Source organism: Arachis hypogaea, chromosome 20, assembly GCF_003086295.3.
Source record: "Arachis hypogaea cultivar Tifrunner chromosome 20, arahy.Tifrunner.gnm2.J5K5, whole genome shotgun sequence".
Classification (NCBI taxonomy): Eukaryota; Viridiplantae; Streptophyta; class Magnoliopsida; order Fabales; family Fabaceae; genus Arachis; species Arachis hypogaea.
Window position 1 is genome coordinate 117,246,573 of NC_092055.1, and position 144,179 is coordinate 117,390,751.

General features: G+C 35.9%; 1 protein-coding gene, 4 long non-coding RNA genes and 1 other non-coding gene across 16 annotated transcripts in view; 3 read left to right on the plus strand and 3 right to left on the minus strand.

The window, feature by feature from the left end:
• Positions 1-23,133: 23,133 nt before the first annotated feature.
• On the plus strand, positions 23,134-28,606 carry LOC112783171 (uncharacterized). 9 transcript variants are annotated; one of them, XR_011878707.1, is made up of 7 exons: positions 23,221-24,097; positions 24,412-24,561; positions 25,052-25,215; positions 26,145-26,328; positions 26,638-26,804; positions 27,163-27,243; positions 28,078-28,606. It is a non-coding gene; the product is annotated as an uncharacterized lncRNA (long non-coding RNA). The 9 variants fall into 9 exon arrangements; XR_011878706.1 differs by lacking the exon at positions 26,145-26,328 and having other exon boundaries at positions 23,134-24,097; positions 24,531-24,561; XR_011878703.1 differs by lacking the exon at positions 26,145-26,328 and having other exon boundaries at positions 23,229-24,097.
• Positions 28,607-55,107: 26,501 nt separating this feature from the next.
• On the minus strand, positions 55,108-61,795 carry LOC112783520 (transcription initiation factor TFIID subunit 5). Its single transcript, XM_025826497.3, has 19 exons — positions 61,300-61,795; positions 61,107-61,188; positions 60,873-60,951; positions 60,677-60,774; positions 60,527-60,583; positions 60,325-60,412; positions 60,134-60,243; positions 59,453-59,560; positions 59,159-59,310; positions 58,685-58,795; positions 58,533-58,602; positions 58,389-58,428; positions 57,554-57,718; positions 57,350-57,426; positions 56,222-56,338; positions 55,878-56,143; positions 55,655-55,750; positions 55,495-55,567; positions 55,108-55,409 (listed from the first exon to the last, which is right to left on the minus strand). Exons 1-19 carry the CDS (start codon positions 61,455-61,457, stop codon positions 55,356-55,358), a joined length of 2,001 nt encoding a protein of 666 aa, XP_025682282.1. The 5' UTR covers positions 61,458-61,795; the 3' UTR covers positions 55,108-55,355.
• A 21,771-nt stretch (positions 61,796-83,566) lies between these two features.
• Positions 83,567-88,288, minus strand: LOC112785196 (uncharacterized). The gene is made up of 3 exons (XR_003194182.3): positions 87,853-88,288; positions 86,737-86,834; positions 83,567-83,833 (listed from the first exon to the last, which is right to left on the minus strand). It is a non-coding gene; the product is annotated as an uncharacterized lncRNA (long non-coding RNA).
• LOC112785195 (uncharacterized) lies at positions 87,377-89,058 on the plus strand. Its single transcript, XR_003194181.3, has 2 exons — positions 87,377-87,553; positions 87,775-89,058. It is a non-coding gene; the product is annotated as an uncharacterized lncRNA (long non-coding RNA).
• A 6,615-nt stretch (positions 89,059-95,673) lies between these two features.
• On the minus strand, positions 95,674-95,781 carry LOC112788030 (small nucleolar RNA R71). Its single transcript, XR_003195411.1, has one exon. It is a non-coding gene; the product is annotated as a small nucleolar RNA R71 (small nucleolar RNA).
• Positions 95,782-143,773: 47,992 nt separating this feature from the next.
• Positions 143,774-144,179, plus strand: part of LOC112784325 (uncharacterized) — a 2,744-nt gene continuing 2,338 nt past the window's right edge. Inside the window, exon 1 of one of the 3 annotated variants that reach the window (XR_003193852.3) lies at positions 143,774-144,153. This is a non-coding gene — a long non-coding RNA (uncharacterized lncRNA). The remainder of the gene's footprint in view (positions 144,154-144,179) is intronic. The other 2 variants (XR_011878709.1, XR_003193851.3) reach the window with 2 other exon arrangements.

Consider the following 144,179-nt stretch of genomic DNA (forward strand, 5'->3'; position numbering starts at 1 on the left):
GTGGACTTCTAAGTTAATTCATCGTGGATGGGGTTTCCTGATGTTCCTTCCCCATGGGGGTGCTTGTTCTTTCCCGTGGTGGGGGTAGCGCAAGTGCTCAGTCATCATTGTGAGGTTCCAGCTCCAACTCAGATGCAGTGTGTCCGTCCTCAAATTGTTCGTCCACTATGGTAGGGTGTAGACTTTCAGGTCCCCCAGCAACGGCGTCAATGTTCCAAGGATTACTTGAAACTGGGTTGTATTTGGGCCTGGACGTAAGGTCCAGACTCCTTCTGAGGCAGCGTCCAATTTGTTTTGGAATTGAGGTGCCACCGTCCGAGTTCCTCGTGAGGAGGTGGGAGGTGGTACCTGCAAAAGACTCAGATGCCTAAGTTAGCATAGGTTTGAAACAGGTTTTCATAGATTGGATTCTGAAATATACATGAGGATCTTAGTGTATTTATAGTAGGAGTAATAACCACCTTAAGAGTAGTTCCACCTTTGAGGGTGGATAGCCGTTCCCTTTTTCTAGAAAAATCGTTGAGAGTTCCATTCTAGATAAATGGGAGATATCTTAAGAGTTAGTTGCTGATTCAGTCAAGTAGGACTACTGTCGTCGTGTCCAACCTCTATGAGATTGGGTAAAATAGAAGAAGCCATCCTTTGGGTGGGCTTTTCTTCTTTTTGGGCCAGGCTTAATATTTTTGGGCCAGAGTATGAACACTTCTCTAAACTTTATTCCATGTCTTAGAGCTCCCCATGTAAGTTTTTACAAACATGTAATATCATGACATATTCACATTATCAAAACCTCCACTTCTCTTAATCTTTACTTGTCCCAAATTTAAAAAAAAAAAAAATTCTTCAACTTTTTTCATTTAAAAACTCTTTGCTGCATGCTTAAGGATATTGGATGCAAGTAATCTCAAAAGTAAGCTGGCATGAACTATGAATGAATTATGATTATTAACTAAGAAAAAAAATATATGCAAGATATAAGAAATAAAAGTTCAAGGATAAAGTTACTTCCTTCCTCATCATCTTCTAGGCTATGTAGAGCATAGCCTCCAACACCAAACTTAGAATAGTTTCTTATCCTCAAGCAACAAAGAAAAACAGTGGTGATGGAATTATGAATAATCATGATTATCTAGTAAAAGCAAATAACTGATGTAAAAACTTATTCAAATAAACAAACGAAATTAAAGACAAAATAAAAGGTACCAACCTTTGGGTTACCTTCTAACAAGCGCTCTTTAACATCACTAGCTTGGCGGTTGGTCCTTGCTAAGGTAGAGGTTGATCATAATGCTCCAAGGTCTCCCCTCTCACTATGAATTTCCTCCCATCGTCTTCATATATGAGAGGATCTTGTTTACTATGTAAGGTCCATACCATTTGTTAGACTTGTCTGGTCATATCCATTATGGGAAAGAAAATTGTATCACTTGTTGTCCGAGTGAGAAGTCACTTGTAGGGATCTTCTTGTTTCTCTATCCCATGGGCACCTTCTTCTTGGGAACTTTCTTTTCTTTATGTGATAATGCATTCCTAACACCAAACTTAGGTTTGATGTCAAGGAGTTTTTTGTTGATTTCTACAAAGGGAGGCTTGAGTTGCAAATTCTTGTTAGCTCTATCAGGGGATTCTTGGAGGCTTTCACTTGAATAGTGCATAGTTTTGAAAACATGAAAAACTAAGTGCTCATCATGCACCTTCAATATTAGTTCACCCTTTTCAACATCAATCGAGGCTCTGCCAATGGCTAAGAAAGGTCTTCCTAGAATAACGGAAGCATTATCATCTTCCTCCATGTCAAGAATAACAAAATCTGCTGGAAGAAAAAACATTTTCAACTTAATCAAGACATTCTCAATTACCTCATGTGCATGCTTTATTGACTTGTCTGCCATTTATAGAGCTATTTTTTTGGACTTTATCTCTTGAATTTGTAGCTTCTTTATCATAGACAATGGCATTAGATTGATACTTACTCCCAAGTCACATGAGCCTTTTTCAAAGAGTGTGTTTCAATGGTACATAGAATTTGAAAGCTCCCTGGATCTTGCATATTTCTTGGCAAATTTTTTTGAATAATTGCACTACACTCCTTGGTCATTACCATGGTTTTCATCTCCCTTTAAAGTCCTCTTCTTGGATAGCAAGTCCTTCATGAATTTACCATAAAGAGGTATTTGTTCTAAAGCTTCTATGAATGAAATGTTGATGTGGAGCTTTTTGAACACCTCCAAAAACTTGGAGTATTAGTTCTCTTGGTTTTTCCCCTTGAAACTTTGAGAAAATGGGAGTCTTGGTTAGTAAGGAGCCATTGTTTCCTTTTTCTTTGGAGCTTCAATTGTTGGTGCATGAACAGTACCCTCTTTTTTTTTGTTTTTCTTTTTCCATGTGGGCTTCCTTTGGTACCCCTGTTTGGTCTTTATTCTTTTTTCTAATCACTCTTCCACTCCTCAAGCTAATGGCCTTGCATTCTTCTCTTGGATTAAGAATTGTGTCACTTAAAAAAATGTTGAATGATCTCTCTGTGAGTTTCTTGGCAATTTGTGCCACTTGCACTTCTAAATTTCTAATGGATGCACCATGATTTTGAAAGTTGGTTCTTGTTTCATCCATGAAATTTTGCATTTTTTGCATGAATGTGGAGGTAGATTGAGCTATTGTAGTAGTGGCTTGGAATAGTTTTTCAATGGTGATTTTAAAAAAAGAAAATTTAGTTTCTAGAAAAGAGAATTTGGTTTCTAGTGAAGAAATTCTTTGGTGAATTTATGATTATATGGGTTAAGATTGTTGTTGGTGAGGTAGAGTGAATTTGTTTTGCTCTTGATTACCCCAACTAAAATTAGGGTGGGTTTTCCATCTGGGATTATAATTTTTTGAGAAGGGGTCATTGAGTGATGACTTTTGAAAATTTTCCATGTAATTCACTTGCTCTTGAACAACCCACCTTCTTCATCCTTGTGAGCTCTTCCACACAAGTTACAACTAACTTGTGTAGCTACTAATAAGACTTGCATGTGTCCCAATTGCTATGTGAGTGAGAAAATTTATTGAAACATTATTTTATTTTGTGACAAAATAGTGTCCAATGTGTCAAGTTCCATTACACCTCTCTTCATGGCTCTTTCAGAGGAATACAAATATTGATTGTTAGCCACAATCTCAATCAATTCCATGACTTCTTCAGTGGTCTTCATATGCATGGATCCTTCAGCTAAGGAATCTAATAAAATTCTGGAAGTGGGAGTGAGTCCATCATAGAAAATTTGGAGTTGCACATAATCATCAAACATATCTTGGGGATACTTTTTCAACAATTTTTTGTACCTTTTTCAAGCTTCATAGAGAAATCCTCCATCTTTCTGAGTGAAAGTTTAGATATTATGTCTCAACTTTGTCAACCTCTGTGGTGAAAAAAATTTGGTTAAGAACTTATTGATCAAATCATCCTATGTTGCGATGTTGTCCTTTGGTTGAGTTTCAAGCCACTGCTTGGCTCGGTCCCTTACAGAAAATGGGATCAACATCAAGCAATATGCTTCAACAAAGACACCATTGGATTTGACTGTGTCACATATTTGTAGAAAGTTGGAGATGAATAAATTGGAATCTTCTTAAGGGCTCCCACTAAATTGAAAATTTTGTTGCACCAAAGTGATGAGTTGAAGCTTCAACTCAAAATTGTTTGGCTCCACAATGGGCCTCACTATACTACTCCCACAACTATTGCTTGTGAGGGTAACAAAGTCTCCAAAAGTCCTCCTTGCATTGGTATTGTTGTTTGTCATGCTTTCTTGCTCAAACTCCTCTTGAATTTTCTCCTCTTGAATTTTTTATTTCTTCCTTAATTGATGAAGAGTTCTCTCAATTTCTGGATCAAACAAGAAGGGTTCCTTGTCTTTGTTTTCCTGCATGAAAAAGTAAAGAAAAATAAAAAGAACAAATGGAATTCCCAACATCACAGTGAAGAAAATTTCAGTAAGTAGCAAAAGAAAATAAAAAGGTATCATTTAAAGAATCAATTACTGTGGTAGTTGTCAATCTCTATTAATCCCCGAGAACGGCGCCAAAAACTTGATGCGAAATTTTACAACTCCACAAATTAACAAGTGCACCGAATCATCACGGTGAATGAGTTATCATTCCCACGAGTATTAATGGATTAAGCAACAATGATTAATTGACTATTCTAATTAGACAAATCAAGAAACAGAGGAATGAATGTGGAATTAAAGCAAACGTGTAAACAAAGGACAATAAAAGTAGCAAACAATGAATGTGAAGACAATGATAGTGAGAATGTTAAGATTTCAGAGATACTCACTCTCTAGGAAAACAATCCTTGTGTTCATTTATTTAAAGCATGCAGAGATCAATCACGACAAATCATAAATAATCAAATTCTAATTCCTTGGCAATTCAATTTCTCTTTAACCTAATTAATCACTAATTCGTTAGTCAATTATTTAAGAAAAGAGGTTAAGCACAAAATCAATTTAATTGCAAATAAGATTCAAGAATAGTCCTTCGGTTGAATTTTATATCACTTATTGGTCCTAAACAATTGAAACTTACAAAGTATCGCATATTCTTTGAAATACTTTTCTTAGTTAAATCAAAAAGTAGTGAGAAAGAGTTTTCAAACTAATTCCAATATTACTTTTTCCAAAACAATATTTAGAATCCAAAATAGACTTAGAATGTTTTTCAATAATTCTAAATCTTTAGTGATTAAGAACGAAAACTCAATCATGAAATAGATCAAAGCATAAACCTCAAATAAAGTAAAAACACTTAGATTAATAATATATAAAAAGATGAATAGAGTTCCTAACCTTAACAAAGGAGATTAGTTGCTCATGATGGAATAGAAAACCTAAAATTCAAAACGGCTGCTAGAAGAGAGAAGCCACGGAGTATCTCTCTCCCTTTAGATACTAACCCTAAACCTAATTAATTCAGAATTCAAACCAAATCAAATTAAAACAATCAAATCTAACTAATTAATGATCCTTCAATAATTATCAATCAATGCTCCAAATCATAGGCTTTGTGCTTAAGCTTTAATCAATAATTCAATTGCTTTAAAGGATTGGAGATTAGTGAGAGATTTGGCAAGAGATCACCAGTCCCTGGAAGTAGTCCAAGACCACATGTAAAGCGCATGGAAGGCATGTAAAGTGCAAGCCCATCAAGGAGGAATTGGAGGCCTCTGTTTGCACATGTAAAGTGCACAAGATCATATGTAAAGCGCACAAGGCTATATCTAAGGCGCATGTAGGGCATGTAAGGCGCACAGGGCTGCTTGAAGGCCATGTGAGGCACATGGACTGAGAGTAGCTCCTGGAGGTGAGAATTGGCCATATGTAAAGCACATGTCTTGTATGTAAAGCGCATGGGTGTGTATGTAAGACGCATAGGAAGAGTGTAACCTCTGGAGGTGAGAAAGAACCATATGTAAGGCACACCAAGCTATATGTAAAGCGCAAGGATTGATAGTGTCCACTGAGAGTGTTCTTGGGTACTTGGGAGCTCTTTGTAGTGAACAGAAACTTCTTTGTTTAACTCAGAAACTCCTCTGTTTAGCTTTTCCTATTCTTGTCTTGCTTGATTCTATTGCTTGCTCTTCTTCTTTCTTGTTCTTTGCTTGATTTCTTTCAAGATCTCCTGTAACAAAAGAAATTTACACACTCAAAGTAATATGCACTAAACGATGATTTGATTGCTTAAAATTAAAAAGAATTATTAGCTTATGGACTGAAATTAAGAAGGAAAAACTACTAAAAATGCGGATACATCACCTGTCCTACAAGAACATATCGTAAAACCCGACCTCGCTGAATGAAAGCAACAAGCAAGAGCGACTCAGATAAATGCTTGAGCCCGACCTATAAAAGCTCAACCTCAAGTAGGGACAATGTTCATACCCTGACTCAAAACTCAAAACCAGACCCAAAAAATAGATGAAGCCCAATGTCTACAAAGCCTGCATGTCCGGCCTCCGGACAGAATCTTATTTGTCCCTACAAATGAGCTTATATATTTAAATACGAGATCATAACAACCCAACAAATACTAGATAAAGGAAGAAGAAGATAACCACCTACAAAAGAGGAGGGAGAGTTACATAAGGTGACTACTAGGTCAGTTCTCCCACTATAAATACCCCATCCATCTCAGATATCTCTCAACTCTAACCTACATAAAAATCTGTCTAAAACTCTTACTAACTTAAGTATCGGAAGTATCACCCCATCATCCTAAAGAAGTCGAACAGTGGCACCACCTCATCAAAGACATCGGATGCAACCCTAAAAAGGTTTGGACCTTATGTTTAGATCCAAATTAGTCCATATTTTTTGAAATATAAGTATTTAATTGAATAAAGTAGAAGTATTAATTAAATTGTTTATGGCAGCTAGGGTAGCATTGGGCAAAAGAAAAAAAATAAAAATAATATTCTAAATCGTTTTTTAAAAGGCTTTAGTTCATGTTTTATTCTTCAACAAATTTTAATTATTAAATTAATTTTTAATATTTTATTTTGTTAGAACTACTTATTTACGTAAAAAATTTAATATGAGAATTTTAAAATTTCTTAAAGCTTATTAAAAACTAGTGTCAAAGTAATAAAAATTCGTGATTGGAAAATTCGGGTGTCCCAGATTTATCAAAAATGTCAAATGATCTTTTAATTTGTACAACAGAAATTTTTAAGATTTGTGATTTGATCATGTCTATTGTAATGCTCTGGCAACAATATTTTTTAGTTTACTAATGATTCAAAACTCAAAAGAAATTTTTTTTTCCTGCGCCTCTCTTTGTATGAACTCTAACCAAGTTTTTTTGAAAAAAAAAAAAAGTAATTAAATCGATTTGGAATATTACTTGAAAATTTATATAGTAATGCAGAATTGCAGAAATGATGGAAGTAACCAACAGAAGCAACAAAGAGAGTACAAAAGAAGACAAAAAACAATAAAGGAAAAAGGAGAGAATCAGGAGATCGAGGTGGCGAAGAATAAAGAGATAACTCACGTAAGGATTGCGAGGATAGGTAATATTAAGGAAAGCCTGTACGAAATGAATCTTTTAATTTTTAATTAATATTATTATTCTTTTAATTGAAGTTGTTAAATGTAAGTTTTTTACTATCTATTTTTTTAAGAGTAAAAAAAATGTAAAAATACATTATTTAACAAAAAAAAAGTACAATTAATAATATTCATCGAGAGAGATAGAGATTAGTGTGGTGATCTGATGAACTATACTTGAGTTAATTATACTTGGATTTATTTATAATATTTTATTAAATTTATTTTAGTGATTGAACTCGTCCCAAGATTAATTTGAAATAAATTGCATTAAATATTTAAATTGAGTCAATTCAATATATAATTAATATATAATTTTATATAATAAATTTAGAGTTTAATTTAAATGTATTAGTAAGATAAAATATTTTATATAATTATGTAATTATATTTGTTTTTTTAAATAATTATTCATATAATTAATAAAAATTTATTATTTTTACTAATGTGATATTACTTAATTAAATACATATATAAAATTATTTTGTACATCAAAATTTAAATTTATAAGTTTAATCAAATTTTATATAATAATTTTGTACTAAAATAAATATTTAAAAAAATACTATATCATATGAAAACATGAATTGAAATATAAAATCATAAAGTTTGACTATAAAATATGTATATTTTAGTTACAAAACATAATTTCGAATTAGGTGGCAGCCTGAAAATTATATTGAATAATGACAAATTTAAACTCAAAAAATATATATATTTTTTGAATCTAGATGGAATTTGGAATTGGAGGGATGTTGAGCACTCCTAGTGGTGATTAAAATGGAATGGTTATGGATGTCCTCCCAGAAATGATGTAGTGTCCTAATATGTCCTAATAACTAATAAGTCATATCATCTCAATTCCCAAGAAAACAACATCCCACAGTACATGGTCCCCTTACGTTTCAGGGATCAAAGGGAAGGGAGTACCCCTTTTTCACAATCAACGTTACACTCTTTTACAACTCACCACACTAATGGGAATCTATACATAATGTTTTAGTGGGTCCAGCTCCATTATTTTTTGTTTGCTATACATCAAACCCTCTATAAGTTGTCACAAAAAAAAGCACCTCTATAAGTTCAATTATTATTATTATCACTGGAGAAATACTAGAAAATTATCATAATTTTTTATTTTTTATTATTAATATTTAAAAATATAAATTAAAATTATATTATTAAATTAAAAAATTAAATTAAAGACTAAATATAATATTAAAAAATAATAATTTATAATAATTTATTATTATTATTATTATTATTATTATTATTATTATTATTATTATTATTCCTGTGTGAAATTGCACTTCATAATATAATTCATTTTTTTAGGGATAAATACTGATTGAATCGGATTAGATATGGCCAAAATTTCAATTCAATTAGCACTAAAATTATCGGATTAGATCTAATATCTATAATTTTTAGGGCAAAAAACCATATTAAGCCACATGCAGAAAAGTTTAACCAAAATACGCCAAACAGAAATTTGTTTCAGCAATAAGCCAAGAGGCATTTTTATATAAATCGAACCACCAAGGTTCGAACTACTACTGAAAAAATGTGAATAATTCGAACCGGTTAGGTTCGAACCAGGAGACCATGTAATTCGAACTGGTTGAGTTCGAATTATGTGGAGATTAGGGTAGTGTAATAAATCGAACCAGGTTGGTTCGAATTATGGGGAGAGAGGTCGATTGTAGTAATTCGAACCAGGCTGGTTCGAATTACATGTATCATGGTTCGAACCAGGTTAGTTCGAACCAAAGAGAGGTTGATTGTAGTAATTCGAACCAGCCTGGTTCGAATTACATGTATCATGGTTCGAACCAGCTTAGTTCGAATTAGTAGGAGTCAGAGCTCTATATAAACGCTGTAAACGTGATTTGCTCTCATTAGAGGACGTAAGATGGCTAGTGAAGAGGAGAGTTTTGCTGTTTTGGTACACCACAGAGGATCCATCAAGAGGAAAACTCGGTCCGGAGTGAAGTTCACAGATAAGAATCCTCTCTATATTGTGGTGAATCGAACGACAAGCTATGATGACCTGGTTAGAGCTGTGCTGATGAAACTTGGCCTGGAAGGTGCGAAGCGGATTAAGAAGTTTTTCTATCGCATTCCAGTCACGATCCTGCACGATACGGTGAAGTATGATTGTCTCACGATTGGTAGTGATGAGGACCTCCAAGTCATGTTTCTTTGTCGGAGGCAGTTTTCGGAGGTCCGCACACCAGAGTTGCTGGCAAAGCTGGTTGATGTGGTATCCAGCTCAGGGGGTTCGAACCGGAATACCGCCAATGTAGCCACGGCAGCTAGCTCCAGTTCGATGGCTGCTGTGGCTTCTTCCTCCGTCCCAGTTTACGAGCCAGCGGCCCAACTTGTCGCCTCTCCGTCATTTGCTGTTGATTTGAATGACGGCGTCCGCGACGAGGTAGGATCCTTTGATGTTCTGCCAAACGCTTTACACGGCGTTCCACCGGTTGGCGTCGGAGACGGAGAATTGGGTGATCCTGATGAGGACGACGTTGAGCCCGAAACGATTGAGGATGATAGCGGGGACGAGGTTGTAGCGGCTGGGCCTGCATTGGCTGGCGGTGGTTCTAGCTCTGGCACACAGCAGTATCCACCATATTTTTCTTCGCTGGACCTGGACGCCATGAGGCATGAGGGTGCGCTAGGGCACCCTGTTGGATTCGGAGCTAGAGATGCGGAAGGGACCGCTGGTCTCACAGAGTTCCAGGTTGGTCAGCAATTCCAGGATAAAGATGAGGCCCTGTTAAGTGTGAAGACTTACAGCATCCGGCGAGGGGTACAATACAAGGTGGTGGAGTCCGATCACCGCCGGTATGTGGGCAAGTGTTCCGAGTTCGGGAATGGGTGCACATGGTTGATTCGGCTCAGTCTCCGGAAGCGCAAGGGCATTTGGGAGGTCAAACGGTACAATGGCCCTCACACTTGCCTGGCCACATCCATATCAAGTGATCACAGAAGTTTGGATCATTCTGTGATTTCGGCGTTCATTATGCCAATGGTTAGGGCTGACGCATCGGTTAGCATCAAGGTGCTCCTGAACGCCACGGCAGCACATTTTGGTTTTAGGCCGGCTTACAGGAGGGTTTGGATGGCGAAGCAGAAGGCCGTCGGCCTCATCTACGGTGACTGGGATGAGTCATACAGCGAGATACCTAGGTGGGTGTTGGGTGTCCAGCTGACGATGCCTGGTACTGTAGCGGTCCTCAGGACGAGCCCGGTTATAGTTGGAGGACAGGTGGACGAGTCTCAAGCTTATTTCCACAGACTTTTCTGGACTTTCCCTCCGTGCATCGAGGCATTCCGGCATTGCAAGCCGCTAGTCAGCATTGACGGCACACATCTCTATGGTAAGTATGGGGGAACGTTGCTCATTGCGATTGCACAGGACGGGAACTCCAACATTCTACCTGTCGCATTCGCACTAGTAGAGGGTGAGAATGCGGAGTCGTGGACATTCTTTCTCTCGCACCTTCGGCAGCACGTGACCCCGCAGCCCGGTCTGCTGGTTATATCGGATAGGCACAACGGCATCAAGTCTGCGCTTGAGGCCCCGGACGGAGGTTGGTTACCACCATCTGTGTACCGTGCATTTTGCATACGACACGTAGCGGCTAATTTCGCCCTTACCTTCAAGGGCAAAGACGCTAGGAGGCTTCTCGTGAATGCAGCGTACGTGAAGACTGAGGTTGAGTTTGATTACTGGTTTGATATACTGCGGTCTGAAGACCCGGCGATGTGTGAGTGGGCGAACCGTATTGATTACTCCTTGTGGACGCAGCATTGCGATGAGGGGAGGAGATTCGGTCACATGACGACGAATATCTCCGAGTGTGTGAACTCAATCCTCAAGGGTGTAAGAAATCTTCCTGTAGCATCCCTGGTGAAGGCAACATATGGTATGCTGGCCGAACTCTTTGTTCGCAAGGGGCAAGAGGCTGAGGCCCAGATGGGCACCGGACAGCAGTTCAGTCAGCATTTGGTGAAGTGTATTGAGGCCAACTTGAAGATGGCCAGGTGCTTCACTGTGACGTTGTATGACCGTGATAACTCCGAGTTCACCGTAGCGGAGACCACTCCGACTGGTACTTTCTCATTGGGTACTTACCGAGTATCGCTTGCCTCCCGGACATGTGACTGTGGGTACTTTCAGGCGCTTCATTTCCCGTGTCAGCACGCACTTGCATGCTGTGCCTACGCACGTGTGAGCTGGAGCTCCTATGTTCATAGCGTCTATCAGATTAGCTCGGTGTTCAATGTCTATCGGATGGGATTCACACCTCCAATCCCGGAGGGCTACTAGCCACCCTACGATGGGCCCACGGTGATTCCGGACCCAAACAGAAGGCGTGCGAGAGAGGGGAGGCCTAGATCCACAAGGATACGGACGAATATGGATGAGGTAGATCCAAACAGGCCAAAACGGTGTGGCCTTTGTCGCCAACCCGGACACACTAGACGTAGATGCCCACAGGTAGTAGGATCGTCTCAGACAGGGCGAAATTAGTTTCCATGATGTTATTGTTAGTGTTATTTACATTTAAGTTGTCTTGTTAGATGCATTGCTTGACCACATATCTAACTTGTTGAGATTAATGCATTGAACTTTGGTATTTGTGAGTAGTAATGAATATGTTGTCTTCCATTACAAGTTATGCTACAGGACTCGTTGATGCTCATTTTAATAACTAAACGAAATCATTATACCTTATCATGTTTCATTTAATACATAAACAGACATAAACAGAGCACTACATAACAAGAAAACTACACCTAACTATCATACATGACTGAAATAGAGGAAACCAAATACATGAAATGTGACTCATCTAAACAGATGCGAACCAGTACCACAGCGACGTGCTACCCGTGCCCTCTGACCTCGACGGACATGCGGCTCCTCATCCTCTATCTCATCCTCCTCCTCCTGCGGAGCAGGCTGTACTGGTGGCGCAACACGCAACGGTGCTACAGACGATCCTGCGATAGACTCTGATGCAGCGGTGAAGGCGGATGTAGGGGTACCTCCAAGACGAAACTGCTGACTAGCGGATGAGGATGGAGGCTCGTTCAGATCAACATCTAAGGGGGCCTGGATCCCTGAGGTCTGGCCAGCTCTGCGGGGGGTCACGTCACCCTGCATGATGGCGGTGATCTCATCTAGGAAGCGTGGACTCCCGAAGTCCCCAACAAACGAGTCTGACCCAACAAAGTCTGCCCACTGTGATCCTGATATGCGCCAAGGTGTACCACCCTGCTCAGCCTGATCATCCGCTGGCACACCAACAAAGTAATCTCCAAGCGGGCCCGATCCAGGTCCAGCGTCACCAGTGTCAGCCCCGTCACCGAGCCCTGTGCCATACCACTCACCTCCATGACCGCCATCGTGTGTACTAGTACCTCCATCGTGTGTGCCTCCTCCAACGTGGCCAGGCTGGTCGTCATCGTCGTCCCCATGGTCAGCACCACTCCTCGCCGTATGATCCGGCCACCTCCACTGACGCTGGCTCCTCCGTGTCCCTACACCCATCCTCCTCTCAACCCTGCGCCTGTCAGGCACGTCATCCGGAGGATCCATGTCAGGCACACGCCCCGGACCCCGCTGTGAGGCCTCAACTGGTATAGGAACTGATCTCGGATCCCCCAGCTGAGTGTCCGGGGCCAAGAACCTCTTCCCATGCTGACTCCACCACTGAAGGAACTGATGAGACGGTCCAGGGTCGGCAACAACGTTGAACCTCAATACATTGTCATGACGAGCGTCCCAGTATGCTTGCCACTTCGGCATGGAAGAGGGGAACCATCGATCGCCGCCTCTCCCGTCCTTGGACATCAGAAAGTCGATGTTCAAGGCGGGACGCGGAGGGGCCTGTACCCCTCCAAACTGAGGAAGAACACGATCTATCTGATGCCACTCTATGACAGCAAAGTAGATCAGCGCGGTCACAGAGCGCCACACCGCCATGTGCCGAGGCTCCAAAACCTCCGGGTGCAACACCTGAAGTACGTCGGAGCTACTGTACGGCATCCATATAAACTGCAGAACAAACCCACCCTTATCAGGGCAACTGTACGACCCAAGTGTAAAATATTTAACTAAAAGAGCATCAGTTATTAATTAGCATACTAACCTCCATGGACTGTAAACGGTCTATCCTAAGCCTCCACGCCCGCACTCTCGGACCCTTCTCGCTACCGGAAGGGTTGTAACCTGCCCATCTGCACCATACACATGAGTTACATATACTAATATATGTGTTTACATTATGCAATAGAGTATTAACATACACGCAATTCTGTAAGTCATATTGAAAAAGAATAGGCCCAGTATAGTACCTCGACGCCAACGGCCAGCTGAACGTCTCATATCCTGTAGGCCTAAACTGAGGAAACCGCCAAAAGATCCAAGACTGCAGTAGCTGGAGCGGGCCCGCTAACTTCACAACATGTCTGTTTGCCACTCTGCACATGCACCGGTACAACCAGGCCAGTGCTGCCGAACCCCAGCTGTACGTACCCAGCTCCTCCAGCCTCGCTACATATGGAAGCCATCTAATGTGAATCCGGTTGCCAGACTTGTCCGCAAACAGCTGCGTGCCCAGCAACATCATGATGTACGCACAGACATATCGGCGAACAGTGTCATCATCTGCATCCTCAGGGCACTCACCAAAGGTCTCCTGAAACCAGCTGCATTTCACTGCGTACTTCTGAACCTGACTGGGAGGAGGTATAACTCCTAGAAACTCCTGGAACCAGACCCAGGGTGGACGGCCGCCATCGATGTATATATGGAACTCTGACAGGCACCCGCTCACGTAACGGCCATCGACTGGCAAACCCAGCTGGTATGCCACGTCCTGGAGTGTGATCGTGCACTCTCCGAACGGCATATGAAATGTGTGCGTCTCGGGACGCCATCTCTCCACGAATGCACTGACGAGCGCCTCGTCTAGCCGGAACCACCGGTCGTTCAGCCTTGCAAGATGGTATAGCCCTGCCATCTGCAAGTATGGAACGTATCTGTCATCAAGACGCATGCCCTGCTGCCGCCTCATGCTCCTAATGCATCGCTCGGGCTGCGCATGAAAAGAACCGCATACTGAGATATATAACTACACAGGTTTTACAGTAAACCGGTTTACATAAACGGGTTTACATAAAACGGTTTCCATAAACCGGTTTACATTAACCATTTTGCTAAATTAAACAGCATAACATTACATGAAAGATAACTAACTGGAAAACAAACCCTAAACCACACAACTAAACCGCTAGCATATACCACAATTAACGAGAGCGATTAACAAGAAACAAATTCAATAAACCGGCTTACTTAAACCACCTAGCATTAAACAACTACCCTAAACCACATAAAAAAACCGCTTGAAAAAACCGCTAACAAAAACCGCTAACATAAATCACCAACATAAACCACTACCAAAAACCACTGACTTAAACCACTAACAAAAACCACTACCCTAAACCACCACCCTAAACCACTAACATAAACCACTAACTTATACCGCTAGCTTAAACCACTATCATAAACCACCTACATAATCCCCTCACCTAAACCACCTACATAAACCACTAACATAAAGTACCGTCTAACCAAGATACAAAACCACTAAGGCACAACTAACGCTTGAATCAAAAATATTTCCGTACTAACCTCGTCGTTGATGACCCCGGCTATATGAGCGACTCCGTCCAACCGATATAACCGTGCCGGATCGTCCCCCATCAGCAGAGTAGTCCGTTCAGGTCTTCCTCGGAGAGAATCTGGGTCGTTTTCTCTGAGATTTTGTGGGGTAGGGGGAGGGATAATGGTTCGAATGAGGGTGATTCGAACTCCTTATATAGTCGAATCACACCTAATTCGAACCAGCCTGGTTCGAATTATGAAGGAGTGCACTAGGAGTAATTCGAACCGGCCTGGTTCGAATTACATGGAATCGAATTCAAAGCATAATTCGAACCACCCTGGTTCGAATTATGTATGAGAGAAGTTCGAACCATAGTGGTTTGAATTATGTATGGGAGGAGTTCGAACCTTAGTGGTTCGAATTATTCAAATACGTACAACACTAAATCGAACCATGTTGGTTCGAATTATGAAGGAGTGCAATTCGAACCAGCTTGGTTCGAATTATATTAAAATACACTTTGGCTCATTGCTGAAACGAAATTGGATTTGGCGCATTTTGGTTACAAGATTCTTGCTTTGGCTCAATATGGTTTTTTGCCCTAATTTTTAAGCTTGGATCCGATCCGATCTGCAAATTGCAGATCGGATCAAATATCAAATATATCCGTAAAAAATAAAAATATTTTTAAAAAGTTATTTTTATTAAAAAATATCAATAAAATTCATTTTTCTATTCTTTTAAATATGTTTACTCTTAAAATAATATTAAACATACTTTTCTTAAATAATAAATTAAAATAATACAACATGATTATTATTAGTTGAGATAAAATATATAAAAAAAATATTTACTTATTTATTTCTTTATTTTTGCGGATATGCGAATACCTATACAAAATCCGCAATCCGATTTTATTAGTGTGCTGATCGAATCCATATCCACAATTTTTATATCGAATTCAGATAAATACCGCAAATATACGGATCAGATCCGATTCATAAACACTCCTATGTTCTTTTGGAAGAAATAGCTGTTGCATCTTCTGTGTGCCATTGAGTTATACACTAGCCTTCCAAAAATAAGGATCGTGGGTAGTATTTGTAGAAAGGTCTCTAAGGTTCAAGTTAAAAAATTGTTTATTAAATATTGCTTAAATGAATAAAGAATTAGGTATATGTATAGTATAGCGAGTAAATAATCAAATTTGTTGTTGAAAGATTATTTATTTTTTAAATTAGTTTTTAAAAAAAAATTAATCAAATTCATCTTCTAAATATTTTAAGTTAGTTGTATTAGTCTTTTTATCATTTTCGTTGCTCATAACGTTAAAATTTACTGATATGATACCTTAAGTGACACCACAATAAACATCTAATAATCTTAATTAAGTACTAACATGATAAATTTATAAAATTAGATCAAAGTAATTCTAATTTAAAAAATTTTGATATCTCAAAATCTTACTCATTTTGAAATTGATTTGATATAATTGTATAAATTTAGCATGTTAATAATTAATTAAGATCGCTATGAGTATATTACAATCAATATGGTGTCACTTAACATGTTATATCAATAAATTTTGATGTCGTTAACAACAAAAATGACAAAAAAAATTAATATAACTAACTGAAAATCTTTAAAGTATCAATTTAATTAAAATATTTTTTAAAAATCAATTTAAAAATCGATTGATGTTTCAAAAATAAAAATTTAACTAATTTATTCATAGTATAGCTGATGCCCTTTCTCCGTCCTTTTTCACTTAATATATAATACTCGATTTTTGAGATGTTGACCATTTTATTATATGCGCATATGTGGTTACTGAATTATTAGTGGACGGAAAAAGAGTATCAATTTGTTAGAGCGGAGTTTGTTTTTTTTTTTTTTTACCAAAAATAGGAAATTCGAATCCGCAACCTCTTAATTGAATATGAAGAGATTATGTCATTTGATTTATAACTCATTGACACAGAGCGAAATTTGTTGGCTTGACTAGTTTGTTATTGATCTATAGAAATACGGATCAATTATTGTTGTTGTTGAGTTGTTATTACACTTTTTTGTCTAAAAATATAAATTATCTTTAATAAAAACACACATATTAACAAATTAATCTTATATTTTATTATCTTAAGTTAAATTTATAGTTTATATATTATATGTATGTATTGTAATTAATAAATAAGAATATAAATAAAAGTTTATACAAAAACATTCTTAAATTAGTCTATATTTACATGAAGAAATTCCTTTCTTTTTTCTAAAACTAAAGTATAAATAATTGTGTTTCACCTCTGATAATAATACTATAATAAATATAGACTTTAAGAACGCTCAATTTTACAATGCTTTAAAATTATTTTTTTAGATAATTTTAGACAATAATTTTTTATAATATTGCTATTAAAATTTAATTTTTCATTATTTTATAGTAGCAAATTAAAATTGTTCTCTTTGACTATTTTAAAAAACGGTTTTATAACTGTTATCATAATTTATTTTTAAGCAATAATTTTTTTATATTGTTTAAATAATTATACAAAAAATACGTATAAAAATCGTTGTCAAAATGTTACATTTTAAAACCATTCTATTAGATGGTCTTAGACAATAATTTTTACTGTATTGCTGTTGAAGTTTAATTTTTCATTATGTTATAGTAACAAAATAAAATCGTTCTCTTTGACTATTTTAAAGAACGATTTTATAACCATTACAACAATTTTTTTATCAAACAATAATTTTTTAATATTATTTAAATAATTATACAAATTAAAAGATACATATAAAAATAATTATAAATAATCATACAGATTTAAACAATTTTCTCTATGAATACTAAATTTGTAGAACTCTCAAAAATTGTTGTTATAAACATATAACAAATATTATTTATAAAAAAAATAAATTTCAAATAAATTTATAACAAATATTATATATTTTTGGTTTCATTCCCTCTAAATTTAACGTAATATTTTTTTTAACACTTCAAAAAAAAATTTCAGCAACCTCCTTTCAGAACAAATGACAGAGACTTGCCAATTTTTGCTCTCTCTACTAACCTTAACCCACCATAACCCACACCACTCATTATCAGAGTCATCATCGAACAATGCCAAACTTCACCCAACCCTCACCATAAAGGAAGTTGCGTCTCTGCTCTTCTAGCTAGCCCCGTAAGAATTGTTGCTGCTCTTCCCTTCTCCACACTGTCACTACTTCTCCTGCCTGTTTCTTCCCTCTCCACGCTGTCGTTGGTTCTCCTGGCCGTTTCTCCTCTCTCTGCACCGTCGCTGCTTTTCCTGGCCGTCGCAGCTTCTGTCCTCTCCTGGTAACTGGTTTTGATTTTGGTATAATATTTTTCTGATTTTGATTTGGTATAATGTTATTCTAATTTTGATTTGATAACTGGTTCTCTAGAAATGTATTTTCTGTTTTAGTCACTATTCTGTTTTGGTTATTGATTTAAAATAGGAAAATATTACCACAATTCTACAGATTTATATATGGTTGATTGGCTTGATGGCTTCTACTTATGTGCTATTATTTTCAGTCTCTTTGAACTGTTAAAATTGATGAATTTATAAATGATTAACATGCCAGTTTATATAAAAGAGCAACAAATATTTGAATGAACTACCAACTCGGCCCTTGTCCATTTCTCAGAATGACAACGCGATCCCTCAAAATAAAAACGATCTACTTCGGTCCCTGTGTCCTTTATTTCCGTGACACAACGCGATCCTTGTGAGTTTTTCTCCATCAACTATGAACGAAAATGCTGATGTGTCAGGTTAAAAAATGGATAGGGGTCTAATTGTCTCTAAATTTAAATTGGTTAAGGGTTTATTTGTTCCTATTCTTTAAATAATATATATTTTAAAATTTTTTTATTTATTATATTAATATTCTTTTTTCAATAAATTATTGAATAATTATGGTATAATAAGTACAAACTAATTAATAAATTATTCAAATTAAAAAATATAATTTATTATAAAACTAAATAAATAATTCTCAAATATAATTTTTAAATATATATAAATAATAAATATTAAAATTCGATTAATACATTAATAATAATAATCCTATGATATACTATTAGTATTATTAGTATTATGATCTAAATCATTTTTATAATAAAATAAAAACTAATGAACACATCAATAGTTATTAATTTTATGATTGGTTGAGATGTTATCTTTTAAATATTAGTAGTTGACTTCTAAACATTCTCTTAATAAGCTCTTGATTAAAAAAAAATCACTTATCATTTAAAAATGATGTTTTTATCCATTTAGATATGAACAACAGGACAAAATGGTGTTATTGGATCTGAGCAGTTGGCCTAACCTTGTGAAATTGATTATCTTGTCATTATAGTATTAAAAATGTGTAATTTTATATTTGATTTACTATTTTTTGTTTTGTTTACATGAAAATTATGGTGAAGGGAATATGAACTTAATTAAGGTCACAAATTTAGAAGAATAAATATTAGAAAGTAAAAGTCATGAACTTATAAACATGATGATAAACCTATTTAATTGTTACTTGGTTATTTCAACACTCTTTTGTTATTGTATTTTTTGCAAAACTAGACGATATAGTTCGAGGTTGTTATGACTTAGACTAATATTATGATATTTTGCAATAATGATATAATGTGATTGTGGATCTTACATAATACTTTATAAATCAAATTTGATGGTAAATATTCAATTAGTTTTCTTTAGTAATTTGATTCAAATAGTTAAGGTTATTTATTGATACTAAATTAAAAAAAAATAGTTGACATTAATTTCAATGCAACATGAAAAAATTATTGTAGATAAAGAATTATATCATTACAAAAAATCATTTTTAAAAGTCACAAAAGATAATGGTATTAAAACCATTGTCAACGGCAGCTACAAAATGGCAATAGTATTAAAACCATCGCAAAAAAAATAACACAGGCAACACTTTTAAATCATTGTCTTTTTGAATAACAAAACTACAACAGTTTAAAACCATTGCCGATCCAGTTATGATTTTAAACCATTACGTCATGAAAGAGAACAGTTTCTAAACCATTGCATATTCAGTAACGGTTCTAAACGGTTCGTTAAAAATTGTTGTCAAAACTGTTGTTTATGCCAGTAACTATGGCTATGATTTTTTGGTTGTTGTTGCTTTAGGTAAAAAATTATTGCCTATGAGTATTGGTATCGGTTGCATATACCACAGGTCAAAAACCGTTGTCAAAGCGTTGCCTAAAGTTTTAGGAACGGTTTTTCAATCTATAACAACGGTTTTCGACCGTTGCAAAAATCTTTATTTGTTGTAGTGTAAGATTGAATCTCTAACCAGATTAATTTGGGTTAGTCGAAAAGTTTATTCGTTTGTTTAAATAAATAATTGAGAATTTAAATTTTGTATTGTATAAGTAGCAATCTATTAGTTAGCGACAAACTTTTACATGAAAATTTTATCTGCGATAAATTAATCTTTTACCTGTCTAGACCAAAAGAAAATCAAATTCATATATATATATATATATATATATATATATATATTAAAGACTAATTTGTATATTTATTCTATTTGTTAATATTTAGGTTTGGAATTTTTTAGTAATCTTTATTAACGATTCAGTCGACTAAAAGGATGAACAGAGATGAATTGATTTTATTGATTTTTTTTTTCAACTGGTGCTGTACTGCTGTCAAAGTGTAGTTTCTCCCTCAAATATTTTTCGGTGAACAAAACAACTATGAGTGATGATGTTATACAGTAAAAAATTATATTTAACAATAGAATAAATATATAAAAGTAACTTTTAATTAATATTAATTAATTTTTTATATAAATTTATTTTTGTAATCCTTATTTTTTTTAAGATTTAAAATTTAAAATTGAGTTTGGTATTTAAAATTAAAAAATAATTTTAATAAATTGAATGATATTAATTGAAAAAAATTAAATTTTTAATTAAATTTTAACAACACAACTTAAAAGAATTGAGAGAATTTATTCCTCAAAAATTATTTAACATTAGTTATCCATTCAAATTATTGAAAAATTGACCCTTTTTTTTTTGTACTAAAGAGAAAAAATCTACTTTTAAGATTTCTTCCTTTGGGCCATTAGGCACTTCTTGTAAACAACAACAACAATAAAACTATTATTTGCCGTTTAGAAAACAGTGTCTTTGTTGAAGGATATTAGTATATTACAACTAAGTAATTTCCTCATGAATAATATTATACATCTAATTTTTTTGTTAATTAAATTTAATTAAATTAATATAATATAATAAAAATTAATTATGATTAATATTATTTTTAATTTTATTATTTAATTTAACTAAATTTAATTCATAAGAAAACTTAAATATATAATATTATTCTATTCTTAATACTCATATAAATCATAATATTAGCATAAGATTTGGTGTAGTAAAATTTTTTAAAAATACAAATTTTTTATTTTATATTTAATAAATTAAAAAAATTATGTATTTATATTTATAATTTTTATAAGATAAAAATATTTTTAAAATTATTCAAAGTAAAAATTTTAAAATTAACTTATAATTATTAAAATTAAAAATTTTAATATAATTTTATATATTAATTAATTTTTAAATTTATTATAATATTTTTAATTTTAAAATTATTTTATAAAAAATAATAATTATTATTTATATTTATTAAAAATTATTTTTAATTTAATTTATCAAATATATATAAATACTATAAATAAAGTTTTACCAAACCCATCTTTTAACACCGGTAAGCTGAGGTAAACCACATTCCTCCTCAAACCATACGCAAATCATAGCCAATGAATCCTCTCTGCATATTTTCCCTTTCCCTTTTCTACATAGTCACGCGCATATTCAACTCTTTGTGGGTTCTCACTTCTCACATACCCTGTTTTTGCCCTCTTCCGAAAAATAGTAGCCCCCTATCTATAACACTATTCACACCAGAGAAGACTGGAGGATGTTTTGATAAATATGACCGTTAATTAAGAAAACTAATTAGTAAAAACTCTTTTTAGTTCGTTTTAATTCAATGGTGTGGAACCAATTCCAAGTTCAAACACTAATTTTATATCTAATTCTATGCGCCAAACGATGGAGGTGTAGGAGGTTTATAAACAATTTTCCTAATTAAAGCACTTATATTAGTACTACAAATATAAACATTTAATTAAAAAATTGTAAAATTTGTATAATTTTCTCATGTATTAATGATGAATTTACTTTTCAGTTTTCACTCAATTAGATTTTTATTAAAACATTAAAAGTAGTGGGCATATATTGGCTTATGCACTTTTGTGCCATTCTAGTAGTTTAAGGGTTGCTGTATACTTCTTGGCTCAAACTGTTTGTTCTATTCTTTCTGAGAATGTTCGGGATCTCTCTCCTTAGATTGATGGTATAGTTCTTCGTTTAGTTTTATTTTGTTTTTCCAAAAAAAAAAATGTAAACTAATTTTATTTCTTATCTTCTTATTTTTTCTCTTCACCTAATCAAAGAATTAAGAGAAATTATTATTATATTCACATTATATAATAGAAATATGGAAAAATTGGATATAATAAGAATTTATAAAAAAGTATTTTACTATTTTTAGACCTTAAACTAAAAGTTTCTTTATTAGAGTAAAATATTTATCATCTTAAATAATTTTATTTATTATTATCATACTCAACGAATAAAAAATAAATTAATAATACCTATTAATATATTATTATTATATTATATCAGAAGTGTAACATCTTCTTTACATTCACCAGTGTCTTTTATTTATTAAAATTTAAATACGCGTAAAAGTAATAAAATAAATAAATAAAAATATTCGGTGTGCACATATTGTAAAATAAAATAGAACTAGTTGAGATAATAAATTACTTATAACTTAATTAAGGGGTCTTAAATTCAAATTTTTGGAAATAATTGATTTATATATAATAAAAGATATTTAAAAAATTCATATACTAACTTTTTTTATATTCTCATTATATATATAATTTGATTTATTATGATAAATGTTTAAGAAACAAGAGAAAAAAAATAATAAAAAGTATAAAAAATAAAAGCATGAATTTTAATTTGTTGTTTCTAAATTGATAATACACTAATACTACTATTAGATTAAAATATAGACACCCAAAAAAATCTAAAAAAATTGTAACAAAATTTTATCAAATTTAAAATAGCAGTATTATCATTTTTTTTTAAAAAAAGAACATCCTCTAAATAATAAATAATAAATAATAAATAATTTTAAAGTGAGGAATGGTAAACGTTTCTCTCTCCAAGCAAAAGGATAGAAGAATATCTGAAGGATTATGATAATAACGGATTTGCAGCTGAAATTGGCGAAGAAAGAAAAGCATTTAGAAGATTAATTAAGCGCATTTAACTATTTAAGGGTCTCAATTGACGCAAAAGGCTGCAATCCATCTCCCCGTTTCACATTTCACATTTTTTCTTTGGGTTTGTTGGTTGGAACGGGTCTCGTCTCGTCTCAGCCCCACACACACACACCACTCATTCACTCACTCACTTCTATCATCCCTCGCCGCACTCTCTCCTCTGTAACCGTAACTTCTGAATCTGAACCGATCTCGCTACGTGTCATCGCCGCTGCATCACTACGTGTTGCATGCCTAACCACCAAGGCCACCACCACCTCCTCCATCCTCACAATGAATGAAGAGAGAGAATAGAGAGAGGGAATACGGTTGGACTTTGGAGTCTGTGGTTCTTGTCTTTTCATCTTTCCTTTCTCCTTCTTAATCCCTGCTTTCTTCCTCCTTTTTTGTTCCTGTTTATGCAGGAAACCCTAATTTCTGAAATCTTCTAATAATTGTCTCTTAAAATAAGAATACGCTGTGTGGATCATGGACATTTTCGTTTTCTTCTATTCTTATCGGTTAATGCTTCAGATCTGTTTCGATAATGAAAGTAATAGAACAGATGTTATGTATATTCTTTGTGTGAGGGTTTCCAAATTTGGGCATGTTTTGCAGCCTGGGCTCTTGATTATTTATTTTCTCTTGGAACATAGAAATTGACAGAAGAGAGTGAGCACACAGAAGCACTCGTTATAATTCTATACCGTTGCTCTTGCGTGCTCACTTCTCCTTCTGTCAGCTTCCAGTGCCGGAAAAAATGAAAATCACCGCTCGTGTGATCTGCATCTGCATCTGGCTCTGCTTCGTTCCAAACCCCCAAACCCAAAATCTAACCCTCTCTTTCTTTCTCTCTCGACATTTTGGCGGAGCAAGCAGACCAGCGACCATCACTGACTACTGCGCCAGGTTATATCATTATCAAACAGTGAAAAAAAGGAAGAAGCTTTTGTTTGTTTCTTTCTTTAGCCCTTGTTTTTATTTTTATCTCTTTACTGTGTCTTTCAATTTTGTTATTTTAATCATTGCTCGTGGTTCCATTAGTAATTTTTATAAATTATCTTTGTTGTTATCAAACGGAAAAGCGTGACTTTTGATGCAATAGCCCTATTTGCTTGCCAGGATCAACGAACCCCCAACATTTTAAAATTAATATTAATAAATATATTTATACTAACATTTCCCCTTTTATCTTGTTTTTTAATAACTTTGATATATAGCAGTACATAGCATGGAGCCATTTCACGTCACATAGCATGGTCCTCACCAATTTTTTCTCCTTGCTTCAATGGACATCACAATTATGCTGATTTCGTCCCTTTCCATGTATTTTTTTTGCTAGATCTTGTGCATGCCAGTGGTTCCTTTACTCGGTAACTGTTACTGTTTCTAACTTTCTTCTTGTTGGCTATGTGTTTGTTCTTTCCTGCAACTCAACGTTATGATGCATAGATTCTGGTTTCATTATATTCTTGGACAATAAGAATTTCAAAAGGGGTGTTTCTTTTCTGTTCTTAATATTTATTGCTTTTTTTTGTTTTAGTTTATCCTTTTCTTTTTTGAAATATTTTTGGTGGTTTATGATCTGATAAACCCTATCTACCTAACTCTACAGTTGCTTGTTTTGTGTCTGTGACTGACCAAATTGTTTGACTATATGAGCATCCTTTTAATCATCAATTCAAGGAGCAATAAATATGGTTTTGGAAGTTCAGTTTTTTTTTTCCCTCTCTGGTGTATTGTGATATGATGTAACAATAATAATGCTGGCCGAGTAAACTTATTGGGATTTCTCTTGATATTGATTGATTTTTATGCATACAAAAGCTGCAGCCGGCCTGTACTTTTTCTTCTTTGATGCAGATGATAAATATGGGCAAAGACTTGGATTGTTCGTACACTTCTTCCTTGTAGAGATAACGTGCTGTCCGACCCATAAGCATGTTAAAATGTTGGAAAACAAGAATCATTATACCAATGTGAAATCAATGTCTTGGATAAGGAATCGAGCATTAGCAATCTCCATAGTATGCTTTAGGAAAATTTTCAAATATTCAATAATTTTAGTTAATGATCTCAATTATGTATATATTTTACAAAGCATTTTAAGTGCATTATGAAATTAAGTGTTCTAGTAGTTTTAACTATTGATCGAAATCATGATATATTTATATATATAACAACAATGTTAAGGAGACAAAAAAAAAAAAAAAACTCAAATTTCTCTTATTTAATATTTGTTAATTTTAACAATTAATGTAAAATTATTAATTATTGTTAAAATTAATAAATCTTGAATAAGACAAGTTTTAGTTATTTTTGGTTAATTTTTTTGTCATTAAACATTTTATATATATATATATATATATGATTAAGATCAATGGCCAAGATTAATTTTATAATTAGGATCAAAGGCTAAAATTATTAGAACACTTAATTCTGTAGTACACTCAAAATGTTTTTTATATTTTATGATTATATCACTGACTAAAACTATTGCAACACAAATATTTTTGAAATTCTTGAAATGCTTCCTATTCTTTAAATCAAAATGAAACTACAGTATACCAACTAGTTCTTTCATCCAATAAATAATCTATATGCTTATTTCTTCCGGCAGCATTTCTTCCTAGAGAGCTGATTGTTTAACCATGAATTCAATTAGTTTAACTTTGTGATTTTATGTTCCTAGGAAACTTTATCCTTATAGAAGGATTTTGGCTCAGCAAATTAGTGATGTGTTTTCGTTACCATCTTTTCGTTCGTTTTTAGTTTTGTGAAAATTAAATGTTTTTTTTTTTGTTGATAAGATTACTAAAGTGAAAGTATAAGAAAGAAAACTTTAAAACTTTTAGTGATGATACGTATATATAAATTTACTTTATTTACCTTATTTATGTTGTTCAAAGTCTTCTTCAAAAATTATTTTTATGGAGATTTATCCATATTTTTTCAGGGATTCTTTTCACATATATTATTATCATCTTTCGGTGGAGACAATATATGCACTCCCACCAGCAAAAAGACAGTAAAGAGATTAAATAGGGCTTTGTTGGAGAAATGCACCTTCTGAAATCATTATTCTGAAGCATGAATGGAGATTAAATTTATATTTCTAGCAATGGATACTATTCAATCTAGTAATTGCTCTTCATTCTATTAGAACTGGGTTGCATCTTAATCAAGCAATCATTCTATTAATTCCAGTTAAACATTCATCGGAACATTTTGTTCTGGATTTTGTTAAAATAAAACTTTTTTTTTTATATATATATTTTTTGTAGATCATAGAAAGACAAACTTTATGTTCTTGCTTCTTTCAATTACTTTTAATATTAAAAAACACAAAGTATACAAAAGTGGTGTTTACAAAGATAATCATATAACATTACTATTTGAAGGACTGTGAATCCAACTAAAATTAATTAAATATTTATTTATGTATTCAGTGATAGCTGTTGATCAGCCAACAGGTCCCTCCAAAATTGCATCCACTTAATTTTTCTCCTTTTGAACCGACCTTTGATGGAGACAATATATACACTCCCACCAGCAAGATGACGGTTTGAAAGCTAATATCGTAGATGGTGGAACGGGTTGCCGTGTTGGAAAAGGGGTAAGTTACCTGGCGGATTGGCTTGAAAGTTTTCATTATTATTTCAGGAATTCTGTGTTGAATTAAAATTTTTATAATAATAATAACAACTTCTTTCTAAGTTTAAAGCTTTTTAAGGCATCAACTCAACAGTGTCTTTTTTTTGGTGGTGGGGGGTGTTCTTTGTTGTGTGGTGAATAGCTCATGTGGTGTTAATATGAATCCAAACTTATTAGTTATTACTATGTTCATGTTTTGAATTTATTTCATCTGTCTTATCAACATCTTTGTTGAATCATTTGATTGTGTGTATGGTTTGTGAGAGTTCATTCTTTTTTCATGCTAATATCTGTTTATATATTTTGGCTTCTGTTTTAAGCTCCAATTGATAGGTACGAGATTCCGGGGAAATTTTTCTGGACGGGCAATGGTTTCAACTGAATCTTCTTTGAAGCTCCTAGTGAGTATATTAAAATTTAAATTGTCATTATGTTTGCTTTTGTGTAATGTCATATGTGATAAATAGTGCTATTATATATGTATATAAAAGCTTTCTCAATTTTGTGTTCTCTCCTCTAACCTTGTCAGGGTATCAAATTGTGCAAATTAATAGCTACTATCTATGTAAACCACTAAACCAACCCAGAAAAAGGATAATACTATTTATTTCTCGGTAGAATATAATCATATTGAATATACTAGTAAAAACATCATATATAGACCACTTTTCATTAAGACACCAAATTAAATATTGAGGACTAAACGTATACTTAATTAGGCCTAGCCCTTGATCAACTTTATATAGTCTAACCAAAAGTTTTCTAGAGCGTTGAAGTTGGTGAACCTTGTCAACAAACAATTTGGAGCTTAGTATACTAGGATGAATGCAATTGCTTTGTACCTAGCTTTCTTGACTTAAAAGAAGACCATTTTTGGTGAGTATGATGGGGAAAATGTGATTTACATGCAATTATTACACACAATTTCCCCTTTCATATATCCCGAAACAACTATATTATACATATATAAAAAATCAGTCAGTTATTTGTATAAAATATATGTTAAAATATAGAATATAAATTAAAAATAAATTAAATAACACATGTATTTATATAAATAGTGACTGATTTTTGTTGTGCACATCACATTTTTATACTGGAAATATTCATAGATATTATATAGAGTATGTTTGATTTGGAAATTAGAACGGGATGAAAATATTCATAGATACAAAATTACAATTAGCCATAAAAATTGTTATATATGATCTCACATTGTGTATTTCTTTGTTTAGATTCATTTGTTAGCAGCAGCCAGGAAGAGGTTCATCAGAATGTACTTACTACTTAGTAGAGTATACGAAACAAAGTTATCACAATAAGAACGCCACTAAGGCTGTGTTCTTTTATATCAGTCAGTATGATCGTTGCAAATTCTCAATTTGAAGAGGCAGCTCATTACTCAATATCGTGTGAGTTCTCTAATTGTCAATGCCGTCATTGACGAGATTGAGACGGTTAATACTTTATAAGCTACTGCTGTCTTACATTTTAGGGAAGTGTCATATTTAGTGACAAATCCTGTTTCTGTTATCCTTTTTAAGTTTTTAGTAACATGTACACATGGTAGATCTCTTAATTTCAAATGCCTGTTATTAATTTTTTGTTAGATTAGATTCGTAGTCACATTCTGTTGAGGAATTTCATTTATACATAGAAGAATATGGTTAGTTTGTGCCGGACCATGAGTAATGGTCCAATATTTTCTACCTTTGGATTGCAAAATGAAAGGTTGAAGTGCAATTGGGTTAGTTGAGTGAATAATTTATTTGTCTGTTTAAGAAAGTATCCGAAAGTTGAATTTTTCCGTGTACGTAACGATTAATTGGTTATCGGTAAGTTTTTAAATAAAACTCGAAGGTAAAGAATTAGCCTTTTTTAGACTGTCAAATTGAAAAATATCTGTGAAAAATAAAAAAAAAAATAGAAAGGGGGTTGAAGTGTAATTCTGAATTCAAGTTAACAGTACCGAGCCTTTTGAATGGATCAGGATAAACGAACCAAGGACAATGAAGTGATGCCCTAAATTGATAAACACTGAAGTGTACCAAATAATTCATAATTTGATTTGATGGGTCTGTAGCATTGCTTTTTTTTTTTATAAAAAAAAAAAAATACTTTTTCAGGGGAGAAATTTGAGAATGAATAACCCAAATCACGACATGCTACTTGTTTGGCTGTCTTTGATGGGGTTACTGCTGATTTGTCAGAACTTTTCTTTCTTCACATTACTATTCAGTCTGGCCCTACCTTGTTTTATGTGATGTTATCAATTTTATTCTGGTGGTTTTAAAATACAGGGCAATCCGAAAGCCAATAGACAGGTTTTTCTAAACATTTTTGTCACGATACATACATACACACAAGACACGATACAATATAAAATAGTAAAATACACATATATATAAATTTTAAATTTTTATAAAATATGTAGGTAATATATATATATTATTTTTGGATAAATTATAATAATTTTTTATATTTTATTAATATTAAATTATAAATTAATTATATAAAATATTTAAAATATTTTTATTTTAATAAATAATAACAAAAATTATTTTTAAACTCAAGAATACATATTAAGACTATGACTAAATATACTAATATATGATAATATTTAGATGTGTTTAAATATATTTAAAAAAAAAATAATTTTTATTAAGATAAAGTTGGATATAGAAAATACACATACATATTGAATAAATATTAATAAGTGTCGTATCCAAAATGCGTTCAATACACAGATAGAATAATTCAGCAAAATGTCCATATTTTATAGCATTTCTTAGATTTCATTCGAATTCAATAAAAATATATAAATGATAATTTATTTGTTTATGTGTTGATACATTCATGAAGTAATCATCTTTTATATATTAAAATTGTTAACAAAAGTTTTTGTATGATTAACTGTCTATTTTTTTTATTAGTTTAATTTTAATTTATCGATAAAATAAAATAAAAAAATTTATACGATCTTTTAATTAAATTTATATACTTAGAATTTTTTAAATAGTAAATTTAAAATTATTTATTTCTAATGATATGGCAAATTGACTAAATAATTAGATATATTTATGTAAAATTATTTTATACATGAAAATTAATTTTTTTTAATTATAAAAATATTATGACTTGATTTTATTTCTGCAACTAAATATGGATAAACCCACAAGAAATATTTCCAAATGTTAGACATTTTAGAGAATCAAATATATTTCAAATTGACAAATTTGCGTTCCTCATTATGAAACTAAATATCGAAAATAAATCTTTTATATCATCGTGCTAGGAAAAAAGATTATCTAGAGTGAAAAATTAATCATTAATTTTATCATTTTTATTATACGTGAGTTTTATTATTTTACTTTAAAAGTGAGGGTAAAATATCTAAACAGACTAAATGAAAATCGATATTATATGATAGTTCTAAAAGATATAACGTTACATATATGTCCAATTTTGACAATAAAATTATATAAATCGAAGCAAATCAACTCGATTTAACCTTTTTTCATGTAAATCGAATTAACATAGTTCGATTTAGCCATACACTATATAAATCGAATTTTAGCAGTGGAACACATACATCGATATTAATGAATTCGATTTATGTGAATAGAATTTTGATTTATGTGAATAGAATTTTGCATGTGTAAATCGAATCAAGTACATTTGATTTATTTGCATGTGGTGTCACATATATAAATCGAAGCTCATTGATTCGATATATATATATATATATATATATATATATATATATATATATATATATATATATATATATGCAAATTTTATAAATCGAGTTACATTAATTTGATTTACTATAATAGCTACGCATATAAATAGGAGCTAATTGTGAAATCCTCATTATAGTGGGACTCACAATGACTAGTGATGATAGTTTTTTAGTTTTTGTGTACTATAGAAGATCGATTAAGAAAAAAACACGATCTAGAATAAAATTTACTAATAAGGATCCGTTAAGTGTTTTTTTTATCAAATCTTCTACGAGTTTCAGAATACTATAATCCAAAAACTAGGACTGAATGGCATCAAACGGGTAGAGAAGTTATTCTATAGAATTCCAATTTCTGTTTTACATGATGGTGTGAAGTACGATTCCTCCGTTATAGACAGTGACAAAGATTTGCAAGTTTTGTTATACTGTCATCGTTAGTTTTTCGAGGTGAGGACCCCTGAGCTATTTGCCAAGCTTGTAGACGTGCTCTGTAGTTCAGGAGGATCGAACCGTAATTCCCAATCTGTTGCAATGCCAACCGCCTCTAGTTCAATGCTTGTTGGTTCTTCATCATCTGTGACTATGATTGCACTTGAGGCAGTTTTGGTTGCATCTCTGTCCTTCGCAGCTGATCTAAACCGTGATTGTGACAGAAAAATAGGTGATAATCGACCCTTTGGTGAGCTTGCTATTGCGATGGTCGGTACTCTTGTTATGATCCCGATTTCCAGGGAGGGTGGAGCACCAGATGGTGTCGAAGATGCACTGCATGATGATGATGATGATGATGCCACTACTCTAAGTACGCATGTGACGGGCCTGGATTTAGAACAGCATCAAATCGTAACACATGCTGCACCCTGTTGGTCCAATGAATGTGCCAACTCTGTAAGGTAGAGAGAAATTATAGCTTGCTGCCTTTGCCATCCTTCGACATCAAGAAATTGATGTTGAGTGTAGCTCGCGGTCGATGCTGTACTCTACCAAGCTATGGTAGCACCCGATCCACCTGATGGCACTTTATGACAGCAAAGTAGATCAATGCCGTCATAGACCTCCATAACGACATATGATGTGGACCTAGTATCTCGGGATGCACAACCTGAACGACATCCGGCGAGCTATATGACATCCACGCAAACTGCAAAGAGAAATGGTTTTCTCATGTTATTGTAAACAGTAAAAAGACAAAATAACTGAAGAATAAAAAGTATGAAAGGTTAACACTCACATTCCCAACCCGAATTAAATCTATCCTGAGCTTGTAATGCACAACTCGAGGTCCCTTCTCGTTCAACGTTGGCTGAAAACCTAACCACCTGTGACCCAAGACATGTTATCAACAACGACCATAAACCGAAAAAATATTAACGCACATAACAACCATAAACATAAATTACCTCAATGCCAATGACCAATGAAAGGCATCTAACCTATCATGCCTAAAACTAGGGAACCACCAGAAGATTTATGATTGAAGGAGCTGCAACGGACCGGCCAACTTTACCACATTCTTATAAGCCACACGGCACATGCACCGGTAGAGCTATGAAAGAGCAGCTGATTCCAAAGTGTATCTACCCACGTCTTCTAGCCTGGCTATGTACGGTAGCCAACAGATGTGAAGACGTGTACCAGACATGTCACTGAAAAGCTGAGTCGATAACAACATCATGATGTATGCTCTTGCATACCTCCTCACCGTATCCTCGTCCGCGTCTTGGAGCAGCTCACTGAATGTCTCCTGCTTCCAAGTACATTTCATAGCGAACTTATCGATGCAGTTTGAAGGAGGTAAGACACCCAACAATTCCTCAAACCAAGCTCAAGATGGACAGGCACCGTCGATGTATCTCTCAAAGTTTGTCAGACATCCATTGACGTATTCACCATCGATCGACAGTCCTAGCTAGTACGCTGCATCCTGCAACGTAATCATGCACTCCTCGAATAGTATGCGTCTCTAGATGCCATCTCTCTATAAATACACTCACTAATGGCTCATCCAATCTAAACCAGGTCTCGTGTAGTCTCGTAAGATGGTATAAACCAGCCATATGTAAATATGGTACGATCCTATCATCTGAGGACATACCATGCTCCCTTCGCATGCTGGTGACCCATTGGTGGGCTACAAAACAATAAAAAATTCTTTCTAAGAATTATAAGAAAAAAGTTCACTAAAGGAATATTAAATAATATGTCCTGATCGAAAAAAATTCTCTAAATCAAAACAAACAATCTTACAAGTTAAAAAAGACACTTCCAACCTAAATCTACAAGGACCTAATGCGAAAAATTCCAACAAAAATAATTAATGTAAGACATACCACAATTGTCAATTACTATTATTATTTACCCTTAATTTAAATCCTAACTAAATTAATTTTCACTACTTAACTTAATATTTATAACTTAGAACATGTATACCTTACAAATTCTAAGAGACTCTCTAGTCACTACTCTAATAAATAGATATTTATAATCACTACTCTAACTGTCATTTGTAGTTTAAAAATTTTAATTTCTAACTAATGTTTATAAAGAAATACTCTAAGCAGCTTAATATTAATAACATTTTTAATCTATCTTTAAAAAAAGTTTATTCACTAATCTCTTCATTGATGATACTAGCAATATGGACAAACCCGTCCAACCGATAAATACGATCCTAGTTGTCCTCCATGTTAGCAGTTTTGAATCTTGTGGTGTTATTGTCAAAATTTTCTCTCTAAGGTGCGTATGGGTGGGGAGGGAGATTGTGAATTATAATTTGAAGCAACTGAATTTGAGTTTTATATATAGGTGTAATGTTAGTAAATCGAATCTATTTACCTATGCTCGCCAACACATATAAATCGAAGCAACTCTATTTGATTTAGTAGGTGATGTAAATCGAAACCACTTGTTTCGATTTACTATGGATGTAATTTGAAATCCATTGTTTCAAATTACTATGTGCTAGTCATGTCACCTATTTAACCTAACTAACTCGATTTTTACCTAACCCTACTAAATCGAATCATATTGATTCAATTTACCTTGATATGACCTAAATCGAGTCTAACAAATTCGATTTACATATAAACACAAACAAGGCATGCATGTAACATTATATCATCTAGGACTATCACGTAATATTAGTTTTCATTTATTTTGTTTAGATGTTTTACCCTAAAAGTGTTTGATATTTATTTTTTCACACTACCAATCTCTAAATTTGGTAATGCTAGAAAGATAAAAAAAAAGTCAAAATTTGTCTTATTTAATATTTATTAATTGTTGTAACAATTAATAAATATTAAATAAAATAAATTATGATTATTTTTTGTTAATATTTTTTTGTTATCAAATATTTTTGTTATTATATTAGAAAACATAAAAAACTATAAAAAATTCAATATAAATAACCATGGTGCTCTTAGCAAAACCCTATTCTCATAATTACATGTTTGAGTTACCAAGAAAAATTTAGAATATTTTAATAATTTAATTTAAGATTTATTTATTTTATATCTTAAAAGCACATGTTTTAAATTTTTAATGTATTTATTTTGTATTTATTAAAAAAAATTTAAATTTTTTATTAATAGTAATCTTATTATATGCCCAAAGTATATATTAGCTAAATCATTTAATTTATTCTCAAAATTTTTTAAATTATATAATGATTTTTTTAGGACTAATTTTAATTTTATATTTAACATTTAAAACGTACAATTTTTATTATTACACATCTTATTTTATGATATTTTAGTTTTACAGTCAAAATTAAATTATTTTTTTTCTAAAAATATTCATTTCTTCTAATATGATCAAAAGAGCAACAACAACAACAATAACAACAACAACAAAAATAACAATAATAATAATAATAATAAATATTTGTAGAAAAAAGTCTTAATTTAAAAATATAATAAAATAAAATATTTTAAAAAATAATAATGATACTTTAAATTTTAAGAACATAATTAGGAATTAAGTCCTAATAAAACAACAAACATTTAGAAATGGAGGCAAGCTATATTAATAATACTTACTTTATTTACAAAAAAGACATATTTTTTTTGCAATCACAATTTTGTCATCAACCAATAAAAATTTTAAAAAGGACAAATCCTAGTAAATGACAATCATAATTTATAAATCACCATAATATGGCACTCCTCTAAATTTCAAAATGACTGGGTATGAATGTAGAAAAGTTATTCTAAATATTTGAATAATAAAATTTTGGTTTAATTATTCTGTTATTTTCTATAATTTTACTAAATTTATAATTAGATCTTTATTTTTTTTCAATTGAGTCTTTGTATTATTTTTAATTCTGTAATTAATTAAGTCATTTTTAGTGTTAAAATGTTAAGAATTAACTGAATATTTATCCACAAATTGAAAGTATTCACAATTAAAAATCTAATTATATTTTTGACTACGTATTTTTAATGAGAAATATTTCATTAATTATAACGTTCTTAACATGAAAAGACCTAATTACAAAATAAAAAAAAAGTGTAGAGACCTAATTGAAAAAAAAGTATAAAAATCTAATTGTAAATTTGATGAAATTAGAGACTAAGAAAATAATTAAACCTAAAAATTTCATATATAGATTTCTAAACTACTCCATTAGATGTTTTATTTTCACTTGAGGGAAAGAAAATGGTATAATAGTAAAATAATCTTTAGCTCGAATTTCATATAGCATAATGTAATGAACAATAATGTAAAAAAAAAAAAAAAAAACCACCAAAAGGAAGGAATGGGGTAATTTACATAGATAAATTGAATAACGATCAAAATTATACGGATATTCTAAACTGAATATGGTTACATGCATGTCTCGTTTGACTTTATGTAAATTCAATAAATTAAATTCAATTTACACTTTTTCAATATAAATGGAATCAATTAGATTTAATTTAGTATGTCTAATGTTTTTGACATAGTAAATCGACACGCATAGATTTGATTTACTAGCCATAAGCCTCTAACAACACGCAACAATGGTAAATCGAATCAAATGAGTTCGATTTATAGGGGAAGGTATCCACTAGTATATCAGATACAACTTATTTTGATTTACTAAGGATGTTGTGTGAAAGGTAAATCAAGCCTAATTGATTCGAATTACTAGGTAGGATTTTTAAATTAGTATTTCGAATTTACTTAATTCGATATTGCTACAAGTATGTCCTATATAAATAAAATCAAAAAGTTTGTTCTTCATAAGAGTGACACTCACAATGGCTAGTGATGATTTTTTAGTTCTTGTATACTACAGAAGAAAAAAACACAAAAGAGAATAAAATTTATTGGTAAAGATTTGTGAAACACGGACATTTCGCTAAGTTGTCATGTCTTCATATCAGACACATTTCGGATGCGAAACTCATCGACATTCGTCAGACACATGTGTTTGCTGTGTCCAACCGTGTCTTAATAAAAATAAAAAATTCTTTTCCGCACACACTTGAACACACCTAAATACCATCATGTGTCAGTGTGTCCAGCCTTATTATTAGCATGTATCCTTGAAATAAATTTAGAAATAGTATATATTATTATTTATTAAAATAAAAAATATTTTAAATATTTTATATATAATTAAAATAAGACATTAAAAATAATTAAGAAATTAATTTATGTTTTAATATCAATAAATTATCAAAATATCATTACAATTTATCTAAAAAATACTTTATATTATATATATATATATATATATATATATATATATATATATATATATATATATATATATATACGTGCCCGTGTGTCTTATAAAATTTTAAAATTCGTGTATCGGCGTGTCTCATATCGTGTGGTGTCCTATGTCCATAGTTTTGAACCTTGTCATTTGTAGTGTGAGATTACTCTCTCAAGGTGGAATATGGTGGGAAGAGTAAAATGTGGCTATAAATTATATCAAGCTAATTTGAATTCTTATTGTTTTACTCAAAATTTTGTTAATGTTTAAAAAAAATGTGGGTATATCAATATCGCAATTGTAACGTCAAATAAAATTAAAAGGAATAAAAGTAACAAATAAACATATAAATGCAAGATGCCGGTGGCGAAGTAAATTGCAGAAATTGAAACAAACAGAAAATTAAAAAGAAGATGAAAGAAGAAACATGAACGTAAAAGAGAAGAAGACGTAAAAGTAGATGAATTTTATTAATAAAAACTGGAAAAAAGCAAAGTACAAGTGTTTGAGTTCAGAGGAATTACTTAAGATTCTCAATTTTACTCTGTGATACCAAGAGGCTGAGAGCGTTTTGGATTTTTAAGTGTTTTTCAAGAAGAAATGAACTGCCTACAATGTGCTCCTAAAGCTTTATTTATAGACTAACCTACAGTTACCATTTGTACACTACTTGCGGAAAATTTGAATTGTCCGTAACTGTTCCCGTACTTCTTGCTTGATGTTAATTTCAAAAATTAAATAGATAACCAACTGTCAAATGATCTAATTTAATTCAAAATAGATATAAATATTATATATGGAGACATCACCATGTAACTAATTATTTCTTTTTATAATTTTTTTGTAAAAATTATATTTTATCTAATACAATGCCCCCCAAAATTTTTCACTTGAAGTCATACAGTGATTGAAAGTGAAAAATTTTGTTGTTTATAATAATAAAAGAAGTATATACAAACGTATGTTTATTTATTTTTTTATCTTTATTTTATTTATTTATTTATTTATTTATTTTTTTATATGTATATGTCTTTTTTGTATTATATATATATATATATATATATATATATATATACTTCTTTTATGTATATAAATAATAGGGATAAGTACTTTAATTTTTTCGTTCCTAAGGTTTGAGGTCAAAATCAAAATCATCCTCGACTTTTTTTGTTATTAAAATCATCCTCAACGTTACAAAACGTTATAAAATCGTCCTTTTCTACTTCAATTTTATTTTTTTTACCAAATTACCCTTATTAAATAATAAAAATAATTAAAAAATTAAAACAAAACTAACCCCCACCCCTCACCCTACTCCCTCACCCCCACACCCCTCACCGTAACCCCCCACCCCCTCACCCCACTCCCGTAACCCCTCATGCCCCTCTCTTCAAAACCCCAACTCCAATTCCAACTTCAATTTTTTTCCTCTCTGTTTTTGCTGCCCTACTTATTCGAACTCCAATCCCCCGCCGCCCTACTCCCTTGTTCCCTGTTCCCTCCCCATCCCTTCCTCCTACTCCTCTTCGAACTTTCCATTTTCCAAACCCCAATTCTTTTTCTCAAACTTAAACAAAACACCCTCCCCCTTCAGCCAATTCAGCAACAACAACCACAACCACAAAAACAAAAACAACAGCAACAACAAATTCAGCATTTTCAACCAATTCAATAACAACCATAAAATAAATCAATAGAAACTTTAGATTTAACAATTCAACAATCATCATCAGCTACAACTTCAGATCAAAATAAGTAATAATAGAAATTTTTTATGTTCTTCAAAAATTAAAAAAAAATTAAAAAAGGAAGAACGAAAAGAGGAAGGAAGTGACAAAAATAAAAAAATTTCTCCTACTGCTGCTGGCGCTGACACTGTCGCAGCTGTGGGTGATAGAGCTCGAAGGTGATGGATGGGAACGAAGCAAGAGAAGCATGTGCGGAGGGAGGAATCGAAGGGAGCGAAGAAGTAGAGGAGAAGGGACCCACCGCCACCATCTTCATAACCCACGGATCTGGCTCCGACACCGGTTGGCTCTTCCAGAAGATCTGCATCCTAGGCTATGGCCGCTCCAACAGTGAACGGGCTTGATATTCTCTGCACCGCATGGAAGTGAAGACGAAGAAGATGAAGAAGAAGATGAAGGGTTGTTGTTGTGAATGAGAAGAAGAAGAAGATGAAGAAGAAAGAAGATATGAGAAGAAGAAGATGAAAGGTGGGAACTGATGATGATGATGGGATGTGATGGGATTTGGGGTGGAGAGTCAGAGAGTAGGAGGAAGGGAAATTGGGGGTGGGTTTGGGGTGAGGGGAGAGACGAAGAGATGCTGGGTATGGGTGGGGTGGGGTTTTATTTTTTTTAATATTATTTTTATTAATAGTTAAGGGTAATTTGGTCTAAAAAAATAGAAAAGGACGATTTTATAACGTTTTGTAACTTTGAGGATGATTTTAATAACAAAAAAAGATTAGGGACGAAATTGATTTTGACCCCAAACCTTGGAGACGAAAAAAGTACTTATCCCTAAATAATAACAATACGTGTTGATAAGAATGAAATTTTGAGACATCACTTAGAAAGCACACAAGAGTACCGTACTCTTTCTCTTTTCTTTGTTTTTATTTATTTATTTATTTTTATTTTGGCTAAACAAAAAGTAAAATAGTTCAGTACTCTTATCTTCTTGTAATGCTTGTGAGAGAGAATACGTTAGTGTTTGAACATCAAAAGGTTTCTTCTTCAACTCTGTGCCTCCCACTCTCCCAAATTTCATCTACTACGATGGGTGGGCTTTCTCCGTTCACAAGGGTTTGATTATTCCTAATTCTTCTAATATTCCAGATAAGGTTTCACTGCTAGCCTCATCTTTATCTTTCTCTTTTCCATTGTTGATTGAGAAGAACCCTAACCTCAAAAATGGCATGCAAAATATCCCTTGTGTTATTCATGACTATGAGTACCAGAATCTTACTCTGAAGAGTATTTTCCTTTTTTCTTTCATATTCTTTGATTCAAATTATGATTTGACTGTTGAACCCTATTCTTCAATTCTACTATGTTGCTGTCTTTTTTCTATTTTTAACTATGAAAGAAGAGGTAGGAAAAAAGAAAAAAAAAAATATATATATATATATATATATATATATATATATATATATATATATATATATATATATTTCTGTCCATTTTGCTCCAAAAAAGGATAAAAGGGATAGTTCATTTTCTTGGCACAAATTTGTCGAAAGTTCATCCTTTATTATTATTATTATTATTATTATTATTATTATTATTATTATTATTATTATTATTATTATTATTATTATTATTATTATTATTATTGTTGTTGTTGTTGTTACAGAGAAAACAACTACCCCACTTGCTGCCAATCTTCCTTTGAGAAAGTCTTCTGGTAGGCTTATAGGAAAAAAAATTCAATTTTAATTACTCAAGAAATTCAATTTTAATTACTCAAGTCGCCGGGTAAAAAGAAGACTTGAACCAATTGAAGTGTCAACATCTTCAAATAGTGATGATAAGGATGACACATCAAATACATCCAATGACAATCTTGATGGACCGGTAATCTCTCAGCACAATGAAGGGAAAAATGAGAACACCTCGTCTAGTGATAAATCAGTGAGTAAGTTCTCTTCGGAAGATGATGTCGATGCTCTTAGCCCTAGTGGTCAACTTGCTTCTCAGGTATTTTATATATTTTCACATCCTCCGTATTAAAATATCATTATCTTGAAGAACTTACATGATGATGATATCTCTCATGTTGATTTTTTTTTAAATCTCGTTAATTACCTTTGTCCTCATTTCACTTCTTGCTTTAGGCTACTGTGGCTCCTACCATTTCTTTAATTGTTCCTAGTACTGAAAATATGATGGCTGCCACATCTGATAAGCCTACACCTAAAGCCAATGCCAATAAGGTATGACATGTCATTTAGCCTGATTATTAGTATCTATTCCTTGTATCTTTTTTAGTTTTTATGTTAACACTTGCTTTTGCATTTTTGTCTAGCTTCAAAATTCTGAAATCCCCCCAAATGAGCGGTCAGAAAAACAAATACCAATCACTTTCATTCATGCTCAGACCCATAATGTGGTGAATGATTTACTGGCTGATTTAGAAAGTCTAAATGAAGCATATGCATGTAGCATGGATACACAGAAGGCCATAGTTGAATCTTGTTCCACCATTCAAAGTCACCTTACAACAGAGCAGCCCCATGCTACACCTCCCACAACCAAGATTGTCGACAATTCCATCTTGCTTCCATTGGGCCAACAACTCAGTGTCATTCTATCCAAGCCTGTTTTGTCACTTGCTACCGATCCGCAGTTTAAGGCTCAGCTTTCTGATATTCTGCAAACTTTTTCAACTACACCACATCCTGAGACTATTGATCCTTTGTTGGCTCACTTGCAGAAGGTTTATGAGGACCTTTATGCCAAATTTCCGGATTCTCAAGCAGCTATCTCATCATATCAACAATTAACTGAATCTCTTTCTAAGTTGAAACAAGACACCTCCTCTTTTGAGACTGCCAAAGCTACCCTGGCTGCCCATATTGCAAAAGCTAAAGATTAGGCTCATGAGCTATCTGAGGAGATTCGAGACTTGGAACAACAACTGACTGTCAAGAGAGGAGTAAAAAATAGGCTGGATGGTGCTTTGATAAAGAATGAGGCTCAATTTGCCAAAGCAAGTAGCATGCTTGACAGTAGCAATGCAACCTTACAGTTACTTGAAGAGAAGATGCTCTCCTCACAGGAAGCTGCCAAAGAAGCCAAAAACTTCCAAACCGCTTTCCAAGCTGAAGTTACTCGCTTGAAGGAGATCTTTGAAACTTAGTCTTGCATTTCTTATGTGAACTTTTGTGATTTTAATGTGTCTGCAATCTTCAATTTTTGAACTTTTAGAGTTTTGTTTATTACTTGCTTTTGTATGCACTTTATCCTTATTTTGGAGACTAGACACTTGCTATTTTTTGGGAAGTCATTACATTACTTCACACTAAACCAATTATCAATATCACAGTGACTCTTTTGTATTTCATCTGGGATGACCTCCATATTTGTCCATGTCAGGTTGCACTGGTGCATGCCATCTTGTGTGCATTCACCTCAAGTGCTGTCAAATTAGATCAAATGTGCATTTATTGACATGCCTTTAGCTTCATACAGGTCTATTCACTAAACTTTTAGTTCTATATGTTGGCATCTCCTATACTGCACTCACAAAATGATAAGTTATTTTCTGTATTGACTCTTATTTTAAATTAATGCTTTGGACACATATTTGTCTCATAATCTTAATGCTTTACACTGTCAATGGAACTTGCAATTAAGAGAAATCACAAGGACATGTTAGCTTTTTGATAAACCCATATTTTATGATATATTTTGTGCTTAATCTGAGTGATTTATTCAATCCTTCACCCACTTATTCATATTAATTGCATGGTTTTACTTTCCCTTCCTTATTATGTGATGTATGTGAAGAACATGTTTCCTATGCTTTAAAATTAATTATTTTAAATTACCTTTATTTCCATTCGATGCCGTGATTTGTGTGTTGAGTAGTTTCAGATCTTCTAAGGCAGGAATGACTTAAAGGATGGAAAAGAAACATACAAAAATGGAAGGAAAGCATAAAATGAAGTTTGTGAAGAAACTGGCATCCACGCGATCGCATGGGCGACGCGGACGCATGCCAAGCGCGAAGAAGCAGCGACGCGGCCGCATGACTGACGCGACCGCGTGCCTTAAGCAGAACACATATGACGCGACCGCATGATTGATGCGACCGCGTGACAAGGAAAACTCCGAATGACGCGACCGCGTGACCCACGCGGACGTGTGACAGAGGCCACGCACCAGAAATTGTAGAAGACGCTCCCAGCGAATTCTGAAGCCCTTTTTGGCCCAAATCCAAGTCCAGAAGGCATAGACCAGAGGTTATGAAGTGGGGGAATGCATCCATTCAGACGAGAGACGAGAGACGACTTGAGTTTAGTTTTCATGATTTAGATTTAGTTTAGAGAGAGGTTCTCTCCTCTCTCTTTTCTCTCTTAGGATTAGGATTTAGGATTTCTCTTAGTTTTAGGAGTGACTCTCGATCCCAGGTTCAATGTTCTTTTACTTTATATTTATCTCTTACTTTTAGATACTTTAATGCTTATATTAGTTATGTTGCCTATTTGGTTTATGCTACATTCATGTTACAGGTTACTCTTTTGGATTAATGTTATTTGAGGTATTTCAGTTTAATATTGCTTTCTCTTATTTACATTATTGTTATTCCCTTCTGAAGACATTTTTATTCCAGTAGATTTACTTTTCTCCCTTTTGGTCTTGGTTAAGAAATCAGTAACTCAGGAGTTATCAAACTCAAACATGAATGATAATTGTTATCTTTGTTAATTAAACTGAACTTCAATAATCCCAATCTTTTCTTAGGAAATAAATAGGATTCAAAGATCAAACCAATTAATCCCTTGACCTTCCTTTATCTTAGTAAAGGTTAACAAAGTGGAATTAAGATTCAATTCTCATCATCATTGATAAGGGTAACTAGGATAGGACCTCTAATTTCTCATACCTTGCCAAAAGTTTATTTACAGTCATTTATTTATTTTACTTGCCATTTAAATTACTCGTTCTTCATTTACTTTAATTGCTGATTAAATCATTCCCTTCTCATTCTTAAAACCCCAATTTACAATCTCCATAACCAATAATAAGAACATACTTCCCTGCAGTTCCTTGAGAAGACGACCCGGGGTTTGAATACTTCGGTTATCAATTTATTTAGGGGTTTGTTACTTGTGACAACCAAAACGTTTGTACGAAGGGGTTTTCTGTTGGTTTAGAGACTATATCTACAACGCGACTGTTTTTATGAAATTCTTTACCACCATAAAATCCTAACGTCAAAATGGCGCCGTTGCCGGGGAACTGCAATCGTGTGCCTTATTATTGGTTATTGTAAATATTTTTCTTTTACTTGTTTATTTGTCTTTATTTTTCCCCTCTTTATTTCTTTTTAGCTACTATGAATTCTCACCCCTTTCGCTTTGAGTTTGGTTCTAATGTTATTGAAAGGTATGAAAGTTATAACAGGAATATGCATCAAGGTCAGAGCAATCAAAGATGGATGGAGCTAAGAGGATCTGATCAACCCTTTAGGCAACAACACCCTCCAAGATATCATGGACAAAGACCATTCTACAATGCATACCAAGCAAATAGACATGGTGGACAACCTTATAATTACCAACAGGCCCCACCCTGTGCTTATAGACCATCCTCCCAACATAACTTCGAACCACCACACTCACAAGCTCCTTTTCACCATTTGCCACCACATGATCCTCATTTACCCCAGTTCCAATCCAATCACTTCCAAACACCACCACTTCCCCCTATGCCATATCCAAATCTATCACCCCGAGAATTAGAGGTTCGCCTCAAGGAAACAGTAAATAGACTTCAAACAACCCTTCATCAAATGGAGCAAGCAGTAAGTCAATTATCTTCTAGACGTTCGAACATTCAAGGACATCCCACAGCCCCATGTGGACAATCTAACAAAGAGCGTAGCATGAAGAAAATACTAGAAACTCCAGTGGACAAGACAGAGCATGGCTTCGTACTGGAACAAGTAGAGGAAGCTGTTATTATTGAAGAAGAAGAGTTGGTTGAAGACTTAGGAGACGCTGAACCTCCATAGGAATCCAAAGTTGTGGAGCATTCTGTCCAGGATGTTACAATTGATGCTAAGGAGGATTGTGCGCAATCCCCAGAGCAAGTCTTTCATGAAGAACTAGACAGAATAACCCAAGAAGCATATTTCCTTGATGATGATAGTCACAAGTCAAGTTCTTCTAGTAATGAACTTGCATCCGCAAGTGAATTCTCTGAGATCGAAGAATCTTCCCCAAGTGAATACGAAGATGATACGGAGGTAGATTTCTCTCAACCTCCAGTCTATGACTTAAGTGATGAGGAAGACATAGATAGCTTTGATCAGGACATGGATATGTTTGAAGAATCTTGCAAGGAAGTGGAGAATTTTACAGAAGAGCACAAGGGTGTAGAACTCACAGAATCACTGGAACCACCTATCCCAAGGCCATTACCACCCAATACAAGCTTCAAGTGGGTACAATCCTTAACCTTTAGCTTTATTTTTCCACTTGAATATGGTTTGCTTGAAACAGATGGCCAGCTTAGAGCTCTCTGCGGCTTTAAGAGTAAGCGGGATATGGCTCGTACTCAGAGCTGGTGCACAAGGTTCAATAAGGTTCCACGCTTCAACTTAAAGTGCACGAATTGGCATCATGATCAATCGGATGGATCTCGAAAAATGTTTGGTTATCCTGGTGGGAATCTAATCTCTAAACCGCCCGGATAGAAAAGTATAGATCAAGACGAAGGCGGATTCAAAAGCAATGTTTGGGATCCTGGAATCTGTGCTAACATTCATCACCCCGGGAGCCTGACAATCTGTTTGAAGCTGCTCAGAAGCTTCACCTGCCTAGTTTGGGACCCCGGAGGCTATTGGCATTCCAAGTATTGGTGGAGATTTCTGGATGAATTTAAGCATAAGCCGCCATGACAGGAAGCTCATCCAATGTCCAACTTAAGGACTTTAACTAAAAGTGTTAGGTGGGAGACAACCCACCATGGTATGATCGTTCCCTCTTCAATTTTTATTTAGTTTTATTTGTTTTCAAGTTTTATTTTGTTTTATTATATTGAACCTGGAATCTTTGCATCTCATTCATATTAATCATTGCATTCTGTATACTGCATAAAAAAAAGGGGTGCGCGACGCGACCGCAACACTCATGCGATCGCGTGACCTGGAGATCGGCGTAAAGATCCAACGTCCAGAAAGTTAGGTTGGAATCGTGCGGCCATTGTGCGTTTCGCACAATTGACCCACGCGATCGCGTCACTTGCACAATACCAATCCCACGCTACCGCGTGAGCGACGTGATCGTGTCGCATAGGATTACACAACACCCCAAAAGGAGACAGAGAGTTGCGCTGAAACGACGTTGGATTCGTGCGTTTAGCACAAATTCCAGCGACGCGATCGCATGCCCCAGGCGATCGCGTCATTCACTCTTTTTTCCTCCACGCGATCGCGTGCCCCACGCGATCGCGTCAACCACCTTTTCGCCCCAACCACGCGACCGCGTGCCCCACGTGATCGCGTGGATTCAAATTATAATCCCCCAGTCACGCGAACCCTATCAGTCGCGCCCCCCCCCCAAACCCCTCCACTCCCTCTCTTCTTCTCCAACTCCCAACCACCACCCAGTCGCCATCACCGCCACCGCCAGACGCCACCGACCACCCAGACCCCGCCGTCACCCACCCCCTTCCTCCTTCCCCCTTCTTTCTTCTTCTTTCTTCTCCTTCCCCCCCTTTTCGCCACTGCCCACGCCGTGCCACCACCACCACCACCGCGCCGCCGTCACCGCCCAGCACCACCCACGCCCCCTTCCTTCCCCTATTACCCCCTACCCCCATTACACCTCCCTTTTCCCTCCATTCCTCCGACAGCAGCCGCGCCGCCACGCCACCGCTAGCCGCCGCACCAGACGCCGTCACCACCATCCCCAGCCACCTTTCTGCTCACTCTTTCTCTTCCGCCTACCAGGTTTCGACGAACGCCACCCTTCTATCCTTCGTCGTTAATTCATACTTTTTTTTCTGTTTCTGTTCATATTTAGGCTAGTTAGATATGCATGTTGTAGTGGATTTTAGGTTGTTAGGTAGCCTAGGATGTGGTTAGTGGATTTAGGTCTGTTTAATTGCACTGTTCTTGTTTCTTGTTTTATTCTGTTGTTGCTGTGATGATTGTAATGTTCATATGCTTTACTTTCCTGTTTCTTGCTGCTCTGTACACTGAATTTTCATGTTTATATTCCTTATATGTAATTGCAGCTTTAATTTTGATTCATATGAACTATTTGATTGCTGTTTATTTTTCGGGACAATCCAATTTTAGCCGGAATGCTGCCCAAATTTCTGTAAAATATTTTCATTCATGTTTTGGTTTTGGCATTTTGAACTCTGCTTTCCTCTGCTTTAACCAAACCAATTCATGAATGCCCAGGGCAAGCATTCTTATTCTTTTTGATTTCCTGGTTCATAAACTGCATTTTTTATGTTTGATTCCAATTTTTGCTTTCTCTATATCTATTTGAATCATCATCACCCTGTTTTTCTTATTTGGATATGAGTTACTTCTAGCTTCTAACTGTGAATACTTGTTACTTGGATTATTTTCATTATGCCACTTACTTTAACCACTTTTTACTAACTCACTAATGTTAACTTACTAAACTCTTTTTTTAATACTAACCAACCTAACCTTTCAAAACTTCTCTTCTGTTTTTCACTCTCTTTTAACATACTAACCATGGCATGATGTTAATTTTTCTATTTAACATGAATTCAATTACATTTTGGATTGTGATTTCTTCTTTTCGAACTTTTAACTCCTATTCAATCTTTAATGCACATTTACTTAGCTCATATTCTTTACTCTCCTGCTCCTTTGCCACTATGTGCTTCTTTGGTTAATTGCCTCCTTGTTTTCCTATTTTTATTATATCCTTGAATTCTGTTTTTCAGGATGTCGGACTCCCACAGAAAAGGGAAAGAAAAGGCAACAACCGGCAAACGAAAAAGAGGAGAAGCCTCTATGTCTATCATAGATCTCATGCATGATGCCTCCTCGCGGGAGAAAAATTTTACCCCACAGGAGAAGGCCGACCAGCTTATCCCTGCTACTGATCCAGTAAAGTTTGCAAACCGATACTGTGAGCTGAGGTATCCGGTGTTTGCAGCCTCCAGGAACCTATACCTGGAGAGAACTTTGAAGATCCCAGAAGAACTTCAGCAATACACCTCTGAGCAAATCAAACAAAGAGGCTGGTTCTTCCTGGAAAGACCCCTGACTGAGGTCAATGCATCTTGGGTAAGGGAATTCTACTGCAATTACTTCAAAACCTCCGTAGATGCAGTGAACCTTAGAGGAAAGCAGATTCTGGTCACTGAAGAGGCAATTGAAGAAGTTCTGAAGCTTCTGCCTAAAACTGATCAGCTGGATGGTTATCAGAAAGCTGAAGAAGATATGCGCTTCACGCGATTTGATTGGGATGCAGTCAAGGCCCGGATAGCCCTTGACCCGACCGTTCCTTGAATTATGGGTCAGAACACCACCATGCCAAAGGGAATCAAGCGGATTTACCTGAATGATGAGGCTCGGCTATGGCATCAAATACTTAGCAACTTCATTATTCTGAGTACTCACGAGACTGAGATACCAGCCGCTATGATCACCCTCCTATGGTGTGTGATGGAGGGTAAGGACCTGTACCTGCCACGCTTTATCCGGTACTATATGGCCAGGGTCCACGTCCGAGGCACTCTTCCCTTTCCTTATCTGGTTACACAGCTAGGCCGTCGAGCTGACGTGCCTTGGGAGGATGCTGATGAAAAGCCACCTGCTGCAGAATGCAAGAAGATTATCCCTCACAGCAAGAACTTTCTGGCTTTGGGCTACAGACCTCCATTCCTCACTGCTACTGCTGACACAGCCACACCATCTGCCGGCCCTTCTTCTTCCACAGCTACCCCTGCCACCACCACTGCACCTCCACCTGCCCCATAGCCCATCTATCATCTAGTGCACCGCTTGTTTCAAAGGCTTGACCAGATGGAGCGTCGCAACAAGCGACGCTATGAGCACCTAAAGCTGATGATACGATCCGGCGACATCCCCTCCGAGCCTGACACACCATCCGAGGCATCTGAGGAGGAGGCGGATGATCTCGAGGCAGAGACCCATCCCCAGAGCGAGGCAGAGCAGGCAAGCACCCAGCAGACAGCATCACATCAGGAGGCTCCACCTCAGATTCAGGCTGTAGACCTCGAGATCCCTATCCAGTCAGCACCTCCTCTGCAGCAGCCAGATCCTCAGACCACCACCACGGAGACCCCAGCTACCCACCCTTCCATTGATGACACCCCTTCACACCCTGCTTGAGTGAGCATCGGGGACGATGCTACATTTTAAGTGTGGGGAGGTCGCCATCTCTGGCGTTCTTTTTTTTGGTGAACCACTACATACTCTTTTTATTTATTTTGCTACTTTTCTGTATTTTTCTTTTTCTTTTTATTTTTATTCTCTCAGTACTTATATATATTGCTATTTTTTTTTATATATTTATTCTATATTGCACTTTAGTTCATATTTTAGCCATTTAGTTTTAGTTGCAATTCTAACTTATTAGTTATAGAAATTGTGGATTAATTAGTATAGTTTACCCTTTTTAGCATAAGATAGCTTAGTTTAAATTGAAAATATAAAAAGGAAGTAAACTAGGAACTTGAACACAATAGAAACAATCCACACACCTTGTATATATAGCATTACATGTTAGTTAGTTAACGATATTTCATCAAGGAGAAACACTAGAACTTTAAAGCCATTCAATATAAGTTTTACTTTGAGAATAATGAGAATTTTTAACTAAACCTGCATGACATACATAAGTGATAAATGATTTTTGAGCTTAATTGTATGGTTACATTCAAACCATAATATTTTATTCCTGTGTGTTCCGCCCTTCTTTTTTATTCTGATGTTCTTTATTTTGTTTTAATCTATATGTCCAATTATAGAATAGAAATACATACCAAGAGAGTGATTGAGGTCATTATTTGATTTTAGCTCACTTATCCCAAAATAACCTACCTTTCACATCACCCTTGTTAGCCCCCTTGAGCCTTTAAATCCCTTTTTTCTATAAACCACATTACTAGCCTTAAGCAGAAAAACAAAATAAAAATCCCAAGTTGAATCCTTGGTTAGCTTAAGATAGGAAGTATGTATGGTTTAAATGTGAAAAAAACCTATTGGGAACATGGATGATAAAAACAAAAGGTAGAAAAGTTGAAAAGAATAAAATAATTCAAAATAAAAGTTTTGGGAAGCATGCTCATGTAAAATCAAAATAATTGAATTAGCATGTGCATTAAAAAAAAAGTGTTATGAATAAAGGGATTCATTTTAAGGGATTCATTTTCAATTTATGCTTTCTCATTCTTTCAAATGCTTTTTTTAAATTTTCTAGATGCTCTTTTTTAGCATTTGATTTGAAAACCACATCGTCAACATAAATTTCCATAAAATTTCCAATAAAGTCATGAAAAATTTTATTCATCACCCTTTGATAAGTTGCACCAGCATTTTTGAGCCCAAATGGCATCACAACCCATTCAAAAGTTCCTAAAGCACCTGGACACCTAAATGCAGTTTTTGACACATCTTCCTCAGCTATGTATATTTGATTATAACCTGAATATCCATCCATAAAACTTAACATTTCATGACCAGCAGTAGAATCTATCAACATATCAGCTATAGGCATGGGATATTCATCTTTTGGTGTTGCAGAATTTAAATCTCTAAAATCAATGCAAACCCTTAATTTTCCATTCTTTTTCATGACAGGAACAATATTAGAAATCCAGTTGACATACCTTGTTGTTCTTATAAACTTAGCTTTAAGAAGTCTTTCAATCTCTTCTTTAATCTTCTGCACAACTTCAGGAGCAAATCTCCTTGGTGGCTGCTTGACAGGTTTGACATTGGCTTTCAATGGCAATTGATATTCTACTAATTCACGACTCAAGCCTGGCATCTCTGCATAATCCCATGCAAAACAGTCGCAATATTCCTTCAAAATCTTCACCATTTCTTTTTTGAAATAATCAGGCAGCATCTTTCTCACATATGTTGGTCTAGGATAATCACCGTTACCAATATCTACTTCCTCCAAAGGATCCTGCACCTCAACCTTTTTTACAGTGTCAGCGTTATCTTTTTCAAAACCTAAAGGACCATCATCATATATACAATCATAAGGTACACTGTCAATGCACCCTTCTCTGTCTGCCATATAGGCTGACAGCCGAGCCAGTTGGCTCGTCAAACTCATCATCTAAGTTTCTTCTGAGGCCGTATCCGCCCCGGCCTTAGGGACCAAAATAAAACCATTCATATCTATTTTGCATAGTTCAATACTTTCAGGATTAAATGCCTTGGTGTTAACCGTCAGTGGCTTGACTCCAGGATTATACATCCTGAACTCCACATGCATCTCATCATAGTAACATGTACTATTATCAGCAGGAACTTCTTCCACTCTTCCATCTTCGTTCCAGAAAATCAACTTTTGATGTAGAGTGAATGGAATAGCACCCATTCCATGAATCCAATCACGGCCCAAAAGCAAGTTAAAACCAGCCTTAGAAGGAACAACAACAAATAGAGTTGGCCTATTGACAGAACCAACCTCAATTGACAGCAGAACCACACCTCTAACAGAAGAAGTCCTTCCATTAAAATTGGTTACTCCAATGCTACTTTTAATCAGATCTTTTTCAGTCTTTCTAAGCCTTTCCATCATTCTTTCAGGCATGAGATTGACAGCAGCTCCCCCGTCGACCAAAATCTTATTGACTATCCTTCCATCAACACAAGCCTTGATATGCAGTGGACACAAGTGTTCCTTGTCATTTTTAGTAGGCTTCTCAAACAATCCTCTACCACACATATTGTCATCTAGCAATAAGCATTCGCTTCCAGGAAAGACATCATAACAATCATCTTCTAATGACTCTACTTCCCGGACTTGACTTTACTCCTCAGGCAGTATTAACACCACAGCTATAGGTTGCTTAACACCAAATATTGCTTCTAAACTATCATCAAAACCAGTGTCAAAATTATCAGTAATTAAATCTTCATCCTTTTCTCTCTTATGTTCAACCATTACCTTCTTTCCAACAAGATTATTCTTTACATTTTTATTGCATTTAGGGTGGTTAGAAGAATTGCCTGTTTCTACAGACTTGGCCATGGTTAGCAAAGGAGAAAAATCTACACCGTGTTCCTTGTATGGATCTAAAGGAACATACTCAGGTATATTCTCTTTTTGCTCAAAATTTGTAAAAGGAGAATACTTTGGAATATTTTGACAATTTGGCCAAGGAGAATAATTAGGAACCTGCTGCATGTTAGGATTATAACAAGAATAAATTGGCTTTGAGGGAATAGGCACATTTTTTGGAATATATATACTACCTCCATCTTGTGCATGATTCATGTTCCATAACTGAGACTCATAGTACCTGGGCTTAAAAGGTCTAGGCTTTACCCATTTATTTTTCCTCTTGCAAAGGCAATAGATTGATTCTGCACATTTCTCACATTCTAGACCCATTTATTGTTTGCAATTTTAGTGGGAGGAACTCTTATTTTTTGAGAAAATCCATCAGGTTTTTTATCAATCATGACTACAGTCTTCATCTTCTGGTTGACGGGTTGTATCCCAGTGTTGTTGACACACTTGTTCAAAGGAGCCTGACTGCCCAACTTTTGTTTTTCCTCGGCTATCTTCCGCTTTAGCTCGTTAGTTTCATTTTCTTTTTCAGCAATCTTCTTTCTCAACTCAGCCTTTTCTTTCTCTTCAACTTTGTACTTTTCAAACTCTTTTGTAGCTTCCTTGTCAAAAACAGCATTGCACTTTGGGCACATGGCGATAGTGCTGTCAGATTCTTTAATTTTCAACAAAAAATCTAGCAGATCCTCACCAGGACGAGGATAAACTGGCTTCTTCTCTTGCTCAAAGATCCTCAGGTCCTTATTTTCATCTTTAGCACTAACCATTGTGGCATCAACTTCTACCATGTTGACTGACAAATTGAATGGCTCAACATAATTTGAGTCAGCAGCAAATGGTTCAGTGTCCACCTTCATAGTAGTTTTATCCTCAAACTTCAACCTTCCCTCCTCAATTGCTTTTTGTATCAAGTCCCTGAAACGGACGCAATTATTAGTGGTGTGTGAAAATACCTGATGAAACATACAAAATTTCTTATTCTTTATTTCATCACCTGAAGGCATCTTTTTCCCTTTTGGTAAAATAAGCTGCTTATCTTTTAATAAAACCTCAAATATTTGATCTGCCTTAGAAATATCAAAAGAATAAGTCTTATTTTCAACTTTAGAATAATAAGAAACTTTTTCTTTTTCTTTAACAGGCTTCAAAGATTTTCATATATAAGGAGGACCCCCACGTAATTCGGAAATTTAAATCTCTTTCTCATCTGAATCACTACTATCGAAAAAACAATCAACATATGCAACCTTTTTTGAACCCTTTTTAAAATTTTCTTTTTCTTTCTTAATTTGCTCTATCTGTCTTACTCTCTCAGTTAATTGGAAAAGATCTAAAGTATGTTGATTAACAAGTTTCTTCCTGACTCCAAATTATAGCCCATTAGTAGCCATTTTGACAACTTCAGATTCTGGAATCGGAGTAAAACATTTATTTCTCATATTTCTAAACCGTGCCAAATAGGTGTCAATGGATTTTCCCTCTGCATGTTTAACAGAGAATAAATCTGTAAGACTAACTTTTAATTCACCTCGAAAAAATTGATCATGAAAATTTCTTTCTAACTGTGCCCAAGAATGAATAGAATTTGGTCTCAAGTTGGAGAACCATGTAAATGCATTTTTTGTTAAAGAAGAAGAAAAATATCTCATTTTGAGATATTCATTAGAAGATGCTTCCCCAATTTCAACAGTATATCGAGCAATATGCTCTACTGTAGACTCATTTTCTTCTCCAGAAAATTTTGTAAGAGATTTTGGAATTTTCCAACCCCTTGGGAGCTCTGCTTGTTGGACACATTCAGGAAAAGCAGGCACAAAATATGGCCTATTTAAGCAATCAATATTAAATCTCAAACGGTTTAAAACTTGTTCGACATTTCTTGCTAGATTATAATACCCCCTAAGTTGTTTTGCCTAAGTCTTTCTAACATATCATCAGCATTTTGACCATGTCTAGGCATATGAACATCATAATTAGGAATTGCTCCATCGTTTTGATTGACATTATCAAATCTTAATCCCTGGTTATCATTTTCTTCTAAATTTACCACAGTAGCAATCCTATTAACTTGCCTATTTAATTGTTAATTCTAGTGTTTGTGTTTTCTAAAAGAGGATTTAAAACTGTCACCATTTGATGAGTTAACATGTTTACTAGATCATGGTGACTTTCATCCATCTGTTGCCTAATATTTGCTAAAGATCCCACGGTTTGACTAGGTTGATTAACAGGCATTGCTCTTGACATGTCAGGAAATACAGGTCTAGAATTTTCTACCCTAGTGACAGTGGATGTAGTAGAATTAGATGCACTGTTATTTCCTGTATTAATAGCATGTGAAAAATTTTGTTGTGATATGTGTGAACCTGACACCTCAGAAACAGGTACATTTGACATGCCATATGTATTTTGATAAAGAGAATTTTGAAAATTTGAGTAGAGAGGCACAGGCAATCCTTATGTCACCATGGGGGGGACATACCCGATAGCAAGCCATATGGCGGCCACCCCATGGTATTTATGTGAGTTGCATTTAACCCTGTATGGGCATGGCCAATGCCATCATGCCTCAGTGACAGCAAGGTAGGCTCTGCGTTTGAAATCACATGAGAATTTTCGGATCCATTTCTTCTAGTCTCATCACTGGAAGTAGAAGAAGATGATGCAGAAGTATTTGACATGTCAACTGACGCTGATTTTCTTGACTCTGGACGCACGAACTTACCACTGCACAACCACATGCAAATCCAAAATTCCTGCTTTTCCTTTTGACAAATACAATCTATTGACAAGGTCCCACCGGGCGTGCCAATTTGTTTTACTAAAATTTTTGTTAATGTTTAAAAGAAAATGTGGGTATCTCAATGTTGCAATTGTAACGTCAAATAAAATTAAAAGGAATAAAAGTAACAAATAAACATATAAATGCAAGGTGCCGGTGGCGAAGTAAATTGCAGAAATTAAAACAAACAGGAAATTAAAAAGAAGATGAAGGAAGAAACATGAACGTAAAAGAGAAGAAGACGTAAAAGTAGAGGAATTTTATTAATAAAAACTGGAAAAAAATAAAGTACAAGTGTTTGAGTTCAGAGGAATTACTTAAGATTCCCAATTTTACTCTGTGATGCCAAGGGGTTGAGAGCGTTTTGGGTTTCTAAGTGTTTTCCAAAAAGAACTGAACTGCCTACAATGTGCTCCTAAAACTTTATTTATAGACTAACCTACAGTTACCATTTGTACACTACTTGCAGAAAATTTGAATTGTCCGTAACTGTTCCCGCACTTCTTGCTTGATATTAATTTCAAAAATCAAATAGATAACCAACTACAAATGATCTAATTTAATTCAAAATAGATATAAATATTATATATGGAGACATCACCACGTAACTAATTTTTTTTTTTTATAATTTTCTTGTAAAAATTATATTTTGTCTAACACTTATATAGAGTATACCAACATTAAATCAAATCAATTGTTTTCAATTTATATAGGTGACGTTTTCTTGTAAATCGAATCTATTTAATTTACCTTACATGCCTCTCTTGTAAATCGAGTTCAATAGCTTTAACTATAGTACCTAACATAATTCAAATTCAATGGATTCGATTTACCATGTGCTATCAGTATTACATAAATCGAATTTAGTTGTTTCGATTTACAGAGGATCAAACAAGACATTCATATAACCAAATTCAATTTACGATATCTGTGTAATTTTAATCCTCATTTAATTTATCTATGTAAATTACCCGGGAGGAATGTCTATGCCAGCCAATTATGCATATCGTCAGAACCAAAATTAACCAAAGAGAAAACTGAGTTCCATGTAACAAAAACTTGTAACTCTCCTATTCAGAATAATTCACGATACATAATGCATATTGATGCAGAGTGGAGAAAGTATGTTGAAATAAATTTACAGGAATAGTTAAAAACAAAACAAAAAATTGAATACATAGCACTTATGGGGAATATGGTAATTGGTAAGCATTGTTTTTTCGGTCTGCCACTTTGATCTGATATTTGTAGACCTACTCGGGAAATGCATTAGCCATTTTTTGCAAGAGCTCCAGCTGCAAATAGAAGATTCCTTCGAGAAAACTGCTTTCAAGAGTACAAGCATTATATTATATTATTGAACTGGATAAAAACATGTAACTAGGTAATAAAGCATATGAGAGCTAACCCGCAAAGCATAAACTGGAGTAGATTTGGTGGGCAATGTTTTCAGTGATCTAAGTCTGCTAGCATTCCCACTTCTACAGGTAAAAAAGTCATTCAGTTATTCCTACCAATGGGACAAAATTATTGTAGAAAATTATATGTTATCACCATAGCAGGCTTACTTTTCTTCAGCCCTGGAAACCTTAGTGCTCGTATTTACATCCCATAATTTTACACTGCAATCAGCAGATCCAGATGCCAGAACAGAACCTTCACAACTGATACATCCGAAAATAGTTGATAGCATAAGTGGTGTTAAATAGTTAGATATAGAAATTTCAAAGACCTTTAATTTCCTTCCAAACAATGATCAAGTTGAAATATTTTGATCAAGGCAGGAATCACCTGAAAGCAAGTGACCAGACACATGATGTGTGACCAATCAAGGGTGTGAGACAGCGGCCACTAGAGAGGTCCCACATCATGATCGTGCCATCTTCATCGCCAGATGCCATATACCGTCCATCAGGAGACATTGCCAATGACAAGATCATACTCCTGTGACCAACAAAAACTCGGACACACTCCCCACTCTGAACATCCCATAGTCGAACTGTTTTGTCACTTGAACCAGTTGCAATGTAGTTGCAGTTGGCATGCCATTGCACACACTAAATAAGATCATGAAACGGGTAAGCTTTGCTTCTAAAGCATATTATAACTGAAAAATATTGGACTTTATAACTCACATCAACATCAGACAAGTGCCCTGCCATTATTCTTAACGGCTGTATCCTTTCCATCGACCAAATCCTAGCAGTTCTGTCATGCGAAGAGCTGGCAAAATAATGCCCTACAGGACTAAACTGCATAGAGAAAAGAAATACATGGCATTCTATAATCAAAATGAACAGGCAGGCAATGACCTAACATGAAACAAAAAAAAAAAAGGAAAAACTACCAAAAGTACCCATGAAGTTTACGAACGCCGACAAAAGTACCCCTAAACTAAGGAAATTAACGTTGTACCCACGAAAGATGGGTTCCGTACGACAAAAGTATCCAAACCCTAATTTTTTGTTAATTTTTTAATAAATTTCCAAACTACCCCACCTTACCCCATTCTACCGTCATTCCCTCTCTTCTCACTTCTTCCTCTCTCCTCACTTCTCCCTTTCTCAAAAACCCTCACAGAGTCACATAACTCTACTCCTACCTCCTCATTGCCGTCCGCCACCCACCTACCCGTCACCGCCAATCTCCTCCCCTCTCAGTGCTTCCTCCTCTCACTCTTAAGGTGACTACAACACTTTCGTTGCGCGCCTGTGACCCAACCTAAGGGGAACGTCGCCATGGCGCGCCCGTCCCAGCCGAGGAGAACGTTGTCGTGGCACGCCTGACCCAGCCAAGGAGAACACCGTCGTCGCGCACCTGAGAAGAGAGAGGGGTCGTGGTGCTGCTGCATGCAGAAAGAGGGTTCAGTAAACTTATGACTAAACCGGTCGAGGTCCGATCCTCCACCCCCACCCCCACCATTGATTTCGGCCTGGTCTGTTGTAGGAGTAGTTTTGGACTTCATGGCAAAGGTTTTAAAGGTGTAGGTTGGGTTATGGAAGGTTGAAAAAGTGAGTTGAGGTTGAGGGGGGGTAGTTTGGGAATTTTATTAAAAAATCAACAAAAAATTAGGGTTTGGATACTTTTGTCGTACGGAACCCATCTTTCATGGGTACAGCGTTAATTTCCTTAGTTTATGGATATTTTTGTTAATGTTCGTAAACTTCATAGGTACTTTTGGTAGTTTTTCCAAAATAAAAAGACATGGCATATCATTGTTTAATTTTTATTTTATTTTATTCATTCAAGTACAAGTTGTTTACCTGAACATCCCAGACAGGGTAATTGTGACCTTTGTAACAAACAAGATTAGCATTGTAAGTCGTGCTCCATAATCGAACTGCATAATCCAGATAAAATTCACGTCTAAGAATAAGCTTCAAATTCAAACATAAAATAAACGAAACCTACATTACGACCTGAAGTGAAGAAACAAATTGAGGAAGAACATGAAATCAATTACATACTAGTTGAGTCTGCTGAGGAAGAAAGAATAAACTCTCCAACTGGACTAAAAGAGGCTGCATAAACTGGCCCTGAATGACCTTGAAACAATGTATACTGCCTTTTCCCGCCACCACTTTGCCCCATTTGTGGATTTTGTGATGTATCATTCTCATCCTGTGAAAGAGCTGATGATAGAAGCATTGTCAAATGGACATTATGGCAAGAAAAACATGAAGATAAAACTCAATTAGTCATGTACAAATGCTACAAGAGTTGCATAAACTTCTCTTCAATCAAGATCATTTTGTCAAATAGCATCTCAATTTTTGTTTAGTTCAACTCAACTGCCATATATTTTATTTTACTAGAGACCTTGGTGTTTTCAGAAATCGGCATAGTTTTTTAGCTCAAGTAGCCACAAGCAGATTGGCAGACCTGACCAGCACCATCCTTGCTTGAAGAACTACTCTCGCATGTAAATTACAAAAACATCATTTAATCCAAGGGTCCTTAAATCTTCTCCCAAACATTTTGAAATAGAATCTCATATTGATATGTATCAAATATTTCATCCCACTTGGGCTTTTTCTTTTTCAACTAAGTTTTACACTTTAAGATCTAAAAAGGTATTACATATCAGAGACTACTACGTCACAACATCTCAGTTTAATTAATATATAGTTGTTTGCAGGGTGTGATATATAAATATATTAGACACTGTAGCAGATACATTGCAAGGCAAAAAATCATAACCTCTGAACATCAGCATTTTTTCTAACCACATTACATTTATCAAGCAAAGAATGCAACAGTAAAGGCTTAGTCTAGAAACATATTTTGCTACTACAAACTTACAACTGGCAGTCTGTTCTCCAAGCTTTGCCATATCCCAAACCTGTGGAGACAAACCAGATTAACATAAAATTCAACCATAAGGTAAAGATAAAACTACAAATAGAGATTTCTTCTCTTAGATGATGGAATAGGAAGTAAAAGTACCTTCAGTGATGAATCAGAAAATCCTCCAGCAACCAATGATCCATCATGGGATATTGATGAACAGCTTAAACTGAGTTGTTCACCAAAATATAAGTAGTCAGCAACAGAACCCCAAACATAATAACATTGTTTGACCAAGTATTAGACATTACCCATTATGCGTATTTAGAAAAGTATAAAAGCTAACTGATGGCAGTGCTACACTGCTAAGTTGTACACGGTTCCTCAAATCTTCAAGGATTGACTGTTCCACCTCAGTCGGGCTGCAAGAATACACCATTAGACAATTCAATGGAATTAAATCACAAATTTACAAGCTTGTAACTGAAAACTGTAACTTCAAATATTCTAACATCTTGCATTGTACAGCTAACAATGACACAAATCAAACAGTAAAGAACCTTCTCAGCCCAAGAAAAATTATTTCAAGGGGTACAAATCCTATCGAATGACCTTTTAAGCTTTGTTCTTACTTCAATATCATTAAAGTGTTTTAGAATTGTGATACTAACACCAACTCAAATTCATCCCAAAAATGAACAGGAAAGCATAGTGAACCTGCTTTGATCTACATAATATAATTAATTTATAACCATATTTAATGAAAATTTAAACGTGAAAAATACATTATGGGCATGGGAAGTTCTGGTTTAACTCGCGGAGCTGCAGATACAGTATTAACTTCAGCTTTGGTGTTTTTCCCTGTTGCACTTCCGCCCTTGTCCTTCTTTACCTTTTTGATCGAGGCACCTTGCTTTCCTCCTTCAACTGGTCGTTTCTAAAGGAGAAACATGCCAAAAACAAAAGTGAGAAAGCATTTGACCAGTGGATTGAGAAAAATATAAGTAATTGAAATAATTTAATTGGTATCCATACATTTTGTAGACAGAGCAAAAGGTTCATTTTAAGAAAACACATACCTTATTCTCCTCTGTCTCCCCCTCTTTTGCTTCCCCTTCACCCTTCTCAGAATCCGAAAGCAAGGAGCTAGCCTTTTCCAGTCGCTCTTCCAGAGAGTCTTCAAGCAACTACAGAATAAGGATAATGAGATTGAAACAAGATAATGAATAAGTCCTTAATACTGTACATCACAAATCAACGCTGAATGATGCCAATGATGCCAGGTCTATTATTCAATAATTATTGCCAACAGAAACTAACCCCATACCAAGGATTATGATGGCAGTACATACAATTTAATCCCTTTTTTCAGCCAACTATGCGCCACTAATCCAATGCCTTAAAAACCAAACAAGTCGTTGGACCAGTAAAATGACAACGTGAAGGGCTAAAAAAATATTAACTATTATGGTCAAAACTGGGATTTTAAAACATATTTTAAAAATAACATTAATTATTGAACATAGGAATATCAACATTATATATGCATGTAATAGACATAGAACATTCAACACAATAACTTTGCTTAACTAATATATGTCATGGAAGTATTTGTTAGCAAAATGAAGCTTTATGTTCATGCATGGAGACACTTCTACTACAACCAAAGGTAGCAAGAGCAATGGTAACTGAAAGAACATAAGCAATATAATTTCTAACTTCCATTTTGCAAAGTTTTGTATATATATTAATGGACTCACCCCCCAATGTATTTCTTTCTGATTTATCTGGTTTGCTGCATCTTGGCTGCTTCCACTAAGGGTGACAGCCTCAGGATCATCAACAATTGAGCTAGGTTGTCCAGGAGTAACTGCATTATGACAACGAAGAATGAACTACATGCAACAAGAAATTCAAATAAGCAGAAGCAACTTAAAATAAATAAATGTACCTTGGAAGTTAATATGCTCATTGATAATACCAAGTATAGTAGTGGATTGTGTACTGTGTAGATGTTGCAATAGAAGCTCATAGGAATACTAGCAAAAAAAGAAATTGATTTTACTTGTTTGGATGAAGGAATAGTTGTATTAATAAGAAAATGAAACTGGGAACATAAGCTGATAGACAATTCCAAGAGAATGATATATTACCTCACATATTTTTATGTTGAATTTACTCTGCCTAAGCGAATGGGCAAATTCCATTTCCTGAGTAAGAATAACAATGAAGGATTATATAATGTTGATTGCTAAAGATTGAACAACTTGAAGAAACTTCCAAGTTAAAACACAGCAACTAACCTCCAGATGAGTGGGGGAAAGAACACCTTCCAACTTTTGCAGGTCCCTTAAGTGCATCATTTCATGATCTTCACGGAAGGTATTGAAGAAGTGCCGAGCTGAGAATACACACCACAATCAAAATCTCATAAGTAGAAGCATAAATGACAAAACACATGCCGCAGGCCGTTTGGAACTTAGGTGGATATTTCAATACCTTCCTGAACATGCCCTTTTGCAACAAGATCCATAAAGCAATGGATAAACACTGGATAAAGCACACGAAGCAACTCATGCTGCAATTCACAAACCGCTACTATAACTAAACACAAGCCAGCAACTAAAACGAAATAATAATCTTGTATAAACGAATTTCAACAATAAAAAAATTAAATGAAAAGGCCTAATGTATAATGTTTTTGTTTAATAAAAAAAAAGAGTAAATAAGAACCTTGTACAAATCTAGGGAACAGTGAGTCCATGATCTGAGTCTGCTATAACCATCGTGAAATCTTGCAGGGCCACTCTCCAACCTGCAAAATTAAAGTGGACTTAGATTTTAGCTCCATCGCTACATAGAGAGATGAAAACCCGGTTTTTTCCTAAACTGAAAGTGTAAGAACGAAGAAGGGGGAATAATGTACTGAGAGAAAGAGAGAATGTGCTTGGCAATGTCTGGTTCGAGAGGGGAAGAATTGGTCTTGTTGGTTTGGAATTCTTCCTGGAAGATCTTCTCCGTTTGCGTGAACCCTTTCTTCTTCAGGTACGCTGTCACGTACCCTGCAATTTCATCTTCCTCCATTCTTCAAATGAATTCAAACACCTCTTTGCTCTTTCACTTCACACACTGCTTTTGAGCTCTCTCTCTCTCTCTCTCTCGCTCGAATTCCACAGACCAGAACTAATCTCTTCGTTAAAATCTTCTCCAATTTCAGAGCATAGAATATTTTCTGTGCATTCACAAGATGATGTTGATACAAAGAGGAATTGCGGTTTCCGAATCGGAGATGAGAATGCGAGGCAAGGGTTTGGCGTCGTCGTTTTGGGTCAAAAGTCAGAACTCAGAACTCAGAACGGTTTCGGTTCAGCCGGTCTCTGGTTCCCGAGCGATTTTCTAATGGGCTTTCACTAAGAGGTTTCGACCCAAGAATTAAAAAAAATTTGAATTTACATGCACAGCTTTTTCAGGGTAATGTTATTCTTTCACTCAGTGGACCAAAATGGGTCAGTTGCATGTTCTCTTCAGCTTTTTGGACTGCACTTCAAGTATCTTACTCCAATTTGGGCTTTGTATGGATCTTAAGAATTTTAAGACTTTAACCCAAAAAAAAAAAAAAAAAAAAACTAGGAAATAATTTTAAGAATTTAAATTTCGATGCACTGTGAGTATAAAATAATTTTACACATATATCTAATTACATAAAGCATCAGTAAAAATAACTACCTTTTATATTGACCGTATGAATAATCATTTAAAAGAACAAATGTAATTGTACAATTGTGTAAAAAACACTTTATACTATCAATGCATCAAAATTAAATTATAATTTTAATTTACCAACATTTGTTATTTTTTATTATAAAATTATTTTTTATTTTTTATTTTTTTTAAAAAATTAGGATTTAGAGTTAGAAGTTAAAATTTAAAATTTAGGATAAAATAAATTTTAAAAAATTGGTTTATATTGGTTGAAAAATAGTCGGTTCACTAGTTGAAATCGAGAAAAAAATATATTCTTTTCTATTATGCAGTTTGAAATTTGTAAATATTTAGGATGTTAGTGTTTAGATTGAGGGAGGATATTAGTAATATAATAGACGTATAAAGTAACAACTTGGTGAAAAATGTGAAAAAATGTTGTATGGATATTTTGAAAAATCTGGTACAAAATTGAGGTGATGTGATAAATTTGTTAGGATAATTTGTTAGCATATTCTTTTTGTTATTCTTTTTGTATATAAAATAAACGTGTAAGTAAATATATATAAAATAAGAATGAATAATAGAATGGGTGAGATTTTACTATTCTTAAAACTAAGAATGAATAATAGAATGGATGAAATTTCACTTCTCTCAAAACCAGCTTTTATCTTTTAAATTCCTCTCCCTTTATGAAGTTTCATTATTTCACCACCATTCTCTGCAAGTTGAACAGAAATTTAACATTATGTTATATTTAAATTTACATAGACTTTGTCTGTATTGTTTTTTTTCCTTTTTTTTTTTCTCTCTCAATCATATGTTGTATACTATCAATTTTTTTTCTATAGCAAAACATATATATATATATATATATATATATATTCAGATTTATATATTTCATTAATCTATTAAATTTTGAATCTATTCGAAATCCTCTATAAAGATTCTCTTCTCAAATTGAATACTATTCAATACTATTCTATTTATTTATTCTATTTATACGACTAATTTCTACGATTAATCCTTTTATATTATAAGTATTAATATAGAAGTATTAATAGAAAGAACTATTACTAAATATATATATATATATATATAAGTTACTCGTATAAAGATGCTTTTATATAAAAATAATAAATAAGATACGGACATGTTCATACCTTGGCCCAATGCTAAGGTCCAGGTCTAAAATAAAGGCCCAACTCAGAAGGTTGGTCCCTCCCTCTACATCGACCTTCTCTCTAGAAGTTGGATCCAACTACGACTTGGTATAAGGAAGTCGGGAGTACAGAGTAGCTGGCGGATAACACCCATTTAAATGGGTAACCGCCCCCCAAAATCTCTCACCCACTTCCAGGAGCCATATCCCAACTTTCCTAAGATAAAGGGACAGTTATCTTCCTTGAAAGGTGGAACTACTCCAACAGTGGTTATTGGTTCACCACTATAAATACACTGATACCCCTCAGGTATCACTAAGTTCCAATACTCTCTAAACTTGCTTACACCCTTGCTGACTTAGGCATCGGAGTGTCTTTGCAGGTACCACCCCCCATTCTTTCACGCATACAAGTCGGACGGAGGCCCTCAAACGCAGACCTGCTCGGAGGCTTCCATCCTCAGACGATTGCGCCAATCCCATGAGTCCAGCCCATTAATCTTCGGTTACCCATCGTAACATTGGCGCCGTTGCTGGGGACCTGAGAGATCAACCAGTAATGGCGGACAATTCACCAGAAGATGGTCATACGGCGTCCGATTCTGAGCAAGAAAATCCGGACGTCGAAAACAATGATGCAGACATGGCCGCTCACCAAGGCACGACTAACCAGAACAGAGAAGGCACCTCTGGGTTAAAAGATCTAAAGGCAAATTCTTTCGAAGGGCGCGAGTCCGGAAAAGAAGGACAGACCCATGCAACCGACTTTATGGGACTATTCCACGGCCACCAAGGGCGTCTGGGGCAACTGGAGCAGGAGTTAGAACGATAGCGAGAGGCGAAGAAAAACTTGAGGAATGAGATAGAGCGACGAAAAGAGTTAGAAGAAAAGCTCTTAAGGCTGGAATCCGCTCTCAAAAATCAAAACTCCCGTAATGACCGAGAAGATTTCCCCTTGGGAGGAGAAAATCCATTCAGTGAGGACATAATGAGGGCAAAAGTTTCGAGAAACTTCAAGAGCCCTGATATGGACTTCTATGACGGAACCACGGATCCAAAGCATCATCTAAGCAACTTCAAAAGTCGGATGTATCTGGTTGACGCTTCTGATGCCACTCGCTGCAAAGCCTTCCCGACCACCTTGTCGAAAGCAGCAATGAAGTGGTTTGACAGCCTCCCTCCAAGGTCCGTTACTAGCTTCGAGGACCTCTCGCGAAAGTTCTTAATGTGGTTCTCCATCCAGAAAGATAAAGTAAAGCACACACCGAGCCTCCTGGGAGTAAAACAGGAGGTCGGGGAGCCTTTACGGAACTACATGGAAAGGTTCAATAAAGCGTACCTGGAGATTCGAGAAGGTCCCTTCTCCTAGTCCATATCTAAAAGGCACCCTGCCTCCTTGAGTGATGTACAAGAGAGAGTTGAGAAGTACATCAACATGGAGGAGAATGCCAGATTGTGAGAACCGAGTTGGCGACCTGGGCACTCTCACTCATCAAAAGAGAAAGGAGTCCCCAAGAAAAAAGAGAAAGTCGGCCCCAAAAGGCCTAGGAGATATCACTCTTATACTCCTCTAAGAGTTTCCCTAGTTGATGTCTATAGGAAAATCTGCCATACCGAAAGACCACCTCCTCCTAGACCTATCAAAAACAAAGAGGGAGGGAGTCACAGCCACTACTGTGAGTACCATAAGATATATGGTCACTCAACAAATGATTGTTATGACCTTAAAAATGTGATAGAAAAGTTGGCCAGAGAAGGTCGGCTCGATAGATATCTCATGGAAAGGTCGGACCATCAGGGAAAAAGGAAGCGAGACGACGAGGACCGGAGAGATCCACCCACCACAAACCCCAGAAAGACATATACATATGATCTCGGGGGGGGGGTTCGGGGGAGGCGGCCTCACAAAGTCGGCTCGCAAAAGGCATTTGAAGGAAGTCTACCAGGTCGGGGGCCAGGCTCCCAACCTCCCCGCTATCTCATTTACCAAAGAAGATGGACAAAGAATCATACCTGGACATGACGATCCGGTAGTGATAACCATGATCCTTGCCAATGCCCATCTTCATAGAACTCTGGTGGATCAGGGAAGCTCAGCCGACATCCTCTTCAAACCGGCATTCAACAAGCTGGGGTTGGACGAGAAGGAGTTGAGAGCCTACCCTGACACCCTGTATGGACTGGGGGATACACCAATAAAACCACTGGGATACATACCCCTTCATACCACTTTTGGAAAAGGGGAAAATCCAAAACTCTGAGCATCAACTTCATAGTTATCGACGTAGGGTCAGCCTATAACGCCTTAATAGGCAGAACTATCCTAAACTGGCTCAGACCAGTGGTATCCACCCCTCATCTTTGCATGAAATTTTCAACACCAGAGGGAATAGCAACCATTAGGGGAGACCAGAAATTAGCAAGGAAATGCTACAATGAAAGCCTAAATCTGAGAGAGAAAGGAAAGGAAGTGCACACCATCGAACTCAGAGGAGTCAGAGCTAAGGAAAAATTGCGACCACAACCTGAGGGAAAAACTCAGGAGGTACAGGTCGAAAAAGAGAAAGGAAAAAACACCAATATAGGAGCCGACTTGAAAGAAGAATTGAAGGAGAAGCTCATAAAACTCCTACAAAAAAATTCCGACCTCTTTACCTGGAAAGCCTCAGACATGCTAGGGATAGATCCCAAACTCATGTCACACAAGCTGTCGGTTTACCCCAGATCGCGACCTGTTCAACAAAGAAGGCGAAAGTTCGGACCAGAAAGGGCTCAAGTGGTGGAAGAACAAGTGCAAGCACTCCTAGAAGCCGGGTTTGTCAAAGAGGTCAAATATCCGGCATGGCTAGCAAATGTGGTGCTAGTCAAGAAACAAAATGGCAAGTGGAGGATGTGCGTCGATTACACCGACCTGAATAAGGTATGTTTCAAAGACCCATATCCACTTCCAAGCATTGATACTCTAGTAGACTCCAGCTCAGGGTATCGATACTTGTCGTTTATGGATGCATACTCGGGATACAATCAAATCCCGATGTACAAGTCGGATCAAGAAAAAACATCATTCATCACACCTAGAGCAAACTATTGCTATGTGGTTATGCCGTTTGGACTAAAAAACGCGGGAGCCACATATCAAAGGTTGATGAATAATGTGTTTGCATCTCACCTTGGGGGCTGATGGAAGTCTATGTAGACGGCATGCTAGTAAAAATCAAGGATGAGACCGACCTCTTGACAGACGTCAAGCAAGTATTCAACACCATAAGGTTGTATGGGATGAGGTTAAATCCCGTGAAATGCACCTTCACAGTAGAGGCTGGAAAGTTTCTAGGTTTTATGCTTACACAAAGAGGAATCGAAGCTAATCCCGACAAGTGTAAAGCGGTCCTAGAAATGAAAAGCCCAGCTTGCTTAAAAGAGGTCCAGCAGCTGAACGGTCAACTTGCCGCCCTCTCCAGGTTCTTAGCGGGATCGGCATTAAGATCCCTACCACTCTTCTCCCTACTAAGAAAATGATGCAAGTTTGAATGGACTCCTGAGTGCGAAGAAGCATTTCAGGAGTTCAAAAGGTTTTTAAGCCAACCTCCCATTCTGACCCAACCTAAAGCCGGGGAAGAACTCGTCCTGTATTTGTCCGTAGCAGACAAAGCTGTAGCATCAGCCCTAATACGGGAAGATGAGGTCGGGTAGCATCCTGTATATTTCACCAGCAAAGTTCTACAAGGCCCTGAATTACGGTATCAAAAACTCAAAAAGTTTGCGTACGCCTTAACAATAGCCTCTCAAAGGTTACGACCTTACTTTCAAATTCACACAATAAGAGTCCGAACGAACCAACCCATGAAGCAAATCCTCTAGAAGACGGATATTGCGGGTAGAATGGTTCAATGGGCAATAGAGCTATTCGAGTTTGACTTAAAGTATGAAACTCGGATAGTAATAAAAGCCATGTGCCTCACCGACTTCGTGGCAGAATATGTAGGAGATCAAGAGGAAGAATCCACTGCATGGGAATTATGCGTAGATGGATCCTCAAACAAAATAGGAAGCGGTGCAGGCATAATACTGGTCAACAAATGGGGAACCCAAATAGAAGTCTCCCTCAAGTTTGAATTCCCAGCTTCTAACAACCAGGCAGAATATGAAACCTTGATTGCAGGACTAAAGCTGGCAGAAGAAGTCGGTGCAACGAAAGTAGTGGTATACAGCAACTCTCAGGTGGTGACCTCTTAGATAAATGGAGAGTACCAGGCTAAAGACCCCAACATGAAGAGATACTTGGACAAAACCTTGGAGCACCTTAGGCGCCTTACAGAAACCGAGATCAAGCACATAACTCGAGATCTCAACAGCAGAGCAGACGCCCTCTCCAAGCTAGCAAGTACCAAACCAGGGAGAATAATAGAAGCCTGATCCAAGAAACTCTCCAAGAACCCTCTGTAGCAAAAACAGAGGCCAAGCAAGACGTCCTTAAAGTTACCGGATTGGACCTCGGGTGGATGAACCCCTTGATAGAATATCTAAAATTCGACATCCTACCAAAAGAGGAAAAAGAAGCTAAGAAAATTCGGAAGGAAGCACAAAACTATACTTTGGTGAAAAATATCCTCTATAAAAGGGGGATATCAACACCATTATTAAAGTGCGTTCTGACCTCAAGAACGACAGAAGTTTTAGAAAAGGTCCACAATGGTATCAGTGGAAACTATCTCGGGGCGAGGTCACTGGCAAAGAAAGTCATCCGAGCCGGATTCTACTGGCCAACTTTACAAAAAGATGCCACCGAGTTTGTAAAGAAGTGTCAACCATGCCAAATGCATGCAAACTTCCATGTCGCTCCCCCCGAGGAGCTCATAAGTATAACTTCTCCATGGCCTTTTGCTAAATGGGGGCTGGACCTATTATGACCCTTTCCCCAAGCATCTGGACAAGTAAAATACCTGATAGTGGGAGTAGATTACTTCACGAAGTGGATAGAAGCAGAACCATTGGCCACCATCACTGCCTAGAGAAGTCGAAAGTTTCTCTACAAAAACATTATCACAAGGTATGGGGTACCTCACTCCATCACCACGGATAATGGCACTCAGTTCACCGACTCAACCTTCAGAAACCTAGTAGCCAGCATGAAGATCAAGCATTAATTCACCTCGGTAGAACACCCACAGGCGAATGGGCAAGCCGAGGCAGCCAACAAAGTCATACTGGCAGGATTAAAGAAAAGGCTACAAGATGCAAAAGGAGTCTGGGTTGAAGAACTCCCTCAAGTACTTTGGGCTTATCGGACTAGACCTCAGTCTGCCACAGGGGAAACACCCTTTCGACTTGCCTATGGCATAGAAGCCATGATACCAGTAGAAATCAGCGAGCAAAGTCCAAGGGTGAGCTTCTACGATGAGGTCGGAAACATACAGGGGCACAAAGAAGAATTGGAGCTACTCCTTGAAGTCCGAGAGCAAGCCCAGATAAGAGAAGCAGCATTAAAGCAAAGAATGGCTACAATATACAATAAAAAAGTCATTCGAAGAAACTTCATCCAAGATGACTTAGTTTTGATTAGAAACGACATTGGAGTCAATAAATCCGGGGAAGGAAAGCTCGCTGCTAATTGGAAAAGACCATACAAAATTAGTGAGGTCTTAGGAAAAGGTTACTATAAGGTGACCGACTTAAGCAGCACCGAGCTACCTAGGTCGTGGCATGCTTGTAATATGAAAAGGTACTATAGTTAAAAGTGAACTCCGCTCACTAATGTACTCTTTTCCCAACTTCATGGTTTTTTCCCAAAAGAAAAGGATTTTTCTGAAGGGGGTTTTTAACGAGGCATCAAAGCAGGGGCTAAGGGGAACAAATTGTCAAAGCCCTTAGTAGCAAAAAGTACCTTCACAAGTAAATAAAGATCTTTTTCCTACATCTCTTTAAGTTCCTTTATACATTATTTTTTCTACGAAATGCGCCGACTTAAGCTCGACAAAACGTGAAAGTTCCATGAACCGACCTAGATGGTCGTCAGGATAAAACGACGAGGTACAAGTCGGTGTAAAGAGGTTATAAAAGTAGATCATGATAAACTCGGAAATTACTCGACCTACAAGTCGGAAAAACCGAGGAAAGAAGAAATGCATCGCAAAAATAGTTTAAGTTACAGAAACTCAATAAATCAAAAAATTGGGTATAAGGAATATGAAAAGAGAAAAAGAAAATCCAACAAAAAACCAAAGGCATAGGTTATCCCAAGTCTCAGAGAAAATTCAAAATATATTAGACAAGAGATAGCCAGCCAGGATAAAGGATTTTTTCAAAGTAAAAAGTCAAAACAGGTTTTGGAAAAACCTAAATAGAAAGCATGCACACAATAAAAGGATATCCTAAACCCTTATTCAAAAAAGGGTATTTTTAAATATTTTGTTTACGACCATGAAAGGCCGAGAAGTGTCAAGCAAACGGCACCACCATATAAAACAAAAATAAAATTAAAATTGTTTAAAAATAGGGGGCCCAGGCCGGACCCCCTTATAGCCACAGTCAGTTAAGAAAGAGGAAGATCACCACCACCAGTAGAAGGGCCATCACCACCAGGAGAAGGGCCATCACCACCAGGACCAGGGAGAGAAGTCGGAGCAGCACCAGGAGGGGGCGGAACAGGCTGATCGGGATTTTGAACAGGAACTCCCGAGGAACTCGACATATCCCCCCGAGGAGGAGACTCCACTATTCTTTGTCCCCTCATCTTCAACTCGGAGTCAGTCGTAGGTCGGGGAGGGGAGACAATAGTGCCGTCCACCACGATCTTGTCAGGATCTAATGGAGAGAGGTCCAAGTCGGGCGCAATGACTCCGACATCTTCCTTAAATATTCTCCATGCCTTCTTCGCACCCTCAGTGATGGAATCCTCCAAGTCCTGGAAAACGTCCCGACACCTCGAAAGCTCCTTTTTCAGATCCAAATTCTCCCCAAAAAGCCTAATGTAATTTTGCTCCGCCTTCTCCTTAAGGCCCTCCGCCATGGCACACTGGCCCATCAACTTCTTCTCCCTCTCTCGAATCCGATCCTTCTCCTCCTTCAACTTGGTAACCTCCTCCTTTAACTTCTTCTCCTCCTCCTGGTATAAAGAAATTTTCCCCTCAACCTCTTCAACCTTTCGGGCAGAACCCAAAGAGCTAAGGGGGAGTATGTTAAAAAATATCCAGGAGTCTCGTACACACCCCAGCTGCCCGGATGCTCCCCTGAACTATGACATTCAGATGGTTCCGAACCATAGCATCATCCATATTAATGGATGAATGAGGAAAAATATGGTTCCGGACAAATTGGGGACCATTGAATGTAATCCCGGAAGAAGAGCCAGAAGTCTTTCGCTTCTTCTTCTCGGGTTCAAGAGAAGATCGGGGCAGAGGAGGATGAGAAGGAAGAGAAGAAATAGAGGAAGAGGATACCGTGAGGGGACGAGAGGAAGTCCCCAAATTATGAGGAGGGGGAGGAGGGGGAGGAGGAGGAGGAAGATTGCCATGGCCCTCGCCCGAGATCTTTTCTTGGCATCTTGAACTTTTTGATAAGAAGAGGCAGAAGCTTTCTTCACCATTTCTGAAAAAGAAGAAGACAGAAAAATCAATTTACAAGGAAATCAGAATTCCAGAGTCAGAGATAATTAAAAACAAGTCGGAGCAAATAAAAAACAACCATATCTACCTAATTGAGTCTGTACAAAGGTCGGAGACCCCTAGAGGAACTTTTTCGTATCAAGATAAGGGGCTCTTCCCCAAACTTCTCGGAAGAACCCCACAATAGCCTCCTCTACCTCATTCAGATCATCCAGACTATATTTTTCCACAGGAAAGGCTTCCGACCAGTACAGAGAAAAGCGAGGAGCAGAATTTTCATCCAGAAAAAAGGGGTGGTGACCCTCTACAACTTGAACTTTAAAAAATAAATTTTTGAAGTCATGAAAAGACTCATAAAAAAGGTTGAAAACCCTCCGGCATTGAATAGCTCGGAAAGACACCCACTGTTGCTTATTATTTTGCCCACTAAAGGGTTTGGTCATATGAAAGAGATAAAAGAAAATTTTCAAAGAGGTCAGAAAATCTAAAGCTTGACTAACAAGCTGATAAACCTTCAAGAAACCCCAAGAGTTGGGATGAAGTTGAGTAGGGGCGACACAACAGTGATGCAGGACAGAAATTTCAAAAGCAGAAAAAGGTAAAAAACTCCCAATCGAGTAAAAAGACTCTCATACATAAAAAAGAAATAAGGGTCCTCATCAGAAGTCCTCCCAAAATAAACCGGTCTTCCGGACCCGGGGCAATCAGTTCATATCTTGGCTCATCCTCATCAAGGACACAAATTCTATGATGAGTATGAAGATCAGTGACGTAATCAGCATCTACGAGAGGTTCCTCCCCAAGAACCGTGACATCCACCCACTGGAAAAGAGACTCTAAAGAAGACATCTTTTTATAAAAAAAGGGTGACGAATCCTACAAAGAGAAAAGAAAAAAAAATCAAAAATAGAGTCTCTAAAAGGCCTAATATAAACTTCTCAGGCAAATAGAGTCACTGGACCTATAACAGCCAATACTCCCCTCAAAAAACACGCAAACTAAAGCATTCGTAAAAAAGAGAGAAGAGAGAAGAACTAACCTTTGCTTGAAAGAGGGGCAGAAGCAGTAGTGGCTCAAAGAAAGGAGAAGTCCCCTTGAGCAGAAGAAGTCTCTCTCGTATGAAGAATGCAAATGCAAAAGTTTCCAGAAACGAAACAAAGAAAGGGAGGGAAAGTATTTATAAACACGTCAGGGGCATAATAGTAAAAGTAAAAAATGACCATTTAAGAAATGCACAGTTACCAATGTAACTGATCCCCGTGTGTAAATACGCAAACTCTTAATGGACGCGACGTTTGATTAGACGCGACTGTTGAGAAATTTTAAATCACGTTGGTTCTGAAAAATCACGTCGGTTCCTCATCAGGTCGGCTACGAACCAGAGTTAAAACACTCGAACCCAACTCTTAAAAGAGATTGCGCTCGAGTAGGAGCACTGTTCATACCCTGGCCCAATGCTAAAGCCTAGGTCCAAAATAAAGGCCCAACCCAGAAGATTGGTCCCTCCCTCTACACTGACCTTCTCTCTAGAAGTCGGATCCAACTACGACTTGGTATAAGGAAGTCGGGAGTACAGAGTAGCTGGCGGATAACACCCATTTAAATGGGTAACCGCCCCCCAAAATCTCTCACCCACTTCCAGGAGTCATATCCTAACTTCCCTAAGATAAAAGGACTGTTATCCTCCTTGAAAGGTGGAACTACTCCAACGGTTGTTATTGATTCACCACTATAAATACACTGATACCCGTTAAGTATCACTAAGTTCCAATACTCTCTAAACTTGCTTACACCCTTGCTGACTTAGGCATCGGAGTGTCTTTGCAGGTACCATCCCCCATTCTTTCACGCATACAAGTCGGACGGAGGCCCTCAAACGCAGACATGCTCGGAGGCTTCCATCCTTAGACGATTGGGCTAATCTCACGAGTCCAACCCATTAATCTCCGGTTACCCATCGTAACAGGACATATGTTATATTAATCAATTGAATTAAACATATTAAATTATTTAATCACTTTCAATTATTATTTTTATATAAAAATATTTTCATGTAAACAATCACTAAGAGCGTTTTTCAAAAGCTTATACAAAAATGATTGCTTAAAATTTTATTTATAATTTTATTTATAGAAGAAATATATGGGCCTCAAATGTAAAGCAAGCAAGTACCTGAGCAATATTTATTTGATTACGAAACAATATTAATTAACCAGTTGAATTATTCTCTACCAAACTTTCACTACTGTCCACTAGTTGATTTCAATTTTAATTTGCATTATTTTGGTGGTTAGGAAAATGAAGCAAACTAAGAGATGTGGGCTGGGGAACACAAGTCGCGTATACCATGTTATGTGTTGCCACTTTTCCTAAAAGGTATGAACTATGAAATGTCAGCCATTCGTTGTTGGAGGTGTGAAGAACATAATTAAGCTATATTCGTGCCCATTTTTAGATATATGACATAATTCTATAGGTTTCAATTTTTTATGTGGCGTGATTGTATCTGATCTGATAAAATATATTATCCGTCTGCTACATCCACTAATTTGCAAGAAGTTATAACGCATAAAAAGATTGCGCTAATAAAATTTATAAGAATAATGCTACGTATCCAAATTTTTTTATGAATTAAATTTAATTAAATTAAATAATTTTAATTTTAATTAATTTTTATTATATTAAACTAATTTAATTTAACTTTATTAAAAATAATTTAAATATATAGTATTATTTAATTTATAATAACACTTTATATTAATATCTCTTTAAAACATAAATTAGCAATATATATTATATTGCTAGTATAGACACATTATTGATTCATCATTCTTTTATTTATTAAATATATAAAAGCATAATAAAAATAAAATTAATTAATGTTAGAGAATCAATATAAATCAATTTAGATCAATTAGTATCGTCTATATTTATATAGCATATCTGTACATTAATTGTAGGATTCTATGTCTTTATTTCTATGATTCATTTAGCACCTATAAATACCCCTTGTATATTGTACCTCACAACACAACTCAATAATACATTTTTCAAATTATTCTCTCAGTCTCTTGTTTCTAACATGGTATCAGAGCCATGGTATCCTCCTTAAGGAGGATATGTTGTTTTTCTTGCGGTGAAATTACCGTAGTTTTTACATTTTATTTTCTATGCCATTCTTCTTTCCCTTTTGTCACTCCTTTGATGCTTTTTTACCTCACCGACTAGCCTATTTTCTCTGTCTTGTATTTTTTTTTAGTCGAATGATCAAACACCATTGTCATCCGCTGCTTACCTATTCTCATGAAGAAATCATATAGTTTTCGCTCTCTTTCGGCAGTTCTGTATGCGTTTTCTCGTGGCAGTTCCGTTTGCGTTCTCTCGTGGCAGTTCCATCTGCGTTCTCTCGTGGCAGTTCTGTTTGTGTTCTCTCGTGGCAGTTCTGTCTGCGTTTTCTCGTGACAGTTCCGTCTGCGTTTCGTCGGTGTTTCCTTGTGGCAGTTCTGTCTGCGTTTCTTTCCGGCAGTTCCATCTGCACTTCCTTCAGATAGCGGCAGTTCCGTCTGCGCTTCCTTCAGACAAGCGGCAGTTCCATCTGCGCTTCCTTCCGGCAGTTCCGTCTGCATCCGTTTTATCAGTTTATGCAGTTTTTTTTTCTCTTTATTTCGTTGTTTTAAATAAGCTTCAAACTCAAGTTGCTCACTTGAGTTTGAGGGGGATGTTAGAATATAATTAGGATCAATTAGGATCAATTAATATTATTTAGTATATCTGAATATTTATTATAAGAGATTACGTCTTTATTATTACGATTCTCTTAGTACCTATAAATATCCTTTCATATTGTATCATTCCACACAACTTGAATAACACACAAATCCTTCTTTCAATTCAGTCTCTTGTTTCTAACATTAGAATATAATTAGGATCAATTAGGATCAATTAATATTATTTAGTATATCTGAATATTTATTATAAGAGATTACGTCTTTATTATTACGATTCTCTTAGTACCTATAAATATCCTTTCATATTGTATCATTCCACACAACTTGAATAACACACAAATCCTTCTTTCAATTCAGTCTCTTGTTTCTAACATGGTATCAAGAGCTTAGGTTTTTTTTTTCCGATGAATATTAGTTCATAGCCCCTTTGTTTTTCCTTGTCGACAGTGTTCTTTGGCCACCTTTTTCGTTCTCTTTTTGACGCTTTGGTTCGTCACCCCCATAACCATCTTATTCGTCTTGTCGTCGTGATTCCAACGCAAAAAGAACCGTCACCATCCGCCTCCGGACGCGCCGCCGAAAGACGCTGCCACGACCAGGTTGATCTTCCTTCCAGCTTCCACCCGTGCCTCTTTGCTCGCAATTTTCGAGCTGTTTCCGATGCTTTGGTTCGTCACCTCCGGCATCATTGTGTTCTTCTCTCTGTCAGCTTTCAAACGCCGCCAAGATCGCCTCCAGAGACCGCCGCACGCGCCCCCACGCGCCTCCAGAACGTTGTTGTCCACCACCATTCTTTTCTCATCCAGAGGCTTCAGCAGCCGTTGGATCTTCGTACAGATCGGACGTTCCTGGAGCGTCCACGTGTCACACGCAAGCTGGTTGGGCAACCCTGACCCGCGACAACCCGACCCGACCCGCCCTTCGACCCGCGTGCCACCTGTCGCCAGCGTGCCTCCTTCCGCGTATTAGGTGCCGCCACGTGTCGTCACTTGCTGACGTGGCACTGACTTCACCGCTGACGTGGCGCTGACGTGGCTGCCAAGTGGACCCTCCCTAAGGTTTTTTGGTGAGCTCTTTCCGATTCCGCGCTCTATTTTCTCGTTTTCTGCCCCGAATTTGCAGTTTTCTTCTTCCTTTTGCTATTTCTTCTATTACTATGGAAAAACCGGATGTCTTTCAGCCTATCCCTGTTATTCTTAATGGCTCCAACTATGCACATTGGGTTGAAGCCATGCGAGGATTTCTTAAAGGGAGGAAATTATGGCGATATGTGACTGGTGATATTGCTTGTCCTGTTAAGCCAACTGTATCCAAAGATGGTGCCTCCAAATCCAAGGAGGATGCTGAGAAGGAGAAGGACTATGTAGAGAAATTGGAAGATTGGGATAGTAAAAATCATCAGATTATCACCTGGTTTCGCAACACTTCTACTCCTGGCATTCATTTACAGTTTGGGCGTTTTGAAACTGCTAAAGAGGTATGGAATCATTTGGCGAAACGTTACACTATCTCTGATCTCTCTCATCAGTACCAACTGCTTAAGGAACTTCATAGCCTTAAGCAAGAACGCGGCCAAGCAATTTTTGATTTTCTTGCTCAGATGGAGATTATTTGGGATCAGTTGACCTCCTGTGAGCCTGTTCTTAAAGATCCCACCGATGCTAAGGTATATGAGGATTATCGGAACCGGACACGTCTCATCCAATTTCTGATGGCACTTACTGATGACTATGAGCCGGTCAGGGCTTCTCTTCTTCATCAGAATCCCTTGCCTAGTCTTGAAGATGCTCTTCCTCGTCTTAAGTCTGAAGAAACGCGCTTGGGATTGCTTCGTTCTAAAAGTGAAACTGTCTTTGCTGCCACCGACAGAAAGGAAAAAATCTGTCGCAATTGTAATTGGCCTGGGCATTCCTTCTCCGATTGTCCTTCTATTAAATGTCGTAAGTGCAAACAAAAAGGCCACATTGGCTCCAACTGCCCGAAACTGTTCTGCCATTATTGTAAGCTCTTGGGTCACTTGATTGCTACCTGTCCTACTCGACCACCACGCTCAGATCAGAACAAGTATCAACCTCGTCCCAACAACTCTTCGCATGTGCCTGCCTCTACTGCTGCTGCTGCTACTGAGTCCACCTCTTCCACATCTCTCAACACACCTTCTGTCTCTCCATCAGATGTTGAAACCCTTCTTCAGCAACTTCTCTCTTTTTCTGGTAATACCCCCGCTACTCTTTCCACCCCTCCAGGTAATTCAAAATGGTATTTTAATTCTGGTTGTTTCAATCATATGTCTCTTTTGCGTCATCTTTTTTCGTCGCTGTCTCCCACTACAAATGCACCTTCTGTTAACACTGCTAATGGTTCCCTCTTGCATGCAACACATCACGGGGTTATTTCACAGTCCAATATTCATCTCTCTGATGCTTATTTTATTCCAAAATTGAATTTTAATCTTATCTCTGTCGGTCAACTTGTTGAACTTGGTTTTGATGTCATTTTTTCAAATTCTGGATGTCGTGTGCAGGATCGTCGGACGGGAAAGATCATTAGGACTGGATGTAAGGTTGGACGCTTATTTGAGCTTGAGAACCTTCATGTTCCCTCTACAAATCTTTGTGCTGCTTCCTCTCCATCTACTCTTCACTTGTGGCACCGTCGTCTTGCCCATAGCTCCTTAGGCAAATTACGTCCTCTTATATCTACGGGTGTTTTAGGTCAAGTTCAAAATGAGTCTTTAGATTGCATTTCTTGTCGCACTGCAAAACAACCTGCCTTATCATTTAATAATAATTCCTCTATTGCATGCTCTCCTTTTGATCTTATTCATTCTGATGTTTGGGGACCCGCTCCCACCGCTTCTATGGGAGGGGCCCGATATTTTGTCCTCTTTATTGATGATTATTCCCGTTTTACTTGGGTCTATTTGATAACTAATCGTTGCGAGTTGCCTCAGATTTATATTAACTTTGCCACTATGGTTCGAACTCAGTTTTCAAAGGTCATTAAAATTTTCAGACGTGATAATGCTATGGAATATCGTAACTCCAAACTTTTAAATTTTCTCGCTGAACAGGATACTTTGTCCGAGTTTTCTTGTCCTGGTACCTCTCAACAAAATGGCAGAGCTGAGCGTAAACACCGTCATATTCTTGACTCTGTCCGTGCGATGCTTATTTCCTCTTCCTGTCCTGAGCGTGCTTGGGGTGAAGCTGTCCTCACTGCTGTTCATGCTATCAATAGACTCCCTTCTTCTGTTCTTGGTAACACTACTCCCTTTGAGCGTCTTTATCGTACTTCTCCCGATTACAGTTCTCTCCGTGTTTTTGGTTGTGTCTGTTTTGTTCTTCTTCAGCCTCATGAACATAATAAGCTTAAACCTCGGGCTCGCATGTGTTGTTTTCTTGGTTATGCCTCTGAACATAAGGGTTATCGTTGTTGGGATCCTATCTCTCGCCGTATTCGTATATCTCGTCATGTTGTCTTCTGGGAGCATCACATGTTCTCTAGTTTTTCCTCTTTTGAGTCCATTCCTTCTACTCCGTCACCGTTTTTTACTAATCCAAATGTTGATCTCTTTCCTAGTGATGATACTACAGGGTCTACCCCAAGTCCACCCCTCGAGGCTCCTGATCCTCCGCCTTCTCCATTTCCCGATGATTCCAATCCGGATGGCGATCCCGCTCCTAGCGTCATGCCTCCTCCTCCCACTCGTTCTTCTAGGGTAAGGAATCCACCTCCTCATCTTCTTGATTATCATTGCTTTTCTACTATTCTTCATCAACATGAACCTAAGTCATTCAGAGAAGCCTCCACAAATCCAAATTGGCAACAAGCAATGCAGGAAGAAATACAGGCGCTTGAAAAAGCACACACTTGGGATTTGGTTGATCCTCCTTCTGATCAGGAAGTTGTGGGCAGTAGATGGGTATACAAGATCAAGACTCGCTCTGATGGCTCTATTGACCGTTATAAGGCACACTTGGTTGCTTAAGGTTGTACGCAAGAGTATGGTATTGATTATGAAGAGACTTTTGCTCCTGTTGCTCGCCTTACGTCTGTTAGAGCTCTCCTTGCCATTGCTGCGGCTAAGAGATGGTCTCTCAGTCAGATGGATGTGAAGAATGCATTTCTTAATGGGAATTTGAAAAAAAGAAAGTCTATATGAAACCACCTCCAGGATATCCTTGTCCTTCCAGTACTTTATGGACTCAAGCAAGCTCCTCGTGAATGGTTTGACAAGTTCAGCACTACCATATGCAGTCTTGGTTTTATTTCTAGTCCTCATGAGAATGCGCTTTTCATTCGTAAAAGCGAACGTGGAGTTGTTCTTCTACTTTTGTATGTTGATGACATGATCATTACTGGAGATGATGTTGATGGTATCTCTGATCTCAAGGCCTCACTTCATCATACCTTTGAGATGAAGGATCTTGGTTCTCTCAGCTATTTTCTTGGTCTCGAGGTCATCTCCACAGATGATGGCATTTATCTCTCTCAGGCTAAGTATGCTTCAGATCTTCTTGCTCGCGCTGGGATTATAGATAGTCGCACTGAGTCTACTCCTCTTGAGCCTAATGTTCGATTTACTCCTATGGATGGCACTGTTTTGGATAATCCGACACTTTATCGCCAGTTAGTTGGAGGTCTCGTCTACTTGACTGTCACCCGACCAGACATTGCCTATCCAGTTCATGTCCTCAGCCAGTTCTTGTCAGCTCCTCGTACTACTCACTATGCGGTAGTTCTTCGCATTCTTCGGTATGTCAAAGGCACTCTATTTCATAGCCTATATTTTTCTGCCCATTCCCCTTTGATCCTTCGGGCATACTCTGATGCTGATTGGGCTGGTGATCCCACTGATCGTCGTTCTACTACTGGTTACTGTTTGTTTCTTGGCGACGCTCTCATCTCTTGGCGTGCTAAGAAGCAAACATTCATTGCTCGCTCAAGCACAGAAGCTGAGTACCGTGCCCTCGCTGACACCACTGCTGAGGTTATCTCGGTTCGTTGGCTTCTCGAAGATCTGGGTGCTCCTCAGTCGTCCCCTACTGATGTTTTTTGTGATAATCGCAGTGCTATTCAGATTGCCCATAATGATGTGTTTCATGAACGCACCAAACACATTGAGATTGATTGTCACTTTGTTCGGCAACGTATCCTTATTGATGCTGTTCGTCTCATTGCTGTTGGGACACTGGATCAGACTGCTGATATCTTCACGAAAGCTCATCACCCGACTCGCTTTCGGACTTTGTTATCCAAACTCAAGTTGGTATCCTTAGCTCCCACTTGAGTTTGAGGGGGGATGTTAGAGAATCAATATAAATCAATTTAGATCAATTAGCATCGTCTATATTTATATAGCATATCTGTACATTAATTGTAGGATTCTATGTCTTTATTTCTATGATTCATTTAGCACCTATAAATACCCCTTGTATATTGTACCTCACAACACAACTCAATAATACACTTTTCATATTATTCTCTCAGTCTCTTATTTCTAACAATTAAAATGATAAATTATTTATAATTTAATTAAAAAATCTTAAATTTAAATTTTAAAATTAATAAAAAAATATTTTTATGAATTATATATAATAACAGTATATTAAGAAAATAATTGTATAATAACCCTTTTTTATATTCTATAATATATAGTATAGAAGTATAAAAAAATTGATACGCTAACCCTTCTCTCTCTCCCACACATACACAAATATATATATATATATATATATATATATATATATATATATATATAGTATAGAAATATAAATTAAGATAAAAATTTACGTACAATTATGTATATATAAAGTTGTTAGTTGAAAATTATTTGACTATTTAATATATTTTACTAAATTATTATTTAACATCGGTCAATTATTAACTTCATATTAATATAATTATACGTAAGTATTTACCATAAATTAATATCTACTTAGAGTAAAACTTTTAACTAATCTAATCATATATAAATTCATCAATTATGCTATACATATAAATTTTTTTGGTAACCAAGTCAAATCAAATTGGCTCAAGCCTAAAAAAAATCAACTTCAGAATAGAGAGCGTGTAAATACGCACTCCTGCAACTGTTTACTGGCGCGAATGTTAATATGAAAAATACTTTTTTTTTCTTGATCAAAACTAAAACGATCAAATTTCAAACGTCGCTCATCTCTAAAAAATCTCTCAAAATCTTCGCGAAAACTCAAGGAAATCTCAAAGCTACATTCCAAATCTTCACCAAAAAACACAAAAACAGAAGATGAAAGATTATTAAAGGTATTATTCATTAATCGTCCAGTTTTTTCACTTTTCTCTTTTGTATTTTCGATCATGAAATACTAGATAATTATATTTCTATTTATTTAGTAGATTCATTTTGTGTTCTTGCGTTAAAGTACATATTACTATTCTCATTATACTGTTTATTTGGTGATAACATTATTAAGTCGGTGTAAAAATGTTACATAGTGTTTCTCGTACATTTTAACCTATATTTACATGTGTGTTGAGGAATTTGAATGTATTTTTTTACATGTTTGAGTGTTTGCATATTTTGAACTGAGTTCGTGTGTAGTACTCAGTAACAAAATTTGATATATTTTGTCTAAATTGAGGTGCACTTGGTGTTATTGTCCTCTTTTTGTTGTAACTAGACACCAAAATGTTATTGTAATACTTCTGAAGTTATTTTGTGCATGTTTGAGTGATTTGTATGTGTTTTTTTTTTCTATTTTTTAAAAATTTTGTTCATAAATTTGTTGTAGCTAGTCCATAAAATATGTTATAGTACTTCTGGTGTCATTTTGTGCATGTTTGATTAAGTTGCATCTTTTTTAATTGATATTGTGTCATGCAATCAAGAAATAATAGTGGTGTATTTAGTTTGTATTTCAGTGTATTTTAACTGAATTGAGGTGCACTTGGTGTTGTTATTGTCCTTTTTTTTTTATTGTAACTAGGAAACAGAATATTGTTGTAGTGCTTTTGATGTTATTTTGTGCATGTTTGAGTGATTTACATATGTTTTTGTCCATTTTTGAGAGATTTTGTTCATGAATTTGTTGTAACTAGTCCATAGAATTTTGTTGTAGTGCTTTTGGTGCTATTTTGTGCATGTTTGATTGAGTTGCATGTCTTTTTGAACTCACACTGTGTGATGCAATCAAGAGATAATAGCGGTGTATTTGGTTTGTCTTTCAGTATATTTCATGTGAATTGAAATACACTTGATGTTGTTGATATCTATTAACCTAATTTACTATGTTTTTTGTTACTGTCCTAGTTTAATGTGTTATTTTATTTTTGTCTTTAGTTGAAATTGTGTAATATATGTGATGAAATTGCTAGAAATAGTTGATCCGAAAAAGAAAAAATATGTATGAAAAAAAAATTAAAAACAGGTAACTATTGTTAAAAGTAGATAGCTCTCTATTACTAAATTAACAAGGTTTAATAAATAAATTTTTTTAAACTGTAGGAACAAATTGATCATTTCATAGTTGAATATGCTTTACTCGTTTTCTTTAATGAAATAAATCAACTAAGAGATAAAGCTATTTAAGAATCTGAAGCCATCAAACTGTTCAAGCCATCTTAAATATTATTAAGTGCTTACTGTAAATTTTCATAAGGAGATATTGATAATAGATAGCTTAAATGTTGTAAATTGTTAAGAATTTTTATACTAATTGTCTACTAAATTGTCTGTGTAATGTATAGTTAAAACAAACACATACTTTGTATCTTTATAAATATTCAATCCAAATTTTTCATAAATTTTTTTTTGCAAATTTAAACTTTTATGAACCTGTCTGTATTATATTAAAATCTTGTTAATTTGAATGAATCCAAGTTCACAAAATGTAGAAAAAGAAGAATAATTTTTGTAATACATCGAATACACAAAAAATTATTAAAATAAACACGAAAAATGCTTATAATTTTTTCTGTAAATTTTCATTAGCAAATATAGAAATTATGTAGGTTGAATTTATACACTGCTTAACTATTGAATTGTATGTATACTGTATATTTAAAATAAACAAATTTCTTAAAAATTTGAAAAAACTAATTTCAAAACAAACAATAACATGGTAAAATAGAACAAAACAAAAAAATATAAAAAATAAACCTCATTTCCATAAAAAAAATATTGCATAGATTATACTGAAACTATGTAACAAAACACCGAAATGCCTTTACATAAACATCGAAAAATTTGTCGTATTCTCTTGAATCTCTAAATTGATAATTCATAATATGTCCATGATAATGGCTAAAATTTGACTGCACCACACATCCACCATCTAAAAGGTTCAACTGCAAAAAATAAATTATATATTAGCAATATCCTTAAATACATGTATATAAATTTTTGTAGGACAATTTAATCCAACTGAGAGATTTGTCTTCTGAGTTGGAGATATGTTCGATTTCTATTTTTCCTCTCTATTACATGTAATCAATTGGTTCTTAATTTCATTTTTCTTCTTATTTGTTTTCCGAATTTTTGTAGAAAAATCAGTAAGTTTAGAATAATCTTTGTAGAATTTTTTAGCTTTTTCAAGCGTATTAAAAGTCATTCCAACCTTTGGCACAAACTGCTCATCAACATCACACAGAAACTGAAAATACACCAAAAGTATTTTTAAAATATAAACTAATTTATAATTCCAAATGCACCGAAATTGAGAACGAAACAAATTCATCAAAATAATAATTCAGATTCAAAACTCTTACATTACATCCAAATTCTAACCATCAACCATGAACAACAATTTTCACAAACAAAAACTAAATTATACAACTATAGAATCATAAACTACTAACGAACTATATTAACTAGATTCGAACTACACCACAGCCACTTGATTTGATTCAAAACAATAATCAAATTTGTCCTGATTCAATTGACAGTCTGAACTTAAAAATACACTGAAAGCATTTCCAAAATAAACCAAATTATAATTCCAAATGCACCAAAACTGGGAACGAAATAGATTCATCAAAATAATAATTCAGATTCAGAACTCCTACATTATATTTAAATTCAAACCATTAACTATGAACAACAATTTTTATAAACGAAACAAAATTATTCAACTACAGAATCATAAACTATTAACAAACTATATTGACTAGATTCGAACCACACCTCAACCACTTGATTTGATTCAAAACAATAGTCCAATTCGTCCTGGTTCAATTGATAGTCTGAACTTGAATCATTCATTGTCTTCGAAAACGAAATACCTGCTCAAAGCTTTAAATCAGATAAAACAGTAGTACTGCTTTTGAACAAAGAGAACACAGAGAAGGAAGAGAACACAGAAAAGGAAGAGAACGTAGAGAATGTAAAAAACGTTGAGAAAATTTGAAAAAAAATGAAACCTGTATGTGATATGTGCTTCAAATGTTCATGATATGAAGAGTTCAAGTGTTATTTAGAATATATTAGTTTACATTTTTAGAATATTTTAATTTAATTTAATGTATTTTGATTTTGTTTATTTAATTACTAGATTGAACCTTATGTCTGTGGGCTTAGGATTTTCTATATTTTAACCTAATAAGAGGTTATAAAACCTCATAAATTAGGGTAGTCATAGTATATAATGATTTAGAGGTTTGAAAACTCCTTTTTTGGTTTAATGATGAAACCATGATGTGGACAATTAAGGTTGAGGAGTCCCTCTCTTGTTGCATCGGGGAATTGAGTAGAAGGTTGAGGAGTCCCTTCGATTCAATTTCCAAACTATGGCGTTGACAAGTTAGATTGAGGAGTCCCTTTCTTGTTGCGTCAAGAAATTGGGTAGAAAATAGAGTGATTCTCTTTGTATTCAATTTTAACCTATCCTTTTTGTTTTTATTTCAATTACAATTTATCTTTTCTATTCAATTTCAATTCTTGTCTTGTTTATCCTTTTATTTCTTTATCATTACTTCAAATGTTCGTGATATGAAGAGTTCAAGTGTTATTTAGAAGATATTAGTTTACATTTTTAGAATGTTTTAATTTAATTTAATGTATTTTGATTTTATTTATTTAATTACTAGATTGGGCCTTATGTCTGTGGGCTTAAGATTTTCTATATTTTAACCTAATAAGAGGTTATAAAACCTCATAAACTAGGGTAGTCGCAGTATAGAATGATTTAGATGTTTTGAAAACCCCTTTTTTGGTTTCGTGATAAAATCATGGTGTGGACAATTGAGGTTGAGGAGTCCTTCTCTTGTTGCATCGAAGAATTTGGTAAAAAGTTGAGGAGTCCCTTCGATTTAATTCTCAAACTATGGCGCTGATAAGTTAGGTTGAGGAGTCCTTTTCTTGTTGCGTCAAGAAATTTGGTAGAAAATAGAATGATTCTCTTTGTATTCAATTTCAACCTATCATTTTTATTTTTATTTCAATTATAATTTATTTTTTCTATTCAATTTCAATTCTTGTCTTGTTTATTCTTTTATTTCTTTCGCAGCATGAAAAAGGCTATTATATATATTTGTGCGTTAAGTTAAAATTTTATTAAAAATAGTGGCGCATGGAGGTTAAATAATTTAAATGTAAAGATTAATTGTAAATTCATCATCACTATTAAACAAAAACGAGTTTAGTTTCTATATATCCTCGTATCATAAAAGATGTTCACTCTAAGCCATATCAATTAATTAGTAAAAAGATTTATTTCAATCATCACTTATTATTTTATTATCATAGATGATGCCTTTTGATTAAGTGGCATCATAATTTTTTATATTTAAATACATCAACATCTTAAACTTAATAATTCTAGATGAAGTCCAAAACTTTCTTTTTCAATTAGTAATTAGTTCACAAAAACTGATTGCTGAAATAAAATGAATAAATGATGATTGTTTATTCGCAATAATGGAAGTTGGAACAAGCGTGGTTTTGCCTTTTGATGTTAAGCAGAGGGCACGCCACGTGATGATACCAACATGACAAATTGAATGAGCCAATGATAATAAATGTGCTTTTCTCAGTTCTTTCCCTCCAATTGGAAGATCAATCGATAATAATTGATCCCATTGAGTTTCACTTTTTTCTGTTGGGATAATTGTCTTATTGTATTATTACTTAAACAAGTTAGGGTTTTACCGGACAAAACCCCAAAGTTGTTCTCTTGTGTGTGTGTGTGGGTATACATATATTCTCAAAAAAGTATTATTGACTGAATTGGTTCATTTATATTGAAGACTTGAAATTAGATCATTAAAGAGATGAATATTATTTGTGTAGTTAAAATGTTAATAAATAAAGAAAAAATTTAGAAGAATAATACTTTTTATTAATATTTGTTAATATTTTTTGTTAATATTTTATTTTTATACTATTAAAATTTAAAAATTAAAATTTAATATAAAAATATTGTTATTAGTCAAGTATTTGATCAAAAATAATAAATTTTATTGGTCATGTAATATTATTTATAAAAATATATAAATATTAGGGACTAAAACATTTTATCAATAAGAACCAATATTTTGGATTAACATCTTATTTTTATATTAAAGAAAATATAAAAAGCTAACTTTTATTAGTCAATATTAGTCATTTTTTAATTTTAGAAATTTTATTTTTTGAGAATTTAAAATTTAAGTTTTATAATTTAGAATTTAAGGTTAAATGTTTATAATTTAGACTTTAGAATTTAAGATAAATAAAATTATTTTTAAAAAAATTAGTTGATATCAGCTGAAAAAAGTTGGCTTCCATTATTATTCATTATATTATTATTTTATTAGGATTTAAAAATTTATTAAAATTGAATAAAAAAATTATTTTATATATATATATATTTTGTTATTCCGGGTATTATCCATCTATTTGGAGAATTTATAAATAGATACAAATTTTTGTTCTCGTCTTCCGTATTAAAATATATTATAATATATATATTTTAATTAAAAAATTTTAATTTTTTTTATGGTATACCTTAATCCAATAAATTATGAATTAATTTGTTATAAATTTAAATTTTATTTAAAAATTTATCTTTAATCAATAAATTATTATATACATAAAATAGAATTCAAACTTTCAAAACTTATTTAAATGGACAGATAATCAAATTATTCTACTAACCTAAGTTGCCTAAAAGATTACTAGGTAATAACCTAAAGTTTCCATATCTTACCCGGCAAACGTTGAATGGAATGTTGCGAGACTGATAGGACATGGGAATGCATTATTGCAAAGTTGATGGTAACTAGGTAGTCTGTTCCCATCTCAACACTGCTCCAAACGATAATACCCACTTTAGATTCTAGCCAAAAGACTAATTAATACAAAGAAGACAAATAAAATATAATTTTTTATTTTTTGTTTTTAATTTCAACAATTCTTTATCCAGGGGAGGTGGTACCTTGCAAAATAATAATTTATCCATCAATTATGTGAGTTAAAAATTTAATCAGCTGGCAAACTCGGGATTAATATTCATATTAAACAAGAAACTGGAAATTATTTCCATAACGGGCTGATCAAGGTTTTAAAATTGAGAAATATTATATAAACTATTTCGATAGACATGTATTTTATATATATATATATATATATATATTTTTTTTTTTTTATTTTTTATTTATATGATTAACAAACTATAAGATGAAATAAAAATTTTATTTTTTATAATATAAAAAATCTACAAAAAATAATGTAATTCCTCTTTAAAATTAACATATACGGTTTACCGGTTATATTAAATACAAAAATATTATGTGAATTGATATGAATCCAATTATATCAAATAGTAGTTCTGACCCATCAACAGAAGTAGAAGTAATTGGACTGAATGATCAAACACTATAACAGAAAAGACTAGAATAATGAAACAAGCAGCATGGATGAAAGACTATAAAATAATTTAGTAGGATGCATTATAGAAGAATAATTTTATTAGCGACAATAAAATTAATTATAACAATTTAGTGGAGGGTTGATTTAAAAGAGAGGTAAAAAGATCATAAGGGACATGCTAAGAATTATATTGTGTTAGTGGAGCTTCTCTTGCTTGAAAGGGAATTTACTGCTACATTCTATTTTCATATTTCTATATTCAATTATCACTCATTTTCTCATCTCTTATGTTTCATACATTAATATTTGTTGATACTGTTGCTAGTATTCTGTTCTTGATTTTGAAAATTGTTTTAAAAATTGATTTTCTTAATAGGTTTACCAACTGATACTTTTGTGGAGAGATTGTCAGCATGACTGAGGAAACTCGTCTAAATCAGTTAGAGGAACTCACCCTCTCTAACAAGCATGAGGTTGCAACATTGAGTCGAGGACTTGAAAAGACTAATGAACGAATTGCGGAAATTTAATCGCAACTTACAACCATGGATTCCTTGCTATGATCCATCGAGAAGCTTCTCTACGATTATTTGAAACTAAAAGCTAAGTCCGATGAACCGCTGAACAACAATGATGGCACAATGGAAAGATTAGGCTCGGTTAGCTTGTATGGGGAACCACATTGGCCTCGCAAATTGAAAGTGGTCGATCTGCCAATGTTTGACGGCGAAGGGGTCGAGGACTGGATCTTTCGAGCAAGACAGTATCTAGAAACCTTTGACATTTTGGTGGAGCAATGGATTTGGGTTCTGTCTTTTCATTTAATCAATGCGGCTTATGCATGGTTAATAAACCCATATTTTATGATGTATTTTGTGCCCAATTCAAGTGATTTATTCAATCCCTCACCCACTTATTCATGTAAATTGCATGGTTTTACTTTCCCTTCTTTATTATGTGATATATGTGAAAAACATGGTTCCTATACTTTAAAAATATTAATTTTAATTACCCTTTATTACCATTCGATGCCGTGATTTGTGTGTTAAATATTTTCAGATCTCTTAAGGCAGGAATGGCTTAGAAGACAGAAAGGAAACATACAAAAATGGAAGGAAAGCACAAAAATGGAGTCTTGAAGAAAAAGGTAGCGACGCGAACGCATGGACGACGCAGCCGCGTGCCTAGCGCGAAAAGGCAGCGACGCGAATGCGTGACGGACGCGTGCCTTGAGCAGAACGCAAATGACGCGTACGCGTGACCGACGCGACCGCGTGGAAGAGCAGAACTCCAGATGACGCGATCGCGTGACCTACGCGGACGCGTGACCTACGCGGACGCGTGACAGACGCCACGTGCATAATCTGCAGAAAACGCCCCCAGCGATTTCTGGACCCTTTTTCGGCCCAATTCTGAATCTAGAAACACAGAATATAAGCCAGAGAATGGAGGAATCGAAAGGGGGATATCATCATTCATAATTTTCATAATTTAGATGTAGTTTTTAGAGAGAGAGGTTCTCTCCTCTCTCTTAGGTTTTAGGATTAGGATTCCTCTTAAAGGAATTAGGATTTCTTATTATTTCAACTTATTATTTCAACTTCTTCTCAGGTTTAATATTCCTTTTATATTTTTATTTATTCTAATACTTTTATTCGTATCTGACTCATGTTACCAATTTGGCTTATGAATTATTCGTATTTAGATTTGAATGTTTTATTTAATATAAATTGAGGTATTTCAGATTTGACTTTGCTTTGCTTTATTTATATGAATGCTTTTAATTTAATTTAGATTTTTTCCTTTTGGCTTTGGTTGATTAATTGGTAACTCTTGAGTTATCAAACTCATCGTGATTGATAATTGTTATTTTTGCTAATTGAATTGAATTCCACTAACTCTAGTCCTTTCTTAGGAGTTGGCTAGGACTTGAGGATCTAACTAATTAGTTCACTTGACTTTCCTTTGCTTTAGTAAAGGTTAACTAAGTGGGATTAAAACTCAATTCTCATCACCATTGATAAGGATAACTAGGATAAGACTTCCAATTTTCATACCTTGCCAAGAGTTTTATTAGATATTAATTTATTAATTCCTGCAATTTATTTTCCTTGTTCAAACCTTTCAAAACCCGAAATTCTACCTTTCCCATAGCTAATAATAAGTCATACCTCCCTGCAATTCCTTGAGAAGACGACCCGAGGTTTGAATACTTCAGTTTATAAATTTTATTGGGTTTGTTACTTGTGACAACCAAAACTTTTGTAAGAAAGGAATTCTTGTGGGTCTAGAAGCTATACTTACAACGCGAATTTATTTGTGAAAATTCTAGATCGCGCGAGAGTTTCGTTCTTCAATGGTACCGTTGGGGTGTCAACAACAACATTCCCTATAATTGGGAGACCTTTCTCGACACCGTGAACACACACTTTGCCAAGAACGTGTTTTACGATCATCAGACTGCCCTCAAGGATCTACGACAAGGAGGGTCAGTGAAAGAGTATCAATGCCAATTTAAAGATCTCAACAACTGTGTAACTGGGCTGAGCGAGGAATGTGTTATTGCTTTATTCATAGCTGGGCTTCAAGAACATCTGAAATGTGAGCTACTGTTGCCCAACCCACTTCCTACATTCAAGCAGTTTTTATTGCAAAGCTCTATGAACAAAAACACGTTGTGACTTTAGGTCTCTCTAAGAGTCGTATGACTCGGCCCATTCTAGAACCCAGTAACCCGAACCGGTTCTCCCTTAATCGGACCCTTAACCCAGTTTCTTGCACCAAGAAAGCACGACTCAAACAACAATACCCACAACTTCTTTTCAAGCTTCACAAGCTTCATTTCCCTCACCCAAAACCACCACTACTCCGTTCAAGAAACTCACTTTCGCTGACATCCGAGTACGTCGCAAGAAAGGACTCTGCTATTACTGTGATAAAAAATTTGCATCAAAGCATCATTGCAAGGCCACCTTCTAGCTATTGGTTGGTGAAGAAGAACTACGCGAACTGCTACAACGCACAGAGGGGGGAGAGGATGACAACCTCGAATCGGATGCGGAGGGTAAGGATACTGACGACGGCTCTCTAACTCTCAGAAGCAGTCTTAATGCCCTTGAAGGTGAGTTCCACCCTAAGACTCTTCGAGTTTGTGGCTCCTATTCTAGTCGACCCCTGATGATTTTGACTGACAGGAGAAGTACCCATAATTTTGTTAAGATTAGTAGTAAAGAGGTTGAATGCTCCACTAATCTAACACCTACGCTTCAAGTGATAGTGGGCAATAAGAACTCTATTCACTGTGGGGCTAAGTGGTTGAATTTGGTGCTGTCAGTGAAAGGTTATGACTTTGCCGTGGATGCATATGTGCTAGATTTGAAGGGATTTGATTTGGTCTTAAGAGGTCACTAGATGATGCGACTGGGACCATCCAAATCAATTACCTAGGGCTATTTATGAAATTCAAGGTCATGGGTAAATCGGTGGTGTTAAAAGGTGAAGAACTATTGAGGGAGGCTTGCTTGAAATTCCGCAAATTAAAGAAGTTGCATAACAACAAGCTTATCACCTCCTTGTTCCAATTAGAGATGACCCTACGCCTTGGAGGAGATGATGAGGAGGCTACAGTTGACACTAATGCGCAGCAGGTTCTTAAAAAATTTTCTGATGTCTTTGAAGAGGCAAAACAATTACCACCACAGCAAGTCGTGGACTACTCTATCCAATTGCTACCAGGGACAGCACCGGTGAGTATTCGACCACACAAGTACCTACACTTCCAAAAGGAAGAAATGTATAGGCTAGTTACTGAGATGTTGCAAACTAGGGTTATTCGAGACAGGAGTGCCTTTTCTAGCCCTGTCTTGTTGGTTAAGAAGAAGAATGGGGATGGAGATTTTGTGTTGATTACATGGCTCTAAATTACCATTACAGTGAAAAATAAATTTTCGATTCCAACAATAGAGGAAATACTAGATGAGCTTCATAGTGCAGTGTTCTTCTCAAAAATTCATTTGTGAAGCGGCTATCATTAGATTAGAATGAATTACGATGACATTGAAAAGACTGCCTTTCGAACACATATGGGCCACTATGAGTTTGCTGTTATGCCTGAGTTGGGTTTTCCAACCATATTTGCGATGTTTCATTGCTATTTTTACGAAATTTTAACTTATAGTCACACTACAGCTGAGCATTTGGAACATCTATCTTTGACTTTGCCAGTGCTGAGGGATCATGATGAGCGGATAATTTATACGCTTTTTGGCACTGTTTTTACATAGTTTTTAGTATATTTTAGTTAGTTTTTACTATGTTTTTATTAGTATTTATGCAAAATTCACATTTCTGGACTTTACTATGAGTTTCTGTATTTTTCTGTAATTTCAGGTATTTTCTGGCTGAAATTGAGGGACCTAAGCAAAAATCTGATTCAGAGGCTGAAAAAGGACTGCAGATACTGTTGGATTCTGACCTCCCTGCACTCAAAATGGATTTTCTGGAGCTGCAGAAACCCAATTGGCACGCTCTCAATTGCGTTGGAAAGTAGACATCCTAGGCTTTTCAGCAATATATAATAGTCCATACTTTGCTGAGTTTTGATAATGCAAACTGGCATTTTAACGCCAACTTTCTATCATATTCTGGCGTTAAACGCCAGAACTGGCATAAAAGCTGGAGTGAAACGCCCAAACTAGCACCAAAGCTGGCGTTTAACTCCAAGAAGAGTCTCTACACGTGGAAGCTTCAATGCTCAGCCCAAGCACACACCAAGTGGGCCCAGAAGTGGATTTCTGCACTATTTGCACTTAGTTACTTATTTTCTGTAACCCTAGCTACTAGTTTAGTATAAAAATTAATTTTAGTGATTTATTTTAGATATCTTTTGATCAGTTCTATGCTATCATAGATCATATTGTACATGTTTGGAGGCTGGCCTCACAGCCATGCCTAGACCTTTCACTTATGTATTTTTAACGGTGGAGTTTCTACACCCCATAGATTAAGGTGTGGAGATCTGCTGTTCCTCATGAATTAATACAAAGTACTACTATTTTTCTATTCAACTCAAGTGTATTCTTATTCTAAGATATTCATTCGCACACAAGAATATGATGAATGTGATGATCAAGTGACACTCATCACCATTCTCACTTATGAACGCGTGCCTGACAAACACTTTCGTTCTACATGAAAACAAGCTTGAATGCATATCTCTTGGATTCCTGGTCCATGCGTTTGAATGTCTCTCCTGACAACAGAGCCTTCAATTTCTTGAGATCAGAGTCTTCGTGGTATAAGCTAGAATCAATTGGTAGCATTCTTGAGATCCAAAAAGTCTAAACCTTGTCTGTGGTATTCCGAGTAGGATCTGGGATGGGATGACTGTGACGAGCTTCAAACTCGCGAGTGTTGGGCATAGTGACAGACGCAAAAGGATCAATGGATCCTATTCCAACATGAGTGAGAACCGACAGATGATTAGCCATGCGGTGACAGCGCATTTGGACCATTTTCACTGAGAGGACGGACGGTAGCCATTGACAACGGTGATCCCCCAACATACAGCTTGCCATGAAAAGGAGTATGAATGATTGAATGAAGACAGTAGGAAAGCAGAGATTCAGAAGCAACAAGCATCTCCATACGCTTTTCTGAAATCCCACCAATGAATTACATAAGTATTTCTAATTTATTTTATATTTTATTTATATTTTAATTCTTAAAACTTCATAACCATTTGAATCTACCTGACTGAGATTTACAAGATGACCATAGCTTGCTTCAAGCCGACAATCTCCGTGGGATCGACCCTTACTCACGTAAGGTTTATTACTTGGACGACCCAGTGCACTTGCTGGTTAGTTGTGCGAAGCTGTGAAAAAGAGTTGAGATTACAATTGTGCGTACCAAGTTGTTGGCGCCATTGAGATCACAATTTCGTGCACCAAGTTTTTGGCACCGTTGCCGGGGATTGTTCGAGTTTGGACAACTGACGGTTCATCTTGTTGCTCAGATTAGGTAATTTTATTTTGATTTTAAGCTTTATTGTTTTTATTATTTTTATTTTCAAAAAAAAAATTCAAAAAAAATAAATTATTCTATGACTTCAGAATTTTTAAGAACGAATTCTAGAGTTTTATGATGATCTGTTGAAGTCTGGCTGGCTGTGAAGCCATGTCTAATGTTTTGGACCAAGGTTTCAATTTATCATCACAAGAGCTTGTTGATTTCTATCAATCTTGCTGTTGAATGTAATGATCTGCTAAAGCTTGGCTGGCCATTGGCCATGTCTAGTATTTTGGACCGGAGCTTTCACTGAAAGCTTGGCTGGCTAGTAAGCCATGTCTAATTCTTGGACCGGAGTTTTAGACTAACATTGCATGATTCCTGGAATTCTCATTAAAAATTTTGAATTCCTTATTTTCTCTTTTTCCAATTAATTTTTGAAAAATTACAAAAAAATAAATAAAATCATAAAAATAAAAAATAATGTGTGTTTCTTGTTTGAGTCTAGTGGCTATTTCTAAGTTTGGTGTCCTGCATATTTTTAATTTTCTTGCATTTTTCGAATATATGCATTATGTTCTTCATTAATTTTCAAGTTGTTCTTGATGATTTACTTGGGTCTGATCTTTAAATTCTCTTATTTTGTGTCTTTTGTTGTTTCTCATGTGTATTCTCAAGTTGTTAGTATGTCCAATATGAAAATTTCTAAGTTTGGTGTCTCGCATGCATTGTTTATTTGATCTTAGTTCTCCATGATTAGTTTCATTTTGTTGTTTTTTATCATTAAAAATTCAAAAAAATTTTTTCAAAATTTTGTCTTTTCAAGTCAATAATACAGAGAATTGAAGATTCAAAACATTCAGCAAAGGAATTACAGAGAAAAGCTGGGCGTTCAAAACACCCAGTGAAAAAGGAAAAACTGGCATTTAAACGCCAGTCAGGGTACCTAGCTGGGTGTTAAACGCCCAAAGGGGTAGTATTTTGGGCGTTAAACGCCAGAATAGATACCATTCTGGGCGTTTAACGCCAGGATAACAAGGGAGGTAAGTTAGTTTTTAATTCAAATCTTTTTCAAATCTTCAAAATTTTTCAAAATCAAATCTTTTCCAAATCATATTTTTTTTATCATATCTTTTTCAAAATCAAATCCTTTCCATTTTTCTCTCACTATTTTCAAAAATCTTTGCTACCAATTAATGATTTGATTCAACAATTTCAAGTTTGTTACTTATTTGTTAAGAAAGGTTCAATATTTGAATTTTAGAATTATATCTTTTAAATTTCTTGTTAGCCAAGTCATTAATTTTAAAAATAAAATCTTTTTAAATTATTTTTCAATCATATCTTCTCAATCACATCTTTTTCAAAATAATTTTCAATCATATCTTTTTTATTGCTAATTTCAAAATCTTTTTCAAAACCACTTAACCACTTTCTCACTTTTAATTTTCGAAAACCATCAACCATTTTTTTAATTTTCTTTTAATTAATTAAAATTTTTTTTAATTTTGTTTTCGAAAATTCTTCTCCCTCCTCACCTTTTTCTATTTAAGACCAACACTTCTCCTCTATTAGCAATTCGAACTCACTCCCTCTCTATAAGTTCGAATTCTCCTCTCTACCTCATCCTTTTATTCTTCTTTTTCTCTGACACCTCAAGAAATCTCTATACTGTGACATAGAGGATTCCATACTTTCTTCTTCTCTTCTCTTTCATATGAGTAGGAACAAGGACAAAGGCATTCTTATTGAAGCTGATCTTGAACCTGAAAGGAACTTGAAGAGAAAGCTAAGAGAAGCTAAAGCACAACTCTTTGGAGAGGACCTAACAGAAATTTTCAAAAAGGAAGCAGACAAAACAAACATGGCTGAACCCAACAACAATGGTGGAGATGCAAGGAAGATGCTTGGTGACTTTATTGCACCCTCTTCTGACTTATGTGGAAGGAGCATCTCAATTCCTGCAATTGGAGCAAACAACTTTGAGCTTAAGCCTCAATTAGTTTCTCTAATGCAGCAGAATTTCAAGTATCATGGACTTCCATTGGAAGATCCTCATCAGTTTTTAGCTGAGTTCTTGCAAATCGGTGACACTGTTAAGACTCATGGGGTTGACCCTGAGGTCTACAAACTTATGCTTTTCCCTTTTGCTGTAAGAGACAGAGCTAGGACATGGTTGGACTCACAGCCTAAGGACAGCCTGAACTCTTGAGAAAAGCTGGTCAATGCCTTCTTGGCAAAGTTTTTTCCACCTCAAAAATTGAGTAAGCTTAGAGTGAAAATCCAAACCTTCAGACAGAAGGAAGGCGAATCCCTCTATGAAGCTTGGAAAAGATACAAGTAATTGATCAAAAGGTGTCCTTCTGGTATGCTTTCAGAATGGAGCATCATATGCATATTCTATGTTGGTCTGTCTGAACTGTCCAAGATGTCATTGGACAACTCTGCTGGTGGATCTCTTCATCTGAAGAAGACGCCTGAAGAAGCTCAGGAACTCATTGAAATGGTTGCAAATAACCAATTCATGTATACTTCTGAAAGGAATCCTGTGAATAATGGGACAACTCAGAAGAAATGAGTTCTTGAAATTGATACTCTGAATGCCATATTGGCTCAGAACAAAATATTGACTCAGCAAGTCAATATGATTTCTCAGAGTCTGAATGGATTGCAGGCTGCATCCAACAGTACTAAAGAAGTATCTTCTGAAGAAGAAGCTTATGATCCTGAGAACCCTGCAATGGCAAAGGTGAATTACATGGGAGAACCCTATAGAAACACCTATAATCCTTCATGGAGAAATCATCCAAATTTCTCATGGAAGGACCAACAGAAGCCTCAACAAGGCTTCAATAATAATGGTGGAAGAAATAGGTTTAGCAATAGCAAGCCTTTTCCATAATCTTCTCAGCAACAGAAAGAGAATTCTGAACAGAGCCATTCTGGCCTGGCAACCACAGTCTCTGATCTATCTAAGACCACGCTAAGTTTCATGAATAAAACAATGTCCTCCATTAGAAATTTGGAGGCACAGGTGGGTCAGCTGAGTAAGAAAATTACTGAAACTCCTCCCAGTACTCTCCCAAGCAATACAGAAGAAAATTCCAAGAGAGAGTGAGGAGGACGTGAGTCCCAGTGAGAAAAGCCTCATGGAACGTCCTCTGGACAGAAAGGAATTTCCCTTTGAGGAACCAAAAGAATCTGAGGCTCATACAGAGACCATAGAAATTCCATTGAACTTCCTTCTGCCATTCATGAGCTCTGATGAATATTCTTCCTCTGAAGAGGATGAAGACATCACTGAAGAGCAAGTTGCTAAATATCTAGGAGCAATCATGAAGCTGAATGCCAAGTTATTTGGTACTGAGACTTGGGAGGATGAACCCCCCTTGTTCACCAATGAACTGAATGCATTAATGAGGCAGACATTACCTCAGAAGAAACCAGATCCTGAAAAATTCTTCATACCTTGTACCATAGGCACCATGACCTTTGAGAAGGCTCTATGTGACCTGGGGTCAGGGATAAACCTCATGCCACTCTCTGTAATGGAGAAACTGGGAATCTTTGAGGTACAAGCTGCAAGAATCTCACTTGAGATGGCAGCAAATCAATGAAACAGGCTTATGGACTAGTAGAGGACGTGCTAGTGAAGGTTAAAGACCTTTACACCCTTGCTGATTTCATAATCCTAGACACTGGGAAGGATGAGGATGAATCCATCATCCTTGGCAGACCCTTCCTAGCCACAGCAAAAGCTGTGATTGATGTTGACAGAGGAGAGTTGGTCCTTAAGTTGAATAAGGACTACCTTGTATTCAAGACTCAAGGTTCTCCTTCTATAACCATGGAGAGGAAGCATGAAAAGCTTCTCTCAATACAGAGTCAAACAAAACCCCTACATTCAAACTCTAAGTTTGGTGTTGGGAGGCCACAACCAAACTCTAAGTTTGGTGTTGAGAGGCCACAACTAAACTCTAAGTTTGGTGTTGAGAGGCTCCAACCCTGCTCTGATTATCTGTGAGGCTCCATGAGAGCTCACTGTCAAGATATTGACATTAAAGAAGTGCTTATTGGGAGGCAACTCAATGTTATTTAATTATATCTATTTATTTTTCATTGTTATTTTATGTTTTCTTTAGGTTGATGATCATGTGAAGTCACAAAAACAACTGAAAAATAAAAAATAGAATGAAAAAAATAGCATTAAAAATAACTCACCCTGGAGGAAGAGCTTACTGGCGTTTAAATGCCAGTAAGAGTAGCAGAATGGGCGTTAAACGCCTAGTCTGGCACTATTCTGGGCGTTAAATGCCAAAAATAGGCACCAGACTGGCGTTTAACGCCAGAACAGGGCACCAAGTTGGCGTTAAACGCCAAGAAAGGGAGAAAAGCTGGCGTTAAACGCCAGAAACAAGCAACAATCTGGCATTTAACACCAGAATTGCACTCTAAGGGCGTCTTGCACGCCTAAATGGAGCAGGGATGTTAAAGTCCTTGGCCCCTCAGGATCTGTGGACCCCACAGGATCCCCACCTACCCCACCTCTTCTTCTCTCCTCTTCACACCTTTCCATATCACTCTTTCCTAAATACCCTTCACCAATCACCTCATTTACTTTTCCCCAAAATACCACTTATCTTCAAATTTAAAACTCTTTTTCCCTCCCAAACGCAACCCCAAATACACGAACCAAGACTCCCCCAACTCCTATATATACCCCTCATCAATCCTTCAATTTCACACATCACAAACACCTTATACCCCCTTGGCCAAACCCACCCTCACCCTCCATCTCCTCCATTTTCTTCTTCTTCTCCTTCATTCTTTCTTTTTTGCTCGAGGACGAGCAAACACTTTAAGTTTGGTGTGGTAAAAGCATTGCTTTTTGTTTTTCCATAACCATTTATGGCACCTAAGGCCGGAGAAACCTCTAGAAAGAGGAAAGGGAAGGCAAAAGCTTCCACCTCCGAGTCATGGGAGATGGAGAGATTCATCTCAAAGGTCCATCAAGACTACTTCTATGAAGCTGTGGCCAAAAAGAAGGTGATCCCTGAGGTTCCTTTCAAGCTCAAAAGGAGTGAGTATCCGGAGATCCGACATGAGATTAGAAGAAGAGGATCGGATGTTCTCTCTAATCCTATTCAACAAGTCGGAATGTTAATGGTTCAAGAGTTCTATGCAAACGCATGGATCACTAGGAACCATGATCAAAGTATGAACCCGAATCCAAAGATTTGGCTTACAATGGTTCGGGGAAAATACTTAGATTTCAGTCCGGAAAATGTAAGGTTGGCGTTCAACTCGCCAATGATGCAAGAAAACGCACGCCCCTACATTAGAAGGGTCAACTTTGTTCAAATGTTGGACCAAGTCCTCATGGACATATGTGTGGAAGGAGCTCAATGGAAAAGTGACTCAAGAGGCAAACCAGTTCAATTGAGAAGACCGGACCTTAAGCCTGTAGCTAGAGGATGGTTGGAGTTCATCCAACGCTCTATCATTCCTACTAGCAACCGATCCGAAGTAACTGTGGATCGGGCCATCATGATCCATAGTATCATGATTGGGGAGGAAGTGGAAGTTCATGAGATTATACCTCAAGAACTCTACAAGGTGGCTGACAAGTCCTCCACTTTGGCAAGGTTAGCCTTTCCTCACCTCATTTATCACCTCTACAATTCAGCTGGAATTGACATAGAGGAAGACACCTTCATTGATGAGGACAAGCCCATCACTAAGAAAAGGATGGAGCAAACAAGAGAGCCCACTCATGGACCTCAACAAGAGCATGAGGAAATTCCTCATCATGAAATCCCTGAGATGCCTCAAGGGATGCACCTTCCTCCACAAAACTATTGGGAGAAAATTAACACCTCCCTAGGAGAATTAAGTTCCAACATGGGACAACTAAGGGTGGAGTACCAAGAGCATTCCATCCTCCTCCATGAAATTAGAGAAGACCAAAGAGCCATGAGGGAGGAGCAACAAAGGCAAGGAAGAGACATTGAGGAGCTAAAGCACTCCATAAGATCTTCAAGAGGAAGAACTAGCCGCCATCACTAAGGTGGACCCGTTCTTTAATCTTCTTGTTCTTTATTTTCTGTTTTTCGTTTCATATGCCTTATGTTTTATTTATGTTTGTGTCTTTATTACATGATCATTAGTGTTTAAGTGTCTATGTCTTAAAGCTATAAATGTCCTATGAATCCATCACCTTTCTTAAATGAAAAATATTTTTAATTGCAAAAAAACTAGAAGTACATAGTTTCGAATTTTATCATGAAGTTAGTTTAATTATTTTGATGTGGCGGCAAAACTTTTTGTTTTCTGAATGAATGCTTGAACAGTGCATATTTTTGAATTTGTTGTTTATGAATGTTAAAATTGTTGGCTCTTGAAAGAATAATGAAAAAGGAGAAATGTTATTGATAATCTGAAAAATCATAAAAATGATTCTTGAAGCAAGAAAAAGCAGTGAATAGAAAAAGCTTGCGAAAAAAATATATATATATAAAAGTAAAAGAAAGAAAAAGAAAAAGCAAGCAAAAAAAGCCAATAGCCCTTTAAACCAAAAGGTAAGGGTAAAATAAAAAGAATCCAAGGCTTTGAGCATCAGTGAATAGGAGGGCCCAAAGGAATAAAATCCTGGCCTAAGCGGCTAAACCAAGTTGTCCCTAACCATGTGCTTGTGGCGTGAAGGTGTCAAGTGAAAAGCTGGAGACTGAGCGGTTAAAGTCGTGATCCAAAGTAAAAAGAGTGTACTTAAGAGCTCTGGACACCTCTAATTGGGGACTCTAGCAAAGCTGAGTCACAATATAAAAAGGTTCACCTAGTTATATGTCTGTGGCATTTATGTATCCGGTGGTAATACTGGAAAACAAAATGCTTAGGGCCACGACCAAGACTCATAAAGTAGCTGTGTTCAAGAATCAACATACTGAACTAGGAGAATCAATAACACTATCTAAATTCTTGAGTTCCTATAGATGCCAATCATTCTGAACTTCAAAGGATAAAGTGAGATGCCAAAACTGTTCAGAGGCAAAAAGCTACAAGTCCTGCCCATCTAATTGGAGCTAAGTTTCATTGATATTTTAGAATTTATAGTATATTCTCTTCTTTTTATCCTATTTGATTTTCAATTTCTTGGGGACAAGCAACAATTTAAGTTTGGTGTTGTGATGAGCGGATAATTTATACGCTTTTTGGCACTATTTTTACATAGTTTTTAGTATGTTTTAGTTAGTTTTTACTATGTTTTTATTAGTATTTATGAAAAATTCACATTTCAGGACTTTACTATGAGTTTGTGTATTTTTCTATGATTTCAGGTATTTTCTGGCTGAAATTGAGGGACTTGAGCAAAAATCTGATTCAGAGGCTAAAAAAGGACTGCAGATGCTGTTGGATTCTGACCTCCCTGCACTCGAAATGGATTTTCTGGAGCTACAGAAATCCAATTGGCGCTCTCTCAATTGCGTTGGAAATTAGACATCCTGGGCTTTCCAGCAATATATAATAGTCCTTACTTTGCCCGAGTTTTGATAACGCAAATTGGCGTTTTAACGCCAACTTTCTACCCTATTCTGGCGTTAAACGCCAGAACTAGCATAAAAGCTGGAGTTAAACACCCAAACTGGCACCAAAGCTGGAATTTAACTCCAAGAAGAGTCTCTATACGTGGAAGCTTCAATGCTCAGTCCAAGCACACACCAAGTGGGCCCTGGAAGTGGATTTCTGCCCTATCTGCACTTAGTTACTTATTTTCTGTAACCATAGCTACTAGTTTAGTATAAAAACTACTTTTAGTAATTTATTTTAGATATCTTTTGATCAGTTATATGCTATCATAGATCATATTGTACACGTTTGGAGGCTGGCCTCACGGCCATGCCTAGACCTTTCACTTATGTATTTTCAACGGTGGAGTTTCTACACCCCATAGATTAAGGTGTGGAGCTCTGCTGTTCCTAATGAATTAATACAAAGTACTATTGTTTTTCTATTCAACTTAAGCATATTCTTATTCTAAGATATTCATTTGCACACAAGAATATGATGAATGTGATGATCAAGTGACACTCATCACCATTCTCACTTATGAACGCGTGCCTGACAAACACTTTCGTTTTACATGAAAACAAGCTTGAATGCATATCTCTTGGATTCCTGGTCCATGCGTTTGAATGTCTCTCCTGACAACAGAGCCTTCAATTTCTTGAGATCAGAGTCTTTGTGGTATAAGCTAGAATCAATTGGCAGCATTCTTGAGATCCAAAAAGTCTAAACCTTGTTTGTGGTATTCCGAGTAGGATCTGGGATGGGATGACTGTGACGAGCTTCAAACTCGCGAGTGTTGGGCATAGTGACAGACGCAAAAGGATCAATGGATCCTATTCCAACATGAGTGAGAACCGACAGATGATTAGCCGTGCGGTGACAACGCATTTGGACCATTTTCACTGAGAGGACGGACGGTAGCCATTGACAACGGTGATCCCCCAACATACAGCTTGCCATGGAAAGGAGTATGAATGATTGAATGAAGACAGTAGGAAAGCAGAGATTCAGAAGCAACAAGCATCTCCATACGCTTATCTGAAATCCCACCAATGAATTATATAAGTATTTCTATCTTATTTTATATTTTATTTATATTTTAATTCTTAAAACTTCATAACCATTTGAATATGCCTGACTGAGATTTACAAGATGACTATAGCTTGTTTCAAGCCGACAATCTCCGTGGGATCGACCTTTACTCACGTAAGGTTTATTACTTGGACGACCCAGTGCACTTGCTGGTTAGTTGTGCGAAGTTGTGAAAAAGAGTTGAGATTACAATTGTGCGTACCAAGTTGTTGGCGCCATTGAGATCACAATTTCGTGCACCAGATCACCACTTCTTTGCCAAACACTCTAAATGCTCCTTTTTTCAGCAGCAAATTGAGTATTTGGGCTGGTGCACAAGATGCTGAAACAATTGCATGGGTTCTTAGGATTCATGGGCTATTATCGCAAGTTTGTGGCTAATTATGCTCAACTAGCATTTTCCCTAATCGAATTGTTGAAGCGGAATGCTTCCAAGTGGATTTTGGAGGCCGATCATGCCTTTCACCAAATGAAATAAATTATGACTCAAACCCCAGTTCTAGCACTTCCTAATTTTTCTAAACCGTTTGTGGTGGAAACGGATACTTCTAGTACGGGTATTGACGTGGTCTTATCTCAAATGGGGCATCTTGTAACACCCTTACTATCAAAATATCACGCTTTTAGCTGCGCCACTCTAATAGTAAGAAGTGTTATGATGACTTCATATATTTAATAATAAAATATGAGCCTTTGACTCAAAATCGTATCGTCATTTTCTTTTAAAAAAAATACAAAAATACTTTTTAATAAAAACAAATAAGCATATACATGTATACAAACATTATTACTTAAGCAACTTACAAATATTACATATATACAAGTCATTACAGTCAAAATTCATATCCCTCTTACAAGAATATAATAATAAAGGCGAGGAAAAACTATAACACATGTATACAAACAGAAATAACATATCTAAGAACTTAACAAAAACTCCGCAAGCTTCCTTGTCCGTCTTGAAAAGAGAAGTCTGCTAAATAGAGGATTTAAGAATTATTTTAAGAGGATACATATAAAAAAAAGAATATAGTTCAAAAATAGTATTTTTTGTTCGTCTTATGAATCTTTTCAAATATCTAAACGTTTATTTATCCAAAGTTAACATTCACACCATATTTAATTATTTATAAGAATCCCAAATAAGTTACCTTACCAAATCATTTCAATACATATCCAGGGACAACTTAATTAAACTTATCAAATCATGGCCTTCGGCCCAAATCAAATTAACTCGGCCTTTGACCCAAATCAAATCAACTTGGCCTCCAGCCCAATTTAAATCAATCCGTCAAAACTTAAAACGGAAATCAATCACAAGCACAAATAAAATTCAAGGCATATACATGTAAAGTACAGTTACAGCAAGTATCACAGTTACCGATTAAACACAATTCATCAGATAGGCAAACCAAAACACTTATGCACAAAGCAAACAAAGCAAACAAATGCAACATGATGTATGCCTGTCCTACTGGCCGTGAGCTCACGTGTCAGTTACTTTGCCAAAACCCGACACACCAGGTAGTTAACCCAGATATTGTCTCTCTGACATGCTCCACACTCTTGGGATATAGTGCCGATCATACTCTTGGGATATAGTGCCCGCCACACTCATAGGATATAGTGTCTGCCGCATTTCCTAGGATAAAGTGCTCCCACACTATTGGGATACCCGCCACGCTCTTGAGATATAGTGCTTGACACACTCATAGGATATAGTGTTAGACACACTTCCCAAGGTAAAGTGCTCCCACACTCTTAGGATATAGCGCCCGTCACACTCTTAGGATATAGTGCCCGACACACTCATGGGATATAGTACCTGACACACTTTACAAATAGAGAGAAAGTGATACCACAAGAATGGAACAGAACATACAGTCACACTTTACATTCATAATCGTTGTCCTCATAATCACTTTCAATCATTCTTCTTCCTCATCTCTTACTCGGAGTAAGTGGACAATGCCACCGCATCTTACCCAACTTCTCAATATCATTCAATTCACTCAACAATCATACTTTAAAAATCAATCCTCATCATCCCTCATTTCTTCTTATTACACCTCCCATTTCATTCATCAATAATTTTAAAATCAAAACACAATTCATTCTTTTCTAAATAAATCAAACCATATAACCCTTAAATCAAAATATTTTCAAATAACAATTTCAAACGAAGCTTCCAATTTTTATAAAAATTTGAGCAGCATCTCCTCTAAAATTCGGACTTTGCCACCCTTCAAGGCTCCCATCCAAACATCCCTCAAATCCTTCTCAATCATTTCCAAATAGCAAATTATTTTCAATAATCAAACCATTTCCAAATATCAAATCCTTTTCAAAATTATTTTGAACCAAATATCAATATTAAATCTTTTCTAAAGTTAAATCATTTCCAAAATTAAACTAAATTTCGATATTAAATCCCTTCCAGTAATTCAAGAAAAACCAATTCAATAACAACCAACTAGGCAAGTAATTACATTTATTCAAAGCAACTCAGTTCTATCCATAAGACTTACAAAAATCATAAACATACATTTTTCTCATTAATATCAACTTATAACAATTCTTGAAAGTAAAAAAGAGTTTAAGAAATTGCCCCTACCTCGAATAGTCAAACCCATAAAACCAAACATGTCTAAAAACCTTATTTCTCTTGTCCAACAACAGTGGCAAAGAGCTTTCGCGGCAACGCAGCTGCTTGTTGTCACACGCAGCAGTGCCACCGTTATCTCCACTCTTCTGGTCAGCCTCAAACAGCAACGGCGGCAGCTCCTGACGGCACCGGTGGCCGCAACGGCAGTGAAGGAAACCACCACACCTTCCTCTCTTCTCTATTGCGTTCTCTCTCTATCTCGTCTGACTCTTCTCGTGACAGCTTGATGGTGACACTCCTTATTACTCCAGCTATAGAAGGTTCAGCGGTTCCCTCTGGCGACTTCTCCCGAATGAAAGTGACGTCAATGTGAATAACAGGAAGATACAAACACTTAAATTGGATTAGATTTTTTATTAGAATTTTAGAACTCAAGAAATCAAACTCAGAAGGTTTATGTTTTCATGGAAATGTCTCTCGGTCTCTCTCTTGTTTTCCTCTCATGGTTTCGTTGAAAATGAAGAAGATTCATGGTTAATAATGATAATGTATATTAGAGAAGGTTGTGTAAAACCCGAATAATTAATAAATAATTAACTCATAAATTAATATTTATTCAAGAAAATTAAAAAATTAAATTTTATAGTTTAATGAGATAGAGCTAATTAAAAGAAGAATTTTGACATTAATTTTAAAAAATTTGGCCTAAGATTGAGACGAACGGACCGAACCGGACAAACTAGACCCGTATTGGGCCCAAGGCCCAACCTAAGCCTCATTAAATAAAAAAAAATCAGCCATCTTTCTTCCTCATTCCATGAGGAACACTGAACCAAGAGGGCAGGGGCTGAACATGAAGCTCAAACCCTAACTCCAATTTCAAACCAAGATATCTTTCAACTCCGAACTCCGATTGCCGCACCGTTTGTGACCACGCGACCACCGCGTCGAGCTCTATGAATCTATCAGAATAATTTTATAGATAAGCCCTGTATTTTTTCCCAACCACTCATCCCCTCAATTTCGAATTTTAATGAGTAATTATGTTGACTTTTGTATAATTTCGGTGTTTAGATTTGAGTTAGCTTGCGGGTATTTTTGGGTCTAGCTCACTTGAGCTGTGGGTCAGGTAAGCACCCTCAAAACCCTTGTGTAGTATTGAATTAGTGAAATCTATATTGATTATAGTGATAATTATGATGTTAGATTGAAATTGGTTGTTGAATGGAGTCAATTTGAGAATTTGGAAGCTTGTGATCAAGCTTTGGAGGCTGGGTTTTGCTTGGAGAGGAGCTGGGATTTTGAAGCTTGGGGTGTGGTATATACGTGAGGTGTTCCGTGTGTTAGGAGGAATCGACCAAGGTATAGTTTCAACTTCTCGTAACTAAAATATAATGTATCGTAAAAACTTAGGCTAGTTAACCGTAAGATAAGATTAAAATGTTGATGTTGTTGATGATTGTGATTGGTTGATATGCATGAGGATTAATAAATTTGAGGTTGTTTTTGGTGCCATATTGGTTGTGATGTCGATATTGTATTTGATAGAGATAATTGATGATGTATATTGAAATATTGTTTTGAACTTGAATTATTGAATTGAAATTGATGGAAGTGGTGAATCAATAAGTTGTGGGATAAATAAGAAGGATTAAAATATGATTTGAGAGGGTATGATACTATTATGGTAAGGTTTAGTTTGGTTTTGAAAGGTTTAAAATTGGTATGTTTTGAAAGTTAATGTTTGGAATTTTAATGAAATCTTTTACTTTTGACCAACTTTGATGAGCCATAACTTGGCCTCCAGACCTTCGATTTTTATCAAACTTATCTAGAATGAAAATTTCATCTGAGAGATTTATATCGTTTGAAGAACGGATGAAAAATATTTTAAAACAAAAAAGTTATGCGTGACGGAAGTTTGGTGTGTAAAACTACAATTCTGCAACATTTATAAATTTTTGCTTGTCTTGCATAATCCGCGTACGCGGACCTTTGCACGCGATGCGGCCATTCTCGGGTTTGGTGTCTTGCGTACGTGAGCAAGTGTACGCGTACGCGAGAAGTAAAATTTTGAAGGGTTGTGTACGCGAAGGTTAACACGCGACGCAAGTTTTCGTTTCGGGCTGCACCCCCTGCGACGCGAGAGGGGGGATGCGTACATGGACCACTGTTTTTTCCCAAAACATAAATTTTAGTCTCTAAATGCATTCCTCCAACTTTCAAAACCATTTTAACTCTTGTTTAAAGCTTGGTAGGTGGATTTTGGATAGTGGAGTATAATTAGGATTGTGAGAAAGGCAGGGACGGACTTACGGGGGGGGGGGGGGCGAGTGGAGGCCTCGGCCCCCCCAACTTTTTTAAAAAAAGATTAATAGTAATAAGTTATTAAGTATGATTTAATTTTTTAAAAATCTATTTAATATTTAATCTGATATAAATAAAAGTCCAGTCTAACCTAAATATTAATGATTTCTAATATTTAAAAAGTAAGTAACAATATTAGAAAAATGAAAAGATATTATTACTAATTTTTTTAATTAAATAAAATTTTTTAAATCCCATAAAGTAGATTTTTTTCTTCTTATGAGCGTCCTTCTTGATTCATTTGGTATTAATTTTCTCTGTTTCAACTACTACAACTGAGAGTTCTTTTTCAGCTATGAATATTGTGAAGAATAATTCAGAAACAAAATAAAAGATAAATTTCTTACTAATTGTCTTTTAATTATATTGAAAAGAAAATTGCTGAAAAATTTGACACAAATTCTATTATCGATGAATTTTATGAAACGAAGAATCAACCATTTCGTTAATAAAAAGTACATACATATTTTTTGTACTTTAAGATATATTCTCTATCATTATATTTTTATAATGCATTTTATATTATATAATTTTTAATATAATTTTTTAATATTATATATGTTATTGGCCCCCCCATGATACTATTTCTGGATCCGTCCCTGGAGAAAGGTAACTTATTGGTGAAGAAAGAGGTAAAGTTAATGATGAATCATGGCTGGTAATGATTATATGAATTTACTGATGATAATGATAGAAGTGTTGTTTATGTTATGAGCCGGATGGGTATATTGATAATGAATTATGGCGGATAATAATTATATGGTTATTGATTGATTATGTGGTTTGTTGCACTTCCAAATATTTGAGATACAAGTTTTCCTGGGTAAAAGCAGTGGCTTGCCACCACGTGCTCTAAGTTGAGACTCGATACTCTGCTGATCCTATGTCGTAAGTGTGGCCGGACACTTATACCTTTCCAGATGAACTGCCTCCGTGGATATATACCGGTGTGTGTTATATGATTATGAATGATTATGATTTGAGATTCGTGGATGCACGACAGAGGGACCGTCCAATGGTTAGCTACTAGGACTTGTTGAATTGGCTATATAACAGACAGATGAGACTCATCATCCATAGGACAGGCATGCATCATATGCATCTATATGTTTGTTTGGTGTGTTTGTTTTGGAATGCCTAACTGATCTCATAAACTACTTGCTACCTATTTATCTACTGTATCAGAATTCTAATTGTGATTTCTTTGCATGTAATATATGTGTTTGAAAATAAATGATTCTAGTGGCAGTTAGGAGGTTCGGAGGAGTTAGAAAGGGGAGTGTTAGAGTAGAAGGGAGATCCCTAGTTAGTTGACTAAATTATTTTGGTTTAGTTGTGTTTTATAAGATTGAATCAAATGTCGGAAGTTCTAGGATTGCCTCTAGCTTTCCTGGGACCTTATATGTTAGTTATGTGGGCACTGTTACCATGCTAAAAACCTCTAGTTCTCACCCCATACATATTTGTAGTTTTCAGATGCAGGACATAAGGCACCTCGCTGAGGCATACTAGGAGCTTTTGACAATGAAGATCTTTTGTGTTTTGGGAGTTTATTTTGATGTATATATAGATACTCTTATATCTCCACTGTATATGTATATTATGCTTTATCTCTCTTAGAGGTTGATTTGGAGAAACAGATTCTGTAAACTGTATTTTGGGCTTTTTGGGATTCTCATGTATATATGTATATATGTATGTATGCTCTGGCCGGTTTTAACTTCGCGAGCCGAGTCGAAAGCCTTGCTATCTGTATCTTGGAACTCCTTTCTTATGTTTGTATGTATATATGTCACTTTACGCTTATCCTGTCTGGTTCACGTCTATCGCTTACATGAGTGATGCGCTTTTCTGTTTAATGCTTTCGTTTTAACTCTTTTCAAAAGGCTCCTAGATATAAATCTTTTTCACTTATATTGTATATATAATTTTACTTTAGTAGTCGTAATACCTCGTCACCTCAGTTTTATGACTTAAGCATAAGATTAAGTGTGGTAGGGTGTTACAGGTTGGGTGTCACTAAAGGGCCACGTGTCGCGTTCTTAAGCTGCTGAGTCAGCAATTAAAGTTATAAATATCTTAAACGGATAACTATAAAAGTTGGATATATTAAAACACAAGTAATAATATATAAGGATAAATATATATGAGTTACTAATATAAATGACATTAGTAATATTATAATAAAAGATATACGATGAAGCATTAATAAAGCTAAGCTCATCGAAGAGTACCGATATTTAGTCATATCGGCGTATTTTAAACTCGATAATAATAATATTAACTAAACTTTATTTTAATCAAAGCGAGTAAAATAATAATAATAATAATTTTATCCTTTTTCAAAATATCTTGCTATAATAAAAATTTTATAAAAAACCTAATTAATTTAAATTCTAGTTATCATAAAATCAATTATGTAAAATATCTTATTATAAAAAAATTATATAATAACATTAGTTTATCCAAATTCAAATGATAATAATAATAGTTATAAAAATAAATTTAATTTTGTCTAATAAAATAATTTTTAAAAAATAATTTAAATTAATAGAATAAATCATAATTAAGTTAAACTTTAATAATCATAAAATCAATTTAATTATTCTTAGTAAAATAAATTATAACTTATTTATATTTAGATTTTTTCGAAAGTGCGGGTCGTTATACATCCTATTGCTTACTTCAGCAAGAAACTGGGTATGAGATTACAACAAACTTATACTTATGTGTGGGAATCTTATGCAGTGACTTAAGCGGTGGCTAAGTGGCGCCATTATCTTTTGGGTAGGAAATTCACCATCAAAATGGATCACCAAGGGCTTCGTGAACTTATAACTTAGGTAATTCTTACTCGGAAACATCAGCATTACCTTTCCAAGTTCCTTCGTTATGACTTTGAAATCAATTATAGACTGGAACAATTCAATAAGGCCACTGATGCCTTGTCACGATAAGAGAAAACTGATACATCATCCCAATTGCATGCTTTTACTGCTACCCAATTTGTAATCTTTTCGACTCTTTTACGGGAAAATCAAGAGGTTGAAGAGCTATTGAACCTTCAAGAGAAGATCCAGAATAGTGAATTAGGTTTTGATTATGGGATTCAGGCAGGCTTACGCTTTTATAAGGATAAATTATAGGTGTCAGACTTTGAGAATTTAAGAGAGTTTCTTCTCCACCAGTTTCATTCAGAAGTAACAGTTGGTCACGGGGGCATTTTAAAAGTTTATAAGAGTGTAGGAGAGTTATTCTTTTGGCTGAGAATGCATTAAGATGTCATCTATTTTATTTACCGTTGTGAGGAGTGCTAATGCACTAAGTATATCACTACTAAACCTCAGGGATTACTGCAACTTCTTCCAATAACGGCTCGACCTTGGGATGATCTAAGCATGGATTTCATCACAAAATTGCCAAATTAAGCTGGTTTCACCACTTTCTCTCTTAGTTGTAGTGGATCACTTTAGTAAAATAGCCCACATTGCTCCATGAAGACCGTTTTTACAACGAAGGTTGGTTCTCAAAAATTTATCACCATTATGGTGTGGTAGGAGCCACCATGATCTCACCATGACCCACTGTTCTTGAGTTGTTTTTGGAAGCATCTCTTCCAAAATTGTGGCACTAAGTTGTTATATAGTATGATCATTCACAAACAGACGGGCAGACCGAAATGGCTAATCTCCCCTTGAGTAGTATTTGCGGGTGTTCATTCATTTTTACCTGCACAAGTGGTCTGCTTACCTCACTTGGGCAGAATACTGCTATAACAATTCGTATCACTCAACAATTGAAATGACACCACATGAGGCATTGTACGGATACAAAGGCCGTACCATCCCGAGTTATGTCGGCCACACCTCTCCCATTCATCGTCGTGAAAAGCACTTTAATTCTAGAGATTGGGTCCTTTTGAAACTGTAGCCTTATTGCCAAGGTTTAGTGGTCGCTCGTGAAAATTTGAAGCTGAGCAAGCACTTTTACGGACCCTTTAAGGTGTTGCAAAGGGTGGGAATGATGGCCTATAAATTAGAACTTCCAGTTGGCAGCTCTATCCACTTTGTGTTCCATGTTTCCTTATTGAAAGAATTCAAGGGTGAGCCTTCAAGTAATACTGTTGCACCTGCTCTTCCTCTATCATTGCTGTTTGAACCACTACCGGCAGCGATCGTTGATATCCGAGTCTTCCAACTTGATGATGAGACTAAGGAAGTGTAAGTTCTAGTTGAATGACAAAGGAGTTCGTGCAAAAAAGCAACTTGGGTGAATTAGACAAATCTCTCAAGGATGCATCCTAATGAAAACTTTGAGGACAAGGTCCTTGTAATAAGAGAATGATTGATACGAACCCAATTATACCAAGCAATAGCTCTGATTCATTAAAAGAAGTGGAAGTAATTGGGTCGAATGACCAAACACCAGAGCAAAGGAGTACTAGAGTAATGAAACAACCAGTATGGATGAAAGACTATGAAATTTAGTGGGGTGCATTGCAGAAGAATAATTTTAAGGAGCGACAGTAGAATTAGTTATAACAACTTAGTGGAAGGTTAATTTAAAAGAGAGACAAGAGAAATATAAAGGACACGCTAAGAATTATATTGTGTTAGTGGATCCTCTCTTGCTCGAAAGGAGATTTACTGCTATATTCTATTTTTATACTTCTATACTCAATTATTACTCATTTTTTCATCTCTTATTATTTTATACATTAATATTTGCTAATATTACTGCTAGTCTGCTAGTATTCCACATTTCTACTGTTGATTCTAGAAATGACTTTAAAAATTGATTGTTCTGTTGTAAAATAAATAATTAAGGAAGATATAATATAAAATAAGAAAGTGTAACTAAAATTCTAGTATTAATATAATTAGCTCAATAAAGATGATTCATATATGTGTTTACTTAATATTATATGAAGTAATGTGTGTGTGTATATATATATATATATATATATATATATATATATATATATATATATATAAGTGAGAGAGAGATATATATTATAGTAAGAGAGAGATATTGCTCAGTAAAAAAAAGAGAGAATTATTACTGCTTGCTTGTATGTATTGCCTGAGGATTTGTCCTCTATTTATACATGCAAAAATTTCTTGTTTTCAAACTCTCATTTAATTCATTCACTCTTGAGAATGTTGGACCGTCCATCATAAATGGGCATCCACCTTGTCATCCTTATCACAACACTCCCCCTTGGATGGCCATTTAGGATTATTGCCTCGTTAAAACCTTGCTAAAGAAAAACCCAATGGGAAAAAAACCTTAGTGAAGGAAAAAGAGTACAATATCCTTTAGTGATGGGGACTGCCTCATTAAAAATCTTGTCAAGAAAAATCCAATGGGAAAAAACCTAATGAAGAAAAAAAGAGTACAGTCTCCCCCTCTTGTCGACATCATTTAATATCTCGAAATCGGCGCATCCCAATCTCATGTACCAATCTTTCAAAGGAGGATTTTGGGAGTGACTTTGTAAATAAATCTGCCAGATTGTCACTTGAGCGGATCTGTTGGACATCAAGTGTCCCTTGATTTTGAATATCTTGAGTGAAGAATACTTTGGGAAAAATATGCTTTGTTCTATCACCTTTGATATATCCGCCTTTAAGTTGAGCAATGCATGCTGTATTATCTTCAAACAGGACAGTTGGAGCTATCTTATGATCAATCAGTCCACATGATGACAGAATATATTGGATCAAACTCCGGAGCTAAAAACACTTGCGACTTGCTTCATGAATCACTAGTATTTCGGCATGATTAGAGGATGTTGCAGCAATCGTCTGTTTCGTGAACTTCCATGATATAACTGTTCCACCATATGTAAACAGGTATCCTATTTGAGATCTCCCTTTATGTGAATCAGACAAGTAGTCAGCATCTGCATAGCCAACTAGTTGTGACTTGGATTCATAGGGATAAAACAATCCCATATTAACCGTCCCATGAAGATATTGAAAGATTTGTTTGATTCTGTTCTAATGTCTTTTGGTTGGAGAGGAACTATACCTTGCTAATAAATTCACAGCAAATGATATATCGGGTCGTGTATTATTAGCAAGATACATTAGCGCTCCAATGGCACTAAGATATGGTACTTCAGGACCAAGGATATCTTCATTCTCTTCTTTAGGATGAAATTGATCCTTTTCCACATCCAAAGATCTTACGATCATTGAGGTACTCAAGGGATGTGACTTATCCATATAAAATCTTTTCAAGATCTTTTCTGTGTATGTCATTTGATGAATAAAGATCCCTTTTTTGTATGCTCGATCTGCAGGCTGAGACAAAATTTAGTCTTTCCAAAATCTTTCATCTCAAACTCTTCTTTTAGAGTTTTTATAATTGTTGGAATCTCTTCAGGAGTTCCAATGATATTTAAATCATCAACGTACACAGCAATTATAATGAATCCAGATGCAGATTTCTTTATGAAAACACACGGGAAGATATCATCATTCTTGAATCCATTTTTGGCCAGATACTCAGTAAGACAATTATACCACATTCGTCCAGATTACTTTAGACCATATAAAGATCTTTGTAATTTGACTGAGTATAACCCTTGCGAATATTCATTGGATGGTTTAGATATCTTTAGTTTTTCAGGGACTTTCATATAGATATCCCGGTCTAATGAGCCGTATAAATAGGCTGTTACCACATCCACTAAATGCATATGCAGTTTATGATATGCAGATAAACTGACCAAATAACGCAATGTTATTGCATCCACTACAGGGGAATATGTTTCTTCATAATCTATACCGGGCCTTTGTGAAAAACCTTGTGCCACAAGTCGGGCTTTGTAGCGCACAACTTCATTTTTCTCATTTCATTTTCTCACAAATACCCATTGGTATCCAACAGGTTTTACATCTTCAGGTGTACGGATTACAGGTCCAAAGAAATCACGTTTTGCAAATAAGTCTAACTCAGCCTTCATGGCTTCTTCCTATTTTGGCCAATCATTTCTTTGTCAACATTCTTCGACTGATCTTGGCTCAAGATCCTTACTTTCATGCATGGTATTTAATGCCACATTATATGCAAATATTTCATTGACAATTGTCTTATTTCGGTCCCATTTCTCTCCTGTAAAGATATAATTTATCGAGATCTCGTCATTTTCACAATTTTCAGGTACCTGAACGTCCTCTAGCGTTAAAACTATATCAGAATTTTGGACAACTGCAGGTGTCTTTACTATGTCTTTTTCAATAGGGATAGTATTTACCTCTTTTCTCTTTCGTGAATTTTTGTCTTTGGAACCGACAGGCCTGCCACGCTTCTGGAGTGAATTTGTTTCAGTGGCTATTTATCCTATTGGGACATCAATTCGAATTGGGGCATTTTCCGCTGGTATATATGACTTGGTTATCCTCTTTGTATCGGAAAATGCATCAGGCAATTCATTTGCTATTCTTTGCAAATGTATAATCTTTTGAACTTCTAGTTTACATTGCCCTGATCGAGGATCTAAATGCATCAACAATGATGCATTCCAATTTAGTTCCTTTTCAGGAAGCTTATTCTCTCCCCCTAATGTTAGAAATTTTGATTCATCAAAATGACAATCCGTAAATCGGGCTTTAAATACATCTCCAGTTTGTATCTCAAGATACCTTACTATAGAGGGAGAATCATATCCAACATATATCCCCAATTTTCTTTGGGGTCCCATTTTGGTGCGTGAAGAACGAAACTCTCGCGCGATCTAGAATTTTCACAATAAATTCGCGTTGTAAGTATAGCTTCTAGACCGACAAGAATTCCTTTCTTACAAAAGTTTTGTTTGTCACTTAAGCAAACCCAATAAAATTGATAACCGAGTATTTAAACCTCAGGTCGTCTTCTTAAGGAATTGCAGGGAGGTATGACTTATTATTAGCTATGAAAAAGGTAGAATTCTAGGTTTTTAATGTATAAGATAAAAAGCAAGAATAGTAAATGGCAAGAAAGTAAATTGTAAGGAATTTAATTTAAATAAATAATAAAACTCTTGGCAAGGTATAAGAACTGAAAGTCCTATCCTAGTTATCCTTATCAATTGTGATGAGAATTGGATTTTTTCTCCCACTTTGTTAACCTCTAACTATGAAGGTAAGTTAAGTGGACTAATTAGTTTGATCCTCAAGTCCTAGTCAATCTCTGTGAGAAGACTAGTTTTAGAGAGATCTAGATCAATTAGTAATCTGCCAATTTCAACCACTGCTTTATTTGATAACTCAAGCGTCACCAATTACTTAACCAGAGCCAAAAGGAAAGAGAATCTACTCGAATGAAAATAATTTGGATAAATCGAAAGCATTCATAGCATAAATAAAACAATCTTATAACTGAAATACCTCAAATTATATTAAATAGAATATTCAAATCTAATATGGAAAAGTTCATAAATTAAATTAGAAAAATAAATAAAAGGAACATTGAACCTGTGATGAAGAAGAAATAATCCTAAATCCTAAAACTAAATCCTAAGAGAGAGGAGAGAACCTCTCTCTTTAAAAACTACATCTAATCCTAAAATTATGAATTATGAGCTGATGATTGTGAATGGATGCATTCTCCCACTTTATAGCCTCTAATCTGTATTTTCTGGGTCGAGAACTGGGTCAGAAACAACCAGAATTCGCTGGTTTCGAATTCAAACACGCTGGTTTTTTTTGCCACTACGATGCATCCGCGTATATTATGCATTCGCGTCACTTATCGTCAGAGCAACTATGGCAAATTATATATCAAATCGAAGCCCCAGACGTTAGCTTTCCAATGCAACTAAAACCGCATCATTTGGACCTCTATAGCTAAAGTTATAGCCGTTTGAGTGTGAAGAGGTCAGGATGACAGCTTTGCAGTTCCTTCAACTTCTTGTATTCCTTCCATTTTTGCATGCTTCCTTTCCATCCTCTAAGCTATTCCTGTCCTATAAACTCTGAAATCACTTAACACACATATCAAGGCATCTAATGGTAATAAGAGAGGATTAATATTAGCAATTTAAAGGCCCAGGAAACATGTTTTCAATCATAGTACAAAATTAGGAAGGAAAACGTAAAACCATGCAAATAGTATGAATAAGTGGATAAAGAGTTGATAAAAACCACTCAATTAAGCACAAGATAAACCATAAAATAGTGGTTTATCAACCTCCCCACATTTAAACATTAGCATGTCCTCATGCTAAGCTCAAGAGAAGCTATAAAGGGGTGAAGAGCAATGATAGAATGTATGAAATGCAACCTATCTATATGAATGCAACTACATGCAGAATGTTTCTACCCACTTGCTTAAAAGTAAATAAATCTTCCAAGACAAACATAAATCAGATTTCACTAATTCAAATTATACAATAAAAGACAAGTAAACTTGTAAGAAGATAGCTCATGAAAGCAGGGAACATAGAATCAAGCATTGAACCCTCACTGGTAGTGTATATCACTCTAGTCTCTCAAGTGTATAGGGTAATTCACTCTACTCTTCTCTAATCATGCTTTCTAAACTTTGTTCTTCATCTAACCAATCAACAAATATTTGGTATACCAATGCAAACATCATGAGGTCTTTTCAGGGTTGTAATGGGGCTGAGGTAAAGGTAAGGATATATATATATATATATATATATATATATAAGGCTAAGTGAGCTAACAAAGTGAATCCTTGATTAGTCTAAGATCTCACCTAACATATACATACTTTATATAATTTAAAATGCTTTACCTAGCTACCCAAAATTTTCCCACTTTTGTATTACATGCTCATGTATCAAACTTATTTTTGAATTTTGTCCCATGTGTATTGATTCTTTTTATTTTGCAATTTGGGGTAATATTATTTTTCTTTCTCTCTTTTTTTTGTATCCCCTTATTTAATTACTTAATATTTTTTTTTCAATGCACATGGTAATTTAATTATTTTGATTTCACATGAGCATGCTTCCCAAATTTTCAAATAACTTATTCAATTTGATTCCCCTTTTTTTTTTCTTTTTTTTTCTATCATCCCATGTTCCCATAAAATTCTCCATACTTAAATTATACACAATATCTATCTTAAGCTAACCAAGGATTCAACTTGGGATTTTTATTTTGTTTTTCTGCTTAAGGCTAGTAATGTGGTTATGGAATAGAGGGGGTTAAAAAGCTCAAAGTGGCTAACAAGGGTGACATAAAAGGGTAGGCTACTAGGCTTATTTGGGATAAGTGAGTGAAAACAAGTAATGGCCTCAATCATATGCAAGCATGTAAATACACTAAATAATGGACATATAGAGTGGAACAAAGTAAAGATTACAATTATAGAGAAGAAAACACACAAGAATAAAAATTTATGGTTAAATAATATAACCATATAAATAAGCTCAAAATCTCACAGGTTGTGTGTGTTCGACCTCTAAACCATGTTCCAAATATAATATTTCTTCAAACAAGTTTAACATTAAATTTTATTCAAATTAGTGAAATGCTCTAAAAAGTTTCTTGAAAAAGAAAATATTACTTCAACCAAGTGGTAAAATATGCACAAAATCAAACAAATATGCAATCAAACATGCAAATGCAACAACTAACAAGGAAAATAAACCATTGGTGCTAACCATTGGTGTTGAGATAGAAGAGTAACTAACCCATGGAGATCGATATCGACCTCCCCACACTTAAAGATTGCACCGTCCTCGGTGCATGCTGAGATGTACAAGTGGATGGGTTGCTACAACTGATGCTTGTAGATAGAGGCGCCTTAGCTGGAGGTCTCTTGGTTCCTCTCCGTACCGGTGTCTTGCCAGTGGCCTTCTCTTTTCCTTTCTTGGTACCCATGCCTAAGGAAGAGGAAAAAGAAAGAGTGTGAAATATAGAAAAATCAGACCGGAAGGGAGGAAATTCCAAGTGATAAGGAATGCCAAAGGAAATATGATAGCCCAACTACATGGTAGCTACAACATGTAGGGAAGACAACAATAAAGATCAAAAAGGGCAATTCAAAATAATTAGATGCAAGAGGGTAAAAACATGCAAATAATAGGCATGAGAAGCATAGCTCAAGCATCAAGTAATAAATGTGCCAAATTAAAGAGCATGTGTAATGATAACAATTGTGAATGATAATCCCAAATACATTGGGTGTGCAAGTTAAAATAGGGATAAAAATAATGTAATCCAAATGTATATGAGAGCCATAAGTAAATGTCAATTGTCAAATCTCTCCTCAGAGTAGCCACATGCTCAAATAAAATAAGGTACTATCCAAATAAAACTCCAACACCAACATAAAAATGTATGAAAAAGAATTAAAAAAAGAAACCAAAAGGAAAGAACAAATAAATGCATTAAATTAAAGGGATAGAAGAGTAGAGGGGGAGAAGAAGAGAAGGAAAGAAGAAAGAAGAAGAAAGAAATTAGGATTTGGGGAAGAAAAGATAAGATATTTTGGCTGATCTGGATATTCTGTGCGCCGCATGCGACGCGGACGCGTGGTGTGCGATTTTTGTCAATGACGCGGACGCGTGGGTCACGCGCATGCGTGAATGGCCTCTTTTTGAATACTGACGCGGACGCGTGGGGCACGCGTTCGCGTGGTAGGGTTGTGCTTCCAGCATGGTTCCAGCCTCACTCCATCATAACTTACTGCCAAACACATTTTTACGTCGATTTTGCAGGGCACGCGTTCGCGTGGGTGGCGCGGACGCATGGGAGGCATGTTTTCAAAAATGACGCGGACGCGTCAGCGACGTGGTCGCGTGGGGCAATTTGTGCTAAAGGCACGCCTCCAGCCATGCTCTCTCGTGACTCTCTGTTCAATTTTCTTTTCTTCCCAATGCACTGGCGACGCTGTTGCGTCGCATGCGTATTTTTTTTTTTATAATAATGCAGTATGCAGAATGCAATGCTAATATGAACATTATGCATGATTCCAGGTCCAATCAAAACTAAAAAACAAACAAAACAGACTAGAATTAAAACTGAAAAAGGGACGATCATACCATGGTGGATTGTCTCCCACCTTGCACTTTTAGTTAAAGTCCTTAAGTTGGACATTTGGTGGGCTCCCTGTTATGGTGGCTTGTGCTTGAACTCGTCTTGAAACTTCCACCAATGCTTGGACTTCCAATAAGCTCTATCAATACCAAGTAAATTCCTCAAGCCTTGATGGAGTTCTTCACAAGCTTTGAGCTCCCAAAATTGATCCTCATATATTCCTGGATCCCAAAGCTTGTTTCTACACCCGTCTTCAAGTTGATTATCATGATTCCATCCGGGTGGTTCAGCCTTAGAATTCTCACTGAAGCGTCCAAATAACTTCCCAGACCTATTCAATTGAGCTCTACACCAACCCTTGCGTTTAAACTTAAAGCTTCCAACCATAATGAAACTTGCAGGACAATTCTTATCACTGACCATCTTCCTCTTACTCTTAATGCCATAAAGAGCTCTAAGTTGACCATCCGTCTCCAGTAGCCCATATTCAAGTGGGAAGGTAAAGCTCAAGGATAAGAATTTTACCCACTTGAACGTTGTGTTGGACGGTAATGGCCTTGGGAGAGGTGTTTCTAATGAACTTGCAAGCTCCACTCCCTTATGCTCTTCTCTAACAACTTCCACCTCCTTGTAAGTTTCTTCAATTTCAACCTGTTCCTCTTGGTAGCTTTCTTCCAATTCAATCTCCTCTTCACTACTTTCCAAGGGCATGGGAGGTTGTGCTTCTTCTTCTTGAATCTCCATCTCTTGATCGACCTCTTCCAAGTCCTTAACCATGACATGCCTTGGAGGTTGTACACCCTCCTCAACATCAAATGCAACTGTCTTGGAAGGAGGCTCTATGTCTTGACTTTCCCATGGAGGTTCAGCATCTCCCAAGTCTTCAACCACTTCTTCCTCTCCAATAATTACTACTTTATCCAGTAGTTTTAATATAAAATCGTACTCATCCTTGATGATTTTCTTTCCATGACAACTAATTTCAACTATTCTTTCATCTTCAAGGGTCTTTACTACCTTCACCTTTAGGGCCTCCTCTAGCTCCTTATGAAGTATGGATTTGCGAAGATGATCCCTTCTCTCTTGTTCCATGTCAATAGCATCATTGGGATCATGTTGCTCTTGGATTGATGGATGTGGGTGCTCTTTCATGGATGGTGGTAATGGGATGGAGAGATCATTTTGTGGTTGAAAAGGAAGTGCACTAGAGCTTGAGGGTTTACTGTTGAAGGTATTTGGTGGTCCGATTTGGGCGACGAGAGCTTGTATAGTAGAGTTTAGATCGGTAAGTGCTTTCTCCATGGAGGTTTGGGGTGGATAGGAGGGTTCATTTGGCTCATAAGGTGGTTGGTATGGTGGATACGGGTTAGGGTCATATGGAGGTGAATGGTAGAAAGGGGCTTGTGAGTATGGTGGTCCAAAGCTATTTTGAGGAGGTGGTTCATTGGCATATGATGGAGCTTGCTGGTAACTACAAGGGGGTCCACCATATCTATTGTCTTGGCATGCATTGTAGGATGGTCGTTGTCCATGGTATCTTGGAATGTGATGTTGCCGAAAGGGTTGATCAGATCCTCGTGACTCCTTCCATCTCTAATTGTTTTGACCTTGATGTATGTTCCTGTTATAATTTCCATTCCTTGCAACAGCATTGGGACCAAACTCAAAGCAATGGGGTGAGAACTCATAATAGCAAATAAAAATTAAAAATAAAAATAAAAACAAATTTAAATTAAAAGGTTATTGAAAATTAAATTTTGAATTTTAAATTTTGAAATTTGAATTTTGAAAAAGTCAACAATATAAGATAAAAATTTAAAAAAGATTTAAATTTTGAAAAGGGTTGATTTTTAAAATTTTAAATTTAAAATTTTAAATTTGCATTTTGAATTTTGAAATTTAAATATTGAAATTTGAAATTTGATTTTGAAATAAGATAAGATAAGATTTTGAAAAAGATATGATTTTTGAAAAAATTTGAATTTTGAAATTTAAAACTAAGATAAGATAAGATAAAAAAAATTTAAAATCAAAATATGAAAAAAAATTTTATGTAAATTTCGAAAATTCAATTAAAATAAAAAAAAGATATTTTTGAATTAAATGAGGAAAGAGAAAAACAATAAAATGACACCAAACTTAAAATTTTTAGATCAAAACGAAGAAAACAACTAAGAACAACTTGAAGGTCAAGATGAACACGAAGAACAACTTGAAGATCAAGATGAACACCAAGAACAATTTTTTTTAAAAAAAAAATTTTTAATAACTAAATAAAAACCAATAACCTCTTAATTTACGATAAAGCAAAAATAAAAACAAATAAACAAGCAAAAAGCAAATATTTACAATAACCAATAATAAGGCACACGTTTGCAATTTCCCAGCAACGGCGCCATTTTGAAGAACGAAACTCTCGGGCGATCTAGAATTTTCACAATAAATTCGCGTTGTAAGTATAGCTTCTAGATCGACAAAAATTCCTTTCTTACAAAAGTTTTGTTTGTCACTTAAGCAAACCCAATAAAATTGATAACCGAGTATTTAAACCTCGGGTCGTCTTCTCAAGGAATTGCAGGGAGGTATGATTTATTATTAGCTATGAAAAAGGTAGAATTCTGGGTTTTTAATGTATAAGTAAAAAGCAAGAATAGTAAATGGCAAGAAAGTAAATTGTAAGGAATTTAATTTAAATAAATAATAAAACTCTTGGCAAGGTATAAGAACTGTAAGTCCTATCCTAGTTATCCTTATCAATTGTGATGAGAATTGGATTTTTCTCCCACTTTGTTAACCTCTAAGTATGAAGGTAAGTTAAGTGGACTAATTAGCTTGATCCCCAAGTCCTAGTCAATCCCTGTGGGAAGACTAGCTTTAGAGCGATCTAGATCAATTAGTAATTTGCTAATTTCACCCACTGCTTTATTTGATAACTCAAGCGTCACCAATTACTTAACCAGAGCCAAAAGGGAAGAGAATCTACTCGAATGAAAATAATTTGGATAAATCGAAAGCATTCATAGCATAAATAAAACAATCTTATAACTGAAATACCTCAAATTATATTAAATAGAATATTCAAATCTAACATGGAAAAGTTCATAAATTAAATTAGAAAAATAAATAAAAGGAATATTGAACCTGTGATGAAGAAGAAATAATCCTAAATCCTAAAACTAAATCCTAAGAGAGAGGAGAGAACCTCTCTCTCTAAAAACTACATCTAATCCTAAAATTATGAATTATGAGCTGATGATTGTGAATGAATACATTCTCCCACTTTATAGCCTCTAATCTATGTTTTCTGGGTCGAGAACTGGGTCAGAAACAACCCAGAATTTGCTGGTTTCGAATTCAAACACACTGGTTTTTTTTGCCACTGCAATGTGTCCACGTAGATCACGCATTCGCATCACTTATCGTTAGGAAACTATGGCAAATTATATATCAAATTGAAGCTCCGGATGTTAGCTTTCCAACGCAACTAGAACCGTATCATTTGGACCTCTGTAGCTAAAGTTATAGCCGTTTGAGTGTGAAGAGGTCAGGCTGACAACTTTGCAGTTCCTTCAACTTCTTGTATTCCTTCCATTTTTGCATGCTTCCTTTCCATCCTCTAAGCCATTCCTACCCTATAAACTCTGAAATCATTTAACACACATATCAAGGTATCTAATGGTAATAAGAGAGGATTAATATTAGCAATTTAAAGGCCCAGGAAACATGTTTTCAATCATAGCACAAAATTAGGAAGGAAAACGTAAAACCATGCAAATAGTATGAATAAGTGGGTAAAGAGTTGATAAAAACCACCCAATTAAGCACAAGATAAACCATAAAATAGTGATTTATCAGTGCGATTAGGTGGTTCAATGGGAACATATATCGCACACCCAAATATTCTTAAATGGGAAACATTTGGCTGCTGGCCAAAAGCTAATTGCATAGGATATAACTGATGGTAACTCGTTGGCCTCAAACGAATAAGTGCTGCAGCATGTAAAATAGCATGCCCACAAACCGAGGTTGGGAGATTTGTTCTCATAAGTAAGGGTCTAGCAATTAATTGGAGGTGTTTAATAAGTGATTCTGCTAACCCATTTTGTGTGTGAACATAAGCTACTGGATGTTCAACACTTATTCCATTAGCCATACAATAAGCGTCAAAAGCTTGGGAAGTAAATTCACCAGCATTATTAAGATGAATTGCTTTGATTGGATTTTCTAGAAATTGTGCTTTTAATTGAATAATTTGAGCCAGTAATCTCGCAAACGCCAGGTTGCGAGAAGATAATAAGCACACGTGTGACCATCTCAAAGATGCGTCTATTAGGACCATAAAATATCTAAAAGATCCACATGGTGGATGAATAGGTCCACATATATCACCTTGAATCCTTTCTAGGAATTCAGGGGACTCAAATCCAATCTTTACTGGTGATGGCCTTAAAATTAACTTTCCTTGAGAACATGCAGCACAACAAAATTCACTAGTTTTAAGAATCTTTTGGTTCTTTAGTGAATGTCCATGGGAGTTTTCAATAATTCTCCTCATCATGGTTGTTCCCGGATGACCCAATCTATCATGCCAAGTTATGAATTCATTTGAGTTAGTAAACTTCTGGTTTACAATGGCATTTGATTCAATTGCACTAATCTTCGTATAATACAACCCAGATGAAAGTGAGGATAATTTTTCTAATATAACTTTCTTATTTGAATCATGAGTTGTGATACATAAATACTCATGATTTTTCTCATTCATTGTCTCAACATGATATCCATTTCGGCGAATATTTTTGAAACTCAACAAGTTCCTCAGGGACTTGGTAGATAATAGTGCATTATTTATTATAAATTTTGTTCATCCAGGAAACAAAATTATAGCTCTTCCAGAGCCTTCTATCACATTGCCTGAGCCAATAATAGTATTAACATATTTCTCTTTTGGCACAAGATGGGTAAAACATATATCACTTTTGAGAATGGTGTGCAAACTTGCACTATCTGCAAGGCATACATCTTCATTATATATCCTTGCCATTTTCTTCAAAGACAAATAATAATAATAAAATGAGTAGTATACACAGTTAAATTGAATACTTGATCGGAATTATTTTTCTAAGAAACACTGTACATAAAAATAATGTCATATACTAAAATTTTATTTTAAAACTTGACACATTTAATGATTTCAAAATTTATAAACATTAATATTTCATTATTTATATACATCACATTTAAAACTTAAATACATACAAAATAAAACTTAACAATAAGTTCTTTACATTATTTATTTACATAGATACTTAACAATCCCACATATTAATCTATTCCATCATTGATCAAATGACCAATATTTCCTTCAGGGTCCTCAAAGAAATCAGATACGTCATAATGAGTGGTGAAGTTTTCAGCAACATCATTTGAAACGAAATTCGTCTCCTTTCCTTTGTCGTCTTTTTTCAAAGATGCTTGATAAAGATCGACTAGGTGCCTTGAGGTACGACAGGTACGTGACCAATTGCCCTTTCCACCACAACGAAAACACTTATCCTCTGTTGATTTATTTTGTCCAATATTTCTTTCTTTATCCCACTTCTGGTGAGATCCTCTCTTTTGAATATAATTCTTTTTCCTTCCATAATTTTTCTTATTATTAAAACCTTTCCATTTACCTCTTCTGAGGTAATTTGCCGCATTTACTTCAGAAAATGGGGCGGCGCCAGCTGGGCACGCTTCATGATTTTTCAAGAGCAATTCATTGTTGCGTTCAGCAACAAGAAGGCAAGAAATTAACTCAAAATATTTTTTAAACCCTTTTTTTCGATACTGCTGCGGCAGGAGCACATTCGAGGCATGGAAGGTTGAGAAAGTTTTCTCTAAAATATCATGATCAGTTATCTTTTTCCCACATAATTTCATTCGTGAGGTGATTTGAAATATTGCAGAATTATATTCATTTATGGATTTAAAATCCTGTAGACGCAAGTGTGTCCATTCATATCGGGCTTGAGGAAGTATCACCATTTTTTGATGATTGTACCTTTCTTCAAGGTCTTTCCAAAGATCTGCAGGATCTTTTAATGTGAGATATTTATTTTTAATCCTTCGTCAAGATGATAACGAAGAAAAATCATGACTTTGGCTTTATCCTTCTAGGATGCATTATTTTCAACCTTAATGGTATCTCCAAGATCCATTAAATCAAGATGGATTTCAACATCTAGTATCCATGATAAATAATTGTTTCTAGATATATCAAGAGCAATGAATTCAAGATGAGAGAGCTTCGACATAATGAAAATGTATTACTTGAGTCTTCTTAAAAATTTGATCAGAGTCTCGTGCTGATAACGTGTTGTAAAATAAATAATTAAGGAAGATATAATATAAAATAAGAAAGTGTAAATAGAAATTCTAGTATTAATATAATTAGTTTAATAAAGATGATTCATATATGTGTTTACTTAATATTATATGAAGTAATGTGTATATATATATAAAAGTGAGAGAGATATATATTATAGTAAGAGAGGGATATTGTTCAGTAAAAAAAGAGAGAGAATTATTATTGCTTGCTTGTGTGTATTATCTAAGGATTTATCCTCTATTTATACATGCAAAAATTCTTTGTTTTTAAACTTTTATTTAATTCATTCACTCTTGAAAATGTTGGACCGTCCATTATAAATGAACATCCACCTTATTATTCTTATTACAACATGTTCTAACAAATTTATTATGTACACTAAAATTAATTATTAAAATTAATTATTATATATTTATATATAAATATATAATTTTTAACTTTTTTTTTAATTTATATTTTTTGTTTTAATATATATTATATATTGATAATTGATTTTGCCTAATTCTATCAAATATTATTGTTCTCTAATCACGTACACCATAAGCAAGATATGGCATTTACTAGCTACTCTAGATACTTCCTTGAGCAATTATTTTTTCTTTAGTGCCATCTCGTTTTTATATGTCATCATTGGGAGCAATGGCAGATTCAAAAGTTTTATAAGAGGAGATTAAATTAAATACAATATAAATTAAAATATAACATAATAAAAAGTTAATAAAATGTATTTATAGTATATAGATAAAAATTAATAATTATATTATATAAAAAAATTAACATTTAATTATATATTTTAAAATTTTAATATTTTTAAATTTATTTTATAATATTTTATTTAACTAAAATTATTAATTTATTATTTAAAATAAATTTTAAAGTATTTTTTTAACATATACAATTATATAATTTATTAGAAATTTATTTTTTATTTTATTTTAAAATTTTTTTTTAATAATTTTTATTGCTTAAAAAATTTATTCCATTATTACTGATTTACTGTTGTCATAAAAAAAAATTAAAATAAAAAAAATTTTGTTATTTTTTTTACATTAATTCAAACTTATCTTTTTTAATAATTTTTTAATTATTTATATATTTATACATTTTTATTATTTTTTGAATTTATTTATTAATTACTACTAATATATTATAATACACATTATAATTTATACATATTAAATTACTAACATGTAATTTTTTTAAATATGTTAATATACTAAAATCTATTTAATATATATATATATATATATAAAATAATAATAAACTAATAATATTAATGTTTTAAAAAAAATGGGACCATAGCCATGTTAGCCCCTTAAATCCACCACTGATTGGGACAAAATTTAGGCATATAGAATACCGAAAGAGAAGGGTTATCTTGCTTGGCAAAGTATTTGAGGGAACTTTCACAAAAAATGTTTTATCTGATGGAATTGTCTAAAATATTTACAACATGATCCCAACTCACTTTATTGTATTTGCTTATGAGTAATAAAAGGGGTTAAGTTCGATTTTGGTCCCTAACGTAGAGGACGAAAATCGATTTCGTCCCCAACTTTTTTTTTGCTACAAAATAGTTCCCAAAATTTTAATTTATTTTAAAATTGTTCTTTTTACCAACTTTATTTTTTTATTACTAAACTACCCCTCATTAAAAAATTATAAAATAAAATAAATATAAAAAAATAAAAAAGAAAGCAAAGAAAGGGATACAAAGAAAGAAAGGGGGGAGTTGGGGCACGAGAAAGGGGGGTGGGGGGAGGGGGGAGGGAAGGGCCGCCGCACCGCCATACCGCCGCACCACCGCACCGTCGCGCTGCCGCCTGTGATCCGCCGTTGCTCCTCCTCCTCCTCCTCCTCCTCCTCCTCCTCCTCCTCATGCTTCTTCTTCTTCTCCTTCTCCGCCACTGCTCTTCCTCCTCACCCTCATCGCCCGCCGTTTCTTCTTCTTCTTCTTCTGTGAACTGGATTTTTTTGTAAAATTTTTAATTTTTTTGTGAAATATTGTTGTTATTGAATTTGGCTTGAATTTGGAATATTATTGGATCGGGAGAGAGAAAAAGGGGGAGGGGGTTAGAGAAACGGAGGGAGGGGGAGGAAAGGGATGAACGGGGAGGGAGGGGTGTTGAGGAAGAAGAGGGAAGGGGTTTTATGCGTAAAGTAAAGGGAAAAGGGGGAAGGGGTTATGCGAAGGGAGAAGGGGGAGAGGGGGGGAGGGGTTCGGGAAGAAGAGGGGGAAGGGTCTTCGTCGTCGCCGCCGCCGTTCTTCGCCGCCGCCACCGCTGCTTGACGAATGAATTTTTGACGGTTTAGAAATTCACTAATAAAATCTCGTTGTAAAGTATAGTTTTTAAACCAAACAATAATCCTTTCATACAAAAAGTTGTTTGTCACTAGTACAAACCCCTAAAATTTATAAACCGAAGTATTGGACCTCGGGTCGTTCTCCCTAGGAATTACAATGAAGTGTCTTGTTATTGGTTATGAGTTATTTTGGGGTTTTGGATAAGGAGCATGAAAAGTAAATGGCAATGAAAATAAACTAAAAACTATGAAAGGCTCTTGGAAAGGTGTGAAAACTAGAAGTCCTATCCTAGTTATCCTTCTCAATTGTGATGAGAATTGTTCATTGCTACCACTTAGTTAACCCTTACTAATTAAAGGAAAGTCAAGTGGATGAATTGACTTGAGCCACAAGTCCTAGCCAACTCCCAAGGAAAGACTAGCTTTAGTGCACTCCAAACCAATTAGCAATCTCTCCAATTATCAATCAACAAAGGAATTAGATAACTCAAGCGTCACTAATTACTCTACCATAGCCAAGAGGAACAAAATCTATACTAAAATCCAACCAAGCATTTCATCAAACACTTAGAAGGCATAAAAGAAAAGCAAAGTAATTTGATAACAAAAATAGAATCTAACAACAATTATGGCAATGAATTGACAACAACAATCAAAAGGAACACAATTATTATGAATTACCTCTAATTGAATTGAAAGAAAATAGAAGGAGCAAAAGTAGATCTACAACAAAACATAAGAACAACATAAAGGAAATTACAACTAAAGAATAGAAGAAGATGAATGTAGCAACAAAGAATTGAGAGATAGAAGGAGATGAAAGCATGAATTAAAATCTAGATCTAAGATTATTGAACTAAACCTAATCCTAATTCTAGAGAGAAGTGAGAGCTTCTCTCTCTAGAAACTAACTCTCAAAACTAAACTAAAAACTAAAAAGTAATTAGTGGTTGGGAATGATGATGATCATTCCTTCTCCATGATGCCTTTCCCTTAGCAATTTGGCGCCAAAAATGGGTTCAGAAACCCTCTCAAATCGCCAGGCACGTGTTGCATTAATGAGGTCATGTGCCATCATCGGCGCGTGCGCGCATGGTACGCGTGCGCGTCCCTGGTCGATTCTGCAATGTGCGCGCGAGCGCCTTGTGCGCGTGCGCGTGCATGGCTGACTTTGCTTCTTTGACTTTTTATGCTTCTCTCCACTTGTATGCTTCCTTCCTTGCTTCCTTTGATCCATGCCTAGCCTATTTCAATCCTGGAATTACTAGCAAACACCTCAAGGCATCTTATGGAATCAAAGAAGAACTAGAATTCATCAAAATAAGGCTTAACAAGCATATTTTTACACTTAAGCACAAATATGGGAGAGATAACAAAATCATGCTAATTCCTAGGCTAAATGTGACAAAGGTTATCAAAATACTCTAAATTCAATGCAAAACAAACCGTCAAATTGGGGTTTGTCAACCTCCCCACACTTAAGCCTTAGCATGTCCTCATGCTAAAATAAGAAGGAACTAAGGGGTATGACATTTATTGAATGCAACTAAACTATATGAGTCCTATCTAAATGCAACTATCTAAAGCAATTGGAAATGCTTAGTTCAAACAAATCAATTCCCAAGAGAGCATGTGTAAGCACAAGAGCTAAGTAATAAGGACTAAGTCCAAACCACAATTGTATTGAATTGTCAAAAGAGTTTAAACTTGCAAGATTATAGATAATATGGGTGAACACATGTGATTGAACTTTTGAACCCTCACCGGATGTGTATCCGCTCTATTCACTCAAGTGTTTAAGGGTTAATTCACTCAATTCTCTTCTAATCGTGTTTTCCAAAATTTGATTTTCTTCTAACAATCAACATTTATTCAATGCATGCATACATTCATCATGAGGTCTTTCATTTAGGTTGTAATGGGGTTAGGGTCAAGGTAGGATCATTTATGGTCAAGTGGACTAGGATTTGAATCTTTGATTAGCATAGACTTTCCCACCTAACCTATTTAATGACCTATACAAATGCGAGCTATTCTAACTACCCATTCTTCACTTTTTCTTACATACTCATGCATTTTCTTTTCATTTCTCAACACTTATGCATTGATTCTTAGTGAGCTTCACTTTGGGGCATTTTGTCCCCTTTATTGCTTCTCTCTTTTTTTTTTTTCTTCTTTTTCTATATACATTTTTTCTTTTCTTTTCATCATTTTTTTTTATATATATATATTTTTTTCTTCTTTCAAACTAAATACGGGAACATCAATGCATAAGGTCTCTACATTTAATCAATACATGAATACGTGCCCAATTCCTAAACATAAAAGTGTACTGCCCCTTTTTATCCCATCCAATGTTCCCAAGCCTCACCAACTTTGAATAATAAAATACTCTCACTAGCCTAGGTCAATCAAGGATCCAAACAAGGACTTTTCATTGGTTTTCCGCCTTAGGCTTGTAATGTGCTAAAATAAGAATAAGTTGGTTAAGCATAGGCTCAAAATTGGCTAGCAATGGAGAGTAAAAGGTTGGCTATTTGGGTGAGTGGCTAATGAAAGAATGGCCTCAATCATATAAATGCACAAACACAAGAAATAAACGGATATATAGAATCAAGCAAATCAAGGATCACAAGCATGGGAAGAGAACAAATTCACACAAGAATGGAAAATAAGTGGTTATAAAATGTAACCACATCAATAGGCTCAAGTCTCACAAGCTTGTGTTCTCAATTCAATACATGCTTTACAAGGTATGAAATTCAAGCAAGTTTCAAAAATTCTTTTTCAATCAATTGGGTTAATGCCCTATATTTAAACTCCTTGAAAAACCTCAATGTTTGACTAAGCATTATTGTGATTGAAAAGTTCAAAAATTTTCTTAGTTCACCCTTTCCTTTTTCACTTAGAACCAATATATTATGCAAAAAGGGTGCCTAAGTTTCACTTAAAACATGATTTCTAATCACAACCGCAAACTAAAAACAAAGATAAACAAAATGTATAAAGAAGAATCCAACTAAAAGTACGGAATCTATCATCCAAAAGATCTAAAAATATCCAAAAGCATCAAAATATCTAAGATCCAAAATAAGCAATAAAAGTATCCAAAGCAAACTAGAAATGGCATCAAAATATATACAAAGATGTGCAAAATAGGATAACTAGGCTGAAAAGTTCACCGGTTCCCAGATAATGCTACCGGTGCCCTCCCCACACTTAAAATCAAGCATCGTCCTCGATGCTAAACCGGAGGATCAGTGGGAGGTACAACGATAGGCTCTGGCTCTGATTGTGGCTGTGGGACCGGCTGAGTCTCCTGTGTCTGAGGTGGCTCTGTAGTGTCAGGGGCATCCTGCTGAACCGGCGCCTCCGCGTCCTCCTCCTGATGATCCAGCTCATCGGAGGCCGGAGAATCGGGAAGCGGAGGTAGCTCAGCGCCCAGAGAGATAAGTGCCTGGTCCATCCGATCCAAACGGCGTCTGACATGGTGTCGCTCTCGCTCTAAGAACCGGAAGAGACGCTGGACCAGGAGATAGGTAAGCTCATGTGCTGCTGGAGGGCCTGTAGATGGTGAAGGAGCTGCGGGTGTAGAAGATGATGGGCCAGCTGCAGGGGAAGGTGGTGAAGGTGTCCCTATGACAGCTCTAGCCCGAGAGCGGCGTCTAGTAGGTGGCTTCTCGTGCACCCAAACACCCCAGGGGATAGTAACCTCCCTGTCATCTGCATCAGCTGGTGGTGGTCGCACATCATCATCTGACCACGGGACATCAGCTAAGGCTGCCATACTCGTGACCAATGTAGGAAATGGAAGTAGGCCACGAATATGCGCCCGCCACATGCACTGTCGGATAAGTCTAGGGAAGGAGACATCCTTCCCCTCCATAACACACCCGATCAGCAGAAGCATCTCCATGGGGACCTCAGAAAAGTGGGTGGTAGGCAGGACGTAGTGGGCGAAGATCATCTGCCAAGTCCTAGCCTCCCTAGTCAAATGAGTGAATAACATCCCCTTTGGCTTGGTGTTGCCCGCATCCATAACCCATGAAGCATCCGGTATCCCAATCACACGCCGAAGCGCCTCATAATCAAAAGTCATGGTATGGATGGCTATCTCAGCCTGATGATGGGCACACAGGTCATGCGGAATGTGTCGGCAATGTAATGCCTCCCCAATGGCGGTCTCGGTGACCATAATCTCTCTACCCCGCACCTGAACTGAATCCAAGGTCGGACGGAAGAAGTTGCAGTAGAATTCCTTTACCCAAGATATATTTATGTCACCCAAATCCCGGTCAACAAAGTCAATACCTAACTCAAGGATCCGACCGGTAATGCGCCGTCTCACATCATTAGGTAGGAGCAACTTCTTCTCAATATTTAGCTTCGTTGTTCGATATCTAGAGAACCGAAGCTCACAGTAGAGATTGGGGAATTTGTCCGGATTGGTAGAAGGCAACTGCTGATTCTCTTTATCCTCGTCATGCAATGGATTCTTAGCATAGTTCTTGTAGATGGAAGGAATGGAGGGGGTAGAGTGTTTTCTCTTCTTAGAGGCGGTGGCTATGGCTTTGCCTTTATTCGACATCCTGAAAAATATGATAGAATATATAAAACATTTAGCATGTAACAAAGAAGGCATGTTCAGGATACAATTATCAAAGAGCAATCATGATGTTGCGCTGAATATGTAAAAGTGAACAGGTAAGCATAAGTGAATGAACCAAGACTGTAATCTTCATTAAAGGCAACATCTCATATTCAAAAGGCAACAATATCATCATATTTTTGAAAGAATTGTTAAAGAGGGTTAAAGGTGAGTGGAAGTGAAACGGTTAAGGGATTAGTAAGTTAGAAAAGTGGATTAGTGATATGATGATATATAGGCTCAATTTGAACGAGAAGTTGCGGTTCATGTTCACAATGATTGTGCAAATCCGGGAAGTCAAAAAGGAAACGGAAATGTGCCCAAAACTGAAATAAAGATCAAGATGAAACTAATTTCCTTGAAAATCGGACAGCATTCCGGCTTAAAATTGGACGTCCCCGGATAGCAAAATAGCACAATTAGCACAAAAATTGACATCAATCACGCACAATTAGCACAGCAGCAAACCGATACTATTTGGCAACACATATTGCATGGAATATCAACCCAAAACCAACATACCGTACTCAAGGAAGCAAGCAGCAGATATGCACATACGGAGCAATTATCAGGCCTAGAATCCTCTATCCAGCCCTAGCTACCTAGCAGCAATTATATCTATCTAACCTAACATACAAAATTCGAATTTAGCTAACTAACATGCAATTCTAGGGACTAACATAAGAGATAACAGAAATGGAGCAGGAACCTGGGTGCCGGGAAAAACTGAGAATGGAACGGGAATTCGGGAGTAGGGCCACAGAATCAGAAATTGCGCCGCCGTCAACGGTGGCGGTTACGGCAGAGGAGCGGCGGCGAGAGTTGCTGCGGCGGCGGAAATGGAATGGGTGGGTGAGAAACTGAGGGGAAGAGGGAGAGGAGGTCAGAGAGAGAGAGAGGACGGGTGGGTGGTGGTGAGAAGGGAAAAGGGAGTGAATGGATGAGAGAGAGAGGATTTATGGTGAGCGGTGGTGGTCGGCGGCCGTTACTGCTGCTGCGACGGCAGTTGGGAGAGAGAAGAAGAAGAAGATGGAGGTTGGGGAAATGGGGTGCGCGACTGCGCAGTGTGCATCGCGTGCTAGGGTTATCCCTATTTTTGAATCGGCGCGCGCGCGCACCTTGCGCGTCCGCGTCCATTGAAAAAAAACGTGGGCCCTACGCGTGCGCGTACAACGCGCTTAAACGGGGGTGAGCAAAATAGGGAAGGACGCGTGCGCGTACCGTGCGCGCACGCGTGCATGGAGTTGGGCTAGGGGCTTAGAGTTGGCCCAACTCAGGCCTAACTCTCTGGAGAATGGCCTGGGAGTCGCGCCACTAGATTTGCGCGCACGCGGCAAGTACGCGTCCGCGTGCATTGAGGGGAATGGAGATCCACGCGTGAGCGTGCAATGCGCGCTAACGTGGGGTGGCATATTAGGCAGGAGCGCGTGCGCATATCTTGCGCGCACGCGTACATGAGATTGGGCCTGAGGCTTAGAATGGGCTTGAGGCACGCCCAACTCTCTGGTCCGTGGCCCTGGGTGATGCTAATATGCATCGACGCGCACACGCACTGGGCGCGTTCGCGTGAGCTGCTTGATCTTATTGGATGGGTGCGGAGGCGTGAAGTGCGCCAACGCGTGAACAGCGAGGGGTGCGGACGCGTACAGCGTGCGTTCGCGCGAGTGGAGTTGAGCTGGGGGCTTAAAAGAGGCCCAAATCCAGCGCAACTCTCTGGAAATTGGCCCAGAAGTTCTAGCAGCGAGTCGACGCGTACGCGGCAGATGCGCGTACGCGTGCGTTTCCCTATAGCTTTATAGGCGCGCACGCGTGTGGTGCGCGTCAGCGTGGAATGAATTGGGCTCGAGGCACAAGGCTGGCCTAAGAGAGGCCCAACTCTCTGGAAAATGGGTGATGATGCGTCCGCTCAGGGGCGCGTGCGCGTACGCTGTGCGCGCGCGTCCCCCCTCCCCTTTTTTTTTTTTTTAAGCAGAAAAATTATGCCCAGGAGCTCCCTAGACTACTTACAGCTCTTTATTCAATCAACCATCACACAATTTGCAAAAATGCAATTTGACATTATTCATCTACTACGAAACACAACATACATGTGACTAGGCTAACAATTGAGTTGTACAAACAAAGTATGTAAAACATCTACCTACAATGGTAACTCAATTTACTTATTAGGCAAATTTAAAAGAGAATGGAAAGAGTTTACCATGGTGGGGTGACTCCCACCTAGCACTTTTAGTTTAAGTCCTTAAGTTGGACATTTTGAGATGCTTATTGTCATGGTGGCTTATGTTTGTACTCATCCTTGAATCTCCAAAGATCTTTGCTCCTCAATTGGTTGACAGAATTTCCAACCCTTTTCATCAAGCTTGGGCAAAGTTCTACCCAGGATATGAGTCCCCATAGTTGGTCTTCACGTAGCAAACCGGGATCCCATATCTTGTCTTCACACCCATCCGTTAGTTGAGTTTCATGGTTTTGTCGGATGAGCGGTTGACATAAAGGTGATTGACACAGAGAATTCTCTTTACTCCACCAATGCTTCCTCCTAGATCCATATAAAGCAATCCTTGTCCCCACATCATCCCTATACCTTGAGGCCTTGGCCTTGATAAGCTTAACACCTATTTTCCAACCACTACACAACTCGTTTTTACGTTTAATTCCACAAAGAGTTCTAAGTTGACCATCATTTTCAAGCAAACCATATTCAAGCGAGAAAGTAAAGCTTATGGATAAGAATTTTACCCACTTGAAAGTTGTATTGGATGGTAATTTGGGGAGAGAGGCTTCCCCACACTTAGACCATGCAAGGTCTACTTCCTTGTGCTCTTCTTTGTGTATTTCCACCTCTTTGCGAGCTTCCTTGATTCCAACCTTTTCTCTTTTATCACATAGCTTGGTGTTGTCTTCAAGAACTTTGATTTCTTGCTTAATGGGAGGTGATTCAATTTTGGATAGGAACTCATTGATGAATAAATCCATTTCTTGGTCAACCTCTTCATATTTTTCAATTTCGATATACACCATGCTAATGGTATCCTCTTGGTAGCTCTCTTTCTCATTGCTCACCAAGGGTATGGGAGGTTGTGCACACGCTTTTATACTTTCAACTCCATGTCCAATGGGAGAGGATTCCATTGTAGAGATCAATTCATCTATGATTGAATCCATTTCTTGATAAACCCCTTCCAAGTCTCCAACGATGATATGTCTTGGAGATTGTGCACCTTCTTCAACTTCAATATCAAGCTCCTTGGAAGAGTGCTCCATGAGACTACATTCCCTTGGACTTTCAACATCTCCTAAATCTTCAACCACCTCTTCCTTTTCTTCAATGATCATAGGCTCCTCCAATTGTTCCAACACAAAATTTGACTTCTCCTTTTTCACCGAATTTTCCAATCTCTCCTTCATGCTTTGCTCTTCTTTTGACTTTTCCCATGTGGTCGCGGAAGTACCTTGAGTATTCAAGCATTGGTGGGCTAAAGTGTGCACCACCTTGGTCAAATTGGTCACGAATTCAAGTGTATCCCGTTTCATGGCCTCTTGTCCTTGAAGTAACAAAGTGAGAGAATCGTCTATTGGGGCTTGTGGTGGGTAGGAAGGTTCGTTGTTTTGGAGAGAGAGTTCATAATAGGAAGGTGGTTCTTTTTGGTAAGGTTGTGGAGATTGTGTGTATTGAGGTGGTTCTTGGTAGTGATCTTGATATGGTTGTGGTGATTTTAGAGGTTCTTGCTCATAATGGCCATAAAAATATGGTATGGATGATTGGTTATATGATGGATATAGATCATAGGGTGGTGCTTGGTGATGAGAGGCTTGTGAGAATGGTTGAGGGTCATGTTGAGGATGAGATTCATAGGCATATGGTGGCGGTGCTTGGAAGTCACAAGATGATTCACCATAGCCATTGGATTGGTATGCATCATAGAATGGCTCTTCTTCATAGTGCATTGGTGGAGGTTGTTGCCATGAAGATTGATCATATGCATATGGCTCCTCCCACCTTTTGTCATCCCATTCTTGATACACATCTTCATTATAGTCCTCATTTCCTACAACATGTTGATAACCAAACTCATTGCCAAGGTGAGAATTCATGATAGCAAGAAGAAAATGAAAACAAAATCAAATAAGAAACAAGAAAATTAAATCCTAAAACTAGCAAGAGCTAACACAAGCAAACATATTCACACTATTCACATATGTACAATAACCAATAACATAACACCATTTCAATTCCCTGGCAACGGCGCCATTTTGACGAATGAATTTTTGACGGTTTAGAAATTCACTAATAAAATCTCGTTGTAAAGTATAGTTTCTAAACTAAACAATAATCCTTTCATACAAAAAGTTGTTTGTCACTAGTACAAACCCCTAAAATTTATAAACCGAAGTATTGGACCTCGGGTCGTTCTTCCTAGGAATTACAATGAAGTGTCTTGTTATTGGTTATGAGTTATTTTGGGGTTTTGGATAAGGAGCATGAAAAGTAAATGGCAATGAAAATAAACTAAAAACTATGAAAGGCTCTTGGAAAGGTGTGAAAACTAGAAGTCCTATCCTAGTTATCCTTCTCAATTGTGATGAGAATTGTTCATTGCTACCACTTAGTTAACCCTTACTAATTAAAGGAAAGTCAAGTGGATGAATTGACTTGAGCCACAAGTCCTAGCCAACTCCCAAGGAAAGACTAGCTTTAGTGCACTCCAAACCAATTAGCAATCTCTCCAATTATCAATCAACAAAGGAATTAGATAACTCAAGCGTCACTAATTACTCTACCATAGCCAAGAGGAACAAAATCTATACTAAAATCCAACCAAGCATTTCATCAAACACTTAGAAGGCATAAAAGAAAAGCAAAGTAATTTGATAACAAAAATAGAATCTAACAACAATTATGGCAATGAATTGACAACAACAATCAAAAGGAACACAATTATTATGAATTACCTCTAATTGAATTGAAAGAAAATAGAATGAGCAAAAGTAGATCTACAACAAAACATAAGAACAACATAAAGGAAATTACAACTAAAGAATAGAAGAAGATGAATGTAGCAACAAAGAATTGAGAGATAGAAGGAGATGAAAGCATGAATTAAAATCTAGATCTAAGATTATTGAACTAAACCTAATCCTAATTCTAGAGAGAAGTGAGAGCTTCTCTCTCTAGAAACTAACTCTCAAAACTAAACTAAAAACTAAAAAGTGATTAGTGGTTGGGAATGATGATGATCATTCCTTCTCCATGATGCCTTCCCCTTAGCAATTTGGCGCCAAAAATGGGTTCAGAAACCCTCTCAAATCGCCAGGCACGTGTTGCATTAATGAGGTCATGTGCCATCATCGGCGCGTGCGCGCATGGTACGCGTGCGCGTCCCTGGTCGATTCTGCAATGTGCGCGCGAGCGCCTTGTGCGCGTGCGCGTGCATGGCTGACTTTGCTTCTTTGACTTTTTATGCTTCTCTCCACTTGTATGCTTCCTTCCTTGCTTCCTTTGATCCATGCCTAGCCTATTTCAATCCTAGAATTACTAGCAAACACCTCAAGGCATCTTATGGAATCAAAGAAGAACTAGAATTTATCAAAATAAGGCTTAACAAGCATGTTTTTACACTTAAGCACAAATATGGGAGAGATAACAAAATCATGCTAATTCCTAGGCTAAATGTGACAAAGGTTATCAAAATACTCTAAATTCAATGCAAAACAAACTGTCAAATTGGAGTTTGTCACTGCTCTTCTTTGTCGATGGCCGTTGCTGGTCGTCGTTCGGGTAGCTCGCCGGATTCTGCTTCTGCTTCCATCATTCTTCTTCTTCTTCTTTAATTTTTTTTCTATTATATTTGTTGATTTTTTATTATTGTTGTTTTTGGTTGATTCTGATTCTGATTGATTTTATTGTTTCATTGTTATTGTTATTGTTGTTCTGTTTCTGTTTCTGCTCCTGCTTCTTCTATTTCTATTTGATTCCATTGTTGATTCATTGGTGATTTATTGTTGTTGTTGTTGTCCTGCTGCTGCTTCTATTTGATTAATTGTTGTTGTTGCTTTTGGTTCTGTTTCTGCTTGTGCTTCTGCTGGTGGTTCTGCATAATTTTAGGGAAGAAGGGGAAGAAGAGGGAAGGGAGGTGCTGCTGCTGGTGCTTCTGCATAATTTTGGGGAAGAAGGGGAAGAAGAGTGGAGGGAGGGAAGGAGGGAGGGGTATTTTCGTCTGAAGGACGATTTTAAAACAAATTAAAACCTTGGGGACCATTTTGTAGCAAAAAAAAAGTTAGGAACAAAATTGATTTTCGACCTCTACGTTGGGGACTAAAATCGAACTTAACCCGTAACAAAAGTAATTATATTTGTGAAACAGCCCCAAACACTTCAAAATTAATTTAATCACTCTTAATTAGCCCCAAATTCATAACATCCAAAATGCCAAAACGAAAAACTAATTTAAATTCTTAACTAATAAGAATTTAATGAATGAAATCAACAAATTAGAAGTCTTTATGCCAATAACATTGCAATTAGGGCTTGATTTTGGCTTTTGGGTATAAACTTTGGTGTTAAACATAATGCTTCCATTCATCGTAGCTACTCGCGTGAAGGGAACAATCTGCCGCACTTGATCGCGGGGCTCAGTCCCCAAAATCGGCTCTCCCCAACTAGACTGTGAGATCGCCTGATTCGATTGTCAAGAAAAGTAGCATTAGATGTCCCTAGAGAGTACGGGACGCTTGCGCAAGATGCAAGATCTTCAGGTTTACCCTCAGCAGGGTGGGTATTGCTGCTACCATGAGTAAATACACTATAATAAACTAGATTATACATATTAAGAATCTTGTTGCTCAATAATCAATACTCATGAGTAAATACATCATAAAAAACTAGATTATATTATAAATACTTGAAGTAGCTCCATCAAATGGACCTTTTTTGAGAGCTCCATCATATATTTTGCCATCTTACTTATCCATATATAAACATTGAGGGATGAATATATGAAACTCTATAGGAGCATTATTTCAATGAATTGTATGTAATCATGTTAGGCCAAGGCATCTATCGACTAATAAGCATTTGATTCGGCAAAAAGCACATGGTGCACCCACTATATATACGAGTGTATTATCAATCAAGTATCAACATTTTGAATTTTGAGTGAAAATTTCAACATAAATTGGAGATACAGTTCAGCGTATAAGTGTGCAAAAAAAATTGGGGTGGTTAACTGTTTTTTTTTTTTTTAAGTAAAAGCTCATACCTCAAGTGGAATAAGGTAAATCAAAGAATTGAACAAGTTGCAAACAGGATTTTGTCAGTTAAAATTCAGCAGAGTAGGGACAAATTGCAATGGGATTTGAACAAATCCAAACAATATGATACAGTTTCAGGTTACAGAATTGGCTATTTATTTTACCATCCGCCTCTGGAGCTTTGTCCTAATTATATGCAACAGAAAAAGCCGTGGATTGATCTATGGAAGTTGAACTTGCCTCACAAAATTAAGCTATTTATCTGGAAAGCTCTCCATGGCCGGCTCCCGGTGCTTGCTCAGATTCATCACCGCATCCCATCTATATCACCAATATGCCCCTACTGTCATGAAGCAACCAAAACAGTCACTCATTGTTTGATCGATTGCTCTAGAATTAAAGATGTATGGTCTCATAGTTATCTTCGTGACTGTCTTCCCCCTCAGAGTCCTAACGACTTTTGGACATGGTGGATTGCATCAACAGAGATGCTTAACCCGTTGAAGAATGCTGACCGTAATCCTCAATTACTTGCCATCATTTGCTGGAACTGCTGGAAAGCTCGCAACCAGTTGATTTTTGAAGGTTCTACTTCAATGCCGTCTGCCATTCTAGCAAACTCTGTCAAGTTGCTCCGTGAAATCCAAAGAACTCCAAGTTTAGGTCGTCATCTCCATGAGGCAAGCTCTTAGTTGCATTCAATTTGATTTATCATTCTTTCTTCTTTAAGATTTTTTTCGTTTTTCGACCACGCACCGTTGGATGAATACCTTCAATGTAGTGCTTTTGGGAAATCCCCACTTTTCATTATGCTGTCCTGCTTTTGGACATCTTTGTATTTCATTTTTTAATAATTAATGAAATATAACCTACTATCTTTGGAAAAAAAAAAAGGTAAATCAAAGATAAGAACAGGTTAAATAACTCTTATGTCATCTCCGACATAGCTATCAATAACATGATTTTTTACATTATTCTGTAACACATGCAAATGATTGTTCTACACAGTCGTCAATTTCTGTTGTCTTGGTGTGAAATATAACATCATTTCGACATAACCAAATAGTCCATATAACTGAGAAAAATTCAACCATTCAGTATTTGCGCCTCTTTTTTTTATTGGCACGGATCTCCAACTCTTAAAATGCTCTTTTAAAATATTAGGGACAATCCATGACTGTCCAAACGCCGAAATCCAAATACACTATACCTGTCAAGAGTATTCACAAGTAATAAATAAATGTTGTATATTTTTAACATCTTTTTTACACAACATGCATAAATCATCATTCTATTGTAGGATTTTCAGTCTATTTAGTCGATCTTTTGTATTGATCCGGCCTAACAAAATAAACCGAGCGAATAATTCTACTCAAGGCGAAATTAGGTCTTTCCAGATTTTCTTTATAAACCTGTATTTCTAAAATTTTTCATTTAAAGTCTCTTCTTACAGAATCTGCACAAATAAATTAGTAGAATAAACTGATTATCATACACTAAAATCGGAACTAATTTTATCGAATATAAAATTTAAAAATTGGAAAGAAGTGGAGTAGCTAGAACTAATTAAGTAATTATACACGCGTCTCTCTTGGTTAATTAGATTTGTACATTAGCAATTTAAAAAAGAAAAAGAATTAATTAAATAATAAGAAATGTTCGTAATTCCAGTTTAACAAGGTATAATAACATATCAGCTGGGTAAACGTCTCATTCTCAAGTCTCATCATCGAAATAAACAACACAAAGCAGAAAGTAACACATGCATGAAGTAGCCCATAATGGTTGAAAGGACACTTGTCACGAAACCTGAGAGTAATGTACAAGAGAATCTGGAACCAATAGTGAAAGGTTGTTATTATGGCCGGTTAGGCCCGTGACCCTGAACCCAATGGCTGACCCACATTGCCACCTGCCCACACCTAACACCATAAAAATGGTTCAGGTTCAGTTCATGACTTCATGCGTTTCTCGCGTGGACTCCAAGTTGCTCTCCCTCACTCATTCACGCTCGGACCATGCCAAACTAATTCTGAGCCACAGACCCACAGTCACTCCCAAGGCACCAACAATTTACAATATATTCTCGCCTTCAGATTGAGACACTCCAAGCGGACATTAATTCTAGCGTATGATATGTCTTATTTCATATCCCCTAGCTAACAGAATGCCTAAACTATGTATAAGTTTTGTTGGCTAATGAGCAATTGATACTTGTCCACGCGTGCACTTGTTGCATGACACACGTTGGAACTTTAATCGTTTTATTGAAAGATTGGGAGAAACTCATTACTTATGGTCTTGGGTGATTAATTAAAGAGTAAAAGCAAAGCTTACAAAATCGGACGGGTAATGGACCGTTTTAATTACTCATTTATTAATTTATTAGTCTAATTTATTTAAAAGTAATTCTTGGCATACAAGCGATTAAGGCTTGTAAGCCTTAAAAGTTCAATTAAAACTAACGTTCAAAACACGCTTCGAACCATTCTTCTTCCTCTTCGTCTTCTCCTTCTTCTTTTCTTTCGTTTCTTTCCTTCTCTTTCTCCTTCTTCTTCTTCTTCTTCTTGCTGCACGTTCTTCTTCCTCTTACTCTTTTTCTTCTCCTTTTCTTTCGTTTCTGCACGTTCTTCTTCATCGTCTTCCTCTTCTTCTTCATTTACGTTCTTTCTCTCTGTTTTATCTTTTTTTTTTTCGATTTTTCATGGTGAAATCGTTTTTGAAGAAGAAGAAGCAGTAGAAGATGAGGAGGAGAAAGAGAAAGAGTTCTGAATTATGCATAAGATGTATTTTAACAAATTTTGGGTGTATTTCTTTAAATCCTTTGGGTGTATTTTCTGTAATCCTTTGGGTGTATTTCTATAATCGTTTGGGTAAATTCCTGTAACCGTTTGGGTGTATTTCTGTAATCATTTTGGGTGTACTTCTGTAATCGTTTGGGTGTATTTCTGAAGTTCCATTATCTTCAAAAGGATTACAGAAATACACCCAAAGGATTACGAAAAATACACCCAAAGTATTTAAGAAATACACCCAAAATTCGTTGCATAATTCAGAACTCTTTCTCTTTCTCCTCATCTTCTGCTGCTTCTTCTTCTTCAAAACGATTTCAAAGCTTGATTTCAGAAACTATGAAAATCGAAAAAAAAAACGAAGAAGAAGAAGAAGAGGAGGAAGAGGAAGAGGAAGAAGAAGAAGAAGAGGAGGAAGAGGAAGAGGAAGAAGAAGAAGAAGAAGAAGAAGAAGAAGAGGAAGAGGAAGAGGAAGAGGAAGAGGAATAAGAAGAAGAAGAAGAACCGTTCTGAGTGTAGCGCTTTGAAAATAGGAAACGTTGAATAACACATTAAAAGGCCTAGTAACTTGTAAGACTTGTAAGTCAAAAAGACTTGTATGTGTAGCACTCCTCTTCATTTAATTGTAATTCAATCGAAAAATTTATTTTAAAATAAAATAATACATAAATTATAAATAAACATCCTAATACAATAGGCATAAGCACAATTTACTTTTTATTTCTTCAAAAAATATTAATGCAAACCATGACAAAATATGGCTAAAATGTAAGCTCATTTTAGGGTAGAAATATATCTTAGTATTGAGTTTTGTATTTTCACGTTCAACTCATTCCACCATCCTTATTCACTCTTAATGGATCTTAAGTTTGTTTTCTTATCCTTACAAAATGGTAAAGATCTCAACAAAGGATACCTGTATATATTTACTTGCTTTAGAGAAGACCATCTCAATATCATGTCTATGGTTACAGATATAAGCTTTGGCAAGTTAGCTAGCACACTACAAGAAATAGTGTAATTATTGACGTCAAAAATCGACGGTCAAGTTTTTCGTCGATATTTTTCGATGGCATGTCGTCGATAAAATGAAAAAGAGATGATCAGAAACAAAATATTAAAATCGACAATGATATCGTCTATTATTTTGGTAACTTTTTAACCTTTTAACTCTATCGTCACATTATCGACAAATGAGTGGCTGAATTTTTTTTCCTTTAAAATCGACGGACTAGTTGTCTATTTTAATAATTAAAATATCGACAACTCTTGCCGTCGATAAATTTAGACGATAGAGATTTCTTTTCTAACTTGAATGAACGGTATAAATTTATTACATAAAATAGACGACTAAAACGTTAATTTTTATTTTAATTAAAATCGACGAAAGAGCCATCGATTTTTATCAACAAAAAAATCACTCCCGCATTTGGCTTCCCGTCCCTCGTTCACTCATTTCCCCAAAATTTAACCCCAAACCTTCATAGAATCAGAGTTCAGACTTCAAAGCGAGGCTTCTTCTTCTCCTCCAACGCTTGAGAATAGAAATCAGAGACGGAATCACAGTCACGTAGAGAGGCAGAGAGCAGAGCTTCTTCTTCTCCGACGCCTGAGAAAACCCGCCGGCCTCTGCCTGAGCGCAGAGTGTCGTCTTCTTCTTCTTCTCCTCCGCCTGAGAGTAGAGCTGCTTCTTCTTTTTCTCCTCCTCCTCCTCCTCCGCCGAACCCGCTGTCGCGCCATCCTTTTCATGTGAGTTCCTCTCTCTCTCTCTCTCT

Bases quoted from the DNA above. Each gene is read 5' to 3' on its own strand.
- LOC112783520 (XM_025826497.3), bottom strand. From the start codon at position 61,457: ATGGAGGAAGATGAAATTGCAGGGTACGTGACAGCGTACCTGAAGAAG. The intron at 61,189-61,299 runs GTACATTATTCC...TTAATTTTGCAG, and splicing joins CACATTCTCTCTTTCTCTCA to GTTGGAGAGTGGCCCTGCAA. The intron at 56,144-56,221 runs GTGAGTTATAAA...GATCTTATTTAG, and splicing joins GGCACTTGTCTGATGTTGAT to TGTGTGCAATGGCATGCCAA.